General features: G+C 42.1%; 1 protein-coding gene across 1 annotated transcript; it reads right to left on the reverse strand.

The window, feature by feature from the left end:
* Nucleotides 1–14,956: 14,956 nt before the first annotated feature.
* On the reverse strand, nucleotides 14,957–60,623 carry LOC117740257 (ephrin type-A receptor 5). Its single transcript, XM_034546521.1, has 18 exons — nucleotides 60,570–60,623; nucleotides 52,401–53,121; nucleotides 40,087–40,242; nucleotides 39,625–39,963; nucleotides 32,990–33,114; nucleotides 31,599–31,688; nucleotides 31,332–31,401; nucleotides 31,063–31,165; nucleotides 27,698–27,765; nucleotides 26,793–26,918; nucleotides 25,458–25,643; nucleotides 24,873–24,934; nucleotides 21,915–21,982; nucleotides 21,679–21,820; nucleotides 20,338–20,487; nucleotides 17,007–17,200; nucleotides 15,717–15,881; nucleotides 14,957–15,068 (listed from the first exon to the last, which is right to left on the reverse strand). Exons 1-18 carry the CDS (start codon nucleotides 60,606–60,608, stop codon nucleotides 14,957–14,959), a joined length of 2,916 nt encoding a protein of 971 aa, XP_034402412.1. The 5' UTR covers nucleotides 60,609–60,623.
* Between the last annotated feature and the right edge of the window lie 83,556 nt (nucleotides 60,624–144,179).

Consider the following 144,179-nt stretch of genomic DNA (forward strand, 5'->3'; position numbering starts at 1 on the left):
TGTATCTGCACGACAATGATTAGCCGTGATGGATGATAGTGACCCAATAATTGTGACAAGGACACAACATTAACATTGAAGCAGGGACAATGGCTCTGCAGCTGTGTGGCCGTTGCATTATTCAGACGGGATGGATGGATGGAGAAAAGGGGGAACGCGAGAAAACGGGGAGTGGGAACGAGAGGGGAAAGTGAAGGAAGGACGAGATGAGGACGGGAAAGTGGGGCTACGTATGGAGCGATTTATGGATGGATAGAGTGGTGGAGGGAGAGAAAGGGGGATGGGGGGGAGGGGCAGATTGATGTACAGTACAGATTGATGGTTGTAATGGAGGGAGAATCGGTGGAGAGGGGATACACTAACAAAAAGAAAGGTGAGGCGTCTGAATGGGTGATGTTGTATTTGGGTGGTATCTGTATGATATGGGAGCCCTTACCCAAAGCGTTAAGTATGTATAAAACTATGAATTATACAGGGGATTACATGACGTGGGGCTTAATCTATTTCCTGTATTTTAGACTTTCGTCCATGTCTTTTGTTTTTGTTGCAAAATTATATTAATTGGATACAACAAATGTGCACCATGGGATTATTTTTTGTTCAAAGTGTACATTTTCAAAACATACTTGCCCTAAATTTGTGTGAGTCGGATTCTCAGATTTCCTTTGTAATAAGATGTAGCTACTGTATCATTATGTCACTAGATTTATTCTCCAGCACATCTGGCGAAAATGTCACACACAGACACACACACACACACACACACACACACACACACACACACACACACACACACACACACACACACACACACACACACACACACACACACACACACACACACACACACACACACACACACACACACACACACACACACACACACACACACACACACACACACAATTAGTGGAGACGCTATCGGGACACATAAAGTCTCGCATAGCCAGAGTACTGATCTGTAATCACCGCTGTCTTTTAACAAGGAATAGGACAAACTGGGCCCTGAGGGCTGGTATTTGATGCTAACGCAGAATCAGTTCACTCCATCTCTGCGGTGTCAAGAAAACTATTATCTCGATGTGAAATATCCTGTTTACATTGCTGTCTAGACATTAATTTCATGTGTTTATTCCCGTTAAATAGCCCAAAACGGACCTTGTTTGTTCCATTTCTGAAAGAATCAGTTGTGTTTCACTATTTTTTTTTTTTTAAAGATGGACTTATTTGTGCCAATATAGACACGTTTTTGTTGATCCAGGATGAGGTCAGAAGGCTTGGTCCTATCATGGTCTATTTTAAGTTTTGCTCGATGTTAAAATTTGTTCCGTCTTGCCTTTGGTGTCAGCGAGCTGATAAAATATGCATGGTTTGGACTTTTCACCTTTCCGATTTTTATTCCTTGTATAAATCAAAGGAAAATGGAGCCTTTTATGGTTGGAGCTCATCCATGTTTGATGTGCAGCCAGGAGGGAGACCTAGATAATAGAAGCTATCAGAGATATACAGCACTCTGTGTGTGTGTGTGTGTGTGTTTGGGCATTCATATTTTTGTGTGTGTCCTCTTACGGTTTCTGTTTCATTCCCAGGCATTAATGGACTTAAATGTATTACGGCATACACTTTCAGAAGGTCTGACACTGAGCTGAATGGGTTCACACACACACACACACACGTATTTAATAATCGCATTTAAAATTTGACTCCAGTAAAACGCAACAACATGAGACGGAGTAAGCCACTGCACCAAATGAGGTCAAGCAGTCACGACTTCCTGTTCCCTCTCCTCCACACGGATGGTGAAAGCAGAAAGACATGTGAAACATCTGCTCTGAAGGGTTCTCGTCTCAACCGTCTCCATCAATCATTCAGTCTTTATCCAGTCGGACAAATTCCTCCATTCAAAAGGAATTTTTTTTTCTCTTTCTGACAAGAAGAAAATACCTCTCGGGGGGCTTTCTCTAAGAGAAGAGCACAAAGTGATGAAAGCACAGCAAAGGGATTCATCGCTGGTCGTCTGCTGGGGTTGTCTTCACCGATACTTCTCTCACATCTCCATCTGTGCATTTTGTCGGCCGCTGCGGAGCAGAATCAATCGTCATTTTAGAAACATGACTTAATGACTCATTACACACTGTAGTGCTACCTTTGAAGCAAAGGTCACCCCGGGCAGCTAATGCTCAGTGATGATATATCAATGCAAATGTTCGCATTGGCGAAATACATATTAGCAACCGGGCTATTTTATTTCCACCAACACCTTCATTTTGAACATTCCTAGAAACTGTTTAGATGTTTCTATCCTCGTCATTGAAATGTGAATGTGAACGCTTTTCTTTTTTCTTTAAAAAAAAGAAAAGCGGAGCGCAGAGGTTGAACAAGTTACAGCCAAGCATGAAGGGGAATTTCATTGCTTTTTTAAAGTCTATTTACAGATTATTCTGCATAAAGAATATGAAAAATGAAAGCTGTATTAAGGCCTTTGTGACTCCAGAAAGAGTTGCATGAAGTCTGATAAAGTGATGCCACCTGAGTCAGCATTTTCGAGGATGAACAATACAGGTTAGGTATCACTGGGTGCCGGGAAGAAGAATGTGTAGAATATAAAAGATGATCTATAGTTCTGCAGCATACTTTTTTTGGTAACCGTTGAGTGAGTGGCAATGTTATAAGAGAGCAATGTGCTGATGTCCAGCCAAATATAAATATATATTTGTTCTACTTTATTTTGGCTCACATTACAGCAGCAGTTCACACATTTATCTTTAGTTAGATACTTTTACAGAACGAGCCATATTTCCAGTTAATAATACCATCCCAAAAGAACGGAGGGGAATGGAGTTTCATTTGTTCTGCTCAAAGCATTGACAAATTGCAATTAAAATAAACCACTAGAGACAGTGTGCAAGTCTCTCACGGTGATCAACAGACGTGCCCGTCAACAGTTTTTAATAGGACTAGTTCCTCGGCAGACAGTAATTGCGCACATACACTTTTTTTCCCTGTGCTACAAGAGTATCACAATCCTCTGTGCAGTGGCAATTAATGTGCATTGGCCAGTGAACGTACATCACAATTTAAATTCATTACATGGAATTCCAAGGAGACTGAGGCTCACTTCATTACACATAATATGATGCATTACAATATATGGTGCTGAGCAGGATACTTGCAAATATGCAACAGACATGAAGGGAGACTGACTTAGAAAGAACATAGTCACACGCTCAAAAACACACACACACACACACACACACACACACACACACTATCCAGGTGATGCATCACAGTAATTAGTTTGTCTATGCAGAGCGCAGTGGATATTAAGATAAATGGGGAGATTCTCACAGACATTTACAGATATTAACTCCAGTTCATAGATATATGAGGAAAATCGCACATTTTCATATCATGTCCTAGAGAAAGTGGGCGTCCTTTCTTTTTCTGTAATATGACTAGGAAATCACATTTTCATGTAAAAACTACAGAATACATTTTGATTTAGAATATTTTTTAATGCTTAGCCAATCTTCTGTACCGACACTTTCTGGGATCAAATGATTTCTTATTTAAAGATTGGAACTGATTGAATTTTAATGAACAGAATACGACCTAATTACACATTTAACTGAACGGATCCAAACTAACATGAATTGAATTAATTGAACATACTTATGCAGATCTGAATCCCCCAAATGATTACGATCAGTCTATTAACTATTTAATAATAAATAAAGTTATTTAATAAAGATATTTTAAACTAAACAAATAAAAAATGTTGTGACATGTTTTTCGACTGAGAAACATCTGGCACTGCTCTCCCTCAGGGTGCTTTCACAGGGGGTCGCTGCTGGTTTGCATGCAACACGCGAAACCCAGTCAGCATTATGAGTAGGTGCATTGTGCAAGCACCACTGTGAGGGATATCACAAGCTTAATAAACAAAGTTATATGGCCAAAGTTATGTGGCCGAATCTGATATAAAAAGAAATAGCAAGAAAACCAGTCATTGGTAATTGACATTTCCCTTATCACAAGGTTAATACACAAAGTTATGTGGCCGTGCATGTGAACTGTTAGCGCAGCAGTGTTTTAAAGAATCTGATCAAGAAATCACTAATTTAGCCTCCAGCCCAGTTATTGATAAGTGATATTACTCTTAACACAGTTTGCACGCCAGCATATCACTTTTAAATACAAGCAATTAAAGCAGCAGTCAAAGAGCGACAAAGCTTTCCTTTAGATGTTCATAAAAAAAAAAAAAATGTGTTTGTTGAGTTTCACAATTTCATCTGTAAATGCTACATGATTGAATTGAATCATGCATTTTTGTAACATTAAGTGACTGCGGTCCATTAGTGGCATGCTATCCCCAATGCGGCTGGCTGACACACTGACACACACACACACACACACACACTTACCCATGCATGACGAGGCTGATTATGGAGAATGTATGGCAAGCAGACGCTCCGGGGGACAATTCCCTCCCTCCCTCCCTCCCTCCCCTCAGTGGGTGATGTCAAAATAATCATCAGACGAGACAGCTCAGTGGGAAGGCAGTGCCTCTTCATTATGGAGCGAGGTTGAGGGGGCTAACAAGCTCCAAATAAGGCAGTGCACACCACACTGGACAACTCTTCAAATCCTTTTCCTGCTTTTTTTAAATTTTGTTTTTTTGTGACATACACAAATATGGTCTGACGACAGGATGACAAGAAATATTTATTTATTTTACAGATCTGACATATTGGCACTGTTTTAAATGTTTTATTTTTTATATTGCATCACAGCACGTGCATCGTTTTTTCATGAAGTCGCCGCAGATGATTAAACATGGACATGGGTTTTGTGAGCATTCAAGACAATCACATATGAAATTGTGTCGGATAAAGATGCTTGGTTTCATGGAGGAAATGGGAACAAAGAGTGTGTGCCAAGTCACTTAAAACCCTGTGTGTGTGTGTGTGTGTGTGTGTGTGTGTGTGTGTGTGTGTGTGCGTGCGCAGAGTGACAGTCATTAGACCAGAGAAACAGCAACTCAAATGCTTGTGTGCGAGTTATTGTAATTGTTATAAATATATTACCCCCCCGTGTCTCAGGTCAAATGCACTTTCATCTCACCTTGACGGACCTTCCACACACACACACACACACACACACACACACACACACACACACACACACACACACACACACACACACACACACACACACACACACACACACACACACACACACACACACACACACACACACACACACACACACACACACACACACACAGAGCCGTTGTGCCGAAGGGACTTCACATTAGGGACATTTCTGCTCATATGATTGACTGCTTCGAATAAAGGACCTTGGAAAAACATCTGGGCGAGTGACAAATACGTCCCTCTGGCGGCCGGTGTATGAAGGAGACAGATACTGTGAGCGGAGAGAGAGAGAGATCTTCAGTGCGACACAAAGACCTGCCAGACTGCTACCGCTGTTGAGGTTTCTGTGTGTAAACGTGTGTCCTTGCCAGCCACTTGACATCACACAGACCTCTCATGGCAGGCTCCTCAGATCAGTAGCAGAATGGATAAGGCTATTTACCAGCAGCTTATTTGGTCTGGGTCAGACCTCCTGTAACAGTTTAATGGGTGTTAAGGATGGCTGCTAGACAGAGGATAAAAAGAAAAGCAAGCGGCTATATCTGGTCACATGCACCTTGAGCTCCTGTCTGAGAAGTGATTTCAAATATTCAATTTCGACAGCTAAGGGCTCAGGACCTGGACATAAGATGACCATGAGTATGAGGATAATGTTTTATTATTAAATTGTAGTAGAGGAAATGATCATTTCTTTATCAGTAACGATATCTGCTCCCAAAACCTACCGAAACTAGAACACGTGGATGGTTACACCCGCCACATTTATTCATAACATGTTTAAAGAGTAAAGAAAAAGAAAACAAGAACAACACTTTACATTGCATTGACATTTTCTGTAATTGAGATTTCTATGGTGTACGGGCCTTTTTTTAAACGGTAATCTACAGAATAGGCAAGTATGATCACACGAATAGAAGCACACAAAAACAAGCAGATACTATTTTAACTCAGGGGAGAAATTTGTACCTGAAAAAAAGAAAATCAAACAACATATGGTTATGTCTGCTTAAAAACACCACTGCCATTTTTAACACCCAGCCTACTATAAAAGATGCTCACTTCTTACTTACTTCAAAGTACTTTTTTGCAGGACTTCTTATAAACATTTTTTTGTATACAAAGCCCACCCTCATCCATCAATTAAATGCAAACACAGGCACACATGTAGATGCACATACTGACAGAGATATGCATTATTATACCACCAGACATGCTTACATTCTGACACACTGGCAAAAAAAAAACAATAGATTCCCAGCCACCCGGACCATTACGCCTACAGACAGCTGCGGTTCTGCTGAAGGTCATTCATAATGATTAAAAGAGGCATCTCTGCAATGATTTTCAAATGACCCTCGGGACGCCTCGACCACTGACACCTCTTCAATAGAAAATTACTTTATCGTGCCCTGGGATAACCGACTTTACTCTGACACGGCGACAGTGTAATAGACAGGGGTACCGGAAAGAGGCAGAGACGTAAAGGCAAGCAGAAAGCCAGACATGAAGACCGAGTAGTCACAAACCGAATGATGATGTGCAGGCGTGCAGCAGTCGGACCGGTCAAAACAGAGAGAGGCAGACCAGCACGAGGGGCCGGGTATGTGAAGACGTGCAGACAGAGGGACAGCCGGGCTCGCCCAAAACCAGACACCCATCAAGGAACAATCCCAGTCAGCACCGATGGGAATATGGCCCCAGTGCAATCCCAGTGCAGACAGGCGCGTGTACACACACACACACACACCCTGCAGCTCTTTTCTTGAAGCCGCTGATACAGAGCTTTTGGTAATAGCCACGATGATGGTGTGATGGCTAATTTCACCTTCATACACTTTATGAGTGTGCGAGTGTAATAATCACCTTGAGCCGTGCAGGCAATGGATTCCCCCAGAGATCAGACAGCCTTGATTTTACAAAGCACACACACACACACACACACACAGATATTTACATATAAACTACCTAAGCAATGTAAGAACTGCATCACCTTCACACCTGATTCAAGGTTAACACAAAATAATGAATAGATGTGTGAATTGAAACGGATTCTAAGCAAATTGTTTTCTACTGTAAAACAACGTGATAACGATTTCAAGCAACTACTCCATAATGACCATTCACCCCATTCTGTAGATACATATGACTCTTGCATATGATAAGCTAATTGTTAGCAAGGCTCTGGAGCCGACACACAATAACATGAGTCGCTGACATCAGCAGCTGAAGCATCAGACAGACACATCATTGCCTAGTCTTGCATCATCAGGTTTTAAAACACTGCATTTTACAGAGCCTCACAGCTCATATCACTATAACCCAGCCATGAACTGTAGTTTACTGGATTGTGTCGTCAGCCATGAAGCACCGTCGACGATAACTTTCACCAAATAGCTCAGCACATGGATGGGGGCCGTGCCATTGGGGGGGGGGGGGGGAAGAGATTTCTTTACTAGGGCAGTATTTCATTTAAATTTCAATCAAAAACGGCCTCCGTGTTCATCAATCCATCCGTCTCACATATCATTCCCTCTCAGTCTGCACCTTGACAAAGAGAAACACTGCTAACTAGCTCCCTTGTTACCTTGACAATCGGCATTTCAACCAATAAAATGTGTCTAATTGCGCCGCCTGGAAACATCTTTTAGCAATTACATTGTTGTGCTGAAATAGCTCCATCCATCCATCCATCCATCCATTATCACCCGCTTATCCGGGGTCGGGTTGCGGTGGCAGCAGGTTCAGCAGGCCGACCCAGGCCTCCCTCTCACCCGCAACACTTTCCAGCTCATTCTGGGGGATCCCGAGGCGTTCCAAGGCCAGCCGGGAGATATAATCCCTCCAGCGTGTCCTCGGTCTTCCCCGGGGCCTCCTACCAGTAGGACGTGCCCGGAAAACCTCTAATGGGAGGCGTCCAGGAGGCATCCTGACTAGATGCCCGAACCACCTCAGCTGACTCCTTTGGACACGAAGGAGCAGCGACTCGACTCCAAGCTCCCCCCTGATGTCCGAGCTCCTTACCCTATCTCTAAGGCTGAGCCCGGCCACCCTACGGAGGAAGCTCATTTCGGCCGCTTGTATCCGAGATCTCGTTCTTTCGGTCACGACCCAGAGTTCGTGACCATAGGTGAGGGTTGGAACGTAGACCGACCAGTAAATGGAGAGCTTTGCCTTCCGGCTCAGCTCCCTCTTCACCAAGACGGACCGGTACAGCGCCTGTTTTACTGCTGCAGCCGCACCGATCCGCCTGTCGATCTTCCGCTCCACCTTACCCTCACTCGTGAACAAGACCCCGAGATACTTGAACTCCTTCGCTTGGGGTAGGCAGTTTGCCCCCATCTGGAGGGAGCAATCCGCCGGTTTCCGGCAGAGCACCACGGCCTCAGATTTGGAGGTGCTAACTCTCATCCCTGAAATAGCTCATTACATGTAAACCAACAAGGGATACAAATGCAGACAAAACACCAATCTACAATTAAGTTCACAGCTTGTAGTTTGCTCTACTAATTGGGTAACATGAACAGCAATATCACAAACAACAATGCACACTGCTACATCCATAAAAGATATCATTACTAATTGAGATATGTTCAAAAGAAGATGACTGTAAATCCAGGCTACAAAAAGCAAGAGAAGCCTTTGTTTGCCGACATTGGCCACTTATGGAGGCAAACTCAGAACATGCATGGGTGTCTAAGTGGTATTGTTCAGCGGGTATAATGTTTACATCTTTGCCATCTTAGTTCGGTACGTTAGCATTTGCTAGTTAACACCAAATCAAGTACGCCCACGTTTGAAAATAATGTTGTTTTTTTCTAAGCGTACTTGTTCATAAACCACATATTTACATTACGACCTGTTGGCGGCGCTAGATGCAAAGTCAGGGGACCACCAAAGTCTGGAGTAAATTCAACCTGTGGAGAGAATGGAGGTCTCTACAAACTTTAATGGAAATCCAGCAAATAGTTGTGATATTTCAGTCTGGACCAAAGAGCCACTAGCATGACTAAATATGTAATGTAGTGAATCTTTCAGTTTTGACAGGTATTAGTAGAAGATGAGATTGCATATATAACCGATATAAAACCCACTCTATACACCGCTAGTGGTGCAATCTAATGTTGCAGGGATGATACATTTCTGTAGGCCAATCTCAGAAGTTAGCATTGCACTGGTTCCCTCGACAAAAAGCCAAATTGTATTTCGGATTATTGCAGAAAACACAAGTTTATGATACTTACACGTTGTGCAAGATAATAATATTCACAAAACACCAATGCAATCGGCAGAATGAAAATAAACAATGTTAGGCTATAGATGAACTACACGACAGTTGCACGAGTATAAACAATGAGGCTATAAAGGCAGACCAGTTGGCCTGATGACGTTTTGTAGTTTCATATAGCCACTTGTTAGCTAACCTACTGAAAAAAAGGGCGACATATTTCATATTGTCGAGCAAAACGTGAAAATCTCTTCAGCTTTTGTTAACCACAGACCTTATTTCAAGCAACTACGAAAAAAACCCATCAATAAAGCCATTGACGAACCCAAAGTGGAAAAATGCTCATTACCAGGTTTTTAGGACTCATTCCTTCAGCACTATTTACACAAAGTAAAGCAATAATCAATTAACCCTACCTGTGGATGTGTTGCATCAAGGAGCAGCCCAGCCTGTAAAGCATTGTAATGACACCTACCATAAGAGTTGATTTTTTTTTTTTAAAGGTTTTATTGCAAAAATATAGAATTTGATAACACACTACAAAAACATCAACACAAATATAACACATGACACAGTCTCAAAGACAAACCAATAGCACATCCATTTTATCGTTACTGTGCTTTCAAAAGATTCACAAAACAGTTATTCAGATCTTTAAAACCTTATGTGTGAGTAACTGATAAGATGATCGTTGCCTCTGACCTTGGGAAAACTTAATAACCAAAAGCTGCTTTTGTATGTTGATACTTCGAGTGAAAGCTGGACATGACGATGCATCCACGTCCCAATAAATGTACACATTTTCCACTTCCTGAGAAGATAACTATACAGTTGTGAAGCGGGTGGGGTTACTGTTAAAATAAGCTTTTTTTCTCTATAAATTTGCATTTTAAAGTTTACTTTTAGCACAAATGTTCCTGTCCCCCCAAGAGTGATGTTTGTCCATGGCTGTTTTCATGACACGTCAGATAAATATGTCAAATCAGTTCAAGCTTATCCCAAACACACTTGGAACAGGACTTTTGGCTTACTTGTGCCCATTACTTTTTATTTTCAGTTACTCATTGCATGACAGAAGTGTTGGAAATGCTCAAACAGACTGTCAAAAACAGAATTATATTGTCCAAGGAAAACATTAGGACTGTTATTACTAAAACTGTGACCCAGATATAACCCCACCCACCTTGATCTTGTGGTTATTAAAAAAAGACACTGACACTTATTTTTCATAATCAGAAAATGTCTTAAAACCAGTCAGCTATTATGTGCAAGCTTTTATGGTTGTTTATATCCCCACGCAATGGCGTATGCAAATATTATATTGTTTTTGCTATTAATATCAGGTATTGCTTTTGTACATTTGCTTAAATTCAGTTTAACGAGTACAAATGCAACAACTTGTTATGGAAATGCATGTGTATATTGATTGAAATTATATTACCCTCTTCAACCAAGGTTGTTTATTCAGAAATTGAATCAAACGTATTACGTAATGTCAATTGACAGTTTAAAATGTGGCCCCTGTGTAAAACGTCACTGCATGGTGGATTTGTTCATGGTTACATCATCAATACATCTTTACAAGTCTCTGCTGGTTTGCCGTGCTTGGTTTCTTCCTGCTAAATGAAAATGGCTTGGCGAGGATAAAATCATGCCGTTCCAAAACCGCTGAGAATAAATCATTTGAATTAACGAAGGGCGTTACCCACCCATCAACTAAACCGTATATGTATGGTTGTTTGCGAAGACAACAAATCCATACCTGCTTTCACTTAGCAGTGGGAATGCTATAATGCCACAAACATTGAGACAAAATGTCTGTCTGACGTTTGTGGACATCAAGGGCTCGTGCTATTGACGCTTGCACAAAGTCATATCATCCGCTTACCGTCAGATTCCTCTTGAACCCTGTGGTTACGTTCTGAAGGTGGATCCTTGTGTCGTACACAATGCGGTGCTCTATGTCAATGATGATTTAGTTTTCAATATATATATATATTACTTTGATTTGTTTTTAAAAATATTACCAATGCCTTGTGCTTAACGGTCAAATGTTATACTATGGGAAGCATTGAGAATATGAAGTGATACACTCAGCATAAGGGAACTCATTAATTATAGTAATTGAATAGTAAAGCAATAGGAAAAACTAGAAAGTCAGTCACCTATAGACATTTTTTGTCAAACAAAATGTATTATAAAGTGCAAATTAAATTAGTTCCAACATACACATTGTGTGACATTCTTCTTATTGCCGCAAGATATTGTTGGCAAAAAGTAAATACATAGAAAGTTGGGGCATAGCATTTTGGTAGGGGAGGAAAAAAATGGCGCTCGAAAGATGAGAGGCACTTATAAGGGTGTACTATTCACCAATTGTTCATGGCCCAGGCATAGGTTTTAAGTTGAAAATTAAGTTGAAAAGGGTGGTTGTAAAAATCGAATATGATGAAATTTGGGTGGGATCAAAACACTTTGAAACTTCATCAGATGCTGCGGTATTCACATGACTGAGGAGACCACCCAGCACAATTACTTCCACTGTACATGTCTTATATTGTCAATTATAAAAGGTACACCGTATTATTTATGCATACCCCCCACTACCTTAAAGATCTGCATAGCCACAATAGTCTACTTACTACTGCATATGTTTTACTGCCAAAAAGTTGTTTGCCGTTTTGAAGACGAGACTAAGACTTGCTTGAAAAAAAATGATATATGTAGACTAAAGAGACTTTGCAGATATTTATCTTTCAAGCAAACTTTCACTCTGTTAAAACATTTCGACTTTTAAAAACGCGTATCCATATAGAAGTATATTCTTCATCAGCAGGCGGAAAAGTTCAAAAGCCGCAAGTGAGGCCTTTTGCTTTGACTACCCTGGAATTCAGCGGACGGTTTTGAGTTTTAAAAATGCGAAACATATCCTCTAAAAAAGTGAAATAACCCTTTAAAACCTTACATTCTTCTTGTGTGCTTTCCATACAGTCAAATGATACCACTTCTTATAAAACTATCTTTACAATCTCATTTTGTTTCAACTCTTTAGCCACAGCAAGAAAATATTAGCATGTCATCTGCAAAGAGGATATATATATATATATATATATATATATATATATATATATATATATATATATATATATATATATATATATATTGCCAGAACTCAGTTCCTGCTTAGGTGAACACAATGGTGAAAATTGTCAATTTTAAGCAATAAAGCACTGAGTAGCAATGTATAATATACCATACCAAAGAGAAGTAAAGCAAGGGCTTGATCATTGACATCATTGTATACATTTAAATCATACCAGAAGTTCATATTCCAATCCCTGTGCATGCTCCTCTGGCTTTTAGAGACAACAGAGTAAATAATGTGGTCTCATTTAGGGCCGCTGAAAATATTTCTAGGTCTTGTACCAAAACTTGAAAAGAAATACAATCGCCAACCACATAACATGAATATCTGTTCATTCTGCTTACCTTTGGGGGCACCCTCTGTATGGGGACAGATGTGCTGGTTGCCCCACCTGACAATGGTCTAAGTAGCAGGGATGCTGATTTAGACTATTTGTTACAATTTACTAACGTGCGATGCTTGATCAATACCAACTTGTCCACATAATGGTAGACAGAAGAACAATGCTCCCTGCTTTAAATATATCATACATTATATACATGAAAGACATGTAGGCAGAGCTGCTCAGTAGTCCAATAGAGTATTAAGATCAAACAAACAGTCTACATGATTTTAACTTTTTTTAAACAAGTATAAATAAATAGATGATTATCAAGTTGATCAATATCGCCTCCTTATTTTCAGCAGTCCTGTTAAAGTGAGGTTTATTGTGGTGGAGAGAGACTCTACGGCATGGTGAACTGAAGAAATTGTTGAGGGTTTTCTGCGGTACCTGAAGGTTGTTGGTTCTAAGTGAAGGCTCCGTGAAAATCTGAGTGCACTCTTGAGTGAAGGCTGCATTGGAATCCTAGAAGAGATTCCGTTAGAATCTGAGTGAAGGTTCTATTAGAATATTAGTAAACAGTCCCACTGGAATCTTTGTGGCGGTTCCGTTATCACATGAGCAAATGTACCATCCATGCATTCCCATGGAATTACATTACTGTTGTTCCAGCAGAATTCCACCTTTTAACATTCGATATTTCCATTGGAACCTGTGTGACTGGTCCATTTGAATCTCTGACGTAAAGCCTGCATGAAGGTTCTTCAGAATCTGGGTGAAGGATCCATTGGTGTTTCAGCAAAGGTTACAGTGGAATCTCAGTAAACACATCTTTTTGACTCCAAGTGAAGCTGTGTGGACCTACACGAAGGTTGCCCGGCATCAAACATGCGCAAAGTATCCGGTTATATGAAGCAATTTTCAAGTCCTCATGGTTTAGGAGTTAATTGCTGAATGAGTTCTGTCGGAAACCATCAAGACCTTTGTGGATATTGCTACAGATGTTCAGGGCAAAGATGACGGATAGCCAGCTGAATATCTTTTACAATCTACAGCTTCATTCAGAAGCTGGTTTTAAGGATCTGATTGATCACATGCTATCCTTGTTTAACAGCATGTTCATATCAAACACAATAGAATGATGTGGCAACCGAGTGTTGTGTTTTGTGTAGTGCTATACATTCAGCCAGAAGAGCAGTTATAGGCTACCATAATGCTTTAAGCTTTGTATCTTTTCACACTTTTTCTTTTGGAGGTTCAATAAGACCCAAACTCATCTGGAAGAAGCCAGACCCAGACGAGTTCCTTGATACTTTGTTGTATTTTAAACGTCCCCCTCTTTAAACCGATGAAGGTTGCATTGTGGAGTCTGGTCTTGCGTCGCTTTGGAAGACAATGAAGTACATGATGCTGAATACGAGTCTGGACCTTTCATGAGATGCACAGCTGGGTTATAGCTGCAGTCTTGTTGCATGAAGACGTGCCAGCGACAAGAACAACTAAATCCAAAAGCCCATCAGCATGGCAAAGCAAAGACTGAAACTAATGAACATGTTGCTCTTGGTCCATTATTACCCCCCCCCCGCCCGCCTGAGAATGGTGTTCAGTTCAATGACTCGTGATGGAGCTGCACTTCCAGTGGAAATTGCCAGAGAACCTGTTCACATCCATCGGGGTCACATCACTAAAGTTACAAGTTTTAGCCTGCTGATTTACGTTTGATCTGAAAGAATCCAGACAGGGCACAGATATATCACAATCCCCAAGATCCACACAAATAGAATAATTAGAAATAAAACTCTTCACTTGGAGTTCAGTCTAGCTCACCATCATCTTTCCTTCATGTAGCACAACTCGGCTCAGTTCAGTTTGGTTTTAGTGCTGCAATGTCAAAAAATCCCCAAATGACACTAAAAGCAAACTCCAAACACAAGAACCACAAAAATGTGGATCGTCCATCTTAGATCCATATACACTTGGCTTCTTTGTCCGTAGAAAGTGCTAAGCCGTTCTAGGTCCAACAGCAAGTCTTTTCGTCAACTCCTAGGTCCATATATGTATGTTCATATGTGTGCATTTGCGTGTGTGTGCATGCCTGTACATATCCATCAGATTTTTACAGTAGAATTGGTGTTGTTCATATGGACTCTCATCTCCTGAATACTAGTGATGATCTTTTTTTGATGTCCAGCAAGGTTCACTCCAACTCTTCGCAAATCCCTGAAAAACAGCAGAGAAACAACAACAGGCCCAATATTAACAAGCAGTGTGCTAACAATTAAAGAAATATATGATGCAAGTGATAAAAGACAAACAAACACTGTACTTAAAAATGTTTCCTTTAAAAAGGTTTATTTACAATGTTTCAGACAACTTGCATTTTGATGCCATTTTTATGGACGTTTTAGTGCTTTGTTTTTGCAATTAAGAGACTCAATATATTATATTCTCACAAGGTTTAGTTGTAGACATCCAGATAAAAGCAATTTAAAAATATGTCATTAGGCCGATATGGTTGTTTCTAGATGGTCCTTGAGTTATAAGTCATACTTATATTCTGTAGCTCTATCTATCTTTATAGACTGCAACGGGTGCAGGCTTTTTAGAACTTTATAGCATTCTTGCAACCTCGTACTAAATCCTGCATCCTCATTCCACCAGTTTCAACCTTCACAACATTTCGCGGCAAGTAGAAATGAAAGATGAGTTGTTTTTGTACGTGCTGCATTGAGCATTTGATAGTTGCCATTCGAGTCTGGATCATGTCCATTTTTTTTTACTTGAAGGATTATATAAATGATCCTTATATAAAGTGAGGACAATGAGGACGGTTTCTTGATGTTTGCGAGTGTGTGGAAGTGGCCTTACTCTGATGTCATCTGAGTCACTGTCTCCAGTGAAGAGTACCCTCCTTCCATGAAGAGCTCAGTGTAACGGCCCATCTTGATGGAGTCGAGCCACTCCCCCACGGTCTGGCTCAGGGGGCTGCAGTTCCCTTCTACACTGGCATGCTCCACTAACAGGTTGGAAACCCTGGGACAGATGAGGTGGAAAGAAAGAGTAGTCACCAAATAAAAGGACAAAAGTAGAAGAAATATTAAGGGCTACATTTTGAAGCCCGGGGCTGAGCTTAAAGGCCGAGACAGTCACCAGCGAGGCTTCGTTATGATATTCATGCATCATCACGCAAAGCTGAAAATGTTATCCACTCAAAACTCTTTGTCATTCAGCTCACTCTCCACACTTTTAAACAAGCTAACATTATTCTCCACGCTGTAGCTAGAACAAGAGTGTTATGTGGAACAAGGACTAGGGTCCCTTTAATCTGGCTAACTGTCATATGTTATTGCATGGGCCATTAGATATGCCACTGATTTATTAACCGTATTCGTGCATGTCTTTGTAACTGTGTGTGTGTGTGTGTGTGTGTGTGTGTGTGTAAGTGGAAAACAGACAGATTTCACATTCATTTCATTAAAGAAAATCAGGTAATGATGGCGTCTGACTAAATCTCTGTTTCTTAACGCTTATAGCCGTTTCATGCCATTATACACTAATGCAATGCATGTGCATGGTGAGGAAATACTAATTGAATATTCAAATGTTACGATAATCAAAAGATACCCCCACTGAATACAATTCAGACTAATGTGTGGTTTCGGGAAAATCGAGCCACTTTCATTTATTGCTCTCGTCTACTTTGCAGACGTGCAGCAGTTATCTAGTCTGTCCATCCTGATTTAATTACGCAGCTACACAAGATTTCAGTACAACTCCGTTTCTATTTCATCTGAATAGCCTATTAGCTTGCAGAGCTGGGTTTAAGTCCCTTAAGAATGATTAGGTCAAGTAAAACAAGATGAAAATAATATATGTAATAACTGGCATGTATCTCTTCCTGAAAGAAAGTAAACACACGATTACATTTGGTAGCCTTTTATGAGCAGCGGGTGTGAAAATCAAACCCTAAAGTATTGGAATACGTTAACATTTTGAAAAGAAAGGATATCTTCATATTCATATATCAGTTGTCCATCGACTGCTTAAACCATACAATATATATGTTTGTGTTAGCATGGAGTATAAAAAAAACAAAACAACAACACTAAATTCTTAAAAGGGACTTTCTTAAAAAGAAAATGCACCATCAACTCATACCTGTGTGAGGAGTTGACCAGTTTTTTTAACGAGCTGGGATTGCGAATGAGTTTGTCCAGCAGACAGACAATCTCATCAAACTTGGGGCGGCTGCTGCGCTCTCGCTGCCAACAGTCCATCATTAGGTGGTAGAGAGCCTCAGGGCAGTCCATAGGACCCGGCAACCTATAGCTCTCCTCCACTGCCTTTATCACCTGCAGACAGACAGACGGGGGTGGACAAAGACAGAGGGAGGTTGAGATCGGCTAAGAAATGAGTTACCTTCATTTGGATGTTGAGAAAAGGAGTAAGATGGAGTGAGATGAAGTGAGAGAGTAACACCCAGTCGTCCACAGCAGTGAAACCTCCCATCCAAAGGATGACTTGGACTTCTTTAAAAAAAGGTACCGTTTGTAATGTCTAGAACATTAACAGAGCAGCAAAGAACTATTGTAGAAGTTGCTTCTTGACATAGCCAAGAAGCATTGAGAAGCAATTGAAATGCTCCCCAATCTTGTATGTAGCACCTTTAGCTTTAACTTTCAATGTACAGCAATCTCCAGCCATCATCTCCCATCCAGATGTCAAAAGGTCATCATTGTCCTCATTCAGAAATGTTATGTGGAAAGCTGATCACCAGCTGATTTATCCTGAGCATTAAACAGTTTGATGGCATGAGCGACAAAAACAATTTATCACCCGGTTAAACTCCAGAATCTAAGGTGTGCAGTTCATTTTAAATTATGCTGATCAGTTTTTAGATTTGTTCAAAAAGACTCCGCACAGTAAACAATGACGACCAGCTGTCTAATGTGTATTTTTAAGACGGAGTAATGAGGCAATAGACCGAGAAAAAAAAAAAAAAAAAAAAGGGTTGGGAAAGAGAGACGGCAAATGTGCGACATCTACTGCGTGGACAAAGTCCGAAGTCCAAAGTCTGAAGAGGAAGAAGACTCCCTCCCACGGAATGGAGAGGACACGACTTGTCTGACGCCTGAACATGCAATTACTGCTTCACAGCGCAACTGCGATAAACTTCAGCAGAAGTAATGTCTCACTTCCAAATCTCCGGAGCAAATCTCCAGAACCCAAAGGTTTGCTCCGGGGATGCTCCTGCTCTCTATCCGACCCCGCACTCAAACCTCCATGAAGGTAGCGCGCAACAACGAACCCCCCCCTGCGAGGATCGACAAAGCAATACATCATAAAAAACACAATTTGTGCATTTGTTACGCTGCACGGCCCAGTTAATCATTTCCGCAAGTAACAAGACGCAGCACTGAATCACAGAAATGTTTTTTTGGGGGGATGGGGGGCGGGTGGATTGAATTAGATGATTATTAAATAAACCCCGACTCTCTCCTTAGACCCTGCAGTGGAAAGCAGTCTGAAAGCAGCCTAGTTCTGCCAGTGCTAGACACTGGAGGGAATGGATTTGTCAGACAGCCTTTGCTTGTGTCAAACGCACACAAAACACAAGACGTGAAGGCACCCTCAATACACGTGCGCGCCTGAAAGCGCACGTACGCTCGCAAAAAAGCACCCAAGAGTGGAGCGCGGCATCGAGTCATTGCCGCGCGCCGGAGGGGAACGACACGCGGCCGACCGGCAGCGAGGAAAGATCAGAGGAGGGGAAATGAGAGGCCGAGGTGGGCGAAAGAAAGAGAGCAGGAAAGGAGACGATACCGACAGGGTTTGCATTTTGGAGAGACAAACGGGAGCACGAGAGGAAGCGGTGAGGAGGCAAAGAGGGAGAGAAATGGGAAACAGAAGGAGGGAGCTTAGAGAAAGAGGAGTGCGAGAAGCCTGCACTTCCTGGCACAGATCAGAGAAAATCCAGCATAACGCTTTCAATTAAACATCAAACGTCTTCTTCTCTCCTCTCATCCTCCCCACACCCTCCCTCTCCAGACTTCTCTGAGACAGACAGCCTAATAACCAAAAGGAGGGAAGGAGGGCTCTGAAGCAGGGGGTGAAGAGGTCACTTGAGGGCTGTGCGCACATATGTTCGCCTGCGTGCGTCTGAGGCAAATGGGACATTCCCATCGGCGTGTGACGCGATGGCAGGTCTCATTAAAATGGCCTCTGCAGGATAATGTAGGTGCTGGCCGCTCCTCCTCTTTTCCCACACACACACACACACACACACACACACACACACACACGCACACGCACACACGCTTCGTTCTCTCCTCTCTGAAAATGTCTGTGTTTTGTTTACAAGTGTTCTAAAAACCTCCGGCCTACTGTGAGATGTACAGATAGCCTCAGTGAGTGTTCAGTCTATGCTCCCTGCCATGGTTTTTCTGCTTAGCGCTGCGTATTCACCTGTTTCACTCTTTTGCTTACGCATGCCTTTTGGCTACATCCCGCAATGTCTCTGTGTGTGTTTCCATTGAAGCTATTCATTCCCATTGTCCACAATTTGCAGTAGTAGATTCGGAACAATAGGTCCATGCACAGCTTTCCTTATTCCAACCTCCATTCAGCCTCCAGACAGGAACAATTTATGTTTCACATTTTTGTATTTTTCTCCTTTTACGTCTTCATCGCAGTCTCATACACAAGTCCCACGTTCTTTTTGCTCTAAAACAGTAGAATATTTACAAAATAAATGGATTATTGATAAATATGAAACCAATATCAATATACATGTAATCAGAAATCTAGCATGATTAAGATATGAAGCAACCCTAAGGTCAAAGAAAGACTGTCACAATTTGAGTTCAAAATGCATTCTTGACCTTTGAACTTGCAGGTGAAACAGTTTCTCAACTGCTGCTTACAAGTTCCTTCAAGCTAAAAGTTTGGACATTTTGGAAATACGCCTATTTTCTTTCTGGCGGAGAGATAGATGAGAAGATCGGTACCTGATGAGAAGGAGACTGCTAGCTCGGCTTTGTCAAATGGTAACAAATGTAAAAGTCACTAATTATCCTGAATTTTTCTTTGGCTCTGTTGCCAGACAATCATACTCCAGGAAGTTATTGGATGTGGCCACGAAATACTCCGCCACATAACCACCTGTAAATCAGTAAATTGTCAAGAAATAGCCAAGATGTATGGTTATTATTAAATAAAACAGAATAAATATCATTCCATGGCAAACTCCACCTGCTGACGAAGATCATGCGACATTATTGAAAGCACCAGAACAACTACTAAATGGACCTCGAGTTGAGATTGTTTTGCCAGTCGTTCTAGCCAACGCACGGCTGCTGTACGATCCGGCTTCCTCTGCATGACCCAAAAGGTCAAAAACATACCTTCCACTTCAAAACAGGACAAATCCAAACTTACAAAATGCATACAGCGTGTGCACACACGGTTTCCAAGACGACGTCAAACTTACATCTTGATTGGACATCTCCCAGTATGGCCTCTCTCCGTATGACATCACTTCCCACATGACAATCCCGTAACTCCACACGTCGCTGGCCGAGGTGAACTTCCTGTAGGCGATGGCCTCCGGAGCCGTCCAGCGAATAGGAATCTTCCCGCCCTGTGACAACATACAAGAACTTTCACAACAGAGTGCAAACACCTGGTTGGATTAAAAAAAAAAAAAAAAAAGGTAACCGAGCTTCGAATTGGGACTTTAATTAGTTGTGGTGCTGAACATAAATAAGACAACAGCTTAGTGCCACACTTGTACAAATGACCCTCGGTGTATAAATACATCAGCAGGCATTCAAAAACTAAGAACAGACCTTAATTGAGACACTTGTGCCGCATGTGGTCCAACTTACAATTACACTAATGAACAAGTTCACCGTACAGAGTTTCATTTCCTTGAACAAAGCCCCTGTCCTAACTGTTGGGGGGCTCGGCGTTCCTCTGCTCGTTTTCCTCATCTTCATTATCGCGCCTTCGCCGCAAAGATAGAACAGTTCACAGGACGACCGCTGAGTTCCAGAGGAAAATGTGTTTGTCGGCTGATGAGCAGTGAAATTAGCTCGATGCAGTATTGATGAACACAGCAGCGGGACGTGTCATGGTCTGATTATTTTAAGGGTGTCAATTATGTTATTCTCACTGCTGTCAGAGAGGGAGGGAGAAGGAGAAAGAGAAAGAGAAAGAGAGAAAGAGAGAGAAGAGATGGAGCCTGGCAGTGAGAGGTGAGTGACAGGATTCTTGGCACTAAGGCAGCAAGACTCGGTGCTAATTGAGTGTTGCGGAGACTGAGCGGAGTACTAATTGGTCCTCTTCCTGCAGGAAGCAGCCAGTCTCTGGCTGACAGGACGCCACTCAGACCGGGGCACACAGCTTAATTTAAAACCTGCTGCCGTCTGTAAGTGTGCGTGCGTGCGTGCGTGCACAGGTGTATGCGTGTGTATTCGGTTTGAGCGAGTCTCTTACATAAGAGTTCTCAACTAAATCCAAAGTTTGATGTAACACAATATGACACACACACACAAACACACACACAAATGTCCTCAAAGACAGTGTGCCCTCTAGTTTATGTTTCCTCTTTCTCTCTCTCTCAGTGGTGCTGAAACAACAAGAACATTTCTGCGGCTTTTATCCGGTTTTATGTCATTTTAAATCATATCTTTGAGCATTTTGCAGATGTCACCTTGGGGGCCAGGAAATTGTGAGCCTCGATTACTTGACAATTAAAAAAAAAAAAGAAAAGAAAAAAAAAAAAGGAGAAAATAGTTGCAGTACATCTATAAAAAAAGACCAATCTTACCCGTGTGGTGTACGCCGCCTCCGGGTCATCTTCCAGGACTCGGGACAGGCCGAAATCAGACACTTTAGACACAAGGTTACTGTTGACCAGGATGTTACGAGCTGCGAGGTCCCGGTGGACGTAGCCCATGTCGGACAGGTATCTGCATTTAGCAACACAAATGGGAGGATTAAATCTAACCACGGAGCCCTAATGACGTGTACTGTGATAGATCGTTTGTTCGCGTCTCTGTGTACCTCATTCCAGACGCAATGCCACGCAGCATACCGACCAGCTGGATGACGGTAAACTGACCATCGTTTTTCTGAAGAAAATGAAGGGACACACAAAGAAAAAGACATGTCAATATTTAGCTCTATGAGAACTGGTGAACAGACAACATTCAGAGGGGGTGTAGGAAAAAAAAAAAGAAAAGGGAAAATATCACATGACATTTAAAATCAACAATGTGGCAAATACACTTACACTAAATCGTGTATGACTTGGTTAACCGCCAGCCAGTCCACTCCAATATAAATGCTGTTGAAACTGGATGCTGTGTATGCACTTTCAGTTACGTAGCATGTAGCCAACGCAGTGCTCCTCCAAATCCAAAGTGTCTTCACTGCATTGGATTTCTGCATCATATGTTTATGCTCTAGTTCTGTAACGCTCATTGAGTTCTCGCCTGGTTTGATATTAAAAAAAAAACTAGAAAAATGCAATGAATCAATGTGCTTCAATTTCTTTCTGCGTGTAGACTGCAAAACCAGGTCGACCTGCACAATTATATAAAGAGGCGGAAGATAGAGGACGCGTATGACCTCTGCATTGTAAAATGATAGCTCAGCATTCTGTTAACGGCAGCTTGCGAGTTACCTTGTAGCATGAAAGCCATTAATGCCACAATTACTGCAAGTTATAGTACCACTGCACATCCAACTTGAACTCAGTTTTATGTCGGTGCTTCTCCTTCCTGGAAATATAAATTCCAAATAATTTATCTCTAAAAAAAAACAAATTTCCTTCATGTTATGGCAACGGTGATAGCCGTTTGGTATCACCTGTGCACTTTTGAACCCCCAAACTATGATTAAGGCTTCCTCTAATCCTGTAGAGAGATGTGAGCCGCCCTGCACTCAGAGTCACACCACGTTTTATGAAACCAGTGCCTACAGACACCAGCCGAGACTCGTCTCCCTCGAGCGAGCCACGGCCACATTCTTGTTCCTCACTTTCGAGCCCCGGTTTAACCTTCTCTCGTGGGACCTTTAAAACTCCACGCCCAAGGTTGACAATTAGCTCTTTTTAATAACCAAGGAAGAATGATGATGGGGCAAAGAACTTTTTTTTTTGCCAAGGACAGAATGAGTTCTCTCTCTACCTATGCCACTGATTTACTCAAAAATACCTTAAAAAAAAAAAAAAAGGTCTTTAAAATCGCAGATCCACAGATAAGGTATCTCGTCAAAACCAGTGACATTACCCACATTGAAACTCAAGTTTTGTCAGAGCATCGGGTGTGTCATGCTAGATGCAGCTAATGCAGCTTTGGGCCGCAGAGGTCAGGCTCCCTTCCTTCTAACTCGCCACACAACTCATACATATATTTATCACAGTATGTACGACATGTTTTCTGGTAATTCAATGAGTCTAAATAACGGCATGATAACGCCATCCATCCATCCATCCACAGCAGCAGCAGAACCATCCCACTTCCATCTGAAATGAGCTGTTGAGCTAAATATGAGAGTTATGAGCCTTGTGCTGCATTGTCCAAAGCTGTGACCCTTAATCCTGGAGCCAGTCCAGCCCCTGCTTCTCTCATGGCCTGTGTCATTTCCATCCAGCCTCAGTGCACCAGCCATCCATGTAATTACTTCACAGGGTTGTCCGGCTGCTCCGCCTGCTGGTCGCTCCTCTGCCTGCCTTTGCCATCCAGTAGCATCGCTCCCCGATGGGCAGCAGCTTCCACACTGACCACGGCCCTGCAGCACATCCTTCCTCTGTCCTTAGTCTCACGGCGTCCTCCCACTCTACACATTCCGGTTGAGGACATCTTTGTCCAGGTCTTTCCAGTCTGCATTGCCTTTCCAGCACCGCGCCACATTATTCTCACTTTTCCCAAATTTCCATAATCGCAGCCGTTTCCATCATGCAATCACGTGACCTTATTTCTCTCATCTCCAACCATTAGCCATCTGCTGCAGGAGTTTACCCTCTTTTTTTCCACAGGACTTAGCCTTGTCCGCCAACTGAGCATCTTGCCATTGCAACTAGTGAATAGACGTAAGTGCTCTGGAGAGGGATCACTTAACTCAGAGGTTTGCCAGCCTTCATTATAAGCCTAGCTTGTCCACTCAGTGAAGTCCAAATTGTCTAGACAATGCAGACGTGATTCCAGCCCCGAGTGCTCAGATGTCTTTCATATATTCTGGCAAAGTGATCTGTCTCGCAATCGGGCTAGTAAACATTTTTTTTTTAAATAATAGAGTAACTTCAAAGTCTGCACCATGTGGACCGGCCTCCTGCGAATATTCAGTGTAATTCATTGTCGTTTCCGAGAATCTCTGAGAGAAAGAATACTTACGCCGCCCTCAGCGTGTGACAAAGTAACTTTGCTTTCCCCTTGACACCTGCCAACGTCTTCACAGTCACACATTGTGCACAACAGAGGCTAATTCTTCCCAAAGACAGTCATGACTATCACATATTCTTCCCGACTTCATTTCTGCTTGAACGTGTAGAACGATGAGGTATTGAATTGGAATAATGATAGCTTTTGGTGGACATATTCTCCCACAGTTTAAAAACAGCTCTCATAAATGTATTTTCCTATCCAAAAGGATTAAATGTTTTTTTTTTTAATTTTTCACCCCTGTGATAATTGTCCTCCCAAATTGGCATATCAGCAAGTGGTGACTCTCCAGCCGTGCCCGTTTGCCAATTACCTCAGACACGGACCAACATGGATCTGTGTCTGAGAGCCGACGCCACTTCATTTTCATACATACACACACACACCACAAATATGCTGCGAAAACAATTCGTTTTAAAATTGATTCTTGAGAATCAGCGCTTTTCCATATACCCTTCTCATCTTTTCTTTCCCACCCCCCATAATCCTCCTCTTTATCCACTGTCTCCTTCCCATCACTCACTACCTTCTCCCTAGATTCCCCTCTCTTCACACACTTTGTCCCCCTGTGTCCTACCTTGAGGAAAGTGTCCAGTGATCCATTCTCCATGTATTCAGTGATGATCATCACCGGCTTGCCTGAGAAGCAAGATATGAGAAAACAACTTCACCACGAGAAGCACGGCACACATTCGTTTGTGTTCGTTTCGGATGATTCAGCTAGTCAGGATGACAATGTTGGAGCTTTCTGAACTATAATCACATTTCATTTAGTTATTACCATATTTATCACATAGATACATAAATAGTATGTCAGAGAAAAGGTCATTTCAAAAGTACAACTTAAAGTACAACTGAGCTTGGTGAACCACAGTTGGAGCTGTTGAAGCGCATCCAAACCTGACTGATGCAGAACAGCTGGGTCTGATGGATGAACCCCCCCCCCGACTAAGTACAGCTTATAAACGGAAGAAATCAGAGCAGAGTCTGACAAGTTTAGCTTGAGATTCCCAAATATGTACACAGTACAACCGTCATACGAGAAGTCGCAGTAATCTGCATTGGGACATATGTTCTAAATCCTGAAGAGGGATTCTTAGGCTCACAACCAAAAACCAAAGAGGACAAAGTCTGACTAGAAACAGACATGCTGGTGACTCACTCTTGGTCACCACGCCCTCCAGACGGATGATATTTGGATGGTTGAACTGGCCCATGATCGACGCCTCCCACAGGAAGTCGCGTCTCTGCTGCTCGGTGTAGCCCGCCTTCAAGGTCTTAATGGCAACCTGGATCTCTCTTTTCCCCGGCAGCCTCAGCGGTCCGCTGCACACCTCGCCGAACTCCCCTGAGGAAAAGAGACAGAGCTTGACCGTGGCCTTAACATTTCAGCTGACCTTGATCTGCAACAACGAAACAAACCGTGTACAGCTGATGCATTTGTGTTCTTCTTCTGTTATTTAAAACCTCGACCAATTGAAATAATGCTCTCATGTTGCTCGGGATCAGAGTTGCAATACAAGCACATTTTGACACTCGGGCTCAGTTTTCTCCATCACAACAGATGGATACATAGAATCTAAATGAAGTGTCCAACTGAAGTTAAGCTGCCGCACAGCGACAACGCTTGTGAGGCTCACAAATGTTGCAAATAGTTTGTCAGCAGGACACAAACACCATTCATAGCCGTGCAAGCTGTCATCTTCTAGCAGTGCTTGGCTTAATTGAGTATGAGTGTAAGCATGCTTTTGTACAATGACGCGTTTTTTTCGCAGGTAGAAGAAAAGATTTAATACAGCCGGTCGGCTGTCTACGGGTCTGAAAAGTGAAGCCGATGTGACTTTTAAATGCATTCTCTCTCATGGCCATCCGACTCCTCTGGAGGCAAATATAAGTCTGGTTGTACAGAAGTCTGTGAGAAAATGACTCTACTGCTCGGTTGATTTATTCCCTCAGTAAACATTGTAAACATGAGTTTATGGTCTCATTCACTCGTTTCAAGTCTTCTTCAATACAGCGTGATGCTTATTTAGTAAAAGATGGCCCCATTCAGAGTCAAATGGACCATAAAGCAGGTTATGATTTAGGGCGTGGCTACCTTGTGATTGACAGGTTGCTACCACGATGTTGGAGTTGTCCGTGTTTTCATCTTAGAACTTTTCAGTTATAAATGAAAGTTGACATTTTGGTTGGCTTAAAATGCCCCATTCAGTGTCTGGTTTTACTTGGCTTTCTCTTCTTCTGGTTCCAAAAACCAAGATGGAGATGGCCGAACTATACAGTCTATGAAGACAGCATTGTTTAAATTCAGCCGTTACAGGATGAGTATTTTTACTAAAAGTATGCTTGACTCAAGAATTACCTCACTTCAGAATTAACCATAATACATTCTGCGCGACATTATTGTGGCTAAATCAGCCCTAAACTGCTGCTTAGAATAATAATTAGTGTCTCACACACACACACACACACACACACACACGCAGCGTTGACTCACCAGCTCCGATGATCCTCTCAATGGAGATGAACGAGACATCAATCTCTTGGGCAAATTCATGCACGGCCTGGTTAGGATCCTCATAGGTGAGGGGGTCAATGTAGGTCCGCACCCCCGGGAACTTTACTGCAGACACACATGCATGGCATCATTACCATTTAGATGTCGTTTACCATCACTAACATTCATTCAGGCTTGTATCCAGAATGTATGCATGCATAATATTAACTGAACAAAAGGCCATTGTAGGCAATATTGCTTTACAGCAATATTGACAACATGTTTTTGTCAATGCCGAGTAGCATCTTGATTTGTTCCTAAAAAAAATCTACAAAATGGTCTGAATTATTAAACGCACAATGCATTCCTTTTAATATTGTTATGGGTGTGATGTAGTACACGCTCCAATAGCCCTAATCGTTAGTCTACCTTTCATGAGAAGCTTTACTCCTACTCAAATCGACTGACAACAAAAAACTAAATAGAGAACACAATATAATGATTCATCCCTTTTAATTTACCCTGAAACAAGACACTCTTTAAGGCGCTTTTTGTAGGCATGATGAGTATCAATCAAGAATCAATGTAATCGTGATGGCAACAGTCATCCCTGAGCTCTCTGGCGCCGATGAACCCGTCATGGTCGGCTACCGATGCCAGCAGGATGCGATGCCAACAAATGTGGCCAAATATATTAAGCTGTCACGGCCTATAAATCATCGTAGCTTTTGTGTGTCCTCTGCCAGCACGGCTGCCGTGGAGTTGGTCTGTAGCTGTGTCATTTAACGAATAGCTCCACGTACAAAACAAAAAATGGCCGCTGTCTGAACCCTCTACTGTACATGTAGTGGACAGTGTGGATGAACTTACGGAGACGGAATGAGTTTGGGTCTTTGTGAACTTACTGTGACCGTTGTGGAAGTGCATCTTCTCCTCTTCGGGATCCTGCTTGGCTTTACTGTAGCCACACCGCCTGAGAGGGAGCATCGGAGTCAATGTCATGCCACAGTATTGATATGTGCACGTGTAACGGCATTTCATTTTTGCTTTAAGATACATCTTAAATATATTTGCGTTAATGGTTTATACTGAGGACCTACAATGACAACACCTCAGTTCCAGTCAAACGTTTTCAATTCATAGTATAGGATAGCATAAAAATGCTGTACGCCCTTATACATTTTATCTGCTGTATATCTAAACAAAGAGGGAGCAGTGGCATTTACACACAGAAAAGGGTACCAGACAGAGATCCCAGTAAAGATACCATAAAAGACACATGAAAGCAAACACTTGGATCTAAGCTTTTTATTTCCTCCTACGTTCTGCTAACTTACATTTCAAGGTTTTAGAAGAGCATTGCTGAAAATGCTGGAAACTTACAGCCTTTTTAGACATTAGCAAAAGGATTGCAGTTTTCAAATAATACCATCTTCAAAGAAAGCCCCGATACATTCCTTCAGTCACTGCCTTGTGTCTGCTGACATATCATATCCTTCTCTCTTGCCTGTGTGTATCCCTGTAGAGACCAAAACCGGTATTATATTTGTTGTTGTTGTGCGAATGCGTATCCGTGTCTGGGTGTGAGCTCAAAAGCTTCCATATTTCAATATTTTGACAAGATAATCATAATCAGATAATCAGAGATGACCCAGATTAAAATTGACACGCGAACGCATGGCAGTGACCGAGCGGACACAGAGACTCACATTAAAAATGTTATACTTTCAGTGGGAAATGCATTGATCCACTTTATTGGACTTGTAAAACCTGAATGTTTTAGATGCACAAAAAGCCCACAACACACAAGGGGTCATGTCCACAGGACAGCCAGGCTTGACTGGAGGGGTTTGGTGCACACAGCTGGATAGTCTGGGGGAGGGGAGTCTGTCTGTGTGCGTGTGTGTGTGTGTGTGTGTCTGTGTGTGTGTGCCCGAGGCTGCTTATTTTGCCAGATCTGTTGAGTCAAGGGGTTTGGGCACGCTCATGCCCAGCCGGCCCTCCAACTTCCTACATGTGTGCGTCTGTGTGTTAACCCATGCGTACAGCACACGCATGCGCGTGCATGCGCGTCTGTGTACACATGTGCGCTGCGTCTACATGTAGTCTGGAGGGTCAGTCAGGCAGAGGGGAGGAGGGGGGGGGAGGGGGATACAGTGGTTAGAGGGGGTTGCGGCGCTTGTGTTCCAAATCCATCGCTGGAAAATTTTGCATTCCTCCATCTCTCCTCCCCCACACGAAAACCAGAGCGATCCTCATCCCCGTTTAGGCTGGACCCGAAATCACCGCTGTTTCCTTCCTGATTTGCTCTTTAATCCTTGAACTTCACCAGAGCCCCCACTGTCTCTCCATCCGATCGTTCTGTCCGGCAACTGCATGAATTTATTCTGCGGCCCTCGTAAAACTGCCCTCAGCCGTATTAATTATGGTTCAGCAAAAGCGTTTGGACGTAATGGTTAATTAACTTAACTAGATACACCTCACAGTAGAATGTGGTTTGCAAAGATGGAGTTTAATTAACTTTTGCAGGACAAATAAAAGACTTTTGAGGGTCTGTGATGGTCATATGAGAACAGCGGGCTGAATACATTTACTTTTGCATGCGTTTGAAAGCATCCCTTGTATTTGCATTTATGCATCTAGTGCGTGTGCATGTGTGAAAAGGACATCATACAATTGGTGGTACCAATTACAAGACACCATAAAGTGAAGGTCATGTGAGAGCGGAGGCTTGCAGATCCAACATTAATGCAGTGTGTAACGTAAGGAGTGCTAAACGCTGCTGTAAAATCTGAGTTGTGACAAAAGATTCCACTGGATTGTGCGCATCGTCGCTGAAGCCATAACCTAAAACCCTTAATCCTCCTGACCCATTACGAATCTCTAACCTCAGGCCATGCATCTAATCCCATAGTGCTGCACTGCAACACAACAATATCTGGGTCACAAATTAAATTTGATATTGCTCATTTTTGCTCGTCAGCAATAGGACAGAGGAGGACAAGTGGATATCCTCTGACTGAGCCAACATTTATCCACAGGTTCATAAACGCTCATGACCGCTGTGCCTTACAAAAGGATAATAACTGTATTCACAGGTTTCACACTGAGCAGCCTCTTTCATCAGAATGAATAAATTGCATTCTGTGCTTGGAACATGTATTCGCCATTATTCCCCTGAAGTGAGCAACGTATTATTCTCATCGTCCAAAAATGTGACCTGCTCCAAAGATGAGAGGATGAGGGGTGTCACTGCAGACATGTAGGAGAGCATTTAAATGTCACATATTGTATAAAGTGAAATGTCCATGTCTTTTTTTGATTATTAAGCAGTTATAGGCAGTATATACTTATTGTGAAAGTATCAAAACGCCCAATTCAAAGAAAACTGCCAGTGTTAAGAAACTGTGCCTTTAAAGGAGCCGCCGGGACTTCCATAAGGTCACCAGGAGAAGTGCTGCTGAACTCTGTTGACACACACACACACACACACACACACACACACACGCACACACACAGAGCTAGAGGGAGAGAAAAATAGCGAAAAGAAGAGAGAGAAAAAGTGAGAGAAAGAGAGAGACCCCTGCTGTAGTGATGCCGAGAAGATGGCGATTGTGCAGATGAGGAAGACCGGAAGCGTTGAGGATTCAGAGGGAACTGGGCTTGTTTTGGGAGGCGGGCTTAATTAAAAAGACAGGCGCTAAAACAGAGCGCTTCAACTCAGGGGAGGGAATATGCAGGCATATGCAGATACTGAGAGAAATTAATAAAAAAAAGAAAAAGTTTTACAATAAAAAGCATGTAGACACGTTCTAGGAGAAAACCAAAAGACAAGCATGAACCTGACATTGAGCGTGGTGGGTCTCCTTTAATGAGCTGCAGCTGTGCTAAGCACCCGAGTTCTCACAGCAGAAAAGGTGGCGAATGGACTTTTGGCATATAAATGGCATTTATAAAGCACCTTCCTAGCCTCACCACCACTCAACGCACTTTACAACGTTCACCCATTCCCACACATACTCAAACAGTGATGGCGGAGGGCCAGATGCCAACCTGCTCATCGGAGTCTAATCTAAACGCTCATCCACACGCGCTCACAGGACCGAAACCACCAATCTTGAGTTGACTGGATAAGCCACAGGCGCCCACTAGACAGATAAGGAAGACGTCTGCGGGCATATAACGCGAGTGCATGTGCTCACACCTGCACACAGAGATCATGGTTCCCTGGTTGCGTCCGTGTTCCTCCAGGTGTGTATTTAGGACTCACCGTCCACTGAGCAGGAATCCAGCGACGACCGCCAGGAGGACCAGAGCCAACGTGATGGCCACCGCGACTATTGAAGCTTGAGCACGCTCACTGGTCGCAGTTACTGCCAAAGGAAGGGGCGGGATTAGACACAAGTAGCACACACACACACACACACACACACACACACACACACACACACACGCACACACACACACAAAAGCCCAACTGCCACCTGGTGGGAGTCATGTACATGTTGAACTTGTATTCTCTCTCTCTGGTGTACTCACAGTAAGGGCTGGTCTGGAATTCAAAACGTCGACTGAATGCGCCGTAGCCTGCTGAGGTCCTGGCTCGCACCTGGAATGCAGCAAATGCAAATATATAAATCACATAGACAGTCAAAACTGTTTTTATTCCCATGTGTCACACATTTGACATCTTTTTAATTGCTTATTTACCTCTTCTCGTCTCAGACTAAAGTGTTTTTTTTTGTCCTCACATTATTCATCAATGCCTTTTTCTATTTATTAGTTTAGTTTTAACCCATGTTTGACCTGAAAGATGTAGACTGATGAGGGCTTCAGGCCTTCCACCACCATCTCGGTCTCCTTGGATTTTATAATGGTGTAGCTGGAGTCCTGTTCCTGTGGGAGAAACGGAGGAGGGTTGATGGTTTGATGTTGGTGCAGATATTAAACATTTCGAGTCTTCTTGCCCCATTCTTTAGCACATTTGTTGGGCTAAGCTACTGGGGATGCACCGATATTAAACTCATTAAAATCGCTGGATCAGATATAGGGGTCCACCTATCCACCTATATTTTTTGATTTTCTGTTTATCGTTTGGACCACAAGTGTCGCTGCATTAAAAAGGTTGACAATTTAATTATAATCCCCGTTGGATTCTTTATCAGGTTGCTGGTGTACGATTCATACTTTTTTTTGTGTTCATTTTGCTTTACAAAGTTAGGAGAGCAATGTTTACGTCAAGCCTGCTGTGCCCTTACACATAAAAGAAGGATCTCAGTCACTTCCACGCGGTGAGGCATACGGCATATTAAATCAAACCCTGGCATCAGACCAGTACTCGGTACAAAGCCCCGGTATCGGTATCTTGACTGAAAAAGGCCGATCTTTCCTTCCTTTAAGCTATAGTAGTACGTGTGTGAGTGCTAGTGTGTAAGTGTGTGTGTGTCTAAGTATCAGTTTCTGAACTGTAACCACATCAGGTTTAAAAACACAGCTAAATGCCCCCTCCATTAGCCAGAAGCCATTAGCTAACCACTGACCACAAACCCTGCTCTGCTCTCCTGTATACCTTTATTCTGACCTTCCCAGAAAAGACGACAACAGACGACTAAAGAGAGAAAAGAGGAAGGGCACAGGAACAATGATCTGTATAGAAGTATCAAATTCCTGCCTCTACCCAAATCCAACTTGAAAATAAAGAGGGGAAATAAAAAACCACACACAGCTATCGCCCAGTCAAATGAAAGTCTTTTCAGGGCCACTTAAGAATAATAAAAGACACTTCAAGCTAAATTGAATGTATATTCAGTTGCATTTCTGAGGGCAATTTGAACAATCTTTGTCAACACGTTTCCAGCAATTTAACACGTTGAATGTGTGGCGCACGGCACTGTTATGAGGCAAAACTCCATTGGCGACAGGGGTCATTGAGGCTTAACGGATGCAATCTAGACTTAATGTTAAAGTCAAAAGGTACTACGAGGAAGGTGAAGTTTTAATAATAAAGCTAAATTGTTATGAGTATATGATGAACATAATACATGCAGTATACAAAATACACTTGTGCATACAATGCAATCGGTGTAAACTTCTGTATAATGTGATATTTAGAATAATACTCAGAAATCACAGGATGCCCAAGGCCAGCCAAAGAACAGAGACATGTAGCTTCATATAAGGAGCAAAATGATGTTTACCTTTTCAAAATACTTGATCTCGTACTCCAGGATGATGCCGTTGGGGCGGTCCGGCTCTGCCCAAGAAAGAGAGATGCTGCTCTTCCCTGTAATGCCTTTTCTCACCACACTCACCGGGGACGGTGCTGCAAACACACACACAAGATAAAAAAGACACAATACAATTTCAGGAACAGTAGTACAAATCCAACCGTTTAATATGGAGCAAGTTTGTTTATTTTTGGTCCAGTTTTCAACACGACATCCTAATAAACACAAGAGAAACTGTGCCAGCGTTGTAAAACCGGCTGGGTGCCATCAGCCTCCATAAGACATCCCTCTTTTGAAGACACCTCATTCTTTGATGTTTACGTGCACAGAGCTAGTTGCAATGCTGGCTGCGACTGTTGTACGTTATGAAATATTAAAAACGGAAGATGAAACATCAAAGGACAAAATCATTAAAAAAAGACCCAAAATGATTTAAAACATGATGGTGAAAAGGGGGGGGGGGGGGGGGGGTGTTTACTATATTAGGAAGTACACGGTGTTGTACATCGGTCTTTGCTAATTCTGTCATGCTGCACATATTTTCCCCAGAGTTTCTTCTCATGAATTCACGTTTGTTAGTTACCAAAGTTCTTCCATGGTTATTTGGCGCAGTCCATTGAGCTTTATCACGACTACTGAGATTATTTCTGGTACCAAAGCAGCTTTGCCTCTGAAAGAAACAAACATTGTCTGCAATCTGGCAACAAGGTCCACCTGTGCCCAAGTCAACCATCCCTTAATATCTTGCTATTCAGTAGCTGCTGGCAGAGGAGCCCGTGAAGCCGACGATGACCCTACACATCTGGCACACAGCTTTTAGTGGTCCATGTTTGGCAGTCTGAAGATTACAGGAGAACACCTTCCCTTAGTTTGGGTTTGTGCAACATTTCATTTCCATTATAAGACTTTTGGTCATTTATTCTTTAAGTTCTGATGTCAAGTGAGCTCAGTCGTGTGTGTTCGCATCAATCGTCGAGCCATCCAGTTGTAACCTGAACTGTTGGCCCATCTCTCAGAGGGACAGTTGGAGACTCTCCGACACATAAAGAGCTTTTCACCAGGCAAAATGCTCCCTCAGGCAACATCCCGATAGTTAGTGTGTGTGCGTGCGGCTGTGTGCGGCTGTGTGCGGCTGTGTGTGTGCGTGTGCGTGCGTGCGTGCGCTTCTCCTGCAAATGCTAAACAGCATTTTGGTTTCAATAGCCTCAGCAGAACTCCGCAGGGAATAAATCATTGCTACAAACACAGTAACTGTATCCTGAGTGGATGGTCGCACAGAAGTGTTATCTGCAACATCTTAAAAGCCTGAAACCAGAGACCCAATCACACACACACACTCAACGCTTAAATGGTAGAAAGCCTGGGACGCGATGATGAGAGAGAGGGTTTCTCTTCCCAGCAGTTTAGCGGGTAACAATGCACCAAAATACAAGTTTAAATCCTCCGAAAATGGATGCAGATTGCCAGGCTACATTTAATTAAAATAGAATAGAGGGTCATGTGCAGATTGTACAGCCCACTGTTATACAAACTTTTGATATGGGGCTATAAAAATAAAGTTGCAAATTACATAATTTAATTTAATTGATATATATATATATATTATCAGAAAATAAAAATATATTATAAAAATGGCTTCTTTTGTCTAATGCAAAACCCAAATGTGTTTTGCAGTAATATGTAAATGAAATAAATTCCAGAAAGTCATTTCTATTCTCATTTTAGTTTAGGAAAGTGCCTAAACCCAATTCTGTGTATATTTGGAGCACATTTCCAAACAGATCCAATTATCACATAATTTCTGCTCGTTCCTTCTCAGCTCTAACCTTTCCTTTTCCCCAAATGTCAAACGGCACAGACGCACAACGTCCATATTTAACACCCGAGGCGGAATTTTTGTCAACAGCATTTACACAATGAGACAACTTTTAGTGCCACAACTCAGGTTTTAAAACACTCGATTGTTGAGTCTCAGTCGCATTCGAGAAACACAAGTGCAGAGAGAGAGCGAGCGAGAGAGAGAATAGGAGGTGCTGGAAGAGACGGCTGGGGTGCTAGAGAAGGAGGAGTGGGTGGAATACATGTTGACAAAAAGGGAAGAAAAGTGAGACATAGAGGGAGAGACCTGGTGAAAGCGTGTAGACAGGGCCCCAGCAACACTTTCAGAGGAAGACAGAGGAATCACACTCCCTTCCAGTGCCTGTTACATCTGCTAATGAGCGACTACAGTACGGCATCGCAGGCCACACGTTAAACTCTCAATGTCTGTCAAGCTATTTTCTGTTTTTCAAAATCGAGCCGAAGCTTCTAGTTCACCCAGGCACATGTGGGAAAAGCTATTCAGCGGACGAGTTCAACCCTCGAGTGCAACATCTCTGGCCTCAGATGAGAGCAACGTTATCACCGTGCAGAACATAAGCCTCTCAGACGGCTATCTGTCTGGAGCATCACCGAAATCAATACGGACCTTCAACTATCTGGTTTATTATCCTTTAACTACCCTCAGAGAATGACAGACAGAGAGACCCAGAGACAGAATGAACGCGTATGGCAGACAAAGAGAGAGATGGCTTTATTAAGGCTGCAAACCGAAGCTGCTCCCATCTATTTTTTTTTAAAATATATATTTGCAACTTAACCACCTGCCTGCTCAATCTCATACGTTTCATACAATTGCAACAGTGACAGTCATTTGGCGGCCTAGAAAGTGATCCGTCACACAACATATTGGTACATTTCAGTCAATCAGGAATTCATAAAAAAGTCATAACAGGAAGACGACTGGAAGTCCAGGGCCGTAACGTCTCCAGACCTCATTCCCCGTTTCTCTTCACGTATTTCCTGTTCATCTCTCTTCTGCCATCCGACTGATGAAGGCATAGTATGTTGAAAGGAATACTGATGGTGGAAGGCAATCTTATTATGAAGTGAAAAGTCAGAGATGTCATATGTTTAACATAACAAAAAGCATATTATACTCATAGGAAATGATATGAACCATGTGACCCCTGGCCGGCTTCTTTCCTACCCCTTCCTATAGCCTATCTCCTATCTCCTATGCTCTATTCTTCCAAATGTCTCATCTATCTTTGAAAACGTCTCCCAGTCCTTGTTTGTGAGAAAGAAAATACCTAAAATGACATTCCTGAATTTAAAAAGGGCTGCTGCTCCTGAGCCACACTTACTATACGCATACGTCAATAAACCTAATGAAGATTCTTGTCAAAGTACCAACACTCAAGTCGAAGTGTGACTCCACAGACGGATGTACATTTTTCCAAATGTACATGTGGTAACTGAGTCACTAAAAGTGATACATTTCCAACAAGTAGAGCTAAAATACTCACAAATTAGCAGTCTTTCAGTTTTAGTGCAAACACCCTCGCTATCCCACGACTTTTATATCCATTATATGACTAAAAACCAAAGTAAGACACACAGGCAGAGCCCCAGGATGTGCTCTTATTTATTTTTGTACCACCCACGAGGTAATGCATCACGATTCATTTGATTAATAGCCCACAACAGCACAAACAATGTATGGGAGCATTTAGTGTGCAGTTACCACGCAGCGCTCCCGCACTGTGAGCAAGATGAAAGAAAAAGGCATAATGGAGCCGAGCTACCGCGGGAACTCGTTACATGATCATCAAGCTTATCGGCCGACAAAAGACTGGATTGACATTTCCTCCTTGCGTAGAAGGAACTGTGTATTTATTACTGCCAATAAAAACCTTCACAGATTTATTCACACAAGGCACGAAGAATCACCTAAACTGTAGATGCTTAGAAACGTCCGTTTGGTGACCTAATAATGGTTGATAGTTGGCCACCTTATCAAAAATATGTATTGGTGTGAACGGAAACATCAAAGCAGTGCAACAAATATGAACTTTTTTAAAATCTGCAACAGCTTTCAGTGTTTTCTAAATGTGTCCACTCACTTAATGTCCACCCTCTTCTTTTTCCTTCTTTCCTCCTTGGCCCGCTCGACCTCCTTGTACTTCCTTTTTCTTTTACGGCTTCCTGCAATCTCACCTTTCCTTCGCCTTATCGCAACCTCGCTTCTTCCTCTACCCCCGTCCTGTTGTTCTGTCCTCCCCTCCTGCCTTTCACCTCTCCCCCTCACGAGTAACAACACTTTATTATTCAGCAGGTCTTCACAGGGACACTGTGAAATCACCTATTTCACGGATCCCTTATCGAGTGCGACACTTCCCACACATCAAACGGCAGATCCTCCGGCTCTTTACCTCCGTCTCCGTCTATCCGAGCCTACCCGGCCGGCGCCCCCGTCTCTCAGTACTTTGGTCTCGGTATCTCGATTTGGCCTTTTGCACCCTCGCGAGCTGAAGCGCAGTCCAAAAACACAGATGTTTACAATGCCGATCAAAGTCCTCATTGCGTATCTGTGGAACAGAGAGAGGCGAGGCAGGATGCTAAACTGATCATAACAATTAATGCTTCAGGATTACTGTGAACATGATTGTTCTGATTACTTTGGGGAATCTCTTGAGAGCGAGGAGGTCCTTTTAAAAGACCTCCTTTCAAAAAGACACCCAAATCCATATTTTCCCGATTGACTAGTTCTGTTTAGCAATCTTAATGGTTTCGGTGCCAGTTGCCTAGTTTTGGAGATATGGGCATGACCCATTACCACAGTGTTACCACAAGGTCTGTGGATTATGTTAACTGGCCGGGTCATGATTTCTTGAAAGAGACATTGCATTTGAGACATAGCCACAAGCCTAGCGCCATATTGTCCCATTATATTTGAGTCTCATAAAGTTACATCCGTACCTTGCGCTATATTACAAGCACACTTATTCTAAACCAAATTATGATTTTTTTTATTCCCCACTAAGGGGGTTTGTTGCCTTCACTTAACCGCAAAATATGATGAGTACAGACGAGTTCACAATGGAGGGTTTGGCCACCCCGACATCCCGGTTCGGGTGTGGTTTAATTAGGTGCAACAAAAAGCCTGGCAACATCCGTCAATAACGCTGGATGTGGTCAGTGGTGCAGTGCACAACAACCTTTCTACCACAACAGGTTCCGGTAATTAATGTTATTCTATTGATCGCGGCACAAACTCAGCGGTGCCAGTGACTGCTCCCTGAATTTATTGTGTTCCCAAATTAAAGAGAGTATATTTATCCAACATCGACAAGGAATGAAATGAAAACCACGCCCGAGCCGAGCCTGGACCACATCCACGCCAGAGAGCGGCACATTGTATCCGTCTGTGACTCAGCCAACCGTGTGTAATCTAATCTACTGTAATTCCTAATCTCTACATAGTCCAGTGACTGGCTAACTTTAATCTAGTAACTCCAATAAACTGAATGTGGATTCCGCAGTCTGGTGTAATCCACTCAGTCTGCCGACGGGCACAAAGACAACACAGTTCGAGGGCCCGCCAGTCCTCTCGACTGTCAGACAACCATCTGCCCCGTCTCATTCGCTCTCCTACTGCTGCCTACAGTTACTCGTCTGCCAACGGACCATTTGTTCAACAAACAGGAACAAACACGCTCTTTCAAAACGGTTCTTTTCTCTTGCCTTCCCTACAGATGGACTCCTTGGGAAGGAGAGCATTAGTCTCATATTTTTTTTTCTCATTTCATTACGCCAAGTGAAAGCCATTTCATTGCAAGCAAATGAAATAAACTTCACGGGCACATATCTCCCATGAACATAAAAAAAAAAAATGGTCTCCCAAAGCCCATATGAATTTGAATCTCCATTTTAAAAAAAAGGAAAGCCAGCAAAGCTTCCACTATTTACAGCTATGTGGAGTATTTGGACTCTTTCATTGTCTAATAGTAGAGTTGTCTTTTATGTTTGGCAATTGTGCTCACTTCAGTGTTATTGGTTTAGTGCCTTGCTCATACTTTATAGTCACACAGAATGTCTAAGATGCTCAGGCATTGCATTCATAGAATATTTCCTGCAGCTACAAGTGCAAAGATGTCTTTCTTTGCTCATAGTTGATGAGTGAAAGTATTTCCCGGCCTAAAATAAACATGCAAATTTGCCTATCATCAGCCGGATTCATCATTTCTTACAGGCATGCAGAAACCCCCCCGCCCCCACCTGCTCCAACACAAGACACTCAGCCTGCAAATCAAGAGCTTTCATTATGCCCCCGATTCCTGCAAAGATTATTGATGGAATGCGCCGCCTAATTGAGGGGACCAAGCTGACAAATCTAAATGCAAAAAAAATACAAATAAATAGCTTTCCACTGTGCAATGTTCCCTCATTCTCTGCAAGGATGGCGCATGAAACAAAAGTAACACAGCGACAGATTTGTTGGAAAAATACTGTGATCATTTGATCATCTGGTGTCTTTGTTACCAAAGATATTTGCGGCAGGAATCCAACTTGCAGGTTGGTCTGTGGAAGTCTCAATAACGAGGTGAAAGAGAAAGGACAAAATGGTGATGGTTTGTGTTGTGACAATTCAGAACAATTCTGATTACGGGGAAAAAAAGAAAAAACTAAAAACAGGACAGCCGTGGTGCTGATTGGAGAATTCATGGTGAGGCTGTGATTGGCAAAAGAGTATTGACAGAGGTGACAGATCTGGCGCAACATACCTGCCTGATTGGTTGTCACATTCAGTGACACATATTGCTTCGCGTGGTCTTTGGCCAGCTCTGACACCCCGTTGACAGCCTCCAGCAGGAAGCTGTAGTTGGTGTGTGACTGCAGGTCGGCCACCATGACCGAGGTGTTTGACAGGCCGACGCGGCGTGGCAAAAAACGTACGTTGGGGCCGCATTCTTCCAAGCCTCTTCCATCTGGCAAGACCTGTCTGCACAGGATGTTGTAGCGCACGTCCTTCCTGCCGCCGGTTTCCATGGGAATGGACCACTCCAGGAAGACGCTGGTCTCGTTGACATTGGAGATGGCGTTACGTGGAGCAGACGCAGGGCCTGAGAGAGATGGAAAGAGAGGTCACTACAGCAACATGATATCGACATTTTAAAAAAAGTACAAAATCTCTGAGTCATGAGTCATAAAATCAGAAGTAAGCGCATGCTAATATAAATCCTCACGTGTGCAGGCCATATTGGGAGGGTCGGAGTCGATCTTATAGTATCCGTCCTCACAAGTGCAAGCAGTGGCCCCTGTCTGCCTGGCCACACTGTGGGGTGGACATTTACTGCAGGCCAAGGAGTCCAGCAGCGAGCGGTAAAACCCCACTTTGCAGACTGAGAGACGAGGAGGGGAGGGGGCGGGCGCCATGGGATGTTTGGGGTTGGATAAAGATGAGACGATAAGAGTAGACGTACAAACAGGAAAAGGAAGGGGGTCATGGGGAGAACAGCGGGACAGCATGGTTAGTTCCTTTGAAAAAGTAAATACAAAAATAAATAGAAAGGAGGTCAACATGGACAATTTTCCTGGGTGGCTGTGTCACACAAGAGAAATTTAAAGAAGAATTCAACACATTTTTGGTCACATTTGTATTTCTTTGTTCCTTTTAAAGTCCAATTTTGTCCTCGGGGGTTATTTCTTTTTTCCAACCTGTGCCACCCTGCTCTCTTCCTCTGGTTTTCTTGTCTTGCCCCCCCAAAAATATGATTATTTTTGTTCCATTGTGGCACTTAACCTGGTTAAGAATCACGGGCATCTGCTGCACAATATTGTACCCACCTGGCCCCATATGGGAAATGTACACAAACAAGCACTGAAACAGACACAATCTCTCTTCCTCACTCCCACACTCACAGACGTACACTCCGTTGATCTAAGTGGGGCAGGTAGACAGCGGGGTGACACACTCTGAATGTTAACACGGGAAAATACATCAACTTCTGTCGCCATGGCTGCGCCCCCAAGCCATCCAATCACAGACTTATCACAGCATCATTTTCTTCCTGATTTGGCTGTTGCGCCCAGACAGATACAAATAGACACATGCAATAGAGGATGAAATAATAATGGGGGGGGGTTGGACTTGGATCGATAAGCAGAGTTACATACATACATACAACAGAGACAGAGGAGGACAAAAGAGGAGATGTTACATTCGTGTTTGTCCTCAAAGGGCGTAAAAGGTTAGGAGCTATCCCCCCCCCCTCATCTTTTCTAAAAGGAGGTTGCTGTGAAGCCCATTCAGGCTGCAACTGGGATTAACAACTTCATAATTAAACTTCAGGTAAGAGGACGGGAGGATAATGAATAGGAGAGGAAGAAGTAGGTGAAAAGCAAATAAGACGAGGGGAGAGAATGGTGGGAAGAGAGGAGATGAGACAAAGGAGTAGTGTGTGTGTGTGTGTGTGTGTGTGGGGGGGGGGGGGGGGGGGGGGGGGGGAATTTGTGTGTTTGTTTTAGGCGTAAGGCGGCAATGGCTCTGATTCCCCTTGACGGAACCTTGGTCCACTGTCATGGAACATTAAACCTGAACAATTCTCCCTCTGCCCTGGATCGCTATCTGTCTCGCCTCTGCGACACACACACACACACACACACACACACACACCATGTGGCCTTGTGTGTATGTGTAGCATGCGGGATGCCACACATATCCTGATTATGAGTTGATGGGCTCAAGACGTTGCTTTTGAGGCATTCACGAGGCTGGCCTAGTTGCGAATGAGCAGATAGTAATGCAGCCGATGACATAATTCATGCTCAACAAAGCGCAGACAGTAATGTATGTATGTCCTTAGGGCGGATTTTATTCAGTGAAATAGGAGAAGATGGTCTCAATGCTTGACTTTGTTGTAGCTGCTATTCATTTTTTTTTTGTTGAATGTATAAATGCTATAAAAAAAAAAAAATGGATCCAGAGTTATTAAATGATTGTTATCGCATTTGTTACTTCATTTGACTCTGCTTCAGCGTAATGATATAGAACCGTTTCACCTTCTACGAGTGTGTGTGTGCGTGTGGAGGGCTGCGGCATTCAGGGCAGTAGGACACACCTGATCCTTTGTCTGCTACCACGCACACATTTATGGTTGCATACAGATTTATTGCCATAGTCGGGTGTCTCGCTCTCCTTGACTTCATCCTCCGAACCCCCATGGCCAAATCAATAAAAAAAATGGGGTGGCAGCTCATTTAAAAAAGACGGGCACACACAGAGGCAGTGAAGTAGACTGGAGGGTAGATAATAAGATAAAAAATACTGACACATGGGAAAATCTGAACGTATTCGTAATTTGAGATAGATATGGACAGATATCATGCCAGTGTAAGTAGCATTAATTGTTTTTATTTTTTTATGCTAAGCTCTCAGCTCCTGGTGTGGCTATGCCTATCACCTGTGTAATCAAACAGTATGTGATACTTCGATGACTCCTAACATGTTACTGCTGAAGAGATTTAACAAGTAGACATTTGAGCATAATGTGCTGTCGAAGATTATATGACGTGATTTGACTAAATTAAAATGACTCTTTCATTTTCCCTGGGAGTTGCAAATGATCATGAGTGATATAAACATTTGCAATTAAAAATGTGCAAATTGGTGTGAAAGAAAATGTAATAATCCATTGCATGGCACTTTAATGTAAATTAATTCCAGTTGACTTAAGGTATTTATTATCATTAATTCTGGCTCATTTCGGGTGAATAGATTATCCATGTTCGACAGGAAAAGTGAACACGGAACATGTGTGGAAATGAGCTGCACGCACATATATATACACATATATATATATACATATATACATATATATATACGCCCACTCATCTTTGAATCCGAGCAAACACGGACATGCACACACTTGCTGTGGTGAGATTAGATATGGGTCATGGGCGGCTGGCTGAAGTGGCTCATTCCTCATTTAGAATGCAATGTGAATAAACGGCGTTGGTGGTATTGTGGTGTGTGTGTGTGTGTGTGTGTGTGTGTGTGTGTGTGTTGCCCTTGGGCAAGCTGTCTTTCTGATGCCACGCAGCTCTTAATGCACAGCACAAAGGGTAATAGGTAATTAATATGCAACACACACTAATGTGCCTGCGTGCATTTGCGTGTGTGTTTGTGTGTGTGTGAGGTTAATACGTAATTAATATGCATCACACACTGGCATCCCAAGCAATTAAGGATCCAGCGGTGTCCGTTGATGCTTGCTAACGAGCGTCCTCTTTAATTGGAAACATTTTATTGTAAACATGTTGATTTATATGACTGGCTGTCTTTCGGTGGGATTAGAGGGAGTAAGCGATTAAGGCAGAGGGAGAGAGGCATACTCGAAAGGGGGGGAGGGGGGGTAGAACAGAAGTTAAAGTTAAGGGCCACTGCGTATCAAGAAAACGTTGAATTTAAATTCATTTGAACTGTGCTGTTGGGTAGTTCAATCCATAGTAATGCATCATACCACATGCTTAACGTAGGTTGTGTGAAGATGTTCTGCAGAGTCTGTGCAGCTACAGCTGGCCAATAAATGCGAAGTAAAAAGTGACATTTTTTGGAGACATTAAGTGTAGTAGAAGTATAACGTAACATGAAATGGACATGCCCAAGGAAAGTACACATATTTCAAAAAACGTCTTAATTGCGCAAACTGTATTTAAACTATTGCATTCCGACACTGACTTTCAATCAGAGCGTTAAAGTCAGACAAAAAAAATAAACTAACGTCTCACACTATTTATCGAATGTGACATGAACTCATATTTCCATCTGTCCTGTCACTCTTCCAACTGTGCACCGATTCAGCAGGATTGGCATTAAAGTAAACTTTGACAGAAGAAAGCCGAGTTTGGACACAAAGCCCACGTTGATATTAACAGATACTATTGTGAACTAATAAATCAGCCAAGGAAACACAGTAAATATCCTGTTCCTGCATTTGTCCCGCAGCGAGCCGCTGGCCCGAAAGGAACATAAACAGAGCATGTGTGTGTGCGTGCGTGTGTGTCCAGTTGCGTGTGTGTGTGTGTGTGTGTGTGTTTGCATGAATGATGGTGTCATACCTTCATGCATTACTGTTGCATTGCTGTGTTTGTGCGCATGTGTTGCATGTGTATGTTTCGATGCACGCTCATATTTGTGTCGGCCTGTGTGTGAACACAAACAAAGCCCCGATGATAATACCACAACAATACACAATCAAGTCAATGAGGTTTCCCGTCTGTGGGGAGGCGGAGGCGGTGGTCATTGTTCAGCACCCATTTATTCTCAGGCCACAAGCCGACACCCAGAGGTCCGACAGGTCACGATAGCTTTCCAACATAAATCAACTTATCCCCCCTTCCCCCCCCCCCCAGTAGGGAGAGATTAAACATTAGCAATACATCATCATGTTGAATCAAGTGTCAAGTGATGCTGAACAACAATGCCTTTTCATCTACTTGATAAATGTACGGACGCACAACTGCAAACACGCATCACGAGCGCCCACAGATTAGGTGAACATGGGTCGGCATCTCAGTGCCGTTACAACACTCCTGAGACCTGTGCTGTCGGGTCAGACGTAAGGGCGGGACATGGATGTGTGAAATCGGTTGCGAATCCAATAATTATTTATTTTGACCCTATCTAAAATGCAAGTATGCGGGCCATTTGCGTTTCTGTTGGCGCATCAATATTACATTGCTACGATACGTTTACAGACGCACGTGTGCTGAATGCAAGTCCCGGCCTTAATTCACCAGATGCCGTTTGGACTTTCACTCCATTCACCAGGAAAATGTGTTTTGATGCGTTTCTTAACAGCCAGATGTTGTAATAAATGATCAGGTAATTGGGAGACATTGACACATTTGTGTTTTTTTTTTTTCTCCCAGCGTCTGCAGTAGAATTGTATAGCCAGGATCTTTTACTGCGGCTGTATATTTTCCTCAATTTCCCTCACGGCGCACAGCAATATATCAAAGTTTGAATTTGCAAATGTACAGGCAAATACACAAGTTCATACAGCCCCCCCCCCTCCCCAATAGTAAGGAGAGAGTGCCAGTAAGGTCAAATAAAACATGCATACATGCAATCAAAATGCTGCTCCATCTGAATCCAAGTGTGCATGCATTTCAACTTCCCCTGCACCTCTTTCCAGACTTCTAAAGAAGGATCGAGGAGAATTTTTTTAAAAACTTTTTTTAATCTAAACAATGCAGTCACACTGTTATTGTTTTTGTCGAAGCGTATCATTTGGGAAAATCATCGCATGACCTAAATGCATCAAACGTGTCCACAACTACCAGTCTAACCAGTCCCACGAGCCTGCGCGGACTGGGACTCTGGAGACGACCAGGCTTTCATGGAAAGAAGCCGGCTCTGCTGAATGAAGCATTTTATTAATATTTCACCAACTGCAGGAGTGTGTGTGTCTGTGTGCACATACATCTTTAAGAGGACATTGCGGCTGGCCCACATTATTTTTCAAAGGAGGTGTTTGAGGGTTTAGACTTGGTTTTAGAGGCAAGGTTAGATTTAGGTTTCGGTTAAGGTTAGGTCCAATGCGGATAGGCACCTAGTTATGTTGATTATGGCTGAAGATGCTAGGGAATGCACTGGGTCAATTAGGGTCCTCACAAGTATAACACACAACTTGTGAATGTGTGTGTGTGCATGTTAGCAGGGGGGAGGGGAACAGGGAGGAAGCACTTCTGGGAAAGTCAGTTTACCCAACAAGCACTCAGGAAGCACTTTAGTTGTCATGACAGCATCACCACGTTGAGATGATGGGGTGATGGAGAGAGGGCTGGGGAGGAAGATGGAGAGAGAGAGAGAGGAGAGAAAGAGAGAAAGAGAGTAGTGTATTGAAAGAAGTCCGGGAGCAGCTTCCAATTGAACAGGATCTTAAAAGATGAATGGCAGCTCTTTATGCAATAACTCCAGTCGATTCATATTTCAGGAGATGACGGAATCAAAAAAAAAGGCTTCCTGCCACTTGCACATTTTTGCACTATCATTCACCGCGTGGTTCTGTCTCTGGAGGAACTCAGGGATAAGTAAAGCCTTCTGAATACTGATAGCGAGAATTTAAAAAAAAGGCACACGGCAATAGCTGCAGGGAGCAAATATCTGACTCGCAACGCCATTCAGGTTCAGCGAGTTCAGATTAAGAAATTTGCATCAGCATGTCTCGGTTGACAGTGGGGCTAATATTGATGGTTAAATCTATGGAGAAATAAAAATATGATTTCATGAAATCCTTTTATTTTTCACCAATGACTAAAAGAAAAAAAAAAAATTTAAATATACAGCTAACCGAATGAATGAATGAATGAAAGCAACCCATGAGGAGGTGTTGGGAGTCAGACCCTTATGAGCACTTTTTGAAATGGCAGATGCCGTCACAATTGTGAGTGTATCTCTCGTGTGTTACGCAACAACGCAAGCCACTGTAACACCCTTGTCACCAACAACCGCAGGGCCCGCACTGAAAGTGTGAGCCGCCGGGTTCGCTACACCATCATTCCCGAGAGGGGAGAAGGCAAGAAAGCTCCCTCGCATTACTCTCACCAGTGCGACAGTTTTCTGATGGCAGCGTGACCGGATCGAGTTTGACATAATGCTGCAGCGACGTCTGACAGGCAGGCAAACACGGAGGAGCATCTGGGGAGGCCCCGACACTGAAAGAAAGTATTGTCGAGGGGGGATCCAGCTCCACCCGCGGGCACACTTAAGACGGCGCTCGAGGAACGGGGAGGCTCCGCGGTGGTGCTCGTCTCCCAGTGAGCGGCAGCTCATCATTTCGTACGATTCTTTTAATTGATGATGCCATCAGTCGTCCTCGTTTGTCATTCGCATTCCTCGTAGCCTGTCGTCATCCTTTTTCTTCTTCTCTGCCTACCCCAACAACCCTCCCCCCCCTCGATTCCACTGGCCATCTTATACCTCCAAGTCTTTTCTTCTGTCACTTGAATCCAGTGCAGCCTGAATACGAACATCACAAAACTGTCACTCAGGATTCCATTCAGCCTTCATTTCATCTTCCCAACATGGCAGTCAACTCTTATTCCATCTCTCCTACATCCAATTTAGCCCTTATTCCATTCAACCAACAATGAATTCCAGTCCTTATTCCATCATTACAGTGTGCCACTTAGCTCTGTACATGTCACTCAGCTCATGTGACAAATATTCAATCATTCAAGGAACAGCCGACACTCCAGTCAACCTTTCGTCCATCTTTTAAAAAAAAAAAAAATCCCATCATTCACTTCCTTACTCTACCATTTGTTTTAATGTTTTTGTATATGTACGGTTTTGATGAGTATTTTTATTTTGCAAGTGAAAGTAACATATCCTGTTCTCAGAAAGACAGAAATCTAGTTCTGACCAACCCAACTTTTATCAAGATGAACACCTTGTCCAGGTCTCAGGTCAGCATGCTGCTACATCCTCGGCTAAATGTGTCACTTTAAATAAATATATACATTTTTAGTATATGTTGAAATGACGGTTTAGGTGTAGTATGGTATTGTGGCTTTCATCTTCTATTACTGGTGGTCAGACAAAGAAGCCAAACCCAGCGGAGGGTTTAATGCAGTCCTGGTTCTTTCTGAACTGCTCACAGTAAACAAATGATAAACAGAATGACAGAAATTGGCTTGGAATAAGGTACAACATTATCTGAAGTGTTGTACCTTATTCTAAGCCAATTTCATAGGCAGGATGCATCATGCTCCATGCAAACATCACACCATGAATATGCTCCAAACCAGTCAGCTCTCATTCTAAGAACCCAACATGCAATTCAAACGGCACTCCAAGGTTTCATTATTCCCACATTCCTTCTAGTGTTCAGGCTAAATCACATCTGCGAGGCTGAACTCAAATCTACAATGCCTCCCCCCCCACCCCCACTCGTCTCTCATCCATCTGCCCACTTCCATCCTCAGTTATCCTTCCTCTATTGCAATCACCGCTGAAACAACACTCATCCATCTCTCTGTCTCTCTGCCCTCACACCCTGTGGAGAGAAACCTTCAATTTATCTTGGGTCCCCTTGTTGTGCCATCACTCCCCCCCCCTCTGTAATCCTCCCATCCGTCCCTCTATCCATCCATCTAGCCATGGATGCACTCCCCTCCTCCCCCATCCGCTCTCTTTAGTCTCACTGGGCTGACAGTGCTGCAGGCCATCACCAATTATCCCAGCTAAAGTGGTGCCTATATCTATACATCTCACACAACCACATGCAATATCTTTAGAAGTCATCTGACACAATAACATACATCTGCAGTATAAGGAGACGGCGTCGCCACATGCTTCGTATGTAAAATGTCGGCACCGTCTGTGTCTCTCACTCTTGCTACGCTGGCACTCAAAAATGAACACATACTATGGAAACGGATGAACAGTTTAATCCTCCGATGCCATACGAGTAGATAACAAAAATAACTCAAACAAACATGGATTCTGGACAATAGCAGAACAAAGCAACGAACACCACAAATCCAACAATGCATTTCTGGACAGATGTGACTGTGCAGTGAGTGTTCTGTCCAACAATCTTCAGTATGTCCCCCTCTATGGCAACTCCTTATAGGGTGCTGGTGTATTGTGGTTAAATGTATTCCATAAACCCAGATGGGCTATTGTGTATGTGTGAGTCATTAGAGTCAAAAAGACATAATAAGATTGTTGATGGGGAATTTGTTCTTCTTTTTCCTTCTTTCTTTCTCTTTAAGATTACAGTAGAGTGCCGATGAAGTGGCAACGGCAAAGAGGAAGAGAGGGAGGGAGGGATGGAAAAGCAATGAGTGATGAAGAGAAATTGAGCCATAGAAAGACGGAGAAAGGAGGACAGAACAGGGGAGGTGTAGACAGAAAGCAAATGAGTGAGACAAAGAACTTGGGATGAGAAAGACAAAAGCGGGGGAGGAAGAATTGCACGTAACGATTTCTGTCCTACATCCACGAGGCTGCGTTGAATCACGCTCTACTAGGCAGCACATGCAGCCGACGCAGCCACATTGTACTCCGACCTGCAACCCACTGACTCACCGACTACTGTAACGCAAACATGCTTAAAAGGAAACAACGGAAACGGCTGAACCGGCTGTAAAATAGAAGTTGGTTATTATCAGTGTTGAATGTCTTTGTTAAAACCTTTCTACATTTTTTCCACAAAGACACCGACATTCACTGCGAGGGCAAAATAGACATAATAGAGTAGGGATGAAACCACTAGACCCAGTCCAGGTTCTCATATCTAGAGAGACAGATGTTCAGAATGTTCACATGTGAAAAGCAGAAATCGTCCCCAAAATACACAAAGAGGCCGAATACATAACTCCTCGCAGTATGAAGTGCAGGCAAGCTTTCAAAACGGAATAAACTCTTAATACTGCGATGCGAAAAAAGTGTTTTCCAAAGCAGAGAACACATATGGTTACAAAGCTCACAGAGAGGAAATCCTGCCATGTTTCTCTCTGTAGACACTTTCAAAGGCCGTCGGTCTCATCTGCATACGAAACTGAAAATCATCTTGTAGCTTCAATAATTGCTCAGAGGATGTTTCTACTCAGACGGCTCACTATTAAGACGGTTTACTTCCTTCGGCTGTACGTGTGGACCAAAAAGAAAAAAGGAAAAAAAATCAAATTCTACTGTGACCACCGGATATGTTTTTCCCCCATTCTCAACGTTCAACCAATGGAACACATTTGCATATCACAAAGCTTCATCTTCATGGAATGCAAAACTCATTAAAATGAAAAAATGATTTAGTCCTTCTGGACGATTCAAAACTTCCCTCTGTCGCAACACGACGGTGAAAAAGCGAGTCACGAAGGCGTACGGTCAGCGTGGTGTGAAAACACGGCGGCCGGGTCAGACTTTCATCACATCGCCATCTAACCGTCGCACCACTTCGGCGGATAGAGGTTCAAAAGGGAATGCCACTTTTTGTCTGTCTCTTTTAAGCTCCTTCTACACCAGAAGAGAATCACTTGTGGTTTTTAATTGATGTCTGATGAAACAAAAAAAATACTGCTTTTAATCTTCGCTGCTGCCCACACCCGCTCCATCCTTTCCAGTCACACACGTAGTGGTTTTTTTTTCCCCCATGAAAAAGTGTGAAGACATTTTTAGGCTTCTGATTATTGTGAATAATCATTTAGCATCATCTGCACATCATCTAGAAAATGAAGATGGAAAAAAGATTTCCTCCATGTTGGGTTTATGGCCTAGTTTGCACAGTATGCCGATAATAATATATCTACATCCAAATATATACTTTTTATAAAACTATGCATTCAATTTCTCTTTTTCCTGTGCTTGATTTCATAGTTTAAAGTGCTGCTAAAACACTCGTATAACTGCAACACAGTTTACATAAACAGATAATGCACATGCAGCTGACATGGTGCTGGATGTACAGTAAATAATACAAAAATATGTATTTTACTTCAACAAACCATTAAGAACAACAATACCAAAGAGTCGACAGCCATGCTTGTGGCTCTCTGAGGCTGCACTTACAGACGTTATCCTACTGCTACTGTCAGCATATAGAGCTCACAAGGGATGGATGGGTCAAACAAACACACACACACACACACACACACACACACCTTCACCCAGGAGGCCGGTGTTGGTGTCCCGCGGGAAAACAAATGTCAACGTTGACTTAATTCAAGTAACATGACTACTTTGAATACCTAGGGCCACTGTCCAAGCTGCTGTATTTGAGCAGCTGGGAGTGAGAACATGTTAGAATATCTGTATCAACGTACTCGATGATCCATCCAACAGTTGTACACATTTAGAAAGAACAAGTCCACCCATGGGGAGCTTTGACGTCTGTCCAACCCATCTGATGAGTTGGTGAGATATTTGAGTCTGGATCAAGGTGGTGGGTGATCCGAAGCACCGACAGAGTGCCAGTAACTCTGAGCTGGAGAGAACAAAAAACTGCAGTCGACAGTATTTGGTGTCCTACCGTACACACATTAGTAGGTCAACAACTGAAGCACACAATGCCAATAATGCAGAAAGCTACAAGTCCAATCAGAGCCCAACAATACAATGACAATACAATACAATACATGTGTAATTCTTAGTATTTCTTTCTTCGATACACACACAGTATGTGTTCCGTTTGAGTACAGTTACATAACATCCTCAAAGATGCTTCTCTCAAACACAAAACACAAATTGAGTTGATGTTTTTTTTTTTTTTTTTTTATAGTCATAGCCACAACTTGATGTACACAGTATAGAAAATAAAAACACCAGAGATGTTTATTGTATTCAGTCTCGTAACTGTCTGCGTTACCGTACAGTCGGTGGCAGTATGACTCCCGGCAGGCCAGTGGCACACTGACAGCTCTCCCCTAATGACCTCCCCACAGAGACTGCATGTCTGACGAAGTTAAGCTGGAGATCGTGCACACTTTATTACGCTATGGTTTATTATTATTATTATTTTTTAAAGACCTATGCTGCTTCTAAAAGGCCGTGCTTTACTTCTTGAGGCTTGGTGTGATGAATTCAATAGAATATCTGATTTGTGAAGTGTGAAAGCACGGCGCCTTGCACGCCACCAAACAGCCTCCCTCTTAATATCAAAGCCAAGACATGATTTAATCATACTGCTCATGCACACAAATTAGAAAAGCAAACATTTAAAAAAAAAAAAAAAAAAAAAGAGTAAAACCTCTGCATGTGTTCAAGAGTCGGCCATGTGTCGTTGAGCATTCGAGACCAATCTTTTTAGTTCATCGCTCGAGGATGACACTCGATTGGTGGAGATGAAACACTCGAGAGCGACCAAATAAAATCACACATTTCGATGTTCCAGGCTTCGCGCCGCTGTGATAACTTCTCTGGAATCTTTTCAGAACTTTTTCGCCACGCCACTCAAGAGATGCTCTTGGTTGCTCAAGTCTAGTCTAGTGTTTTGAGTCTTAAAATTGAGTAATTTAAAAAAGACGGCGCCGGGGAAGATTGGAGAGGAGTGAAGGGGAGGAAAATAAGAGAGGACCCGGGCGCCCGTGGAAATGGCAGTTAAGGTCAGCGGTGGGAAAGTTTGGGGCTCGAGTCGGAGCGGAGCGGCGGCTGGATGAGAGCAGCAAAGTGCTGCCGGGCTCGGGGGAATCCCCCTCCACCAAGCTAGGGAGCGACACGCACAGATGCACAGCGAGAAACACTTTTAGTCAAAGAATAAAACCCCGTCTGTGCACACACACACACACACACACACACACACACACACACACACACACACACTCTTTCAAGCACACAATACTAAAAACAAACATGTGCACGGATGTAAAAATAAACAAACAGGATGAAGATTGCAACCCAAAGAGAACAGTCACGCACCCACAAACCCAGGGAGAGGATTTTTAAGTAAAAAAATGTTTGCCACAGAATTACTGCTGTCAATAACATGATCCATTATTCAGTTAATCAGCTATTTGTACGAGCGCTACTCTTCTCCACTAAACGTCCTCTTACCTTGACACGATCCGTTGACTTCCTCAAATCCCGGCTGGCACACGCACTTCCCGATCGGCACCAGCCATTCTCCCTCCGTGCTGCAATGCATCCTGGGAGGCTCATATAAAGGCAGGGAGTTATTGACGCAGCGGCCCACCACCTCCACCAGCTGCGAGGCCTCCGAGCCTGGGATGGTGTCGGGGAACTTGGCCAAACTCTTCACGAGAAACGGGCAGCGTTTGTAGAAAACGCGCACCGACACCAAAGCAATACAGGCCCCCAAATCCTGAAAAGCCAGGTAGACGCCCTTCTGAGTCAAGGGGCCCAAGTCGCGGACTTCGGTGTTGAGTTTCATCACGCGGTCCCCGAGGTCCAGCTCGGTGAAGCTCTCGTCGGCTGCTATGGTGTCAATTTTGATGTATCGGCTCTCCTTCATGGCCCTGTCTTCCTCCTCCGACATCCCCGTTCCATCCCTCATCTCTCCGTCCTCCATTTCCTCTTCACCGCCGTCCGTCTCGTAGTAATACATGTTAAACGTCTCCTTGCAGGTCCCGACCCCGCCGGGCAGGCTGTTGCAGTCTCTCAGGGTGAACTTGAGCTCGATGAAGACGCGCTGGGCGCCCTCGGTCAGGATCCAGTTGGTGTGGAGCCAGTTGTTCTGGTTCTGCTCCATGACCCGGCACACTTGGTAAGTGTGGATCGGAGCGTAGTTCTCGTCCACTTCCCCGATCTCCTCCCACTAAGAGAGAGAGAGAACAGAGCGGGGTTCATGAGGAAAGAGCACAGAGGAGAGGAAACACAACAAAACAGGATGACTTCCCTTTGATAACAGGGAGGTAGAGACGGGTATCCAACCCCATTACTTTGTTGGCTCTGACCGACAGAATGTGAAAATGTGACCGCTACACACCTCTTGTACAGTGTCACAAGCCGAAAAGGTTTAATCATCAACTCTGCATTGTATTTGATATGCTTTATATGTTTTGTTTATGTGAAATCCTATATCCTATAATCCTATATAATGCCAAGATCAGAATATTTTGAATAATACAGAGAGATGATACACATACATAGATGAATGATAACCATGGAAATGTACCTGTACCTGAGAGGCTTTTAACACTGACAGGGAAACTATAAAGTGTGTGTGTGTGTGTGTGTGTGTGTGTGTGTGTGTGTGGCTAGGTATAGATAGCAGAAGAATCCTCATCCCTTCCCCCTCGTTTCCTCCTACTGCAACAGACAGAAAAGAATGAGACCGTGTTATGGGGGTATATATGCATTTACCATGAATGAGGGGCGGAGTTCTTGTCAGCAAAAAAAACAATTAACCCTCACTTATAAGGTGTGTTCATCAGTGTGTAGTGCACAACCATACGTGTGTGTGTGTGTGTGTGTGTGTTCGTTCGTTCCTGTCTGTACGTGTGCATATATGTAAATGATTTTGTCACTGTTCAAGCATGTGTGTGTGTGTGTGTGTGTGTGTGTGTGTGCGTGTTCGTTCCTGCCTGTATATATGTGCATATATGCAAATTATCCGTCAGTGTTCAAGTGTGTGTGTGTGTGTGTTTGTGTCAGACAGCAGCATTAATTCCCTCTGCAAGTCTCCTGGGAGGTGGCTATTATCTGCATCACTAGCACTCTCCCATGGCTAATACAGGCGCTTCATCATGTCACTGTAATATGGCCAGAGGGACCAGACTATGATCTGGTGTTATAGCTTAATAGCCCATATTAATCAACCTTCTGTCTCTCTGTCTGACTTGTTTTCCCCCTCCTCATTCCTCCCTGCATTAGTCGGCCTCTCTTCTTTTCTGCGTACTATGGAAGTGTGTGAGTGTGTGTGTGTGTGTGTAAAACATAATTTAAAAAAGTATGACGAACACAAAATATCAGACTTAAAAATAAAAGTAATTGATAAATTAGTCACACTATCCATACAAGTTTTTTTTTTTTCTGTAAGAGAAGTGAAAGTGAAAGATTTCCCAGCGCCACATTAGTTTGAGTTTTTATTTAAATCAGTTTTCTTCCCACTTCGAGTCATTCGTAAAAGAATATCCTGAAGTGTGATTTGATGGATTACATTGTTGGATTATGTTCCATCTGTACTTTATTACTTCTGTTGCGAGTCCTGCTACATTGGCGGAGAGAACGCCAAATTAGTAAATAAATTGAATAACAGTTGAATGATTTATTTTCCACGTTGTCTGCCTGTCTGGACAAAGAGCCGACAGAACTGCGTTACATATTCAAGAGATACTTTTTGTGAGGACAAATAAAGTGAACATGGTCTTGCTGTGAAATCAGCTGTGAACAACGACAACAACCGCAAAGGTTTGTTCCATCGCCAGAAAGAATATTTATTTCTCTCATACTAACGATGCGTGGTGCACACACACACACACACACACACCACACACACCACACACACCACGGCTATTCGAGGGTTGACTATTAGTGCATTAAGAGTAAAGGTTAGACATAGGCTGGGTAAAGGTTGGACAAAGTCCATTATGTCCTCACAAGTATACTGTAGATGCTCGAGTGTGACTGAGTCCTGATCTCTCCCAGAGTCCAGCCCAGTCAGTCCCAGTGCAGACATTAAGCCTCTTACTCGTTAGATCCCACAGATCCACCAGTCTGCTCCGTGCTTTACACAGCTTAACACAAACAGACACACACACACACACACACACACACACACACACCAATCATCATAGTAGCCCAGCAGGGAGTTCAGCAGACGACCATCTCCAGTTTAGCCTGGAAATGGGACCAGTAAGTGTGTGTATAAAGTGTGGTGGCCTTAGTTGCCACTGGAAGTCCTCTCACTTTGCAGCCCTACTGTAATAACAGTGTTTGATTACTAATGTAAATTGACATGACACTTGAACAGGAACCATTTGCAAGTTTTTCTGACACACACACACACACAAACTCCTCTGCTTTTCCTTGCAAATCAAATATAGAAATGACGCATATTAAGCAACAAAAACTAAACAAATGGCTTTTATGTGTTGAAAAAAAAGACTGACTTGGTACAGTAGTCACAGGAAGGAAGAGACTGATGACTTTGAGCATGCTTTTTCAGGAATGAGCCAAGTCCAAATGCTTATAACATGGGATCTTTAAAACAAGTACATGGTATTAGTGATGGGGATGGGGGGGGGGGTGCTTTGAGGTCATTCACAAAGCTTGGTGCAGAGAGCAACATACTAACACTGCGGGGTCAGGACCACCCACACTGAGGCACCGGAGAAACAATAGTGTAGCTTTTAAAACCTCATTTGACGGTTACATTTGACAGCAGATCTTCTTCTGCTTGACCCATTTCTTTTTCTCTCACTCTCAATGATTCTGTCATCCATTTGTTTTAAAAATGTGACGATGACATCTTCGGTCCGGCCACCTCCCTTTAATGCAATTCACACAACCTCTTGTTAAAAAAGGGTCACTTCATTCATAATTTCCCTCGTGGGATCTAGCCACAGCGACACTTTGGGGTTGACCCGATGAACTTTCCTCATATTTGTTTCTAGGACTCCTGCTGTTTCTTTCCTCAAGATCCCACTTACTCATGCAGTTTGCTTTGAGCAGTTTCTATTAAAAAAAAATAATTTGACGGCAAAGAATGTGAATTACCGCAGGAAAATTGGTATTTAAAAAAAAAGAAAAAGAAAGCTTTTTAAAGCTTTGGGCAACATGAACAAACTGCATATTATATTAGGTTGGAAGCAAATGCCTCAGGGTCAATCATCTCAACACATGACACCAAAATGATCTGCAAGGCCGGCGTGCGGTCTGTTGTTGGTCCCAACGGTTGCGAATGATCCCAATAATCGGAGGTTCTTAATTTCAGGCCTTTTAGACCTCGTCATCACGCAGCGCTATAGCCTCGATTTCAGTCTGCTCCCCTCCACTGAACTGTCCCTAAAAGGCACCCCTCCAGCTCCTCATTAGTGGGTGTGTTTATGTTGTTGACTAGCGTGCGTGCGTGCGTGCGTGCGTGCGTGCGTGCGTGCGTGCGTGCGTGCGTGCCACATCCGTCAGCAGACCCCCTGTGGCTGTGCTGAGTGCCCTCCTGGCTCTAAGTCTATAAAGCTGTCACTAACTTATTATTACCACCCATTACTGCTGACCGTCATGGCACTGTGATAGAACTGTCCCTCTCCCTCCTTATCCATATGAGTATACCCCCCCCCCCTACACCTCCACTTTCCCCCCTATTTCTGCTTCCATCCAATTCACTCCAACACCGCTCTTCTTGTGCCTCATTCCTCTGCCTTTTCATGTCATCCATGTCCATCATCATGTTCCCTCTATGTGTCCTCTATTATTCCTTTAATTATCCAATCTTAAGTCTAACCTAGAAAACACTGTTCGCCCCCCCATCTCCATCTCAGCCCCCATTCAACTTGCAGCTTCCCGTCTCCTTCCTTGTCCCCGCTTTCTGCCATTCTCCTTTCCTTCCATCCCTTTTGTCACACCTTTTTCCACCATTCTCCCATATAGCCTTGCTCTCCTCTCCCTTTAACGCCACCTTGTCTTCCCTTCTTTATGGTGCTGTCGTGTGCATTAAGGGGGTAAACCAGGCCTGCTAAGTGGCGTAGGAGCTGCAGCACAACGAATCACCTAAGCAAACACTCCTTGTACTGTTCAAACAGCCGCTGCCCTTCCTCGTTAGGGACGGACCGTTTAGGACCCCGGCGCGTCAGGCCGCCTGTTAGCCGTCACCATGTCTGTGCCTCGCCGTGGCCCGGAGTATTCTGCAGAGTGTTCAGCACCTTTGATGCTCGCTCGCCTTTATCTCTGGTCAAGTGAACATGCTGGTCGATGAAAGAGAGCTCACCGAGCAGCTGTTCAGCCGAGCGAGTTACACCATTTTAGCGTCGTTTCACCTTATTTTTCTGTCTTGCTTCTTTCTGCAGAGCCGTCAACAGTTAGGGGTCGTCAGTCCCATTTCTAAATGACAATGATCATTTAAATCACGTCATAAAACATGTACATAAAACACTTGGCCGAAGCCAGCAACAAATTGCAATATGTGTCCATCACAACGACAGGATTGGGGTTAGATTGATAGAAACTAATCAAAGTTAAATTGCAATGTTGGTCGGAAAACAATTTTTGCAATTACAGCTGCGGCGATTAGTCAATTAGTCTTCAGATAATTAACTCTTCACCGTTTTAATAATCGATTAAACGTTGAATTCATTTCTGAAAGCAAAGATGCAAAGTATTCTCTGGTTGCAGCTTCTCCAATGGGAGGCTTTGTCGTTTTTCTTTATTAAAATGCATTTGTGAACTGAACAACATATTAGGATGCTGTATTGTTGTTACACAAAACAAGACAATTGGAGACGGGACCCTGGGAAAGTGAGATAAACGTTTTTCTGACAACTTAAAGAATCACAATGAGATCTCCTCACATCGCTCAGGCCGATGGAAAAGCGAAGCAGGGAAAGAAGAGAACTAACTTAACAGTCTCATTTTGCAACTTTTGGTCACACGCCGACTGTTTTGGACTCGTTCGTCTTTGCAGGCCCGTAGCGTGGCAGTCTTTGTGTTTTCTTGTAACGAAACAGAAGAATTGAGATGACTTGAGGCTTCCCATCGTGTGTCATCAGTCAGCCTGAGTCAATATGTGCCTTTGAGGTCGGCTTGGCGCGTCAGCTCCTTTACAGGCCCGGGGGCCATTGCCTGCTAATGTTCGGATGAAGATGGAGCAAAATGGGAGGGAATTGAGACAAATGGACAGAATGAAATAATCCATATTGTGGGATCCATCCCTTTAATGGCAACGTCAATCATCATATCCACCAAAATGGATATGATGATTGGCAACCCACCCAATCTACGAACCAGCACTCCTCCAATGCAATGGGAACAGGAAGTACAAGTAGTGGAGGTATTCGAGAGCCAAATGGTCCCAAATGAGCAAAGAACCATAATGCCTCCATATTTTCACCTTCATTTATACGTTTATATCTTCTCCCATAATTTGTCTAACACAACATGAATATGAATAGTGAGGATGCAAAATTTCATGAGCCAACTGAAATTCCAATGGTACCAGTTCATCTCCATCTCGGTCTCACACCACACCACACCCGTCTCTCAGCATTGCCAGACAAAAAAAAGAAAAAGGGCAGGTCATAAGGCCTTCATAACTTGTTTATATTACGCTTGTGTATAAAGAAGGCTGTGTATGCAGAAGAGAAGAAGAACTCTGCACAGTTCAAGGAGCTCATCATAAACGAGGCGAGAAAAGGTTTTCAAGCTATTAAACCAAAATGTTCGTGTTTTACAATCCGTTCATTGAAAAGTGTCATAACATTTCAAGGTTATCCATCAAATTTCAAAAAATTTTGTTCCTTCTTTTTTTTTTTTAATCCCTTGTTTCACTCGCATCTCCTTTTGCTAAAATGCATGTTTCAAGAACTTTCAAAGCACATTGAAGCTTTGGGGAGAAGAGCGCAGCGGAGAGGAAATAAGGAACAGACGAGCAGATGACAAGAATGAGAAGAAAACTGGGATGAGAAGTAAAAGTGACTGTTCGGGGACAATGAAGGATGGCAGGGGCAGGGATGAGAAGTGGGGAAAAAAAAAAAAATATGAAGAACGAGAGAAGAGATGATAATGGGGCTGGAGGCGGAGAACACGAGGGATGAAACAAACCATCTGGAACAAGACTAAATAAAAAAAAAACGTCAACATCTTATTTAGCCACGGAAGATTGCTGCTGCCAAGTGTGTGTGTGTGTGTGCGCGCGCGCGCGCGTGTATGTGCACATGTGTGCGCGCGGAGAACGTGCGAGAGTATGCTGCAGATTGGGTTCTGCCGTATATGTGCTGAACATGATGGGAATTATACTGGCCGGCAACAATAACGTCTGTTATTTATAATGCCAAACAGGGAATACATTATCCATTTTGTCCAACATGTTTGTCCTTTCAGTGTCAGTCGACTTGGACCAGGGGGGAAAACAAATGAATTTTAATCAATTGAAACTGTTGCTGAATAAAAACACAAGAGCTAATAGGAGAGGATGTCATTATGAGATCCTTCCATCGCATTATCCCGTCTTTTCTCCCCCCCCCCCCCCTCCCCCCGAAAGCTGTTATTTATGCGGTCGCACGTGATATAATCACATCTTCATTAATATGAAATGTGCATCGGGCTGCTTTTGTCAGCACTATCTCACCCATCTACATACAGACACAGAGTGGGCCATGATTTGAATACCCAGAGCTGACAAAACGCCGTGGTCAGCACTATTGGTCCGGCGTGTACAGCTGCATATTTGCCAACAGGAGTGGTGACTATGTGAGAGATTTTCCATGTGGATCAAATGGATGGACAAATTAATTCCTGTTTAGAGCGACCACAGCGCTATCAATCCCTTGGAGGTTGGGGAATTGAATTTTTTACCAAGAAAAAAGGTGGCAGATTCGGCTGTCAGCTACCGTCTCACGAGTCGAGGTAGGGAACTCCAGAATACATTAATTTTAAATGTTGTTATGCTAGCGCATATAATATATATATAATACCACAAAATAAGTATTTTCCAACTCTGAGTCATTCTCTAATTAGTCTTCGCCAGGGGAACACTTGGTAATGGAATCTAAATTCCTGGCTTGAGAATAATATATCCCGTGGTGACTTTCAACATCTTATTCATGAATTAAATTGACCCTGATAATGAACTGAGAGTTCTTGGTAATGAAATGACCTGAACTAACCTTGATGAAACAAATGAAGAGCCTGTACTTCACAGTGAAATAATAACGCCACAGGTGCCTTTGGTGTCACACACACACACACACATAGAGGGAGTTCATAACTTAAACTCCATGAACTGAGCACACGAGCGGGAGCTGATGATTTGTTTTGGACGCACGCAAGTTTATTGTGAGACACAATCAATTCCTTGCGGATGGGTAATTAAGACCACGAAGATATTTGAACTACATAGCTTTGATTTCATGTCATAAAAAGGTGTGTCAAAGAAAACACAAGAACACATTTGTATACTTGTGCTCAACAGGAGCCTCCAAACAGGCAACCCGATCAAGAAACGACGACACTACAAATGTTTCAGGCGTCACCACAACGGCGTTTGTCAAACTGTATTCTTCTTTTATAATTGACCAACAATTGAAAGATCTTAGCAATTGTCGTACTCACCCCATTGTTAGGATAGGCCACCCATCCTAGGTCTCCCATCACAGAGCGAGAATCCAGCAGGTTCACTGTTAAAGAATAAAAAAACACAGGCAGTCTTAAGTATGGATGAACGACCAACATAAAACCATTCATAATCATATGATACGTATTCAGCTGAAATGGTTACAGGTGCAGCACTAAGGCTGACTGCTGCGTAGCTCTGGATGCGAGTTTGGAGAAATTACATGATCTTTGGAGGATTGAAAGAGAACTGTGGGCCCGTGTATTCACTCCAGATCTGCTCCTCATACCAGATCTTACAGGTGCTGTCACGACTCGAGCCATTTATACTTCATTCACACTCAGAGTGTCTCTCGGCTATCGGCCGACAGGCTGATCACTTTCTGTAACATACTAAACTGATCTTAAATGAGGACGTTTGAGCATTTGAAAGGAATTCAGTACTAAAGTAGTTTGACAGCCACGTTGTGAGTTGACGTAACATTCAGTGTTTGTGAAGTGTTGTACTAAGAAGAGTGGCTATTATCTACTTAGACTTGTGGACCGAAAACCGCCAAGCGTTACCCTCCGAGCCGTTCAGTGCCTCATTGGTGCTCGAACCGATCCTTTAATCCATCAGTCCTTTTTCATTGAAAGCTGTCAAGCGCAATCAGATGACCACTTGAGCAGCCCTGGTGACAACGTCGTCTCGTGAGTTCGAACGTCATCTTCCCCACCGCTCTGTGTGAACGTCTCGCCGCTCTTAAAAAAAACGAGACTCAAGCTCTGTCTGGCCGGAGTTCGTCTCTCTTTGTCTCATCTGTGATAACTTTGGCTTGTTCAGAGTCTGACACAGCGTGCACTCAAACAATAAAAGTGGAACCGAACGCTCCGCTGTGAAGCTTCCCGTCTGCGTGTAATGGGAGCAGATGGAGAGCTCGACATTTCAGCAGTAGTAATAGAAGTAGGAGTATATGTTACATGCTAACTGGTCTTGGATATCTCCCTCTCAGAGTCGCCACAGAATATTTAACCACTTGTAAAGTACATGCTTTAAAAAAATCACAATAAACCCTCACTTTAATTTTACAAGGAAACAAATAAGGTGGGAGCTTCAATACAAATGAAAAGCAGTCATTATAACCTAATGAGGTGTTTGGAGAATCCCTGCCTCTTAGAGGAATGGACATTTTCATGCAATAGGTCCAGTGTAGCGTTGTCTACGCTCACACACCACCCCAACTGGACCCAGTTGACCCAGTAGTGTAACTCTGATCAGCTTCTTGGTTCCTCTAATGGGAGAGAAAGTTCAGGGTTCATGGACTCTGATTCCCCGATGCAAGTCACGTGACCGTCGATTCAAACTGCAGTTCACAGCTGTCTTCATAACTTTGTCTACTCACCTGACAAATCCTGGGATGAAACGTGATCACACTGACAAGCAATGCGGCCAACGAACCAACATATTCCCATTTGCAAATTCTAAATATTTGATATGCAAATAATGTTCCCCCGAGCGCGATAGAAATGTAGCTATGCAAATTACAAACACTTACAAGCCTAACTAATGCCCCATCCATGACAACTGGGCCCTAGTTCTCGTACCTGGCTAACGTAGTTAGCTGGATAATTTTCAAGGAAACAAATAAGGTGGGAGCTTCAATACTTTTTTATTTTTAGATCTCATTGGATGATGGATGCCATTAAGCCGACTGCCAGCAGGCACATTTAAAGAAAAATAAATCGGGTGGATTGGAGTGATGAGAACACTTATGCGTTCACACCAAAAGCGTTGCGAGTAGATTCCATGAAAGTCAATGCACAGACAAATGGATGAGAATAATGCACATTTTCATCCACTTATCTAGATGTAGTCGGTGAAAGTTACCGAGCTGTGTGAGCCTACGGGTGATGTTATGTGTATGTATATATATATATATATATATATATATATATATATATATATATATATATATATATATATATATATATATATATATATATATATATATATATAACATCACAAGGGCGTTTGATGTTCCGACGTTTGTGGGATTTACACAACAAGTATAAAGCAGAAATAGTTATTTCTTCCATGGTGGATGGCGGAAGTTATAACTGTTTCCACAGAGATAAGCCACACCCTCTCTCCAGCGCGAGTGAAGTGCATGAATAAATCACAAATAGTCGGGCGAGTAAAGTGTTGTGAATATTCATGTGAACGCAGCATTACGTATTTAACTGATATGTTGCCATGCTTCTTGTCTAGCCCTCGCAGCGGTGGCCGTGTTAGATCCATGACTATGGTCTGGAATTCTTCATATAGGTTCATGATCATCTCCTGCTCCTCGGCGGAGAAAAAAGAGGCTCTTCCTTTGAGTTTAATTGCCTTAGTGCTGTTAGAAAATCATGGTTTCGGTGATCGACGTTTCACGAGATTGTTTGAGCACGGATCAGCCTTTGAGAAACAGAGATAGCCTGATGTCAATCATTGTGTTAATTTAAGCTGGCTAATAGGACATTTGATCGACTTAGTTGAACCACATACGAGAAATAGGGCCCAGGTGTGGATATCACACTATTTTCATTTTTTACATTGGATTATTTGGATTCTTTTCCCATCTGCCAAATTTTAAATTGTGAGTGAGTGCTAGTTACAGAGGACACTGGAGTCCACATCGCTAGATGTTTTCACATCTCTCTTCCATTGGATGTGATAAAACTTTACAGAGCAGCCGTGTTGGTAATAAATAATAAAACAGTGAGCATCTAGCCGACATATCCCCGGCGTTGCTTCTGGCTCCTCTCTGGAGCGGCCAGCAAGAGAAGTTTCCTTGCGCAACATCAATACAGAGCAAAGAACAAAACTGCATGTAAGCGGTTCAATCAATCGTCCAAAGGTTTACCCTCATAAATACTATCCACGTCTTGAAAGCAGCTGTTGAGCACAATATTTCCAGTCATATGATAAGCTTTACAAGACGGACGATCCTCTTATCAACCCTGCCCCGGTGTCAACAAAAGAATAGACGCCCAACAGTGGGAAGGTGGAGGGAGTGGAACAAAAAAAATGTCACTATCCGAGACGCACACGGACACACACACACACACACTACACTACCTATCTCCGCTGCTCTGCGGAGAATAAAAAAAGATGTCCCTAGGAGGCGATTAGACAACTAATTAGGCCATAAAGAAAAGAGAAGTGATGCGGAACTAGATCATAAGGGATACGTTACCTCGTTCACTCTCTAAGGATCCAAATCACCGAACAAGTTGGAGCTCAGCCGCGACAATGATCTACAGAACTTCTTATTTAAAGTCATCACCACTGAAACGAGGGAAGCGATTTAAAAAGGGTTGCGGTGACATTACTTCAAGGATAATCTAAATATTTCAACAAAAAAAAACTTTTGAAGAGCGAAAATTCTCTTTGAAATGATCGCTGAATATCGAAGAGCGACATGGCTGCCATTTACTTTTAATTGCACATTTGTAGCAATCTAGCAAGGGGTGGGTTTTAGTGCCAACTTGACCTCAGTGACCACTGATACAATCTTCTCTGAAAACATGTGCCATCTCACTTCTGAAACCAAAGGTAAGTAAGTAAATAAGTAATCTGCTCAACCCTTTATGTTCCTGTCTGTGTGTTATGATGTGTGAACCCACAGATATGCGGGCAAACATGCACTTCCATCGAGCTGCTTACTGTAGTTCTACAACCAGAATCTACAGTCCTCATTTCACCAGCGCCATTACCAATAAAAAGCAACGCTATGAGTTTTAAACTCCCCAAAGTGTCACTTCACGCAGCCCTCATTAGTCAGACATTATCATTATTAAATGGAACAACAACAAAAAAAGAAGCTCTACAACAGACGTGTGGCATCTGCATCGAGATGTTGTATTAAATTGATTGATTTTTATAAGAATGGATTAGCTTCAGCAGAGAGAATTAATCAAGCTGGCGGAGTGTGTAGAGTTTTCTTCTCGGCAGTATGTCAGTCATGAGCGGTGGAGGCCCACTGTAGGGTAACGGTCCTCACAGCTCAATGTTATTAAGGAGGCTTCGGGGACTTTTTTTATTCCATTCACACGCATTAAAACATCAGTGGCCAAAGTCCCCCGATGATTTTTCCACGTTGTCTAAAGTGAGCTAAAAAATGGGTTCCTGTGACTTTTTCAATTACAATAAATTAGCCCAATAAGAGGGATAGCGGCTCCTTTAATTACGGTCTCCAATTATGCATTTGATGTGTGATTATCCTTTGCGATACAAATATGTGCCACAATCACCTACAATTGTGTGTTGAATCTGGCAAAAGGGCCGAGGAAATGTTTCCAGGCAGAGAGAAACTCAGAAAATAAAAATAAAACGTATTAATGTGCCGCTGCAGAGGACACAAAAGGATAGTTGTGATAGATGAAGACAGCTGGGGAAAGGAAATGTCTGGCTCATTACCAGATGATGCCAGGGTTCGACCATGTGTTTTTGAGGGCTTCTCTCTCTCTCTCTCTTTTCTCTCACTGCAGTCAACACATAAACTTATGATCCCAGCTGCCATTGATTCACACTTCTCACAGCCTGAAGCTGGATTTGACCAAAGCAGGAATTCAAGTATCTCCAACTGCAGGTACAGACAACAAACCTCATGAGTGATTGGCTTGGATAGATTTAAAGCAAAATACTCCTCCTTTCAGGTGATTGTATTGAACTTTTCACTCTTTTGTAGAACATGCCAGTTTGCAACATGTACACAATGCACTTTTATTCCATGAAACCAAAACAACCCACAGTAATATCATTCAGACGAGACTGACACAAAAGAGGTAGCCTTTGCATTGCAGGTAAACTTGAACTACACCCCTCCCCCCCACCCACAGTGTCCCATGGTCCCACTTTAGGAAACCCTTTTGTGAAGCTAAACTGAACAAAAATAAATCTGCCTCGTGAAGAATAAGCAGGTTGATGGATGTTCTTTCTCTCCCGGATAATGCTGTCTAGTAGCCCCCTAACAATGGCATTCATCTCGAGCTATTAAAATGCTGCTCAGTGTGCGGACAATGGCGTGGGACAATATTGGACACACTGATTCATACGTTATTTACCATTTTCCTCTCCATCTTCCCTTCAAGCATCGTTGCAAATTTCCATATTTTATATTCAGAAGTAAACATGTAGTTTTCACCGCACGCATATGGCAATCATTGCGCACGATGATGTGGTGGTGCCAAGTGAAACTGTTAATATCTGACAAGAAAAGTGACATCGGAGCCATCTGAACTCACAGCATTAAAAGGATTTAATCTGCATATTTAAAAAGGACAGAATGTCGGACTAGATTAAACCTAACATGTCAAGAGAATCAAGAGAAATATCGAAGCACTAACCCGAAAGTTTTTCATTACCATAAGAGATATTGAAACTGAAGTTTAATGACTTCCTACTTGTTTTATTGTCAAACACAAGAAGGCAATTTAAGGTCGATGTTTAAGAAGATCACAGTGAATCACTGCGCGTCTGTCGGCTCTACCCAGACTGGTTATCTGGAGAGACGCGCATGCTCTGATCAAAGGTCCTTCTTACGGTCTCCGAAACACACTGTCATTACGCACTTTCGGAGGACACAGCTGCCATAAAAAACGTCATATCTTGCTCGAATTAATTTCAGAAACATTGTCGGAAACTGTTGACGCGGTCTGGATCCCCAGAGACGGACTTTTTTCCGGGGGCAGTGCCACATTAAAGTCGTAGAATCACACAGCGGTGTCACCAAATGTCCGTGCGGGTTGTTTTTTTTTTTACCTTCATTTGCGGGGATGCACCACGCTCCGAGCAACGCCAGACTCCAAACCCACGTCCACGCCACCAGCCGAATGCCACAACTCCACCGGCGAGATTGCATGGCGCATCCAAAAAAGAAGAAAAAACACACACACACACACAACCGGTAAAAAGGGGATAAGGGGGAGGGGGGGGAGATATTTCTCCTAAATAACAGCAGTTTCCGTCAGCATGAAGCGGGGTGCCGTTGAGAAACCATCTGTATCGTCGTACGTCCACTTAAAGGGAAGGGAGCTCATGTTATGCGGCGGGGGTGGAGGAAGCGAGTGAGGAGTGCGTTCGCTCCGGGTTTGGGGAGGCGGGCGGCGCGGCGAGGGGGGGGCGGAGTGAAGCGCAAGTCTCTCCAATCACAGACACCTCCACAGGTGAACCTCCACTGCTGCTCCAAATGATAGCTTTATTGCTCCTACCTCGTTACCACTTCCACGCACACACACACACGCACACACACGCACACACGCGCAAACACACACGCACAATTTAAAAAGAATTTAAGAGGGGTATTTGACATTGGGCTAAATCTAGGGTAGGTAATCTTCAAAAACAATTTTGTATTTGATGAAATTCTCAACAAATGCAATACATAAATAATATATATATATATATATATATATATATATATATATATATATATATATATATATATATATATATATATGTGTTTTAAATGTTTACCTACACCTTCCTAACTTTCTGCCTGAGTGCACTCTTGTGTGTCCCACAAGTTGCTTGCCTAACAGCTGTGAGTACAATTCTTGTCAATGTTAATAATTATCATTTTGGGGGAGTTGCCTTGGCGGGACGGGCTGTCGGTGTCGCTGACTTGGCGAACCAGCATTGCTAGAAAGAGTTTGCAACGCTGGGCTAGGTTTTGTCGGTTGTTCTATATATTTTTTTATCTAGCTAGTCAATGATTCTCATCATTGCCAACCTTATAGCTTCTGAAGAGAGTAACAAAATATAAAACACGCTAACAGCTTTCACTAATTAGTTTTTGATGCTTCTTTTCCTCTACTTATTACAACAAGGTCTTTTAAAGAAAATTGTAACAGGGACTCACATTGTAATAATGGTTTTGAAAAGTGCTATAGACATGTATCTTACGTATACACATGTATTAGTGTTGTTTGGTTGTGTTCCATTATACCAACAGGTTTTCAGGAGGCTATTTCACTGAATATCCTCTCTGGTTGAAAGCTTAATATGACTGAACAAAGGAAACAGTCTAGAGACGGAGACGGTAAAAAGCTCCTTTAATAATAAAGTCCCTCAGAACACTGTAGGTGGACGCATCTTCAAAGTGTGAATATGTATTAACTGTACGCCCCCATCTCCGGCACAAACACACACAAACACCGTCCGCCAACTCTTCACACCATAACTGTGAAAGACCATTTGTTTCTTTGTCTGCTTGCTGGGTAAATATGTGTTGAAGTGAAACATTCTCGCCACAGATTAAGGCTCTCTAAACGAGAGTCCTATCATCATGATTCCTCAAAGTGTGTTCAAATAATTTATATCTATGGGATCACAAGACTGTTAGATGATAATGTAATCTTGGCTCTGATCCCCGGTTCTCCTCAATCTTCCCTGTTCTCTCACGTCTCACCATCGAGCTGAGTCTCTTTCATGCTCTCGGTGTTACCTGTACGCGTTTGAGAGAACGCACTCAGTACTCATGTTCTCTCACTCTCTCCGAGCCTTTCCCTCTCTATTCTATCCCTCTCACAGTTTCTTGCTGTTTGTCTTTCTATTTTTGTCCTGCCTAATTTTCATGGTGCAATTAGGTTCTTTGATAACTGAGGGATTCTGGGTGATGTTCCTGTGGCGTACCCTGCTGGCAGGCACCTCCCACACTCGTCTACACACGCAGACACACGTACGTACAGGCGTATGCACACACACACACACACACATGCATGGATTCATACCTCACTCACCACAGCTAGAAACACACATTCAGATCTCCGGTGACCCCAGTGCAACCTCCTTTTTTGTCAACCCCGATAGATGCACAAATCCCCACCTCCTATTTGGTGACATTCATTTTAGCATCTTCAAATCTCAAATGTTGCCCTTATTGCAGTACACAATACATAATGCTTGCCAAGCACAACCGTACCCGAAGGTGTAACGCCAGGGTGGTTATGGCGGTGGTGTATTTTAGGCATGTAGGGGTCTGATTAGCACTGACAGCGGGTGTGGAGGTGGTTCTCGGATGCCAGAAATTGTTGTTGTCTCCGGGAAGTGTCGTCGGTTTAGTTTTAATTTTATAATATGTCTGAGGAGGAAAACGCAAGAAAAAAATCCGCCACCGAACCTCAAACCACCCCCAGCTATCAGTGATGTATCTCCTTATTTTGTTGGTTGGCAACATGATTTTTCTTGTTCCTGTGGGTGCTTGGAAATACTTTTGATAGTGTTAGTGGTAGATTATCTGTGACTGCAGTTAGGACTACTAAGGTATATACGATGTGGGTGGAGAATACATCAGAAAAAAAATCGAATTAAATACATACAACATGTAAAAGCAATGACGTTGAACAGGATAAGAGAAGGCTATGGCGATAGCAACACCATCAGAGGACTCAAGAGACTCCTGTTTGTGTCCCCTATGAAACCAAGTCATCATTGACTTATTTTTCCTTACTTTTGTGATGTAACTTAAGTAAAATATAACCAAGTACCTATGTGGCCTAAACCTAACCAAGTTTATTTTATGACTAAACCTAACCTTGTACTTTTGTGGCCTTAACCTAATCAAATACGTGTGTCCTAAACCTAACCTATTACTTTAGTTACCTTAATCTAACATATTACTTTAGTTACCTTAACCTAACATATTACTTTAGTTACCTTAACCTAACATATTACTTTAGTTGCCTTAACCTAACATATTACTTTAGTTACCTTAACCTAACCTATTACTTTAGTTGCCTTAACCTAACCTATTACTTTAGTTGCCTTAACCTAACCTATTACTTTAGTTGCCTTAACCTAACCTATTACTTTAGTTGCCTTAACCTAACCTATTACTTTAGTTGCCTTAACCTAACCTATTACTTTAGTTGCCTTAAACCTAACCTATTACTTTAGTTACCTTAACCTAACCTATTACTTTAGTTGCCTTAAACCTAACCTATTACTTTAGTTGCCTTAAACCTAACCTCGTACTTTTGTTGTCGTAAGTAAACCTACAAACTGAGTAAGTTGAACGTTTATTTTAAACATAGACTAAACATTTGTAACAATCGGAAACGTCTCCTGTTTATTTTGAAAAGAAACCTCTGGTACTGTATGTTTGTGTTGGTGAATTCTGAAATATTACTTCTGTGTCCAGAGAAGATGTATTCAATCAAAGTGGCACTAAGGTTAGTTTCATGTCATCTTCCACACGTTTAAGTACACACCAAACTCCAACACAGACAATATGATATAAAAGGCCAACATGGGCATGGGCAAGATAACCCCCCTTTGTTTGGTGGTAAAACGTCTCTGTAGGATGTGTTTGTCCCTACAGGACACAACACCAGCACCCAATCAGATGTGATGGCACCTTGGGGGCCGAGCAGTCAGTTGTGATTGTGTGTGTGCCCACTCATGACAGTAGGAGAGGGAACGGGAGAGCAAGGTCAGGCGAGGTCAGTGGAGCCCACACGCACCTCTATCTCAGTCACACATGCAGAGACACACACACACACACACACACACACACACACACACACACACACACACACACACCAGGGAGAACCTGGTTTTTGGCAGTGAGGACACCTTTGTCAAAAATGTCCAATTTCTTTTGAACCCACACTGATGTATTTATTTTCGTACAAATAAATCTTTGTGATAGTCTTATTTTAGTTGGTCATCTCGTAGTGAACTTGATTAAAAAATATACATATATATTTCATAACTTTATTGAAAGAAATTACAAACACACTGTAAACAAAATCGCAGAGTGTATGCCGGTTATAGCCGATAACCGTGAAATAAAAGAAAGAAATGTGTATTTGAACAATAGCACCATTTAATTTATTTTTCTATTTTTCTATAGATATGGCAAAAATGTCATTATCCTGAACTCTTTTGGCTGAATTGTTCTGTGAAAACCATGAACCAACATTTTAGATTTTACACTAAATATTCAGATGTATCCATGTAAGCAAGTGGTTTCACATAACATCACATTTCTCAAGTATTCCGTGAGTTACTGATTCTTCTCTGAAATGGTAAATGTTGGGCGTATAAAGTGTGATGGTGAACTGAAATCTAAAATAACTCTTCCTCCTTCTGATCAGCACCCCTTGGGAAGAAATGGGCCTCGAGGTATAGTTGAGAAATCCCAACGCCCCTCTACACACACACACACACACACACGCACACACCCTGCACCCCCATACCCAAAATAATCAGCTTTGGGGCTTGACCAGCTGGCCTCTGCTGCAAGGAACTCAATGATTTTCCAAAATGCCATGACAACATGTGGTGAAGCGTTGCCTCCCGAGCAACGTCTGCTTTAGTAACTCAGATGCTTTTAGATGCGCTTTCGTCTGGAACCAGAAGCACTGCAGGGTTAAAACTGTAAAATCATTATTGCTCATCATTATTCTTCTCCATTATTTCAGAATTTGGTTGATATGACAACTTATTTCATAAAATAAGCCGCCAGTGTTCAGAGCTCGAATTTTAATTCACAGCCTGAGTTAAATGACTTGGAAAAAGCTGAATCCACCTTCACCCTCTTTGAGCCTGGATGAATTATGTTTGGGTGCCGCCTGATTTCAGGAGTTCCAAAGAGGACGGGGGACCTTTTAGTGGCATGCATGTTGGCATTCTGAGGCAGGCACGTGTCTAATTACAGGAGTGAATGGTGGCTGCATTCCATTTTCATCCCGAACTCCAGTGCCTGGCTGTGTGGGCTCACTGGCACGGCTTACTGGAGCATCTCAATGAAGCGCCATCGTTCATGGTGTAAGTTACACACTGCGCTTTTCAATCGCAGTAATAAAAATAATTTAAAAAATACCTGGCGTGCAGAAAGAAGTATAACGGCAGTGTTCAGAGAACGAGCCCAGACTGATGCACTGGCAACTGCTGGTCGGTCGGTCAGGTCGACTGGAGGAGAAAAGAGGTGATCTGGGAGATAGTGTGCAGCACATCATCTGTTGGGATCTCGCGGTGAAATGTCCTCCCCGTCAGTCGATCACGATTCTGCTTGTGCAGGATGTTACCGCGAGACGCATCACGGCGCCCGGTCTCGTTCCACACCTGTTAAAGTGACCATGAGACCACCACAAAGTGGCCTCCAATGCACGTAGAAATGAAGGCGTAAACAAGTGCGTCTTCCCTTCATCATCATCCTGCTGCAATTAACCTGCATCCACTTCGATGGTTTGCGGACTACTCGACAAGTTATCAAACCCTCAAACAAAGTTCTGCGAAGCAGATTCTCTGGCCTCTATCTGACCCCCGAAACATGGAGCTCTTGTTTTGGGCTTATAAAGAAGGAAAGCGAACACAAGAATACACACTGACGTGCACACACACACACAGACACACAACCCCCTGGGCATCGTTAAGCCCTGCTTAGCAGCTCAGTGAGGCTGGCAGGCAGTGCTGCTGATATTTTCTCTCTATTTTGGCTGCTCCCTTCTGCATGGTGCTCCCAATTCTACAGCTCTCTTTTCACATATTTTATCTCCCAACTCAGGACCTACAGAATATATACTTTATTTGAAACTGAGTGTGTAGGGGCTGTCGGATAACATATTCTAAGTGCAATCCGTGGAGAGAGAGAGAAGAAAAAAAAAGGCCCAGGGCTCTAAGTTGAGCCATAGCATAAATAACAGACGTGCTTTGATTTAGATTCTTCAGCAGGCAACGAAAGACACAATTGCTTTTTTCTTGCCGTTTTTATTGAATTTATAAAATAAATGCTGTTTAAAAAAAAGAAAAAAAAGAAGTGATTACAAACAAATACAGGTATGAGAAATGGGAGGTTTTAGTCCAATGCGCTAAAAGGACTGAACACAGTTGCGTGGATTCTTGTCCACAGGTGATGTGTGCGCTGACAATTATGATTTTCTCTTTTCAATTTTCAAACCAACAAAGAAGGACAATGAAAAAGAAGAAAAAAAAGACTGAAACACAAACTTTGATTTCCTGAGCTGGATTTAAATTGTGATAAAAAAAACTGGGGGGAACAATACTTTATACTCAGTTGCTCTACATAACTGGAGGAGCAGGGAGATCAGACTGATCCTTTAATAATCAGTATCCCCTCGGTGTAAAACGGTTAGCCGGGATGCATAAACAATGCTTTGGCTTAGCCTCAGGTTCAGGCACTTCGCAGCAGACAGTGTCGGTGGTTCCACTAGACAGAAGTCAACTTGGAGGAGAGAATACAGATTGCTCTGCAATTCAGGGCTGCCATTTTGAAATTATATAAGACAACACCCCGTCTCCCCCCCCCCCCCCCAACCCCCAACAAACACTTTGGCATCTTTTTCTATCGATTGCCTGCATTTCCCCAAGGCACGCCCCGCTCTCGCATCCTTTTTTTTTTTTTTTGTATCTGTTTCATCCTTTTTGTCTCATTCAGTCTACCCCGCAGCGCCCACCCCCCCCCAGCCCCTCCACCCCAGCACTTTTTCTGTCACTTTGCTTTTTCTCCAGCAGCACCTACAGCACATGCTTGCCTTCTCTTTCTCTCGTGTAGCTTCTCGTCGACCTTTCTCACATTCGCTGAGGTGACGATGAGCCAATTCAATACATGTAATTGAGACAGCATCTACATTGATCTACAGGTCTCTCCTCTCTTCAAAAGGAGTGGTTGTATTCCTCCAAGGAGTTCAGTGCACAGCTGTGTCTAATACAGTTTCCCAACCTCTGTGTTTCTGCAAAATTTGATCAGATCCAAAATATTTAAAAAACGATTGCATTTGCAATGATTGCACACTCAATTTGGAGAGTATTCCTCATTACTTGAGCCTTGTACATTCAGCCCAATAGAAGTGCACCCTCACATTTCTAAAGCCTTGTATGTCCTCTTCCTATTAACCTACAACTTCAACATCATGCAACACACACACACACACACACACACACACACACACACACACACACACACACACACTCACACACACACCCCGGGGGTCCAGGGCAATCCAATCAATTGTTTGTCCAGTTCAATGGTGTTACTAAAATGCTGGCATCTCTCTTTCTTTCCCCCGGTTCTGTCTGTTATCCATCCATCTGAGTCTCTGAGCAAACAAAACCCAAAACAGACAGAGCAGTCACCCTTTTAACCCGAAAAACAATCGACACCATTTGGAGAATATAACAAACACATGTATGCGTCCCCAGCTTCAGGTTTACAACTGACCACGAGTGGTCTCAGGAGAAAGTGCGGTGCTGCCAAACAGATGGAGTAATACTAGTAATACTATACAATGTGTACATGTGTGCTAATGCACAAAGAGCAGGAAGCCACCCATAAATAAGAGGGGAGGCAAAGCAAAGTCTTGAAGAGTGTGTCAAAACATTTATTAGCTGCATGGCAAGGGACAAAGAAACAATTATTTCAAACGATTTCCGTCCGTCTTAGAAGCTTAATTTATCAATCAAGTCTAGCAGTAGTATTTGCACAAAGGGGATTTTCGAAAGAAATCTCCATTGATGGAGTACGCTGAAGATAATCGCAACCATAGTGACGTCTGTAGATACCAATTCAAGGGCATTGCAGTACTGAAATGATAGCAAAATAAAAAAAAACATGTACATTTTCCCCATGCTCATAACTGACATTAACTGCTTTTCCTATATATAACCACTAAGCATGTTCATTGACCAATCGGAAGCCACTACTTTGCAATGAGCAAAATCATCATATTCCCTCTAGTCAGTTTCAGTTACATGAAGCATTTCAATCCATCTCCCCTTGCTGATATGGATATGTATATGCATATGATCTACCAACCCCCTGCCAGCACATGCTGTTTAATTTGAACGTTGCATGTGAAAATGAATAGGTCCCTATGGAGCAATAACAGACTTGATGGTATATGTGTGTGCGTGTGTGTGCGTGTGTGTGCGTGTGTGTGCGTGTGTATGCGTGTGCGTGCGTGAGTGTGTGTGTGTGCGTGTGTGTATGTGTGTGTGTGTGTAGGTGAAGAAAGGAGAACAAATAGCCTTCCAGTCACACGTAAGTATGTATCCAAACACTCCTTCCGATGTATATATCCTTTTTTAAAGTTATTATTATTATTATATATATGTTTTGCATCTGTGTGCACACATTTAGTCGTTGGGGGAGACAAACAGCTGTCATTACTGATTGAGCAAGTTGTCACACATTCAAGCCTCCCACATTTTAATTTCTATTTTTTCAAATCAATGACCCTAATTACATCTTATTTCCTGTTGCAGTGAATGACATAAGCTGATAGGAAGTAAATATGGAGCTGTTGCCTAGCAATCCACTTCCATTGAAACCGTCTATTGTTTTGCTTGTATTAGATATGTTTCTAGATTAAAATAAATAAATAAATAACAAACAATCTCAAATAAAAAAAACTTTTTTTTTTAATACAGACTATTTGCAGACGTGTTCTTTTAGTAGCAAAAGGATTATTGGGAAGTCACATCAATCTGACAGACCGTTATACTAAGGCTTTAGCCATTGTTGAATAACATTGTGTTCAACCAAACAATGGACCACATATTGAAATAATAATTTGCTGCTACAATCTGATGTGAGCCGTTGAAACACTGCGCTTGTGCAGCCACTTCTTGTGTAACCAGCTGCCATAAGGAAAATAAGTAGTAGCATGTTATCTAAAATTGAGCCATTTTGACCGAAAATGACTAATCTTAGTAGAACCTTGATCTTCCCATCTGAAGGCGAAAGTACTCCCCACCATTCATTGTCAAAAGTGGAGTACAACCGGGTTTTTACTCATGTCTCCACGATGTAATCGCTCTTTCATTCTGGGTACATGCACTTTCAAAAGACGTATTATTATTTGCATATCAAACATTGAGTTTCTTTTTTAATGCAAGATTTAATTAAATCTACAGTGAAGAGAGATGAGGAGCTGGGAAGAGAGAGAGAGCGAGCGATAACAGAACATTTAGCATTTAGCAAAATGTCTGAACAGGAAGCAGCAACATATTGGGCTCGTTGGGCAGACCGGACTTGGATCTCTTGTGAATTAAACTTTAAAAAATAGATGCAAGTTACAGCGTAGATATTTGATTGTGAAAATGACACACTGTCAAATATGTTCATACTATTATACTATTCTCATCTGTATTTTTTCCTAAATATTACAAAAATAAAATTGCATAAGCCTTCACACCAAGTCTTGATGAATGCTGAAATAATTAACCCAAATTATTTCCCTCAAAAAGGCGAATTTTCCTGAGAATAAGAGACTACAATTTGCCACAGTCTGGGATTTCGCTCGATGGTCTCATATCCAGAATGGTATTGTCGTTTCCACACGGGACCCATATTTTCTGTACCTTGCAAAATTGATTCACAGCTAAACTGGGCCAGTAATTAAGGCCAGGTCAGAGGCCACCTTCTTCAGCAAATTCTGCACATTGCTTTCGAAATATTTTCTTTCTTCTTTCACATGTATTGTAACTGAGATTATTCACCTCGCAGTTCTATTAGACCTGACATTGCCTGAAATAAGAAGGTCAAGGACATCCGGCTCAGCACTCCGTCGCACAGGTCAAAGTGCACTTGATTTGGTTGTGTAATGTGAATATGTCATACAGGACAAGCTAATACAGATGTGCAGTGGTACAATGCCAGTTTAGAGGAGGACATATATGGTTCGCTGGTGTCGCTGCCTGGTGCCCGCGGACACACATGGATTGTGGCTGTATGCTGCCTGCCAGGAAAGAGCCATTACAGATGGTAGACACTTCTGAGGCTCTCAAATAACAGCTTGTCTATGGGCTCAATGGACGCTCACGGCGTAGGCGGAAAAGTTATGCCTGATGTGCCCAATAGGTCATACATTACCTCACATGTAAATTTTGTTTTACATTGAGCTGCTTAACATTGAGTCGTACAAGCTGTCACATACAAAAATATGGTCATTTTGAATGTGAGAATTGTCATAGAAACTGGATACCACAATTACTATGTCAAATTTAGGCTTACAGTCTGAAGTCTGTTTTCAATGGAAAACAAGGACATCCATTGCTTCCTATTACTGCTTTATTGGCCATGCCAAGGATTCCTGAAGGTCAAGACGGTAAAAAAAAGATGTTGTCTATTTTCCATATCGCATATTGCATTCCCCATTTTTTTATTTAAATGCAGCAGCTTGGGACGCGAAACAAACGTGTACTTAAAAAGCTGACTGTTACGACGCTATCTCGTCTCATCAGGCTTCATAATTGACCTGCCAGGGGAGCCGCGGCACAGCTGGCGACATTGCAGCGGTGCTGGGAGAACAGCTTGCATCCAGGCATATAGGACAGCAATATAAAAGAGACATCAAAAGGCCCGTATGGATTTATGTTTCATGCATGTGCTGAACAGTGTGGCCAAACATGCTGAAAAACACCGATTTCAGTTAAAAACCTCCATTGACCCAGGATGAGATGAATTGTGTTTTTCAGAGGGACCAACAGCAGTTATATAAGGCACGCAGCAACTTCATTGTGAGCAGTTACATAAAGAAAAATAAATAATTAACACACCCCATTAAAAAAAATACCCAAAAATGAAGGACGGAAAAAATGACAGCTCATTGACCTATACTCCTACTTTCAGGGAAGAGATGTTTTCTTACCTTTGTGAAATAATGTAGTGCACTGCAGTTTGCTCATAACAAATAAAAACAACTTTTAGTCACTATTAACAGTATTAGACATGCACAGGGACCATAATGATGCATAAGAGAACACAGTTTCAAAGCTATAAGGGTCCACATTCCTCTCTGCTTACTCCAATCCCCTCGTTGTAACCTCTGTGGGGATCTGTGCTCGCTATCTGAGTTTAGAACAGCCTTCCAATTTAATTCAATAAAATAACAAAGACGACAAAGAAACGAGCAGGACTCAAACTGGTGGATTGACATTGTGTGTGTGCCTGTATGTGTGTTTGTGTGTTCTACTAAATGGACGGATGGATGCACCCCCCTCATTCTAATTCAGGGTTGGTGTTGAATTGGACTGGAACGTATCCCAGCGTACACTGGACAGATGACAACAAACAACAACAACAAACTGTCTGAGCACGTCAACCCTTATACGTATACCGATGGAACATTTATTTTTGTACTAATTTCCCTCATTTTGACAAGCAGATAAAAGAAGAGGAGTACATGCTCTACCCGCCTGGAGCAGCTGATGTTGCCTTCCGGGACAACATGCTACAGCATGCCGTCATAAAACTAGTCGATGATGCAGAAACCAATCGTCTGTGTAGTTCCCGTCACACAAAGAGTACAGTGAGGGGCCATCAATCAATATTCTAAGCCATGGAAACCAATGTTGTCAAAAGCAATACGTCATCATTATTGTCTAAATCCAAATTGGCTGGTTGTTAGTAATCAATTTGAAAGGTGATATGGTCAAACGCTTTGGCACTATAGGTCATCATGGAGATGTATAATTTAACTGATTTAAGCTGAGCACCTCTTGGGTCTTTTTATCAAGGATGGCTGTCCATAAATATGATTGTAAATCATATGCAAAGACTTATTTCTTCAGACGTGTCTCATAATCATCATTATCAGACTTATTATTGTCAGTACAATAGGAACTGCTATCCAAAGCAGCATGACCTGTCGTGATACAGATGTGTCAATATGTAAGCACACAGTCTGCAGACTTCAATCACAGAAGTCTAGAATATTCAGACATCCAGCGAGATTATACCTCAACAATCTTTTATCAGTTTTCACCAGACTAGTTGTGCAGTGATGATCAGACGATCAGATATTGAATGACACGACAGTTGATAGGATCTTGTAAGCTGCAGTTAAGGTCCCTCTCAGAAGTGCTATACAATATGACCGCTTGATCTATGATGACCATAGTTTGTTGTCCCCTTACTTTAGACATGTCAGATAAACCCGCTACCAGCCACTAACAGTTACACAGCTTGTATTTAAACTCAGTTTATCCTTATTTTAGCACCTTTAGCTTTTTTTTAAAGGTGAGGTTCCATGTTTTATTATTTGCCTAATTCACTAGAAACATATTTAGTTATTTTTTAGCAGCTAAAATTGCACAGAAATGAATGAGGAATATGAGTGGGCAATTGCACTTATACTTCCGGGTATGAATCCCGACCACTGAGGTTAACACCTTCAGATTTTCTGTCTATTTAATTATTTTCTGGAAGCTGGAACCACTTCGTGTTTATCATGTATAACTCAGCCAGTTTCATGGCCCTGCGTTTGCACCCATGCCTAATTACAAAAGGTCATGCATTCATGTTGTATCCCCATTCATTATCCAGACAGATGTAATACATACACAGGTAGATCCTACATTGTATTGGATTATAAAACACAGCATGACACGAGTGCAGTCACTTATTAGTCATAAGTCACACTATATTGAACTTCGCGGTCTGTTTGCTCTCCTCTCTTCCTCTCCCACGAGCAGCAAACACGAGGAGAGGAAAACTCAACCTTCAAAGGACTAAATACAGGAGAAATAGAAAGATAAACACAGAGAAGCCCCTCCTGTGGTATAATCCCCCCGTGGTGGTTGCCACCTCCACAGTAGTTGCGCCACTCTTGACAGCTTTGTTTGTTGTTTCTGTTTGTTTATGTGCTTTTGTGTCTGTTTTAGTATATATTTCCGTGTGGTGATTATGTAAATGAGGTCAGTGCATGCTTTTCTTCTCGGTGCACCTATCTATACCTGCGTATATGTGCATGGATCGTGGCGTCAGCACCCTGGTAGGTTGGTCTGACAGCCACATGCTGTTTATCCTGGCGACGCAGCTCCCTCCAGATCAGGGCATTGAGACCTTTTTCTTTTTTTGTACCAGAGGATCACAGACAGGCCCTGTCCCGAACAATACACATTCTCATCTCCATAATCCCTCCATTCCTAAAGGGAGGAGAGGGAGAGGGAGATGAGGAGAGAGAGAGGGAGAGGAAAAAGTGGAGAATGGAGAGAAGGAGACAGAGTAATAAATGAAAGATATTGAACATGAGAGATGTCAAGACCAAGATGATGGGAAGAAGAATGGGGGTTAATGGTTAAAATGAAACGAGGGATTGAGATTAAGAGCTAAAAAAGAAGCAAAAAGAGGGGGAAGAGGAAGAAGAGGAGATACAAATGAATGAAACATATAGTTAAAAGTGGTGCAAGAGATACGGAGAGAGGCAGAAAAAGGGGGAGGGCTCACACAGACCCACACACACCCCCACACACACACCCACACACACACACACACATGCAAGCAAGCAAAACATACAGTGCCAGACGGGGAACACTGCTGTGCAGGAAGTGTGATGTCAGTTGACCCCGATATAAACAAAGAGCCACCAGAGTCACACACACACACGCATTCACACACACACACACACACACACCTACACACCTGCGCGCACACACACACACACACACACACACACACACACGCCCTTGGGGCACTTGGCAGAGCCTTCGCTATAACATTGCATACAACCTGATACAGGAAACGACTAATAAAGTGTAGTGTGCTTAGACACACACACATATATTACCACCGTGACACGTGCACGCTGCACATGCTTCACTGAGACACACAGCAAAGAGGCTTTTCCGATGACTGAGTCATCATCTGAAATGCTACATGAAGTCTCCTCCGAGGGGGTGTCAACCTACTTCTACACAGGGATCAGGGAGAGGGGAAAAAAAAGAAATGGAAACAGAGAGAAAGATGAAACAAAGATGGAGAAACGGAGCAGATAATGCATCGAGTGGTAACTCCATCCTGTCTAAACCGATGCGCTTGTTCAGAACAACTGTGCATCGATATGAGGAAGTAAAGCAATCGGCATCGTTGTTTCTACATTTAGATAGCTTTGTCTGTCAAATCCGTTTAACCACAACGCCCGCTGATCCATTCAAAGTTGTCGTGCATTGTTTAGATAGTAATTAGAGTGCGTTTCCTATATCGTCCTCGGATTGGTGGATGCTGAACACATCAAACACAAAACATGTCTTTTGTGTCTATGTACACTGTGTGTGTGTGATGCTTTGTCAAAGAAATAAGTGAGCTAGGTCTATCCGTCTCACTTTAGAGCGATCGCTAGTATATGAAGTGAAAATGATAGTGTTTGCAGTGCTGGCTCAATGAAGATGTTCGAACTAAAACACCAACAAACTGAAGCCCAGTGAGCCGGCGTGAGCAGCTCTTTCTCCTGTCCAAGTTCAAATGAACTGATCTAACGGCAACTGTGTGTGAGTTAAACTGGTTGAGCTTTTATGGAATAACCACCCCAGCCCCCTTTTTACATTGCAGATTACATTAACGCCGTTTTTCTCACTGTCTATTAAGTGTAAGACATGCCTTGCTGGGGTAAGACCCTGCAGCCGAGTTTGGATGGCAGCCAACTCCATTTCAAAGCCCGTGCAATTACTGAGAGTAACTCTTCCAGAGCATTTGTTGTTAGAATAGAAGGTGTAATACAAAACACACTTAAAACACAGACGCATGGTGAGTGTATATATATATTTATATTTATATATACTGCAAATCAGGTTTATAACTGTGTGCATCTCACACAATGAGAATTCCCTAATTGTTATGACCATTTTCACCGGCTGAATATTAAACTGACTTATTACTCTATCCTCTGCACATATGCTGTTTCCAATGTTTGTTTTTTAATTTGCGAAGCAGTATTTTCCACGATAACGCAACATGGTTTTGCCATTACTCCTTTTCCATATAAGCAATAACTATATTAATGAATGAATCAATAAAAACAGTAATAAAAATGCCAATATTAATAATGAAAAGGAAGGATATTGTTATTACTTCTATAACTTCACCTCAAAATGATCTTATCAACAAGAAAGACATGACTTCTACCCAATATCAGCCTCATACTCTACTTATATACCCCACCTCATACCTCACCCCGGACTGCAGTTGAGATTTGGATCCTTTTGGCAGACTTCCAGAATAATAGGAAAGGTTTTTTTCCCCCTGGTGAATTCACCAGGAAGCATTGTTGTGATTTAGTTTCCTCACATCTTTGGATATTATGTCTCGTAATGTGTCATATTACCATAATAATATGTGATCTGGTCCTGAAAAAACCCTTTCAAGCAATAACTTCACTTATCCGGCCCCTCATTCTCAAACTGAAGATGTACTTTTACATGATTTTTGACTTAATCTGAATTTCTTTTTTTTTTTGGTAAACTTCTATATCCTTTGCAGCTGCAGCTGATGTAAACATGCACACGGTCCATCTGTATATACCAGTGGTCCACAACCACCTCCTTGCGTACCGGGCTGCACAGAAATAATAAATGAAAAACATATACAATATCACTGTCTGAAAGATGTTTTATTTTCTGTGCCTATTGACACATGTCAACATTACCCCAACAACAAGCGTGTACAAATTAGTAAAAAACAGACGTCTGTGGAGAGCTTCTTTGGAAAAGGCCAACGAGGAGACAGAAGAAGAGCGTACGACTTCCAAGAAAAAGAAACCTGCTTTTAAAAGATAATCACAAGTCCATACTTAAAATACGGGGTTATCGCTACAGGTGATTCTTACGTAATATATAAGATAAATATGTATATGAATGATTCTTCATAATATGGTGATAATTCAGCACAATGTGAGTTGTATTTTTTATGTACTTTATATTTGTTTTTATGCTGGTTGTATCATTATATTTCATCATATATATATTTTTCAGATCCTTATTGCTTCATGGATTTTGGGCTAAAGTGTATGGCATGTTTTGCAAAGAGGAATTGGAAATGAGATGGAAAGTATAGCAGTCGATCTTCTCACTCCTTTTCCAGCAAAGCGCTCTCTGCACACATGCAAAATACAAAAATACAACCAAAGGGTGGACAGCCCAACTTAGTTAAAAGACGAGCTCCCCAAAACCCTCCATTAAGTGCCACTATTGATCTGTGAAGCAGCAGTGTCGCCTGCTATTGATTTCTAATGGATGCTGTGGAGCCAGAGGATCCTCTAAAGTTTCAGCTGAGTGCAAATTCGAGGGTTTTAAGTAAATGATGGACGAAAGCAGCACGTCTAAAATGACATTAGTGAAATCAAGTGACGGTTGGAGTTTTACTTGCAGCCTGAGGTGTCCCTCCCTCTATGTGACCTTTCTAACCGTGCAGGACCCGTGATGAGAGAGCACTGTGTTGCTCTGCCTCGAAGCTGTCTAAAGAAATACCCCGCTATGGTGGTTTTATTGGAGATGAACAACATCAATTCAACTGTTTATGTACGTACAAAATATTACACATTACTTTCTGTAAGTTTTCATATTTTGGGATATTATTGTTGGCGACTCAACAGTCATGATACTGAAACAGCCCCACTGATACCCTAACTTATTTAAGGCAATATTTCTGCCAAAAATCTATAATATACGCAGTATATTATGAAATGAAATGAAAAAGGGATGGAGAGAGAGAAGAAAACTAGAACATAAACCAGGATCAATCAAGAAGCTTTTGCAAACCCCAGAAATGGGCTTCTGGGATTATGATCCATGGTGAGCTGAAAACAAAATAAATGATGGAATGTACCTTCATGAGGAACAACTACACCATGATGTAATGAGTTTGATCTAATCTATCAAGTATGTACATAAAAGATTACTTCCTTGAAGAGATTTTTTCTTTTCCTTATTAAGGTCAATTTATTTTTTGTAAAATACATTTTTGATGCAGTGCGTTGTTCCTGTACATGTATTTTGCTCATGTATAACACTCTCCATCAAAAGGATGCTCAAAAATCTAAACTATGTAAGTACGCGTACACTTTTGAATACACTTTTAAGTACACTTTTAAGTAATTTTGTCACCTCTACAGTGGGTTTTTGCTGATAAATATGTATTTGGAGCACATCTTTTGTGTTGCTCAACAACACCACCTCAGCATGGTGGCTGCCATCTTCGTTTGAGCCTGTGAGCCCTTTTCAAGGTGGAGTGTCACATTTGAAAACAAGACATTTGAGGACGTCTCCATCAGTGATATCTCTGCTTTCCTATTTTGTATGCACAATGTCTTGCCAGCATACTGTTGTGACTCTATGGAAGCAGGTGCCAAGATGATGCTTAGCCTTGTTCCAACTCTATTTGTAGTCACCTTGTACTGCCCTACAGTTGCACCTCTTCCTAGGGTGGTTGCTGTGTGTGTGTGCGTGTGTGTGTGTGTGTGTGTGTGTGTATTTGTGTGTTTCCTAGGGTTGTGTGTCACTGCCCTCAGCTCCCAGAGGAATACTGTCCCCCATACGCTAACACCCACCCACCCTCCTCACACACACACACACACACACACACACACACACACACACACACACACACACACACACACACACACACACACACATGCGCGCACGCAGACTCACAAATGCACTGCATCTCAGTCAAAAAGTAATTGGAATTCAGACCGTGCACCGTACTTGGGGGTCGTGACTTTCTGCTGTGTACATGGCCCAGAGCTACATAGCAGGGGAGAATATGTGCACTCTCTCTGTGATCTCTCTCTCTCTTTATCTCTTTTTTTGTCCGTCTGTCTGTCCCTTCTCTCTCTCTCTCTCTCTCTCTGTCTCTCTCTCTCTCAAACTCACACACAGCCGCTGAATGATGTTTGAATTCGGACCTTTTCGCGTCCAGCAGCAGAGCAAAGAGAAGCGGTCCCGACCTTTGACTCCACGTCTCACCTCTCCGACCAGAGAATTACAGCGGCCTCTCTGCTCATTCCCCTTTTTTCTCATCTCCCTACCTGCCGTCTTCCTCTCAGGTGTTGGCAGCGTGAGTCACATGTGCACGTGAGTCAACTGTTTCCTATCGAATAGACGTTGGCGTTGTGGGGGAACAATGGCTTTGAGGAGGATGTCGTGAAAAGTCGGAGACCAAGTTACGAGTGATGACAGAGCTTTCATGGCTTATACGTTTCTCTCTACAGCTATAGCTTCGATGAGGAAAACAAAAATATGCAAGGAAGCCATTTATCTCCCTCCCAGGCTGCGCCGTTAAGCTTTAACCACATGTATTCTCCTCTTGCTTTGGTAAAACAAAGGACCAACGATAAACTTCTGTCTTTACAGCAGACTCCTCCCCCAACCGCCTGATAGAGATATATCACAATTTAAACCCTCTTCCTCCTCTCCCCATCTCTCTTCCTGTCTCACTTTCTCTCTCTCTCTCCTATATTTTTTCCCAGCTTCTCGGTCTTTCTTCTCCATCTCTTCCTCTCTCTTTCTCATGCCTTCAATCTCTGTTTCCCTCCCCGCAGTCCACACGAACAGACTCTGCAGCGTGTTCCCCCTCATTCAATTGTATTTCAGTAAACCCCAAATCCTATTGCCTCTCCTCCTCTTCTTTTCTCTCACCTCCTCATCCTGACGCCCTCTCTGTCCTCATCCTTTTCGTCACCCTCTTTATCACTCAGCCGCCCTCTCACCCCCCCCCCCCCTTACCCCTCCTCCTCCTCCCCCATCTCTGCCTGTATCTCACCCTGTCCTAGTTTCCACAGCACTGCGTTATGAATTATGTGCAACTAGCTTGCCTCATGAAAGAATCATCCTGACCGATGAATAATAGATGTTGAGGAGAATATAAGTGTAGGTTACAAACTGTGTTTACCCTCACTGCCTCATCTACTGCCTTATTAATTTCATCATAGTTAAACACTAACTGACTGACTGACTGACTGACAGACACATTGTATCCAGCGAAACGCTACTTTGAGAAACTAGCAGCCAAAATCAACCAAAGATGAGTCGTACAAATATACTGGGTCACTGCTTCATACTGCTTTATTAATTTTTCGTGATACAAAATAATGAACGATTTATTTAGTTTCTAGCACGTTAAAACTGCTGCTGCATTATGTCAGGCGCCCCCTGTCCACCCTATCCACACTATCGGCAGCTTCCTTCCATTGCATTGCATTCATCACATTAAAAACTATTATATACAGTCTTCCAATAACCCCAAATGACAGTCAGTCAAAGAGCTCCAGATCACACGCCCTGTTTTACACTCTTCGCGCCTCGGTCCACCGTATTGAAAGACTAACTGAATGTCTGACTGAGTTCTCATCCACCTCTGAACATTTTTTGTGATGTAATGTTCGGATTAGGTTCAGCAGGTTAGTAGTTCGACTCCCGGCCAAAGAACTGCTCCCCCAATCCCCTTTAGCTTCCTGCACGTGGCGTGTGATAAACTGAATGAGAGGTAAATTGTAAAGTGTTTTGGATAAAAGCACTCTGTGAATGCAGTCAATTTACTCAATGTGTCAAGTGGCTCAATGGCTCGCTCTTCCTGATTACCCGCCTGCCTGTAGTTGGAGCAGTCATTCATCTGTGGAGCACTTGTTTCTGCAAGAGAGGACATTAAATCAACCGTACGACAAAAACAAAACAAAAATGTTTTTCTTTTCTCGCCGAAACAAATTGCTTTTTCTTCCTCTTTTATTTGTGGAACCCGATTGCCAAACAAGAACTTGGATTGGATTGATCTGCAAACACATTACCCATTCAATGACATTTGACGTTTGTTTACATCCCATCGCATTCAAAAACTCCTACAACAATATCAACATAATCTTTCCATGGTTGCAAAAATATTGTGTCTTTGGGCAAAAAAACATCCACGATTCAGGTATTGTGATCCTAAGGCAAAAAAAACAGAAAGATAAAAAAGATGGCGACGGACAAAAAACACAGAAGTTTAGTCCACAAACCAATGGGTGACTTCACAGTGACCAAGTCCACTTCTCATACATAGCATTTACATGTAAGCCCCAATACCTTTTTCACAGTTAAATCAACGCAGTCCCCCTTCAACATCAAGGGCCTTTTTATCCCCACAGGCGATTGACTGGACTGCATTTGTTTGTTTGTTTGTTGTCTCCACTCCAAAACACTGACAGCAAAACACGGGAATCGAGAAAAGACTAAACTGAGCAAGTAGCAAAAAAAAGTGCACGCCTATCCTAAAACTGACTCCTAACAGCACCGCAGCTGTCAAACGGTGGGCTAGAGAGACACACACACTGTGTGCTCAGCACAACGTGAGAGGTCAACAGCTGACGATACCAGGATTTGATAACGGGCATTAAAGAGTAAACCCGCTGACCAAGAAATACATTTATTATGAGCAGGAATCGCTATGTATTGATCGTTTGTATGGAGAGCACCTGTTTGTCAAGGTGAAGACACGTCGTGGTGTTACGCATCATATTTTACATCATTTTGAATGGCTCATCCAGCATATAGGTCATGCTATCATGCGCTTGTCGTACAGTATATGTTCATCTCCTCCTGTCGAACATCTCCAAAGATTCTTATATTATTTGTTCACACCAACGGGACAAGGCTGTTATCGGAAAGGAAGATGTTTAAATGATGATGTATGCATCCTGTGTACACTGAGACTGTGGCGAGCAAGGAGAACGAGAGCCAGGGGTAGAGAGAGAGTTGTGTGGTAATTATAGATCAAGAGGATGGTAATTCTACTGAGTCTCTATCCCTATAGAGTGGGGGGGGGGGGGGGGGGGGGCAAGAGAGGAAGAGAGAGCCGGGTAAGAGAGAGAGAGACTAAGCAAGGGGAAAGACTCAGGGGCAGAAGGAAAGAACTGGGAAGCGTGAGAAGAGAGACTCAGGGAGAGAAACAGAAGAGGAAGGAAGGAGGTGGAAAGAAAGAGCAGGGGAGGAGGAGAAGACGGGAGAGAAGAGAGGAAGGGCAAAGGAAGTGAGATAAAGGAGGAGAGTAAAGATGTGAGAGAGGATTTTAAATGTAAATAGTAATTTAATGATATCTTCATCTAATAAATGCTTTTTTTAGACACAGGTCTGGATATAGCTCATGCGACAGAAAAACAACAGTACAATTGTTTTTAAATCAAATAACTAAATGAACGTCGTCTTGATTACTTTCTTTGTTGTACAAGGCCAACTTTTAATTTTTAGCAGGAGACATTGTGTTCCCGATAGCTGCTGGTGCGAAACAGTGGAGCGGCAGAGGAAGTGATGCTTAATGTTTATTGTGAACAGAGGTGATGGAAACAGAATTGATACTGTGCTGCAGGTGTCTCCTAATGGATGATTGCACCGTGCATGCACCTGGCTGCACACGCCATATAATTATCTAAGTTTGTCAAAAGTGCAACAGACAACTCCTGACCCGGACGCCTCTCGAGCTTTGATTCAGCGCCGCGATAACAGCAGTAAAGACGACATACTGTGCTACTGCACCTGGAAGTGTACTGTCCATAGAGGAAGGCTTACTGAGTAGTGGTGCAACGGATCATAAAACTCACGGTTCGGATCGTATCACCGGAGTCACGGTTCGGGTCAGCAAAAAAGAAAGAATTTAGCAAACATAACTTTTAGAATTCCCATATCATGTGTTTACTTATTGCAGATCATTGCAGATCTATATTGGAAGATATAGATCCCCTATTTGTTTGGTTATAGCCACTGGTCTGTATACGTGGCTTTTTTTTTCTTTTGCGCCAACATCCCAAAAATTCTACTCTGAAGTCATAATTTTACTTTGTAAAGTCATTGTAAGTGTTTGTTTTTCCTTTATACAAACAAACAATTAAAATAAGGAAATAAAAGATTGCATTTTTGATTGTATTTGTATTACTTCAAACAAATCTTACAAAAGCATGAACGCCGCTGCCCTGATTGCATATTTTAATGAATATTAGCGCATAAGGATATCGTCAGCAAATGTTTATTTCCCACTATGATGGTTAACATTAAACTTAGTATTTAATCCGCAGTCCTCACGCGTGCCGAACCGTTAGGGGATCAACAGTGGTCATTGAGCATGACATCACGGTCTGTATGACATCAGTCTCACGAACATGTGGCTTCGCCCGTTTCTAATGAAGCCAGTCTTGTGCAGTCAGATGATGAACACGCGCCAGTGATTTAAACGCAGACAGAGAAGAACGCACGATTCAAATCGTTAACGGCAGGATGCCCTACAAAAGATCATACGGCCTTCTTCACGGTCACATAACAGGCACTGGTAACGCTGCTTTTATGAAGACCAAGGGAGGCTCATGCGGCCGTTTACTTTGCTCCAGCCTCTCTTCTCCCCTCCTATAGTTGTTGTGCTAAATACATGTCTATTCATTGCTGTTGGACTCGTCTGCTCTCCCGTCAGTGTTGCAGCCTTCTATGTGGCCTCTTCCCACCAATAAAGCCACCCTACCTTCAGAGGCAGTCTCGGACCCTCCTCTTCAGATCCATCTGCAGTTTGTGGGCCCCAATGAGTACAAAACTGCATTCAATTGTGCCAGTCTCACATTCACATGTGTCTAAGTCGGACATTTTTTAACACTCTCTTTCTTGAAATGGTTTCATGGAAGTACTTTTTCCTATCCAGAATATCTAAAACCAGCAACCTCTGCAACACGTCTCTCTCCCAAACTGAATTAATTTGTTTAACTCAGATTGCCATATTCAGTGCCTTTGGCTTCGCTGTTTGCCTGATTTTCATTACCAGGAGGCTCAGACACCTGCTGGCGTCGCCTGGCTGACCCGAGTCAGTCCCGAGCTAAACCTCTTACTTTGGGCTTCATGATCGCGTTCAGCACAGAGGAACAGAAGAAGAAAGTAAAAAGAAGAAAGAATTGGCAAGGCAAAGAGAGAGACCACACAAGAAAGAGAGAAAGGGGTTCCAAAGGGGTTCCTTCACGACGGGTTTTGAGCGAGGCAGACAAGGACCAGTCAGGATGGGAGGCGGGCTAAAAGTAAAGACTGGACCAAAGAGGAATGCTCAGTGACAGGGTTGAGTGACAGTGAGACAAGCAATACGAGAGAAAGTGTTGACACAGATGGGAAGAGAAAGAAGATAAAGAGAGAGAGAGAGAGAGAGAGAAGGAAAAAAAAGCAATAGAAGAACACACAGACATAAATGAGCCTGCCCGAGATATCTCTATATTGACACAGCCATAGCTGCACACAGCCCGGTCTCCTTGGTCGGAGTCAGAAGGATACAAGCGTCCAGCCTGCAACACACTTTAAAGCTCCAACACCTCATTGATGTTTCTATCCCCCCCGAGGATCGACATCAGGACAAAGCTTTAAGTCCTGCTCTTCTTCAAACTGAATATCAAAACTTTTTTTCTATGTGGTCTGAATGTGAATATAAGATCAGATGCATGTTCTTTACCTCTCCTTCTATAGAGGAGGGCAAAGTCAAAGAGAGACGTGTTGATCTTTTTTTCTCATCTTTAACTTTATAGCTGTGAGGATCTGACTTTCAACACTTCAGTGACGGAGGATGAACGGCGATGTTAAAAAAAATAGGGGAAACGTGTTGATTTGTTTCGTTCATTCAGGTTAAGGAGTAGTATACTAAAGTTTCTTTTAAACTCTATCTAAATATAAACTGTATCAATTCACACTTACTGGTTAGAGTTCTTCAGATGTGTCATGATATGTTTCAATCTTGTTGTGTTTTTGGAGTACTATTGGCAAAAGCAAGTAAAGAAATACACATTTAGCATGGTTTTAATAATCTTTTGTCTCCATGGTGCAGCTGGACATAATAAAGATGTCCTTCCCAAACTCTTTTGTACAGACTTATTAGCATTGGTCAAAAACACATATGTCCTCCCCCTCCTCGCTACTCCTAACACACTTCTCCCCTTTTACTGGTCAGTCACCTCTAATCCAATGGCTTCATTAAATGATAAAGAATGGCTTTAATGAGCTCCTCTGTACATTCCCAGGGAGGTGACAAAGACAGAGAGCGGGACCTAAAGAAACAAGTGCAGGAGGACACACATGGGTAGAAAGGGAAAGATGAGGGAAGTATAAAGTATAAAGTATAAAGTATAAAGTATAAAGCGGTCAGAGGAAGCAAAGAGCCGAGCTGTTACGACACCAGTTTCCAGATGGAAGACAAGTCCTATTCCACTCAAAGTTTCACTAACAGATTGCTAATAATCATTTTAAGGACAGACATTTTATTTATGGTCCAGGGACAGTGTCCCTGTACTAATTTGTGTCAGAGCATCAGCCTCACAGAGGTCCGCCAACGTCAATCCACGCTTGATGTCCCCCCAGCCAGACCATGAAATACCCCACTAGTCTGGATCTAAATTGATAACATACTCATTAATATAAATCCAATTCTCATTGTGAATACTAATTAAAGTAAAGTTTGACAGAAGTGCTACAGGGCACAGAGCTTCAAACTTAAAAAAGGCAAAAGCGTTTCTGTGGTTCAAAGAGTCCCATGTTGAAACTTGTAAATACACACAAGTTCACACACTTGTATGTTTACACACTTATATAAATGTGCTGTCTTCGGGATATGTGCTGCATACTTGACAGTCAGATACACTTTCCTTCAAGGCGATAGATAGAAGGCTGAGAGTACAACAAAAGACATATTCAACAATGTGCTTGTTTATAACCCGTACAGCTATACACAATGTAAATAATATCAACTCAGTCTTTAATATGAATTAAATCCCTTTGATTTTACTGCTCCATGTTTTTTGTATTTATCGACTATTCATCTTAAAATATAATATTTTAACATGTAATCAATCATCTACTACATGTCAATATTCTTGTATGAACCTCTAGTGGGCTGGGAACAGTGTAAGCATAAGCAATAGTAACTCGTTAGATTCCTAGCATCAAACTTCACAGAATGTAACGTCATCCCAAAAAACGATATGACAATAAAACAATAAATACATACAATAAAACAATGAATACATACAATAAAACAAAGAATACATATACCCACGATGCCACCAAAAGGCAGATGTTGCTGAATTAACTCAAAATAAAACAGCAGCTCTCAGTCATGCTCACTCACTTCACTACGAAATCCCAAAACACATCGAATTACTTCAGGAAAAATGGGAAAAAAAACATAGTTGTAACAAAACGTGAAAAATCTACGGTCACAAAAAGAGTTTTCAAACAAAAAAAGATTTAAACCACGCGCAGCTGAATTGAATATTGAATGTTATGGAAGACAACGAGCTATGTAGAATAACTGTCAAAATGGATTATCACCTAAAACCCTCTGATGACCAAAGTGAGTAGGACACACAAGTGGCGGGGGCAGGTGACAAAGACGAAAACGATGTGGGAAGCCAGTGAGGGACCATGACCTTGTCTCTCCATCAGGGCTTGTGCATAGAGGAGATGGGACTATAGGGGGAGCACACGTCTGTCTCCTCAGGCTAATAGGAGGTTGTGCGACCATATATGGAAGCCCATATGTGGAGCATTTGGTAAATTGAGAGGAAATTGAGCCTGGTGGACCTTGAGTTGTTCTGGGAGTTGTGATATTATTGCCTAGGAAACCTCTAGGAGCTCTCTCCGGGCTCCTTATAAATATTTGAAGGACATCAGAGGCAGTTCCATTCATGACAATAAACCGGGGGAGTGACAACAGGAAGGGGCTCGAGGCATCTGGTGACTTGGAGATTATTCTCTGTAGTCCAGTTCTGGCATAGAAACAATGTCTTCCATCAGTATAACACATGAGCGTGTATTAAGTGTAGTGCCCCATACGTTACGCTTGCTTTGCATTCCTCTGTTTCGTCCCTTCAGTCTTTCAACCAGCACTCTGAGCTTCTAAATCCAAGTTTCAAGAGTTAGTTTTTGTTGTGTGATCGCATCGATCAACCTCTTTGGTCCCATCCACAGTACAATGGCAAACACGAGATGATCATGTTTCTTTTTTTTCCCCCGTGGGCTTTTTAGCCCAATTGATGGTGGTGGGTTGACCTTCATTTACAATCCTTTTGTCAGTCGCTGCAATACGTGTGTATGCGTGCGTGCGTGCCGTGTGCGCGCTCTCCTCGGCTGTGCTGAGATGCCCACTTAAAGCCTTTCGGCTTGAAGGACTTTCACATAAAATTTGTTGCTGTCACTCGATGCACCAACAAACAAGCCTGCTGCACCAACAGTTCCCACGCGAAGGCATCACGCAACGCATTCCCATGTGGGGACCTCTCTCTCTCTCCCACTCTCTCTCTCTCCCTCTCTCTCTCTCCCTCTCTCTCTCACATGTGTCTCTTCCTCTGTCTTCCTCTTTCCCCTTTCTTTTGTTGGCGGGGTTGGAGGTCTTGAAAGATATAAAAGGACAAACGGTGCTCATTAATTAAACATATCCCGCAGTCAAATGAGTTTCGGTGACGGTGGAGAGGGGAGAGCAATGGTGCGCTTGATTCGTTGGATGACAGGGCAGCTGGCCTGAGGTAACTCCCGTGGCCGCCATGTTTGCGTGCAAACTTCCACTTAGTGTTCATGTTCACAGCAGTGTAAACGCACAGGCTAAGACGGGCCTCTGCGCGCGCGCACGTCTGTGTGTGTGTGTGTGTGTGTGTAGGCGCCAGTGTCTGTTCGGCTGTGTGTATGCCGCGGCTCATATTTTATTGACCCACACTCCTCAGAGGGTGGCTGAAGCTGGCACTGTGTGTGCCTTCAGAGAGCTGTGTGTTTTGGCTGAGGGGAACTGTAGCAATCACACACAGATAAAAACATCACAATACAGAGACCAAGGATACCTCAACACAGGAACCGAGGGGGTAAGAGGGCTAGGAACACACACACACACACACACACACACACACACACATACTGATGCTGGATCAGTCAGCTTGTGTGTGGATGCAGGATTTTACAGGGACGCTGTTATGGAGAGATGTACATGTACATGGACAGAAAACCACACAGTATCTGGGAAGCAAACACGCACAGGTTACCCATGGGGCAGGGCATCTTCTTTTAAAAGAGATGCAAGCGCCTGTTTTTATTTATGAGCATGAACACCATGAATAACATTGATACCCACTATATGTGGCTTGCCTGACTTAAAAAAATCCTCTGGTTGCATGCATGGGAATTTTGAATCAATCACTCCCTCCTCTCCTCTCCTCTCCTCTCCCCCTTTTCTCCTCTCACATCTGTACAAGCAGCTGGTTGCACATTCTCTCTTGAAATAGCTGCCTCATATAATCACAGCTAATAGTATTATACTTTTCACTATTTACATACCAGCTGAATAAATTAACCTCATCTCCCTAAACCCTCCTACACCTGTGCTCCTTCTCGCTATATGCACCTCAAACCTCAACCTCTTTTCAGTATCACCCTCCCTCACTCCGTGTCTGTTCCACAATATGAGCAGCCAAACAAAATGGGGAAAGAAATATGAATTGATTAGATTAAATCATTCTCCACTCATTAATGTTGGCTGTCCTCTCCTCATTTTAGACACAGCTTGACACATGCTCTCAAATGAGCGCACACACACACACTCACACACACACGTATTGGGACATTTGCCTCTCTCAGCAGAGTTATAAAGCTGTCATCAGCAAGAAACAACCTACAGGTAACCGGGGTTACAGGACGAATTTGTGTGTGTGTGTGTGTGTGTGTGTGTGTGTGTGTGTGTGTGTGTGTGTGGTGTGTATGTGTGTGCATGTGTGCTTGTCACCCTAGCCTGCTTACTGGATCACAGATCACAGAGCTGTTGGTTGATGACTCGAGAGACAAACACACACACAGTCAGGTTTTCTGGGGGCATTTTTTGGGGACAATGCGTTGACTTATATTCAGTTCCTGGAGACTTTCCTGAACTCTATCCATATATCCGCTACCAGTCTTATCAAAACACCCAACCTTAAACTACGCCGAGGCTTAACCTGACCCTAAATCAAGTCTTCCTCCTCTACTGTTATGATTTACGTTATGGGTAAATGCATTATGACCCCAAAAGGAAGGCGACTTCCCTCAATGTGACTCTGTAATCTGATTGATGTCCCCAATTTACCGGTAAAACATGCCCACATACACACACATACACATGCATACAAACACACACACACGCACGCACACACACACACACACACACGCTCCATTACACTGTGGAATATCTTTGAAAAAAGACCATTAGAAACTTCCCAAGTCTTTGATGGAAGAACACCCTAAGATCTCCTAATGGCTTCATAGGCAGTGTTGACATAGTTCTGATTTATTATTTGTGCTTTCTTTGTGAATTTTTGATGCTGAGAAGCCTGCATATTTAAACAAGAAAAGTAGCTGTGACAGGTGACTCAAAGCACTTTTCAGGCACCTTGGTTTTCGATGACAATGTATTCCTTTAATGAGGTAGATTCTCTGTGTGAATATGAATTGGTACTTGTATACTTTCTCCTTATTACATGTATTCAGCTGAATTATAAAGTCTGCAGTTTGTCAGAATTGTTTAGACTTATGTTGAGTTTCTATAGCAAGTGCCACACAATAAAAACTGCACACGTTTTATGTTGAGGTGAAAAGCCTGTAGCAGTTATCGTAATTATGATGGGAGGACGTGAGGTGACGCCGAAAGAGAGAGAGACAAAACTCCCTTTGGGAAGCGGTTGAGCGGCGATAGTTCCATAACTTTAACAAAGTGTTTCGCATTGTAACCGTGACGATGTCGCTCTCCTTACCTTAAAGGAGCGTCATATGTAGACGATGAACAGGAATGCTGTTCACCTCCCTGCCCGAGGGGGGTGCTGTTACATTGTTTACGTGTTTTGCTCTGTTGCGTTGCAGGTGATTGGACTGAGGGATTAAAATAATAAATAAACCTTCGGAGGCCGGTGTCAGTCTCTCTTGTTTCTCCAGCTCCGAACTTCGATGATCTTTGGTGGGGGTCAGTAGTCGGGGTGAAAAGCCCTTTTTGTTTCCCTTGTTTTCTCCTCTTTTACAGATAGGTAGGAAGGTAAGATACCTGTACTTTATTTTGTTTACTTTGTGTGGGCTAGTTAAGTGAGGCTATATACTGTGGACTGTATCACAGCAGCACTGGTCCTCATTTGGGAGTGGGGGAGAAAGGGAGACTCATGGTTATGCAGCACTCAGGTTCCCCCTAGACCGGGCGTAACAGGCCTAAATACAACATTTATTATAACCATCCTGTTATTGAACTGTGTGGACAACACATAAATCTTTAAAAAAGAATGTCGGTCTTGTGTTTGCGTCTCATCCCGATCAGTTGAGAGCTCATTTTTGTAGGGAAATTGTCTGGCGGCTGTAGATGCAGCAGCACTGAAACAACACCTTGTCATCGTGTCAAAAGAGATGGAGCGATCGTAAACTGAATAACCAAGCATGGAAGATGGTTGTAAAATGTCTCTCATTTCACCTCAGTGGGGTTTTTTTTTTAACGCGAGATGGCAAAACGAATGCAGAGGAGATTAATTATGAGAACCTCAACAATAGCAGCCGTTGTAGCGAAGCAGCGAGACGCAGCTCTGCTGTCAAATTATCAGCAATGATAAATAATATCTTCATTCATCATAATAATTGTCTTTACCACCTGAGACAAACAGGGCAGCTGGTAGGCCGGGCCTATGCCGGCCTGACCAATAGGAGATGTGTATACTGAAGAGACCGGGGAGAGGCAAATCCTCAACTGTAATTATTCTCACTAGAAGTCATCTTTCAGCAACGTGACCTGACCTCCCTCCTTACACTGTGTGTGTGTGTTGTGTGTGTGTGTGTGTGTGTGTGTGTGTGTGATAGGGGGAGAAAGAGCGTGCAACACTGGAGACTTACAGCGCAAGAGATGGATTTGAAAGATGACGTGAATAGATGAGGCATGAATGGGGGTCCCAGAGTGTGAGGGAGACATGACACCTCATTATTCAGGTCTCTGTGTGTGTGTGTGTGTGTGTGTGTGTCTGCGCGTGTGTGTATGTGTTTATGTTGGGATAGAGGGCAGGGGGTTCGGGGGTGCCAGATGTCTCATGAATTCAACAGAAACACACGAGCACACCCACGAACCAACGTGTTTGTTCACATACTGCTCTTCTTCATGATTCCTGAGTGTCGTTGCATGGTTTTGCATGACGCTCGCAGCTGCTCAGTTTGGCATCAGGCGCCCGGATTTTCTGCCTATGGAGACATCTTGAAATGCAAGCCCCTTAAAGCCTCATATGTGCAGTGTATCTTGTATCGGTATGCTACTTGGAATTGCGCGTCATCAACCTCCGGGGCATTCTTTACTTGATTACTATTAAAATGTGTTGTTGACTCAAATTTATTACAGTGCATGATGATAAAAACGTTTTATGCTCGGCAGAGACAGGTGTGAGACCATCTGGGTTTGTCAAAGTATATAAGCTTTACCTCAGTGCGAAAGCAGAGCCCCTCTGAATCTCAATGGCATCCACGCTGCAAAGGACAGAGGTTGGCCATTTTAAGTGGGAATTTCCAGAATGAATATCATTGTTCGGCTCATTTGCAGTATGGATACGACCGAGGCTAGACATGCAGCGACTATCAAGACATACTTAATAATTCCATTTGCATGCTGCTCCATCTGGTGTGGAGTGTCAAATCAAATCAAGTCAAGTGATATATTAAATAGAATGAACATATACTGGGAAAAAAAATACACAAACCAGAAGAAAACTACTATTCAGGAACTTACGAGAACCACAAGACACATTCAAACTAACTTAACACGATCATAATCAGTCTGGAGTGTGTGTAGCCATATCAATAGCTCAAGAGCTAATCAATAATTGACTTCAGTTACACCACTTCCTGGCCACCCTGACACCACTTGACCTTTTGTCTCAGCTTTGTCCTAATTTTCTATTAACAAAGACAGCTGTTGCACACCTGAGAGATGCCAGAGTGACCAGTGTGGAGAAGACGCCAGACAATTCATAGAAAAGATAGCACATTTTGAGGGTACACTCAGTTCCAAAAGCTTGTATTTTGAAAATGGGTAAATCCTGAAAAGGAGGCTGGGAGTGCTCAGTTGGGGAGTGAGATTGTGCGTCAGATTTCAGTCAGTGTGTGGGTCTGAAATCTGAAAACGACAATTTTGACATTGTCAGAAAGCAATAGTTTCAAATTAAATGCTCGTCATTAACCATGAGGCCGAAGATCCCCATACTGTAATGAAGTAATACTACAAACTAACCGTTATTTGTATATCATACCTGCTGCATCAGGACATTGTCCTGCTGCAACATGCATCAGCTCCAAATACACTTACATGTGTCGTTCTGAAAGCTTGTTTAATTGAAGGGACTTGATTTCCAAGTTGCCTGTTGTTGTTTGCGCCTCTAAACGCTCATCATTGCCTCATCAGTCCACCTTATTTTGAGCTCTGCTTGCTCGCTGTCCTACCAGAAGCTGCATGTTCAGTGTCGGTACGGGCTCTGGGATGTAATGACCGGGCGCAGGGGCTGGAGGCTGACTCCCAGAAACTCCCAGTAAGTAGCTTGCTCCATCAACCAAAGCAGGAGCAGCGACATCAATGAACTGCATCTGAAATAAATGAAGATAAAAGAGATGAAAATAATTGTAAAACAATCTAACTTTGTATATACCTGTCTAGTTTATCTTGTATAACTGAAGTTTATACTTAGACATGCAGATTCATGAATTATTTGCACTATGTTGTAAAAAATAAAAATGAAGCATTTAAACTGGTAGACATTAGTAGACTCTCTTAACACACCTGACCTAAACTGATATAAAGCTGGTGTTAAATAAATAGGAGGTCTGGTGATGAAATGTACTGCAACTCCTGTTTCCAGTCGGGCAAGCCGGAGCACCTAAGAGCTGTTGACCCGACTCAATGCATTATTAATTAGCCGGCATCTCAATCAATGTTGGATCGATGAGAGGTTCTGTTTTTACAGCACAGCAGTCGGTCCGACCGAGCCGGTAAACATACCCCAGAGAGAGATCAAGAGAGGGGCTTGATGGATGGGAGGAGACACCACAGAGCCAGGTTATTCTACATTCTGTTGCATTTCAAAGGGTTTACACCCCTGTTGCCAAGAAACGACTGAGTCACAAGGGTGAATGTTTAAGTCCTTGAGCCTAACGCAAGCATACTTGGACACAAACGCATCCATGTGCCCACACACGCACACACCGATCATTGCATATGAATAGCACAACACACACTTAGAAGTGTTTCTCCTGTGAGAACAAATCATTGAGCTTAAACAAGCCGTGAGAAGAGTGCAGTGTTTCATTGCCCTCTGCAGGCTAATACAAACAACACAAAGAAGAAAAGTCTGTAACTTTTAAATCAACAAATACATAATGTAACAGAAAAGGTATGGTTTATATGCATCGTTAGGCTTTGTGATACTGTATATGATTTTTATTTTTCACTGGAGATCTTCATTCAAGTGAGATATGACTCCCTTAGGGGTGATCAAAGACCCCTCCACACACACACACACACACACACACTCACACACGCTCCTGTCCCTTTATTCCTCCCAGAGTCACATCAGCTTGCCAGCTTTGTCTGCTAACACATCTCACCGTATGCCCCGCCATCTGGGGACGTTTTCTCCTCCCTTTGTTTCCTCCTTCTGTTCTCCTTCTCGCTGCCTCTCTATCTGCTTTTTTCTCCCCCCCCCCCCCCTTTTTTGTTGTTGTTTCATCCCCTAACTTCTTCTGCTTCTCATTTCCTGTCATCTGAGAGTGTGAACTGTGCATTTCCTCCACCGTGTGTTGTGCTGGGTCTCAGGTGAGTGCCGTCTCCTTCTGTGTGGCTTGGCAATGCTTCTTTCCTTTGTGAGGCCCTCCGTCTCTCTCTCCCTCGGAATATGTTAATTGCTCCTGGACACTGATCAGTGTTCATTAAATAGGCCTGTATTCACCATAGCAGATGCTCATTCACATTCGTTGGCGGTTTTCTTTTGCTCATTCTTTTCTACTCTTTTTTTTCGAGAGCGTTATCTATGGACAGCTGAAGAGGCCACACATGTAATTACTCATTTATTCTTTGTTTTCTTGCAATAAAGTCACCAACTACTTCATTATTCTAATACGATTGTTACTATGTCGAGCTCGTTATGTCAAGACAGTGAATTAATACAAACTGGTTTGCGACGTTCCAAAAACTAATTATGTTGTGATCTAAAGAAAATAAATGTGTTGTGCTTGGATTGTGGAATATTTTATTTTTTTATTTTTTATTTAAATATATTGTTTTCCTCTGTGGTCTATCTTCATCAAAAAACATGGCAACATCTTGTCAGTGTACCAGGAATGTATTACAACCCTGAACAGGCATCTGAAGCTGTGTTATGAACATACATATTTTCACCTGTACGAAAAATGAATGAACTTTGGTGCTACTTTCTAAAAGATAAAATTAAGAGTGCGCATAATTGATGCTATGCATCATCTGGGGCCTTTTGTCTCAGTGCACAATGCCATCATCCCACTATGACCAGAGAGGTGTTTCCCTAACAACAACAAAGACTTGGATAATGATGACTAGATGAAGTCACATTGTGAGCTGGTTGTCGCAGTGATGATTCAAACCTTCTCATGAGGGCTATTGCAAGTCTGCACATCAAAATATTGCGGATTGCACCAAACATTGTGCGTTTGTACCTACTGGCCTTGAAAGAAATGTGATACAGTATAAGCATGCAGGTACGTATGAAACAGAGGTGTGACGTGTGCCAAAATAAAAACAATGGTGGGATGTGCTTTGTTTCCAATGATTTCAAAACTTGGTATCAGTGTTTCCCCGATTGCTGCACGGAAAATAATGAATGTTAATGCTACATCAGAATATTTAAATGACTAAGTTACCGCTGATGTGCAATGTGCATGAATTCCACACAGGCCCTTTTCTTAATTTTGGAGAAGAAAAAGGAGCCAACTTTCTGCATGTCAGTGTGAGACTTGCGTCTGACAAGCGGGTGAGAGTTGACAACGCTGTGAAGGAGACGGAACTGAGCTGTGACTGTGGTGCAACCTGGATAGTGGGGCGACTGTGGGTCAGTGGTTAGCATGCCCGTCTTTCAATCAAGGGGTTGGCAGTTCAATCCCCACCCTAGTCGATGTGTCCTTGAGCAAGACACTTAACCCTGCATTGCTCCCCGTAGCTGTGTCTACAGTGTATAATGTAAAGTGTCTTTGAGTATCTAGAAAAGCACTATATAAATTAAATGGATTATTATTATTATAGTACGAGGTAGAGCTCAACATTGGTCAACCAGGTCTCACTCCCAACTCGTCAAATAACCAACTCCGCTGTACCGAGAGCGTCGTGGTTTGAAGTTTGCGGCCGCTGACCGAGCCCCCCGTATTTGACGATTTTTGTGGTGAGAATAAGTTGTTTGAAGTTTGGCCCAGTTTGGCCCAGTTTGACCGCTGTGTACAACTGTTCCACTCCAGTCAGTGGCCAATGCCCACAGGCCTTTCACATACGAAATTAGCATACAATTGCGAGACCACCGACAATTTATCGCATCCCAGCAAAGAAGCGAAAAACAACAAGTCTGAAACTAAATTCAACTCCAGTGAAGAAAAGTTTGTTAATTATATTCTGCAAAGATTTCTCCATTTCTGGGTCAACTCCATTCAGCCTTCAGAGTGAATGGCTCATCAAGTGATGATGAGACCATGGTCTGATTAGTGTATTCATGTCCAGGTAGAATACATTATATTAGAGTGGTATCTGGTTCTGAGTGACCCCAGTAGTCATTACTGTCCTGATACCCAAAGGGTTGGATTTATCTTTCTGTGCCTCTCTTCCCATTCTTTCAACCACTCTCCCAATCATATTGTCCATCAGTAAAAGCGTAATTATCTTCTAACCCCCCCAGGAATGTTGGGCAGATGAACAGGTAGGAACTTATCATATCCAAGGTATATTAATAGGTAGATATTATAACAAGTTTTCTCCATTTATCATGCAGTCCAGTCTCCAGAGCGGACATGTCTCAAGCCCCATATCCCATGTCTCCAGGCTCATGATGAATGGCCTGTTTTAGGTTTTTTCTCCCTCTTTCAACATGGATAGTGGAGATAAACAATGTCGTAGAGAGGAGAGACAGATGCATGTCTAAATGTGTAAATTCCTATAATTCTCAATTTGCAATATGTCTGTGGTTGTAAATTCCTCAGTTAATTAAGCAATAATTGTTTAATCATGTGCACACACACACACACACACACACACGAAGATGTCATTCATCCAGATGGAGCTCTTCACTGGACCTTTTGATTGTCACTTGAAACCATAAACATATGGGCATGCTTACACACACACACACACACACACACACACACACACACACACAACCAATGCAAAATGAGTACAATATTTAATTTCAATCAATTCAAATGGGACTCCATATGACTTTTATTTACACGTATTGGTTAATTAGTAATTATACTGTTTGAATAGCCTAACTGCCACAGCTAATAGCTGAAACTAGCAATACGCATTAATTAAAAGTTAAGAATTGTTTGAGACCATCATGCGTTTTAATCTTCATTTTAAGTGTCAAGGGGTTATGACATGTCGGTAGAAAACACAAAGGAGTGCCGGCGCATACACTGCTTTCATAGTGTTTGGTTCACATGACGCATCACACTCTTCACCTCTTACCACAGGGTACTTTTTCAATTATCTTGCCATGGAGGTGTTTTTAGATGCACGTCTTCAGGTAGGCATGTCCTTATTGGCCGGCTACCTTTATACAAATGTTTTGGGGGGGTTGAACGCAGCCTCGTGGTTAGAGGAGAGGATTAGAAACATGTGGAAGGTGAATCCTGTGCTTAAAGAACTAGGATCACAGGTAAATTCTACAGGTAATACGTGTAAGTACCATGAGAGTATAAAGACTTTAAAGGGCTACCACTATCTTAACATAAATTAAAAATGACATGCTAAGAGGTTATGGATTTTGGGATTTGACAGTATTTTTTTGTTTCTGCTATGCCAGCTGGGCGGTGACAGTTGAACACATTATATATATATATATATATATATATATATATATATATATATATATATATATATATATATATATATATATAAAAAGGATATTAATTTAAGCTTAAACCTTATGTTTTATTCATAGAAAGTTCTTATGCCATTTTCATATAATTGAATCATTTATAACACCACATGCCACAAGAACAGAGCTCCTGAGAGCATTAACACAGTGCTGATCATTGTCCATGACAGTTGTTCATGAAGATCAGCCACTGACCTGCTTTTAACCATGAAATACTAATTAGATTCATTAATTAGCCCAGTCCAGTGAGATTCATGGCACTGAAATGGTCTGTCTAGAGTGTTGGATATATGTGTCATATATGTCTCATTTTAGTTCAATGTACTACACTGAGGTCATTTTCTTATATTAAAGGCTAATTACTGTATGAGGCAGTGTAGATAAGTCAAATTGATTAAGAGTAAAACACAATAAAATCTAATATGATACATTCATACGTTAGCTTTATATTTTTTAAATATAAAACAAATACAAAATACATCAATGGTCAAACTGTAATTACACAAACACCCTTCCACTTTAACTGGATGGCTGCCTGTGTGCGAATGGAGCTAATGAGGACAAAGAGGGTTGATTGCAATGGGATTGGTGAACACCGAACCTTTTTCATTCCTGCTAAAATGTCTACTTTGGATTACCTTTCAGAAATAATAGACATATTCTGTACTAAAGTCAGAACAGTGACTAAACAAGGCAACACATGGGGCACAATACAACACGCTAGACTAGAAATGTCATCATTTTGCTCAAGTGAGGGAATTTAGGGGCGACATTTGAATTCCTTTGTACAATGGAATACATCTCTGGACCGTCTCTCACCCACAATGTTTGGGCCCGGCTTGAGGTGGCAGAAGAAGGTGAGGTGAGGGCAGATAGGTCATTAAAGGATATGCAACTAGCTCCCTCTCCTGGTAAGACGCCTCATTCGTGTGGCTGTTAATTCTATTCCTGTTCCATGAAAGACATCCTATAGTGGAGGGGAATACAAGTGATCATACACTAATGCTCTATCTTTAAGAACCTGCTCCACATGTACACACATTCATAGCTGGGAACTGCAGTCAGTTCATGTATTTCTGAATTTCATTCATGGTTTTGCTTTGATGTTTGATCAAACCGTTTTTTTTTTTAAATCTTCAAATTGAACCTAACTTGACACAACTATTGTGAGACAAGCTTTACATGTATTGTTACAGTGCATCAAAGCAGACAGATGTCTCTGATCATTTAAATTAGAGTGATACTGTGACATAACTCAAATAGTGTAACTAAACTCCTGTTCCTGTTGGAATAACAAATGGAATAACAAATGGTATAACAAATAAAATAACGTATCGTTGTGGCACTGAACGGCCTTTGACCATTTCATATCTGTAAAAATTCAGATTATTAGATCACAATTTGTCCTTGGGCTAGAGAACCTAATGGCTTTACCAACAGCTGTTGATATACACATATCCACTAAATATGTGGTCCGTTGTCCCCTTATGAAGTAGCCAATCCAGTAATTCCTTTTGTGATTATTTTTCTAATTCTTGATTTAAGTAATTCCTTCGAAGAGCACACTATAATTTCTGTTGAAGTATCCCTCTAAGCACCCGTCTTGAATTGCACTGCTGCCTTCTCTGGTGAGTAACATTGATATATTTTAAGAGGCCCTGCTGCCAAATTAAAAAAGGTATTCAGTTCATGTCATATAATTATGACAGTAATTAATTTGTACTTAATTAGTGGAAATACATTTTTTTAGTCTGCCTTGCTGTCACTATAACCGATGTATTCTTTTTAGCTATATATATTTCTTTATACAGTTTTACATATCAGGGCCTCATGGAACTTTTTAACTTTAGACTGATGAAAGTATATACACTATCTAACTAATTTGCAAAAGACTAAATTGGCCCAGGTGTGTCCAACCTACGGCAATTTTGTATTGGCCTGCAGCAAATTCAAAAGATATCATGGAATATGGCCCACACATGAAACTTGCACTTGAGTGTATTGTAGTTCTCAGGGTCACCACAAGATGGAGCTACTGTCTTCAACAAGGCAGGTTCTCCTCAAAAGAAAATGAATCAAAGAAAAAGTTTGCCTCGGATGACCAAACATGGCAGAACCAAAGAAACACGAGATAGCAAGTGAGTGCAGAACATTTCATAGAAGTCAAGGAGAAGTGTGTCTGTATGATTAGCAATGAAACGGTTGCCGTGATGAAATATTATAATGTACGAAAACACAACGGAACCAATTATCAGACCTACACGTCTTCCACTGGCGCCGAGCGAGAAGAGACTTCATGAAAAACCCCCCACTAAAGTCGCAGGAATAACGTGGCTGGAAAAGATGCCGGAATTCAACAACGTGAGCGTGTCCAGAAACACGAAGACTTGTCAGCTAACTTAAAGCATCGAGTGTCAGACGCAGCCTGTGCTTTTGATTTTCACTCCATTGCATGTGACGAGAGCACAGACGCCGCACATGCTGCTATTTTTTCATGGTGAGTTGACGATAACTTTCGCATTATCGAGGAGGAGTACTGAGGGAGTCTCAAGGGCACAACAACGGGGGAAGGACTTGTTTGAAGCTGTGTCAGATGCGGGCATGATGGGACTCAATTGGGACGAGCCGTGTGGAGTCACAACCGATGGGGCTCCAGCATGGCGAGCGCAAAAGGAAGGGCCTCGATGACGCGCGCCAAGGTGCGAGAGGGGTCAGAGATCAGAAAGTGACGACCTCGTCATGAACTGAGTGACCCTCCCCCACCCCCCCTATGCAGACCTGGCATTTCTAGATCTTACTCATCATCTCAACTCACTGAACAAAAGCCTGCAAGGCAAAGACCAGCTTGTCAGCACACATGAAAGCCTTCTGTGCGAAGCTCCGTCTCTTTGAGACACTATGCTTCCCCACGCCGTCTGAAATCAAAGTTGCTTTTCCAAAGGTCAACCTTTCTGCTAAAAAGGGGGAAATGTGTGCGTGTCATCACATCTCTCGTGACATAATTCAGTCAGCGCTTCCAAGATGTGTCTGCCATTGAGAAAGAAATCAAGCTGTTCTCGACTCCCTTCCTGATGGATGCAGAAGAAGTGGAAGAGAGTCTGCAATTAGAACTGTGTGATGATTCTCTGAAGAATCAGCTTCAGCTTCTCTCCATACCCGACTAGGGAAAGGCCACGTTTCCTCTGATGCGACAACACGCGATACGAATGACGAGTCCGTTCGGCTCAACATATGTGAGCAAACATTTCCTCTGTTAACTCTGAACAAAAGCCGACTGAGAACCAAAATGGCCGACAGCCATGTCTGTGATGTCCTTCACCAAACTGACCCCTGACCTGCCAGCATCCTTCTGCCCAAAGTACAGCACTCCCGCTGGTCCCATTATAGGTGAGTTAAAGATATATTACACAGTATTCATCTGTTAATAAGCATATAATACATTGAATCAATTAAAGTTGATAACATTTTATAACATTAGATGATTTGTTAACAACCCCAATAATGCATTTACATAACTAGCTTAAATATACCCATCCCCTTGTCCCCCTATTGTTCTCCATGTAGGGCTGTGAAGGGGATCGCCATCCTGACTGAGAATGTCAGGCTGCTGTTTTGAGAATGAGTTGCCAACCCTTTTTGTAAACAAATAAATGATTTAGGCATATTCAAATATCAAGCATAATTGACCTCATTTGATTAATTTTGTTAACTTTAATACACTAGAGGTAAGGTATATCGCCTTACCTCTAGTGGGTGGCCCTTCTCTATGTGGCCCTCGGTGAAAATAGTTTGGCCATCCCTGCTCTACAATGTTCTGGGTCTGCAGTTGGAGGTGCCTGGAATGCCTCCACAGGGAGCCGTCTAGGAGGCTCCTGAATCAGAGTCCCAAACCACTTCAATCTCCTTCACCACGCGTACCCCCATGACCCTGGGATCTGGGTTGTCGGGGGGGGGGGGTACGCCAGGTGCTGGTTGATTGCTCCTTATTCTCACTGCACCTGGTTGGGCTCAGCTTGAAGGGACAATATGAAGACCATCACTTACGAGGCTAGATGTAAGAAAAGTGGTGGAAGATGTTAGAAAGTGCGGTGGGCGGGGCATTGACGTGATGACCTGGCTATGACAAATGTAACTATTTAATATAGTTTCCAGATGAATCCCTCTAGATTTGAAGCTCCAACTTTAAAATAGGATTCAGCCTTCAGCTATGACTGACTGATAATATAGCTATAGATATGCTCTCTAAGAATACCTTTTAAAAACCAACCTATTTTTTAGGTTTCTGCTCGAAATAACATACCCAAACTAAAAAGGGTGTATCTCTGCCACCACAAAGGCTATTTAAATAATGTTGGTGTTATAATAAAGTTAACCCATGTGAGCTTTTGTTCAGATGTGTAAATATTATTATATTTGTTACTGGTTAAGAGTAAATAAAGAGGAACCACAGCAAAAAATAGAATTGTCAGGTTCGCCTAGGGAAAAAAAGCACTTTTATTACAAGATTATCTCTTGAAAGGATGCAGTGCAAAGCCCAACCAGATCATAGCAACGTATGGGACCAGTCTCTATGCAAAGTTTGACTTTGAAAAAGTAAAGCGGAACAAAGTTAGAGAGGTTTTAGTACAGAGAATTTAGGCAGAATCTGTGCAATTTGAATTTTCTCATGTACCAAACCATATATTTCACTTGTATATTACGTAAGGTGTTCAATACATCCAAATACAGCAGTCTTTGGCATTTTTCTGAAAACATTAATTTGTCTTCTTCTAATCAACAAAGGTAAGCAGCATTTGTGACTGTAAAGCGCTAAAGCGATTCATGTTGCTGTGTTCTTTGGCTCATATCTCGGTGATGCTTTGGTGCAGAATGATTTTGTAAAGATGTTTAGAATCTGTGTTAAGTCCTCTTGCTTTTTGCTATCTGGCTTTTTCTGATAGCACCGAGCTACGGGTTGCTAGTTCCGAAAACGTGCTGAGTGGGCTGACTCCTGACAGAATGATGATTATGATATTTTAATAATTATTTTAGTTGGAGTTTGAGTTGTGTTGAAATGGCTTACTGATTCTTGTAGCCCAAGTCAAGTTGTTTAATTTGATGTACAACATCAATATATTTGCTAATGTTTATTGTAATGTTTTACACAATTTAACCATAATGTGTACATTTCACCCCAATTGGGGGGGCAAGGTTTTTAAAAGAGAACAATACATTGTTACTATAACTACAGTTTAGTAGAACCCATTAACTATTTTGACAATCACTTTAATTGCAGAAGCAGTTGTAATGATGTCTACTGGCAATAATATGAGAGATCAGTTTAAGTCATGAATACTCACATAGAACAAAAATGGTTAACACTTTATAATAACTGCACTCTACGAATAATTTGTTAAAAATGAGTAAACACTTAGTTCATCATTTAGAAAGCATTGTTCCACACTTTATAAATGATGGATTCACCAAGTATTATATAATGCTTCATAGCATGCAGTTATCATAAAGTGTTACCGTTTATTTTTTGTGTTGGCCTCCGTAATAGTTGGCCATATTAGAGGCAGCATTGGCCGAGAGAAGTCTCTCTCTAGTCCTATGGCTCGGTAACACTTTATAATACCCAAAAGTGTTATTATATCTCTCTTCAATCAACTCTACATCCACCCATCATCCGTCCACCCGTTTGTTTTATCGCCCGGCCACCTTTTAAACACATCGCCCACAATGCAACAGCTGTGTTCACCACTAGATGTCAGACCCAGCCAGTCTATTAGCTATGCGGGGGCCCCCTAAACATTTGGCCTGGTTTCCATCAGGACTTCAAGGACTAGCTCAGACTGAGTCATTTTTCATGACACCCAATTCCCCTCCAGAAATCAATTCAATGCTTCCATCTTTTTTTTTGGAATGTGTCCATGTTCATTCCTCTTGGTAACCGGGGTGGCCATGGTGCAAAAAAAACACACATGTGATTTTAATTGCACAACGTGTGCACATGCATTGAATAGCTGTGAAGCCCCTCAAGATTTAATCCCGCCAGAGATTATGTCGGTCAGTCCTGCAGCGCGGCACACGTGTGGAGAATCGTTACCCGGCTCCGGAAGGAAGGAAGGAAGGAAGGAAGGAAGATAATTAAAATGGAGGGATTTTCAAAAGAGAAGGGGAAGGAGTAGAGAATGAGAGTAAAGGAGACAGATGCCAACCTTTCTTTCGTAAGACAAATATATCCTGAACTGATCCCTTTAAACTACTTTGGAAAAAAAAAACATCTGAGAACAACCGTGATGGTACTAGTTGAACAAATCATTTTCTCTTTAGCGCTACTTTTAGATCAGTTCGACCTGAACACAACTCAAGGGTTTCCATTGTGTAACTCAACCCCGTCACTGTATGTTCCTGTTAGAGCTCTGCTTTAATTACCCAGCTTAAATGTGACTTTTTTTTTTTTAGATGCTGCAGTTGGTTTGGCAGCGATATCTACAAGGTCCCACAAAACTGCTTTGATAAGCTCTTTTTTGGCTGCTCTGCTAAACCTAATGGAATATTCTGGATCTATTGTCCATCACTTTTCCATGCATTCCCCAGTAATTCAGCATGACTTCCAATACCTTTTGGAAATATTAGTATTTGGTAATTTATGTGGAATTTAACAAGGTTCCCGAGCTACAAGCTCAGAAACACACGCACACACACACACACACACACACACACACACACACACACACACACACACACACACACACACACACACACACACACACACACACACACACACACACACACACACACACACACACACACACACACACACACACACACACACACACACACACACACACACCTTCGTGCAACAGTTTCTTCAGTCAATCCTCATCTCTCACCAGCTGGTAATGAAGCCAACCTGCTCACCGCAAAGTCAGTGTAACAACTGTTTGCACAGATGGTATCAGGCCAGTGTTGTGCAACCCATACGGTTTATGAAACACAGTATTCATTTCTGTATTTAGAATAATTCATTTACAAATGGCATACTTCAGTGTTAGACTTAAAATTCCAGGATCATATAAATCAGTGTGGAATAATCTCTAAAAGTCGTATGTTGGCAAATGAAGGTACACCAATGGTTTTAATTGATGTCATCAATCATAATAGAGGAGAGGTGATCATTTTCTCTAAACTGTACACATTACCTTTAAGAGAAAGAAACCTCGACTCCTCTTCAGTCTCTTGCTGTCTTGATGTTCTTTTTGCTGCCTCTCTAACTTCATGTCAGTCTCAGGTTTGTCAAGTCAAGGAGACATTCTGGCCTGTGATGCAAAAAACTGTACGGCATTACTCATCTTATGAAAGAAATCAATTATTATCACGCTACCTGCTCTGGATGTAATCAATCAAAGTTGACACGTTACGACTCTCATCAGAATGTTTCACATGGCATGTTTCTACTGCATCATAGTGTTGTGTGTGCGCATCCTGAGACTGAGGGATAAGAAACTGTATTTCGTACCCAGAAATGCACTGTATGTTTATTGTAATCATGACATATATATACATATAATATGTATATACATACATTCAATTGCAGTACTTTACTAATGTGTTACAGTAACCTAATGAGACCCAACAAACATTACATATCTCCTCCGTCGGTATTGACTAAGTAATGAGTTACTGCACCTCACTCTATACACTGAAGATGTCATTGGATTTTCTTCAATTTCAACTATTTTCTATGAATAAAAACAGATGCCTACATATGATCTATTCATTAAAACAAACAAATACGACAGAGCATTTGCCACATGCCGACACAAGCCGACATGTGCATACAGTCTGTGTCCCAGCAGGATTCAGAAACACGTCATACAAGTACAAGGTCTCCCAGGCAGTGGAACAGGAGACATGGGGATGGGCGGGGCTCTCAGGAGGTAACAGACTGAGATGTCATCCCCGTGACAACCAGCGAACCCCGGAAGCGAACACACTTTATTTGATTTGTTTGATCGGTGACTCAGAAGAACCTTTGAAATTCCCCCAGACCGAGGACTCGGGGAAGGACGTGAAGAGGGGGGGGAGGGGGTGCTGCGTAACCGAGGTTGACTTCCAGTCGCATTGTCAAGCTCCACCGATGAAAGAAATGTTTTGACACTGTCCCAAACTGCGAATCAAAGCTTCCCAGAGACAAAGTCGACTTCTTCATCAGCATGTAGCACACATGCGGCATTGTTCAGGGAGCAGACAGCGAGAGGAGAGCTGCACTAAGTGTTACATCGAGCTGTAATGAATATATATACGGAGAGAGCTGAAGGCTCATGCTCCTAGTACACACACACACACACACACACACACGCACACACACACACACACACTCCTCCAATGCAAATACGTGTATGCATGCGCATTGAGTTTTTGAGCGACTCCTACTAATCATATTTCTGCTGGCATATTCAATTTTTAAACAGTGCTCTGCTCCTGTCTCAACACTTACTGCGCGTCCCGACAGGAAACAGCTGTCAGCTGAGTTAACGTTTTCAATATCTCGCATTTCAGTACATTGAAAACGCAGCACAAGTGTCTCACTGAGGTGATGACACCTCCTGTGGTGAGGATTAGCTCCCACCCAGTCGAATGTGAAACAGATACTGCCATTGCTTATGCGCGTGAGTGTGAGAGAGTTTATTAAGCCTTCAAAAGAAAAAGTGTGCGTGCGTGCGTGTCGACATATCCCGTGTGTAACAAGAAGTAGCGTACAGAATATTAACCCAGAACATGACCTTTTGCCAAAACCGATATAATTTAGCATGCTTTTTTTGTTTGCTGACAGCAATATGGTAATAATTGGCATGACTTCCTGTGGAGATGGAAGTGTATCATGGAGCGTTGTCCCAAAACTGCCACTAGGGGGGTGCGTGTCATAATTTGAAGCTCAGTGCCACTGACCAAGTGGTTGGTATGAGAATGTGTTGTGTTGAGTTGTTGTGTGCTGGTTATGCTTTCATGTGTATGTTTCACTGTCTGCTTTCATCAACGACAGTGTCACAGACACTGTGTGTGTGTGTGTGTGTGTGTGTGTGTGTGTGTGTGTGTGTGTGTGCGATAACAAAGAAATACTCTTTTCAGTGGACATATTTTCTGGTTTACATTCCGTCTGACCAGAGGCCGGTTATTTGTTTTTCCTGCCATTGTTATTCTCACCCTCTCTGTCATCCCCCTGTTCTCTGAAACAGCAACATTATTCAGTCTTTATCTCTCTGTATTTATCACCCTGTTCTCTTCATCTATTTGTTTCTATTGTTCTTGTTTTTCCCAGTGATGTTTTCTGAACATTGAGCTAAATGTTGTGAGTGTAGAAATATGTTACAGTATTTCCCATTATATGAATACATTTACATATGGAGGTCATCAGGGAAAGACCTGACCTGATTCAAGGTCTTTTTTACTCGCCATTTCAGGAGCTTTCAACTATATTTCCGAGACTTCTTTAGTTTGCTTAAATGTCAAGGTAGCTCTGTTGTCATCACCGGACCAAATGATAAGTAAACGTTTATAATCCTTTACAAATGTTTCCATATGTTTGTGCCTCACCTGTCACCCTCAAAAATGACATGTGTTCATCCCTCATGTCCCACAATGGGGCAAACCCAGATGGATGCACATAAATTCATACATGAGTGCCACATAAATGAAACATTGCATCATGCTGGAACACTCACTTTTTATTTCTCTGCAAACCAAACATTACATTTTAGCATTTGTCCTTTCCAACCGCGGTATGACGATAATGTTCACGTCTCATGCCCAATTAAATGAAAATATTTAAATGAACCACTTAAGACATGACAAAAACGAGAAAAAAAAACAAAGAGGCTATTTTAAATCGCAGGACAGACATTTCCAAAGTGTACCAGCAGCATCGTGCCGGGGCTCAGGTGTTTCAGTCCGTCTGCGTGCTATTGGATCATGTTCCGCACTGACAGCTGTGCTTCTTCTCCCAATATGTGGCAGGCAGTGCAGTGCATGCAAGAGCGATGGTTAAAAAAAAAATCAGTGTCTGTTCAGGACAGAATGAAATGGAGTTTACGTTTCAGTCAGGAAGTCTAGTGGCAGTGGAGGATCTTGCAGAAGCAAACAAAAAAAAAAAAAAAACACAAAACACACTGTATGTATTCATTTTCGCTTCAACAATTTGCTATTTTCCATTTGTGGTTATTTATTTAATCTATCAGGAACAGTGCAAATTATTCAACATTAATACAAATGTAAATGTGGCAGAGTTAGCTAAGATTGACTCGTTTTCATCTGCAGTCCTCTCTCAGAATGCTAAGATGGCGTTTGCTGCAACAATGAGGCACCTGGCATGTTAAGTAGTCAGACATTATCCCGTATACATTACACAAGACCACAGCTATGACTCTCACCACCGGCCAACAGCTGAATGTCTGACAAATCTATTGTTCAGTACAGCATGAGCTTGCCCACAACCCTATAATGAAAATGTAAAGCCCCATCTCCCAATAACATCTGGCTTTTGTCTTTAAGGGAAAGGTCACCCCAAAGGGGTCGAATACCAACGCTTAGTCAGTGGCCAGAGGCAAGTAAACTAAACTCATCCCCTTCATTAGACGCAGAGCAAAGGACGCAGCAAGGAAGTCCTTTAAATTGTGGGAGATAAAGGTTCAGAGACTTGGCACTGAGTCACATGACATTACATCATAACTAAAGTTGGTACAAGCAAGTGGTTTGGTTGCCTGTACTTAAGAGCCACAATTTCACAACGTTAACCAGGTGTTACAACACTAACCGCGTCTGAAACTATACGCTAGAGGCTCGATCAACAGTGATGGAAACACGATACCCAGGTGGAGGCGCTAATGTTCACCCCTTTTTTCTGTGACGCGCGTTGAAGTGAATATGTAGATGTATAAACAAGGATTTGGACAATATTATAATTTGATACAATCAATAATCCACCAGTCAATTTTACAATCATTTTACCTCAATGTTCATCAAAAGACACAAAAAAGCTCATCAATCCCATCTTGTTTAGTATTTCTTGTTTAGTATTTCCACCAACAATGACCACTAAATTCACAAAGTTACTTGTTAAATGAATCTACGCTACCAGACTCCATTGACAGAAACAGTAATTTTACCTCAATGACCATTGTATAACACACTCAAACAAAATAAAAACGACTCTGAATAACTGAATAAACAGAAATAAAAAGATTTCCTCCTCTACTGGCGATGGAAACAAAGTCTTCGGCCTATTTTAGACATTTTCCCCCAGTTTTAAAAAAACATTCATACATGCCCACATTTTGATGGAAAAGTGGTCAAAGTTAACACCATCGGTTCAGACATTAACTCACTGTAACAGGTTTCCCTGTTACCCGGTGAGTCGCGGTCTTGAACAGAGGCAGCAACACAGCTTGAGGTCGTTCCAAATGCTCTTGCATAAACACAAACAAATACAGGCTCCGTGACGGCTTCTGCTTCTCCCCTCTCCTCTCAGTCCCTCCTGCTCTTATTTGGGGAGAGACAGCCAGATTAACCCCAGCTGAGGCTGATTAACCCTCAGCCCCAGCTGAGACTGATTAGACATCATTCCGGCACTGTTCCCTAAACCACACCTCCGCTCCACCCACTCTACAGCTGAGTCTAACCACACCCCACTGCCACACTCACCAACCAGTACTTAACAGCTCATGTCTCTTTTAGTCATTTTTGTGTATTTCGCCACTTTTCCTTTTGTCTGAAAGTGTTTCTGCATCCTGTTTTACTCTTTTTCTTTTTTTTCTCTCCGTGTGCATCAGCGTCAGTTTCGTTCCATCTCTGATGAATTTCCCAGCTCTCATTCCTTGTGACTCTCTTTCTCTGTGTTTCAGTGTCCTTTTGAAGTCGTTTGTGATGAGAGATGTTTCAACCTACCCCTCCACCAACCCCCACCCCGCCAAAAAATTCTCCATAATAGGTTTTAGTCTGATGTGCTGTCACAATAACGCTCCCTGATGACCCTTAAGATGTGTTCACACACATCGAACAGTTCCTGAACTCTTTTTCCTCCTTTTGATCGGTCCGCTCGGCCGATTGAGAATAATACTATTTGAACTGCATGCGGGACCAAAGAACGACGCTGCACATGTCGCAAGAGAAATGTCAAATCAACATGAAAGTGCTTTGTTAGAAAATGAAAATATAATGCGAGTCAGAGTTAGAAAAACACTCCAAAACTCAAGCATTAATGGACATTTTCAAAAAGGGGTAAGGAAGGGTAGGCAGATGGTTGCGAGGAATCAAACGTTCACATAAAGTATTTGAGCAAGATTAGCTGGAAAATGAATAATATCTAATAAAGATAAGTTGAGAATTTAATTTTAAGATGAGAGTTTTACAATTAACACCCATTCTTCGCATAGTCAAATAGTGTATATGATAATGTCTGCACAAAAATGCTTTCAAACAAACTCTGATGCGTTTCGCCAAAGTTCGGTTGGTTTGGGCCGATGCCGAACGATCAATTGATGACGTCGACGCCCTGATTCCGAGCAAAACCGTCCAACCACAGGACTTTATGATACAAGCATGAATTAATTTTTAAAAAAGAGTTAAAAAAAGGGCGTTTGCATGTGTCCCCATGTGTTTTAGCATTCCCTTTGAAAAGTAAGTGAAACGTAATATCACTGGAGAAGACGTCCTGCTCCACCTCGCTGTCCATATATATATATATATATATATATATATATATATATATATATATATGCTGACCAACATCCTTATTAATGTATGTAACGTTTCATCAGAAACGTCCAACAAGCAAGTTACATATGAGTCATGGCTAGTATTCACAATATCTGGTGAATTCATAATCGGACAGTGTGACCCTTAATAATGAATGAAATATCCAACAACCCGCTGCATGGGATTCACGCTCAGCGCCTTTCAAATGAGACTTTGATGAGCCGTGTGTCTCCACACTGATGATCGTCAATACTGGAGTCACATGACTGAACACCGCCGTGTACCAAGAAAGTGTTCACTTCTACTCATGCTGACATAAAAGGTTGTTGGTGTGCCTGCTGACATTCATGTATCTCTTTGTGTGTGTGTGTGTGTGTTGATAATCATTTTTAACTTATTCCCACAGACTGCACACCCATTGACGCCCATCTATCCATCTACCATAAGAGACAATTATCTCCACTATGCTTCAGGTGTTTGTGTTCATGCCGTCTTATGCAGCATAAGCATCACTGAGTGTGTATGAGTATATGAGCTAGCTATATATATATATATATATATATATATATATATATATATATATATATATATATATATATATATATGATGTATGTTTGTGTGCTGCTATCTTAATCATTCCTGCTTTGCGCACACCAGTCCACCTGTCAATCAATTATCTGTCTGGTTCATGTGTTTAGTTTTTACATCTGTGGGTGTGTGTTTAAGAGAGAGAGAGAGAGAGAGAGAGAGAGAGAGAGAGAGAGAGAGAGAGAGAGAGTAGTGTAGTGTAGTGAGAGGGGGTGGGGTGTGGACAAACTGCATCAGAAGTAAATGGAAGATGGCTTTTAATTCTCTGGTATCAGTCCATCACTCCTTCCCCTTCTCTGGACCCTGTGCTCCTCTTTGTCCCAACTGTATTCCCTTATCTTACTCCCCCCCCCTTTCTTTTAACCAACTCTTCTCCCTTTTTCCAATCCACCTTTCTCCAGCCTTTTCTCCCCACAGCCCCCTCTCCTGTTTTTCTCTTTCTTTCTTGTCCCCCCCCCACCCCTCCCTGACAACAACAACCTTCCTCCTTCCCTCTTCTCTCCACATCCAATCAGCCTTCCCCTCCCAACCCCCTTCTCTGAACCCCCCCCTGCCTCCATTCACCTCCCCACCCATGCCCCCCCCCCCATCTATTTCACCTTGCCTGTAGGGTGATTATAAACATCAGTTGGGCAGAAGGAGTCTGGGTTTTTAGAGCAGCAGTCAGGTGAGACTTCAGACTAGGAACGCTCTGGTAGAACATGGACATCTGCTTGTTTCTGCACACCTGCCAGATTTTATTCATCTCTCTCAATGAATTACGGTATTTAAATTTTTTCTCTGACCCTCGTATCAAACTTCTTCCACGCTTCTTTTTTATTCCTCTCCACACTCGTCTGTACCGCACCTCTCAACACTGTCTCCCGACACTCTTCTTGTCTCAGAGTGGTCAGTGACGTGTCACATTAAGCAGCTGGTCCACACTGGTAAATAACACACATACACAGATGCACACGCACACTTAAAACATCCCCACGCAGATTACACTGCGGTGCACAATATGACTCAACGCAAAACATCGCACAAGCACGTGGGACACTGACTGCACTTCTGCGATTTTAGCCATCATGTGCGGGCCTTAAAAAAAGTGATTCATAAACGTGAGCCGTTTGATGATTAACCACTCCAGGATCTGTTGGACTCCCTGGGAGATCACCCTTCATAGTACGTTTCTGTCCCTTGGAATACTGGACACTTCTGTGTTGTAAACCGACGGCACTAAAATGGGAAAAGACATTAATTACTATCGTTTCTTCAATGGAAAGCGATTGGTCGTAATCGTGCAGGCTTAGAGCTTCAATCCCAAATGGATGCTGCTCGTGTAAACAATGTGTCATGGCGACTGGCGCTCCATCTCCTCTGCCTCTAGGTCATTTAATTAATCGCTCACGCTGTCCGAATTCAAGGGCTGGATCTATCAACGTCCATATTTGTAGACAGGGTATGTCATAATGTTCCGTCAAGGTCTGTCTTGTTACAAAAATATAGAGCTGAATGCACAGTTTTTGAAGTGCAACCTTCGCAGTCAGTCTGCAGAGTGAATTGTTTAATGAACCATTCAGGCAATCTTCATCATCTTGTAAAGTTGGGGAATATTAACTGTCCATGCAGTATTTACAGAGTGTCTGCATAATAGCAGTCAATAATCCCTGGTAAAATCAATAATTAGGTTGAAATGATCTAAACCATGCAGGCATTAAAACCCAAAATGAAGTTATATAGACGATCGCAAGGAAATGACAATGGTGCAAGGTGGATGCATTGCATACAAACATTGCGTGACCTTTGAACTTGAAGAGGAGGGCTGCCCAAAGGCACCATGGGCTGTGTGAAAAGGCTTGTTTGGGGAGCGGCCACAGAGCCAGCTCAGCCTTCGGGTCATCGAAGGATGCCGTCACCTGCCTCACCCAGCTGCTCGTCACCTGCAATTAGTTTGTGTCTACCGCTGCCTGCCCTCCTAGTTTGCCTCGGCTAGGCTGTATGACATTTTTTCCGCAGCACATATTTGACTTTTTCGCAGCAGGAAAAGATAAAAACGTGACTACAATTAACAATCTCTCCATTCCATGTAAGCGTCTCAATACAAGTAAGGAAGCCAAGAGTATCAGGGTCCTTAAATCGGAGCACGTAATGAAATGCAGGCATCTTTTATTGCTATTTGTTACATTTTTGCTTTTCTTGCTATGGCACACCAAAATGTAAAAAAAAAAAAAAAAAAGTCTATTTACAATGTAAAAAGTGAACCAGCTTTATCTCCAATGTGTGCTCATCGTATCTACATTTAAGTCCTTGGACAAACTTTACAGTACGTATATTGGGTTGAAAAGTTGGGAGAGATAATTTCATTGTGAACTATACATTTGTAATTCAAAGTAAAACATTTGTTATGTCGGGGCTGTCAGAAATATATGTAGCACAGTGATGGTCTAGTGGCACAGCAGCCAGCTAATGTGAGACCTTGTAAACACTGAAAACATGGTTTGAATGAATAAATCAATGAGTGAATTTCCTGGAAATGTCTTCACAAAAACTTAGTTCGTCAACCCATCATACGTTATTTATACATCTTGAGTTTCTGTTACAGAATACAGAATATCGATTGTGTACACTTTGATTTGATTTGATTATATCAAATGTGTATGTATGTATGTATATATATATATATATATATATATATATATATATATATATATATATATATATATCAATTGTGTATGTATGTATATATATACTGTATATATATATAAAATAATAATAATACTTAAAATAAATATTAAATATTAAAATGTATATTGTGCTTTTCTAGACTCTCAAAGATGCTTATATATATATATATATATATATATATATATATATATATATATATATATATATATATATTCTGAACTGGGTACCAGTATATCATGAATACCCTCACCAGCTTCATGCCCATAAACACATTTTGATGGTTATTTTTCAATTTCACTTGAGTTCTAATATTTCTCTGGCAATGTGCATCGGTGTAACCTTTTCCTCTGGGGCGCCACTGTGTGTGCTTCCCACTTTTAGCCTCTGACTGGGCTGAGAAGTCCAGACCTGACAGGACGGCTAAAGGCACCTGGAGGGAGTCACAGAATCTCATGTCAGGGACACCCAAACACACGCTATTGGAACTTATTTGTTGAAACTAAAAGAGTCCCATGGTGCCGATGGCTACATGATGACCCAGATGCCTTTTGATGCGGACCGGCTTGGTTTCTGACAGCATCAGCTTCCAAGTAAAACTAAAGATAACTAGTCAGTAGGCCGTGCCAGTCATTGGCCGACTTCCCTGAAACATCTTCTAAAGTCCAGGAAGCTAGGCAATTAGATACAGTTGCCATCAATCTCTATCTTTTCAAAGTGCTTTGTGTAAGACATGAAGCCATTAATAGAATGATATAAAACACAAAGCAATATAAAAACGCAAAGAGAAAAGATGCAATACAATGAGACATATAATAATAATTAAAGTGTAGGATGTTTATACAAGATCCCAAGTTAACTGAAGTGCACTACCAAAAAGAATAGTTTTAAGCCGATTATTTTCCAGAGATCTGGTTCATAAAAACGATGAATATCTGAGGTCAGAACGGTTCACATGAGATCAGCAGATCAAAAATGTATTTAGGTCTAAACCATTCAGTGCTTTATAAATCATCAGTAGCATTATTAAATACATTATTTGACAAGAAGGAGGCATAGAGGGTCTTCAGAGTAAAATCATCCTATCTTATACCCTCTTTCTCCTCTTGTGTCTGCACCAGTAAATATCTAAACACCATGACTGGATTAAGGCTTAACGGGTCCCTGGATGTTTAATGCCAAAGGGCCCCATCCACACATTAGGATAGTAAAAGGATAAGTGAGTTTTGAGGCCTTTTCCATTGGAGGTATCTTACTGTTTTATATAATTAGATTCACACAAGATTATACCCCTCCTCAAAACCTATACACTATACAACATAAACATGTATTTATACTGAATCAATATGAATATAGTAAGGATGAGTGTTTTTATGCTGGTTAAATTTGTGGCCAGCTGGGCCCCCGTGTGCCAAGGACACCCTGATGGTGGACCTGGCCTTGATAACAGCTGAATATAATTATCAAGTGAGTTCTATTTCATGGAGTCCCCGGTTAACAGGCTTAGAGGCGTTATCGAATAACACTTATTTATAATCAACCTTAATCAGTCCATTCGTAGAAGATTTTCGAGCATGAATGAAGATAAACGCCAGTGTGTCACATGAAATAAATGACAATAATCCCGTTGAACACAGAGAAGTAATTATATGGATTAGAGAAGAGACAAAGTCACATTGAAGGCCAGGAAAAGACAGAATTCAATAAACATAATACACATTGTGTGTGGGACTGCGTGAGAGTGCGTGGCAATTGGATGCATGTGAAAACACCTTATGAAAGCAGAATTATTGATTTTAATGCTGTGAATTGGTAATGACCAGATTGAAAACATTGATTTTGTGAGAAATGACTGCCCTTGGACCAGTTGCGGGGGAAAGAATCGGCATCATCTGTCCCCGTTACGCCGGCACAGACCGGCATCCGTGGGCGTACGAACACACCAAAACACGAGCGGTATGGTGACATCACTGAAGTCGTGAGCCCGAATTCCCCCAACCAAGTGTAAGCCAAGCACCGAAAAGAAAATTGGTCCGTAATTATTTGGATTTGTTTAAATTTTTTTTTTTTTTAATGCTTTCTCCACACTGCCAGAAATCAAATAATAGTGCAAAGATACTAAATGCATTATCAGTTTATTTTTTGGCATGCCCACCATGGATGTGTTTCAGTATAACTCTACTGGATGTAACTTCAGTATATCTCTTCTCAACTGTCAAAAACTCACAAATTCCTATGGCAAAAACGCAGTATTACTTACATCCCTGCAAAAACCAAAAACAGTTCATCAAATGCACTTCTATGTGCGTGCCCAAACTTACACCTTCTTGGGCCCCAAAACAGAAATATGTTTGATATATGAAAAGTGCCCTGTCGGCATGACGCCGACATCAGATTATATTATTTTGTTCACTTAAATGTGTTGTCCCCGGACTCCTTCATGAAGAACTTACGTCTGCTTCATTGGCTGGTGGGCGACATGCTGACATGACGGGACAATTTAAGACAGAATCGGCAAAGTTTTCAGTATGTGGCGTTTGGCTCGGTGCCAGAGAGCAGCTCTGAGAAAGTTTAATGCCAGTTCAGTTCCCCCTGAGATGTTCAAAAAACCCATTAGCACATGTAAATAATAAATCATGCACTATCTGCACAAGGACAGCGGTCTGGGGCTTCAATTCTCAAACGTCTCTATCGCCAACCTTCAAACTAACCACAAGGATGCCCACATTTGAGCTTTTTCTTGTGACCCAATTCAGATGGTAAAACCTGAGATGATTATTTATTATTTGATTTTTCACCCCTCTATTTTGAAATCTAAGCTTTCTTTTTGTTCAATCTACAGTATATTGTGTAAAAAAGGCATTGTTCTTAAGTATCTACCTATTTACCCTTTGTAATGTCCGGATCCTTTTGGTCTGTTTGAGCAGCATTTGTTATACTCATAATTTATTGTTATAAAATATAATTCAGAGTGTTCAGAGTGGCAATGCTGCACTCTAACTCGGCTGAAGAGAGACAGCTACTGCTGAGAATCATCTGCATGGTGCTTTGCAAAGTGAGTGCCCATGTAGACATAAAGTAGCTGTAAGGAACTATTGACAACACTGAAATATTCACGTTTGATGAGTATCTGAAGAGAGATTGTGAAGCCAGAATTTTGTTTGCTGGTGATCTTCAGTTATTAGAAGGATAATCAAAAGTTGGGCAGAATAGAGAGACTCTAGAGAGTGCAGTCAGCCTGAAAGCAACAGCCCATGACAGTTGTCAATCAAGTCAAATATGACCCGAGGAAATTGTTGTCTTTATGACGAATCGTTCTTAGAGAAATATTTTGAATTTGATTTTGAAATACATTTGAATAGATTATTTTATAGCCAGCGAACAATTACAATGTGATAATAATAACCAATTAATCATTGTATTGGCTTAAAGCTGCCTACTTCTAAATTGTTGGAAGTAAACGTTCCCTGTGTTATGAATTTTTGTCAGCTTGGTGTACTATATAATTCTGAGGATTTACCGATGAGTAGTTTGCTAATAATTTTTCTTTCCGCCTAAACAAATCAACCTCCCAGACCTTCATCAATTGATAATAATTAATTACCTCTTATCTCTATTGTTGTCCTGTTTTCCTATCAGGATTTGGTTCTGGGGTTAATGAATGGTAATTACACAAGAGTGCTGGCAAAGGCAAAACAGAGGTGTTCTTAAACATAAATATCCCCGTTTAAGATATGACATAGTTTCCAGTACCTTTTTCCCTTTTGATTCTATTTTTTTTCCTACATATATTCCTTCATTGCACAAGGTTAAATGAAGGTAAATGAATACAAACTAAGTGTACTTATTGTGGCTCATAACTGCTTACCCTATTTCAAATTTATATAATCTTATGCGGCAGTGCTCTAGCCAAAAATGTACGACGAGGGTGAATTGCTACAGTTATTGGCACATTAATAGAATATATTCTCACGGGGCCCTGAGTGAGACTCCCTACTTTCAAGGCTAATTGGACGCCAAGACACAACCCAGAGGTTTATAATATAAATGATCACAGTGACAACTCTCCTTACAAAAATATTGAATTATATTATTATTATAAGTTAAATGTAATGTGTTGTGGATTACATTTTGTTTTTTAAGTATTACAAATAACTTTCAAAGGAGTCTGCGATGAAGTCAATGCAGGCAAAAAAAAACACATTGCTATATAACCCAGGAGACTCCTGTTCATGTTCTGTGTGAACCAAGGGCTTTTGTTGAATTCCTGTTTTGTTTTCATATTTAGTTGTTAATCACTTTGAGCCGGACGGTGATGTCTTTCACCAGACCTAACCAAGTCATTTCGTAGCATTTTTTTGTTTCGTTTTGTTTCCAACGTTAAGCACACGTTTCAAATTGTTTCAAACTGGAACCGTAAACCGGGAGTAAATAAGCTTATTCCCTCTAAATGTAATTGAGAGTTGTTGTATGGGATCATCATTGTGTCGGAGACAGTGTTGGACGAAGCCGTTCCCTGGATCGGCCACACGGTGAGTCTTCTTACACCGTCATGTGGCATGTTTGGTTTTCATGCGGGAGACTAAAGTTCATCTACTGTCACGGACCTGCAATTCATTCATTGTTGCATTGTTATCGACCATAACCATCTTTTCCACGTTTCATATCCCATAACCACAATCCTCCTGGACCAGTACTTTTTTTAAAGCGCTATACACATATTGTATTATCTTCCACGCAAACAGAAACCAGGCGTATCATAAAACATTGAGGCGTCAATGTGTTCGACACAGCCTTTGTCTTCGTTCTAAACTTTTCCTAACATGTTTATAATTGGCCGGACTAGAAATTACAACTTGATTTCTGCAAACAAAAGGAAAATACATGTGATTATAGAAGGCTCGCTGAATGTTGAGTTTACTTGTGATCCAGATGAGGCGATGGTACGATGTCTTACTCTTTTGATAATTAAGGTTCCAGCTGTCTCATCCCCTTTACCCCCCCTCCCGTCTGTCTCCCAGCCTTTTAAGCTATTATGTGATTAAGCTGGGATGGAGTTGATGACTGTCTGACGGATATAAATACTGTAGTATCTAACGACCCTTCCCTCAGCCAACACATCCATACTCAGACATGCACAAGACTGCAAGGAAACATCCACTTGCTTTCAAATACTAATGCAGGCCAGGAGAAAGCACACACACACACACACACACACACACACACACACACTCCTCTCATCGGGTTTTTCTCGGCTTGATGTCAATACAGCCACAGCTATGCTAATTAGATACAAAGACCATAACAATATTAGCCTGCTTCTGGTTCGAGAGGCCACTAACACTATTAGCATAAAGCAGCTAAGAGTTATTAAAACACAGGACCTAACAGAATTAGCGTAGGAAGGAGCCGTGTTGTCTATTATTCTGCTGTGTGGACAATGTTCATTTAAGTAAATGCTGATGTACGTATGGGACAGACAGAGTCTACTTCTACATACACGTGAACACCCACATTCTCTTAAGTACTCTACGCTGACCCGAAAGAGCCCTGAATCCCCAATCAAACCATACTTCTCGGAAATATATCTGGATGATCACATCAACATCATTTGTGATACAGTTTCAAGGACAATGAGTCATATTTTAATCTCCTTTGCATACAGGTAGCCAACAGAACAGCGGCACCATGAAACACAGTACGAATGTACTGCTTTGCTGGCGTCTCTGTGAAGAGAATTATACCACGTTCACATGAAATGGGACAAATGGAAGAAATGGGAACGATTTACAGATAATCCCTTGAAAATTCCATTAATTTTGGGCTCAATAACATTGACTGTCTTTGGTTGATGTGCGGAGTTCATATTTGTTTTGTTTTCATTTACTTAGTATGAGTAATGCCGAGGGATATATCAGAATATTCAGAATATTCAGAATAATCTACGACCACAGGTCATGAACAAAAAATATTGGACGAATCAAAGCATTGGTCGAATAAAAAAGCTGGCATTTAAGGAACGGTCAGTGGATCAAAAAAATCAACATCATGATGGCACCAGCAGTAAAATCCAGAAATAAGTCACTCGGATTCATCTTCTGGGTGCTATGAATGTATGTGCAGAGTTTCATTAAATTCTGAATTTAAGAATGGAGCTATAGGTTGTGGACTAACCAACAGATGAGCCAACCTACCAACAGATGCCATCATGTGAGTGTGGTTAAAAGCCACTTGCCATGTCTTCTATACTGCGCAGTCTATTTACTTTTGCTAAAAATACATGTTTGAAAATGTTTTTCCTTTTTAGTCCAAATCTGAGAGAAGTTGTCAGCACTATTAAAGTAGCACTGCTTGCACATGCACACACACACACACACACACACACACACATACACGCGCGCACACGCACGCACACACACAAACACACACGCACACACACACACACACACGCCTGTCAGCTTTTCCTTGACGGGAGGAGAGGGGAAAACGTTCGACATGGAGGTACACACATAACAAGCATGCATGAGAGAAAAAAGGAGGAAGAAGAAGGGAAGGAGTGGAGAGTGAAGGATATAAGGGGAGAAGGAAAGGAGGAAACAAATGTATAAATAGAGGAGACTTCAACAATCAGGTTAGTTGACATGGGAGTAGACTAAAGATGAGGAGAAAGGAGAAGTGGTGTGTCTTGATAGTGCCATTTACATTAAGGCAATCCGACCAGCGATCCGATTAATGAAGTCAATGATCTGAAAATCAATGAAAATCAATCAGTGAACTGATGCCTGCAGACAGGGTGTCAGGTCACACTTAAGTCTTTAAAGAGAAAGACTCAAACGGTGAAGAATAGAATGACAAAATGGCTTTTGAGGAGACTGACGACTTTTAGTGAAATCAATTGTTTAGCAGCATTCAGAACTTTGGATTGTTTACTAGCTGTCTACTTTTTGTAAGAATCAGTGCTTTAAAACTATACTTCATTTATATGGAGATACATTTTGATTTCCTCAATGTTGTTGTGTGCTTTATAGAAGAGGACAACAGGGTTATTTAGAATAATACTCCAGTATCACTCATTCTACTTAATAACATCATACAGCTTATAATTACCTCCGCCAGGGAGGTTATGTCTTCGGTCGTATTTGTTCTTTCTGGATTATGGAAAGAAAACCCCCCCCAAAAAAAACCTACAGGTCAGATTGTAATTAAACTTGGTGGAAGGGTGAAGCATGGGTCAAAGAAGAACCCATTACATTACATACACACATTATCTTTCACTCACAGAAAAAAGCCTTTCCGGAGTTCTGCGCTCTTCAGATGGCAGCCTGAGAAGATACTGTACGTTTAAAGATTACATGAAATACTGTAATAAAAGGGGGGACGTTTGGGTTACTGAAAAGAAGCTGATGGGCTCATTTTATGTGTGACATTTATGCAAAACACCAAACACATTTGTGGAAAGTTAAAGATTCAAAGAGTCATGAACAAAAAGAAGCTGTGTTCCCTTTTAAGCCGTTTTGTTTGAATAAAAATGATCGAGAAAAAGAAAAACAACTTTTCTTTCTGCCGGCTCACACCTAAGGAGCAGAGCGGCACATTTCCTGAAGTGAGTGTGTCAGGCGGCCTGTGATGAGCTTTGCCTGCATCACCGCTGTAGAACCAATTAGCTTAAAAGGGGTCAGCAGACTGACTGTATGGGATGGATCATTGGTCCACTGAAGTGTGTGCGTGTGTGTGTGTGTGTGTGTGTGTGTGTGTGTGTGTGTTTGTGTGTGTGTGTGTGTGTGTGTGTGTGTGTGTTGGGGCGGGGTCACACGTGTGTGTGCATGTGTGGCCCGGGAGCTAGTGTTTTGTCAGCACAGATATGTTATCCAGATTTATGCTCACTTGTCAGGCACACACACACACACACACACACACATGCACACACACACACACACACACACACACACGCACGCACGCACACACACACACACACACACACACACACACGCACGCACGCACACACACACACACACACACACACACACACACACACTGCCCCCTTATATATCTCTCTCTCTCTCCCTCTCCCTCTCCCTCTCCCTCTCCCTCTCCATCTCCCTCTCTCTCTCTCTCTCTCGCTTTCTGTGTCATCCCCTCTCAAGGTCTCTCGCTCTCTGCTCTCTCTCTCTCTCTCGCTCTCTGTGTCATCCCCTCTATCTCTCTCTCTCTCTCTGTGTCATCCCCTCTCTCTCTCTCTCTCTGTGTCATCCCCTCTCTAGGTCTCTCTCTCTCTCTCTCTCTCTCTCTCTCTGTGTCATCCCCTCTCTCTCTCTCTCTGTGTCATCCCCTCTCTAGGTCTCTCTCTCTCTCTCTCTCTCTCTCTCTCTGTGTCATCCCCTCTCTAGGTCTCTCTCTCTCTCTCTCTCTCTGTGTCATCCCCTCTCTAGGTCTCTCTCTCTCTCTCTCTCTCTCTCTCTCTGTGTCATCCCCTCTCTCTCTCTCTCTCTCTCTGTGTCATCCCCTCTCTAGGTCTCTCTCTCTCTCTCTCTCTCTGTGTCATCCTCTCTCTCTCTCTCTCTCTCTCTGTGTCATCCCCTCTCTAGGTCTCTCTCTCCAACAACCCTCACCCTTGGTTCTTGGTTGTGTGAAATCATAAAACACAAGCTTGTTTCTGAAATAAATGAGCTGGATTTTCACCGTTGAGTTTCTGTCCGTCTGTATTTTCCTGACAACCGTTCATCCGGTCGACTTCACACGTGTTCTGCCGAGGACCCGTGGAAGTGCAGTGTACATTGTGTCGTTGTTTGGATGAGTTGAGGCCGAGTACTGAGCCCATTCCGAACTAGCTGCACTAGTTAATAGAAAAAGAGAGCAGGTGATTAAGTACAAGAACACACAGATCAAAAACACATTTAGACTGTTTTTCTTGTTCATACTTCATGTCCATCAATCATGCATCGGTGATGACCGACAATTTAATTAAATGATTACAAGCAAAAAGTCACATTTGGATACAACTGATCTGTTGTGCTTTTTTCCTCCTCTCACTTACTCAAACATCGAAGACGACATGATGAAAGTTTCATAACAGCGTGAGTGTGGAAGACGTGCGCTGTAAAGTAAAGAGAAAAGTAAAGTCAGTATCTTCGATTAACAGCCCCAGGAGGCAGAGAGCAGCACTAACTGCTCTCCGTATATCAGCTTCTCCCAGCGCTGAGCTGGGATACTCAAATATTATACATGGGCAACCAGTTCACAAAGAGCAGCTGGGAGAAATATGACTAATCAGTCGTCCGACTATTAAAATATATATTTTTTTATCTTCGGTTAGCTAAAGACCCGTCAAAATCACATAATTAAATAATAATAATATAATACCGGGTTGGTTCCTCTTTCATTCTAGATATGAACATACTCACAGAGTTATCATTACTCATCATAACTGCTATTGCTCGTTGTATCGCTGGTTCTGCGTGCCAAGTTAAATCACTTCAAACGGGCCGTTTCAATCAGAACTGAAATGTCATGAAGCCACGAATGATTTATTCGTAATGAAATATAATATGTGCTCCAGCCTGGCCATTCTTAATCAATGAAACATTGCTCAACTTGGCCAAACACAGTGAGTCACGCCAATCAGAGTGTAAAGAGGAACATGTGGTGATTAAAAAGTCAATCAGACCACATGTATGGGGTTTGTAAGATAGTTTCTGAGTGCTGTTAGAAATACTGTTTTTTCAATACATTTGTATACTGGGGGCGCCACTTCCTCCAACGGCAATCCTTTTGTGTTTATACACTAGCAAGCCAGAGTTATCTCATTAGCTGTATTCAATTATCCGTTTATCATATTTAATTTCAAATCATTCTAAATTCACTCTTCCAGCCGTCCTATACGATTCGCCAATAATGGATTTTGTTTGGTCGAATAAATAATGACTGGCTTTTCTTTTGTCGAGCATTGTCGTGGAGATGAGTATGAATGAATGTGTGCGTAGATGAAAGTTCAGTGATTAGTGCAGATTAACACATCGGCCGTGTTGCTTTGAGGAATGTACTGAGAATGCATCTTCACCACATTGGGGGCCAAACTAAAACTCTTTGGGCAGCAAATACAGAACCCCCGGCCGGCGTGCTGTGATGATACACTCGTTCCAAGACACTGCTTAAATGTTAAATACTATATACAATTTGAGTGGAAAGCATGCTGATATATTCTACTTTCATAAGTACTATGGAAACAAAATGTATGGCTCCAACTGTTAAAAGACAATGCAGCTCTATTGACATCGGAGACATGAAACTGCCAATGCTCTGGTGCCGTACAGTGTTCAAATTCATGTGTTTAGCAAGTTGAGCTCTACACTTTGCTACAGGAAAATCGACCCATCAACAAACAAAAAGCATATATTCTCTGTCCAACGCACACATCCACAGTGGACACATAGAACGGTGTCTTAATGGGGGGGATCCTCCAGTATGTGTGGCTTCTCCAGCTCAACTGAGCGACACGCTGACACTGACATGATGCAGATATTTGCGCTACAATGACATCTTTAAAACAGCCCACACAATCCCCTCAGACATTGAGGATTTCGGGACAGTCTTGGATGCACCGGCGCTGAACCGTCCCTCAAAATACCTCAAGTCCTGCTGTGCTGTGGTGTCACCTGAGGTTTCACGGATTTTAAATCTTGGAGAGAAGGCTGATTTAAGAGAAGGAGACAGGGGAAAAAGGAGAGAGAACGTGTGCCATGTTTAGGCAGTCGTGGGACTGTCGAGAGTTCAGACTTGTTTTTCTCTTCTTTAATCCGCTGCCATAAAGCAGTTTGGAGGGAGGGGGGATTTGTCGATTGGTCCACTGGGAATTTGACCAAAAGCTTAGAACAACCAGCGTGAGCGTTGGCTGACGGTTGGCTGCTTTGCCTTGCCGAATCAATTTAGTAAGCGGTATCATCATTATATTGAATCATAACAAAGTCTCTATTTTTCCTTTTGGAAAAAGAAAAAAAAAAAGCCCACTTTTTCTTTTTCTTTAACTTTTAGAGGTGAACTCAGAAACGCGTTTCTTTTTACATTTATTTCAATATTATTTAGGCTATTTAACATATGGGCATGTAATGAGCTTGATGCATGTTGCTGCAGTGTTAGTTCTGCCTCGGTTCTATCCATTCATGTTTCTGGGTTTCTGCAGATAATTGTTCCTTCATCCTATTGCCTTTGCCTCAGGCTCCCTTAAAGCTATGTACTCTAATAGAAATCCATGGAAACCCAAAGACTGCGCTCTGATCAGCTTAAATTACAAAATGGAGATTTAACAGAGAAGAACATCCTATTCCCAGACAATATACCATACATACTTGGGATGTCCAAATCCTAGACATGAGAAATCTGTGACCTTACTGCTCAATTGATTTATTAGTCCAGTAAACATTGAAAACATGACTTTATGGTCTCAATCGCTATAGTTTCAGGTCTTTTTCAATACAGCATGATGTTCATTTAATAAATGATTGCCCCATTCAGAGAAAAAACAAGGCATGCTTTAGAGTGTTGTTCGGCCTGCGGGTTGTCTGGGTTTTCCTCTTAAAGCTTTGACCCTTTCAACGTGTGATTTCCCGGTTATGAAAGTTAATTATATCATTTTGGTGGCTTAAAACAGTCATTCAGCCTTCGGTACTTAGCTCCACTCGCTTGATGGAAAAGAACAAGATCGCAAAGCCTAAAGGACAAATGTAAGGGTTCGAAATGGCAGTGAAACGAAAGGCTTCCTCCACTTCTTAAATAAAGTAAATTGTGTAGACATAAATGTGTGGGCTGAATGAAAAAAAACATGTTAGCACACACACAAACAGACACACACACACACACACACACACACACACACACACACACACACACACACACACACACACAGGTGTCGACACATCATGTACTTCATTGTGTGTGTACTCCTGTGTTTGTATGGCTAAGAGATAAAGATACACAAATAGAAGTGGCATCATATTTTTTTTATTTTATCACAACAAACAACCAAACTGGAATAAACATTATGTGACAAGGATATGAATCAGCTTTCTGAAACTGCAGTTGACGGCACTCTGTGGAAAAAAAAAAGAAGAAAGAAAAAAAAAAACACATGCCGCAGTCTGAGGAGAAGAAGGAGACACTTTGTTTTGCACTTGTCAATCTTTTCCATATTTCCTCATGTATAATAACTGTCCAACAAGTGTTTACATACAATGGAGAGACAGGTTTGAGAGACAGTTGTGCTGATGAGTAGGAGAATGTTGCTTGAGTATAAAACTGCATGGTCAGATGTGTTTATGAATCCCATTGGGAGTCGATCCATCTAGTTATTGAATAAAAGTGAATCCAGGCTAAAATATAGAGTTTTTTATCCTTAGTCCTCCTCTACCTTTCTCAGTGTTGTAGTCTATTTGGCTACAAATGGTTCTCCCAATAAAAACTCCAGTGTTTCAGCCCCAAAATGATTCTTTTAAATGTTATATCTGCTCTTAATTTTTCAAAAGGGAAAAATAAGGGACGCCAAGTCCTGATGCGTCATAACAGTCTCAACAGTACACATGTGCTCCTACCCAAGAGTGCTAAATAATGAATCACACTTGATCATAAATTGGAGGAGTGTGGCTGATTATTTATTTGTATCATAGGTAAACACCCCCCCGGCCCCCGATATATAAGGGGCGGTTTTGTGCCGTGTCCAAATATTCTGGCACAGTTCACTTCTGATTTTGAAAGATGATTCTGCATTGGAGAGATTCCACCAAGCCTGGAGGAAGAAAAAGGACTTCAGCAGCAGGTACACCGAAGTTAAAAAAAGGAATTAAGTAAACATGTGACAAGTGACATGTGACATACACTGTGTGTACGGGGAAATCCCAAAGCATCTTCGATTAGTATGTAAGCCATTCAGATGCTGAATGCTGAAGGGTTATTATAGACTCAACCAATAGTATCTCTTTATCCATCAATCAGTGCGATTACTAAACATTGATAAGCGTGTGGTTTTTATTTCCCTTGCATTGGACAAACAATTCAAAAACGTTCTCTTGTAAAATGTTTATTTGACCTGAGAGAAAAAATAAGAAAACCAAATCTATTTTCTTGAAAACAGAAACATCCCGTCAACAAAAAACGTCCCGTAAAGCTGAAATGTAAGTATGTGAACATGAGCTCATTAAAAGTGGCAGGCATATCATATAAGCGTGTGGTTGCGTGAGCATTTGTGTGTGTGTGTGTGTGTGTGTGTGTGTGTGCTTGTAATTGAAGAGTTACCATGAAGGATGTGTGTAAGCCACATCCCTGTTATCAGACATTACATTAGCACTAATGAGATTGTACACAGACTCATTGGGACCCTTTCCAATCTCCCCCTGCCCCTATAGAACACACACACAAACACACACACACACACACACACACACACACACACACACACCTGTCTAGCTCTGGGCTCTACAAACCACTGTCCACAGGGTGAAGGTCACAAAGACAAGAACATGGGAAAATAAATAAACCGTCTGGCACCAAAAGACAATGGCCACTCATCACTGCACATAACATTTAGTTGGGCGAGGAGAAACATTTTAAGAGATCGCGCTGCTCTGGAGGCATTCATTATATCACAAGCTGAGTTAAATTTAGTGGATGAGAACAAATGCATCCAGTGGACCACATATTTTAAACTAGCATTACTGTATGCAAGAAATTAACACACATTAGCAAATTAGCTGTGTGTCTACATTTTGCAACTGTAAGAGCTGTAATTTCATTCCCAGATCTTTTTCAGCAACATGGTTCCATCGATGGCTTTATTGACACACACACACACACACATACACACACTTTTGATCAGGGTGAATGTGAAGTGATGTCTTCGAAGAGTGAAAACAGCTACAGCAATGACCTCTGAACTTGTGGAACACCTAAAAACACCATAAAACATATATACAAAATATGAAAGAGGATGATGGAATGTAATTACCAAACTGCAAGCCCTTGCTGACAAAGTCTCCATTAAAACAACATGTATTACACAAACCTATATAAAAGAAAATGCTTCGGTCCATCAAGTGGGGGGCTCTGGTAAAAGTAACTGACAGCGTTGACGGGCGGGCAACTGGTGAGGGATCGTGTTGTTGTCACAGCACCAGCAGCTCTCCAACTGCTGGGCCAGAGCACCTGTGGGGAAAGTGACAGGAACTGGAGGGATATTGTGAGATTCTGTGTGCGTCGCATCCTCGCAGGGACGCTCCACTCTGTCAGGTGAAAAGAAGTAGCTGTCAACTCAGCGTTTGTCAGGGGAGACGTGCGGCTGTCCAAAACCCCCTTCGCGCCACCGCAGCGGGAGTTGGCGATGACGGCAACTGCAGTGCACAGGGCATCGGTCATTACAAATTGGGACAAGAAGTGGGGACTAAATTGGTTCACAGGAAGCATTCATCCACTTTGTGTGAAAAAAAAAAAAATGTAGCAATTTCATTGGACTTGGCGGAGGTCTGTTCCATAAAACCCTAAAAAAAGCACCAGAAATACAACATCACGTCGTGAATCCGCTGTCTCAGCGGTTCGATGTCTCCTTGTCCGGACACATTATGAACCTGTGTTGAGCCCTAATATGATGGGCCTGGCTGGGGATGCAAACTGCTGTTTGTAGGAGGTGTAATGCCAGAGGCCGAGGGCCTGGTTGTGGACAAAGTGTTGCAAGAGTCTGCCAATGACACATAATGACAGCGATCAGAAAGGTGTCCGTCCAATAGTTAAAGGAGAACGGGGTTGACTCGCCGTGTATGTGTGCCCCACACATAATTTTTGATTAAAAAGAGCAACCTAAGGTGCAGACACCTTACTTACAATAACTGTGTTTGACAGAAGCCTGATTGGAGTGTGTCGGCGCATGTGTGTATGTTCAACCTGAGAGGCCATCGAGCTGCTTTTCATGAAGCCCAATGCGAAGTCAATTAAGAGCAAAGCAGCCGATAACAATGGCAGTCGTCACTTTGCATGCACAACGCCGGGGATTCCCTTGCTAACCCGAAAGAATAAATACCACACAATCAGACTTTAAGTTGCCCTTTAAGGCCGTATGGAAAGTAACAATCACATCGTGGTCAAATCTAAAACAGACTGCTTCCCCCGAAAGTTAATTATTTTCTTTACAGCCAGTTTAGGCTTGTCACAAGGTGGCCTAACATTTTTATTTAATTTTTAAGGAAATAAGATGGAGTGTGGCGATATGTCAATGAGTGACGGGCTTGCTCTTTTGTGCCTTGTGCCACTCTCGCCTCCCAGTTGTAGCCGGTTGCCCTGACGACCCACCTGGACCCCTGCAAGTAGAAAAAGAAGCAGAGCAGCGTAGGAGGCCAGAGAGTGGGCCGTCACACAATCGATTATTTATAACAATTTGAGACCGGAGGCTTTATAACCTGGGGATGGTACAGGGTGTCTATGAGTGAGGATATTACTTTTAAAATCAGCACACTAGTGTGTTTCTGCATATCTTTAATGAAAGAGGAAATAAGAGAGGTCTTAAAGCTGAAATCCAAACAACATAATCACGTAGCGCTTGATTTAGGATGCGTCATGTAGTTTTTGTGCAGATTGTGATAGGCACGGTTGAACTGTTCTCATTTGGCCTATTTCATGTGTGCGTTGGGGATTTTAGGGCTGGCTTTGCTTGCAGATGGTTTTATGCCCAATACTAGTTGAAAACAGCCTCGGGCAGTCTTTTTAAAATTATTTTTCATTGATATGTTTAAGTGAGGCTCAATAAAACTTTCCTACTGGACAAAAAAATCCCTCTTATATCTGTTTTTTGTGTTTAGTGAGATCCCAGAACAAATGACTGCAGTAGTCACAGGTTCTCATCTGCTCTGATCAGGATGGAAACATAACACCCATTTGGAAACATTGATTTTTACACTTCTTTTGCCATTTCTTTGTCAACAAATGATGTCCTTCTCCATCCAGGCAGCGCTGTGACATCCTTCCAAATTAGTCGGTGCAGACTTTGAAGAGTGATTTAACAAACAACAGATGTAAAAAAAAAGAAAAAAGAAGTAACCAAAAACAAATGAACATTTTCACCGGCTTCATTGCTGATTTCTACTGAATAACATGTGCCTCTGTGACCTCAAAGTAGGTTGTTACATATCAGTGCTCCATTCTGATCACTGTGATCGTTTTCTGATCGGATCAGATTAAGGTCTGGTTAAGTATAGGCACAAACACTTGTGGTCATGGTTTGAAGTTTACTGGTGTTATAAAATGGACATGAATAGCACTCGTCCATGTAAAGGTCACTAGCGGTCAGATGAACAAGCAGAGGTCTCATTAAGCATTTAAACAAACGTGCTGTTCTTTTCATTTTAATATTGCACATTACGTGGATGAAACTGCAATTGCCTCATTTGTGGCAGGCATGACTTAATGCTGAATGTTCCTATTTAACAGTATATCCAAGCCATTCTCCATTTTCTAACTGCCATCCTCTGAATATGGTTACTGGCACACAAACACCGGGATGCCTACTCTATCCAGAAGCCACCATTGTCGCTTGGGAATAAGAGGAGAGAAATGCAGCTAATTGTTGCCAGCTGCACTGCATCACCACGTCATGGTACGGTTGGTTCCTTTGAGCCTCTTCTTCACATTCCCTCTTCCTCAGAGGCTTTTTTCTTCACTCCTTTCCCCATTACCTGAGTGGCACACCCATCGACACACTTTCCTCTGTAGGTGGGTTGTTGTTCATCATTGGAATGTGGAGTCATCATTGCCTGACGCCATTGTGAACCGACCACTAATGCGGGACTTTCGGGGGGTTGGAGGTGTTCTAGTGAAGAGCCAGGCTCACTGGAGTCCCCTGCAGTCTTTCCAGATGTGGGACACTTCATTTTCCCAGAAGGTAGCATTCTACCATGTGGACGTTCCACAATACCTCTGCTCCTCGTCCTGTTTCCCCTGAACCTTTCAGTCCACACTCTGCATCCCAGTCAGTTAGCCTTCACCCAGGACCGCTAATCTCCATCCTGCTTCTCAGTCAGCTGACCTCCGACCCTCTAGATTCCAACCTCTATTCAGACCACTTCCTGAGTCGCTGGTATAGCCGACCCCTGTTCCTTGTTTTCAGTGTTCCGGTGGGGTCTCAAGGCCTCCTCCAGGCAGTCCACCAGCGGTGCTCCGCCCTTCTGGTCATTCTCCTGCCCATCCACCAGAGATGCCCGGCCTCCTGGCCACCCTCCTAAGAGGTTCTCTGCCTATACCCCACAACGTCAGCATGGGGTCTCACGCTTTGGACTTCTGTCACCTGTCAGCAATTGAACCGTTGCTGTCCACATTTGAGACCTCCTTCCTCTTCTACATATGTAATCCAGCTGCAACACAAAAATGATCATCATATGATTGTCATGTGTTACTGTATTCAGCATGTTATTCTGCCAATTCTGTTAGAATATAAATTGCTCTTACGCATACTCCTGTGTAAACACACCTCATTCAAGCTAAAAGCAGCTGTCATGAGGTAGTGAAATGTCAAATTGACGGTGTCAGACAGGAAGAGCTTTGGGGAAACACGGGTCGCCCGGCTGGTGCTGCCCTGCGTGCTTCATCAACAGGAATGCTCAAATTTGAAATGGCAAAAAAGACTTTTTGATCCCCTCTTGAGCATTTATCCGCTCCCCTGAACCAAGCGCGATGTCACTTTGATGACTACACAGACAGGGTATAAAGTGTCCACTATCAGAGGACTCTGTCCTGAAACATCATTATATTAACACTCCAGGGAGCATTTTATCAGACAGATTTCCCCTCAAAATATGTTCTATAACGTTTTCTTATATATTTTCACTGAATTTTATAATATAATTCAGGTGACAGGACATTATATATGTTCTTTGGGTTGTACCTTCTCTTTTTTTTTGTCTCTCTGTATTGTATATTACCTTTTATTTAATTCTATGCTGCATGAGCTTTAGCATAGCCGGGTGCATATTTATGTTTGCTTGGAGTCTTCCTTGATAGAACAAGAGGGATGTGAGCATTCTTCAGATAGCACAGAGGAAGCTGAGTGATGGGAGGAAGTGGCGCGAGGAAGGGAAGAATGGCAAGAAGCCTTCCGAGATTGGATTCCTGGCAAGACTGAAGGAGAAAATAAAAAAGCGAGAAGGTGAAAGGGGGGGAATGATGAAGACGTCATACTGCGGAGGACACATGGGTGAGCATCCTGACAAGTAGGGTGGCTTGGGAATCTGAGTGAGGGTGTTGTATCAGGAAAGGAGGGGAAGTGGAGGGAATTGGGGAATAGAGAGCAGAGTGGAAAGGAGAGTAAGAGGTGAGTGAGTTCAGGTGTGGTAAAGTCCAGAATAAGTGCCGAGCGAAGAGAAACAGGAGAAATGAGTTGACAAGGTGCAAAGAGGAAAAACCACAAGGTCAACAAGAAAGAGCAGAACAAAGTTTGAGGAAACATTGGCATTTTATGGAGGGTTTGGACAAAATAGTGGAATGAATACAGAACCTAAAATAAAGGAAAAGTGTAAACGTCCTCATCGAACCTCTGTCCATGGTGCTGAAAGTGCTTGGTATGAGACATTATCCTCGATTTGCAATCTTTTTCACTCATAAAGAAGCTCCCATTTCATGGTTCGGAGACGCTCCGTATAGGTAAAGGGCAGCTCAGCTGAATGGGTTTCATACTTCCAGCAGAAGGGAGGAAAAGGAAACAAAATATCTGTTCCTCAAATGTGGGTGCAGCTCACGTGTACGAGCACGACTGGATGAAAGAGTACATTTTCAGTATAAGTATAAGATAATACTGTGAGAAGGTAACAAATAACTTCACCATGCTGACACCTGATCCATCATCAGCCTCTTTTTGTCTTTATTTGCTGTACTTTCCATCTGAAAAATGTACTGCTTTTTTTTAGGAAATTAACCCTACGGGACGAGAACAAACCACCTCAAATACATATTTGGTGAGGTTACCACATACTCACAAGCTTCTGAGACGAATTCCCTGGTTCAAAAATACAGCGTCAATGGAAAAGTGAATACAAATTAAATAGCTTCAACGTCAGTGCACTGACAAATCTAAATAAAAAGTGGAAAATTCATAACCTACTATAAATTAGATCACTGGTTGAATACACTGTGGACCTTTCATGTGTTTTCTACATGAAAGGAAAACACTAATACACAGGTCACATCGCCATCTGTATATAACATGAAACGGATTAGAAGTCACTAAAAATAATTAATTAATGTGTAATGTATTATTTAACAATTCATGCAAACATGCATATATGTGTGTGTGTGTGTGTGTGTGTGTGTGTGTGTGTGCAAATGTACATTTGTAGAACTAGAGCCAAAGCAAGATAGATGCTTGTAAGATATTTTCTTACTTGCTCTGTTTCTGTTTTTCATATTTTGTTTATTGGCAAGTGACCTCCAGATGACAGTGTTATGAGAAGTCTGTCAGAATGTTTGATCTGCAGAGATTATTTAAATTGACTTCACTTGCTGAGGTCATGTTGGCTTCTTTGATTACAACAAACAGTGTTGAATGAATGAATATTGTATTCATATTAAAGATATCTCTTTCCACAGGTAATCTCTCTCTCTCTCTCTCTCTCTCTCTCTGGAACATACATGATTTGTTTGGCCTTGCAGCTTGTTGTCTGTAACATTGTGCTGAGATTAGTTCAGTTATGAGTCCACAGGGAACCACTTTTTGCGGTCCTTTCCTCTTTTTCTCATTTTTCTTTTGAAGATAAAGGACGAGCTGCTACTTTATCACACAGTGCTGGGAGCTTTATTTTAGCTGCATGTTGAAAAAAAACATTCATATTTTATCTTACCGAAGGAGCACTTCCTCGACACATCTGCCGAGTCCTAAACAAACAGGCTGCTTGGACTGAGGCAGACTGCAACGCTGATGCAAAACAAAGCAGAATATGATTCTACTGGAATCTCTCTCTCTCTCTCTCTCTCTCTCTCTCTCTCTCACACACACACACACACACACGCGCCTAGACCAGCTGTTAGTGCTATTAGTGCTAAGGTCGCAGTAGTAAATTGCCACATCATAAATCTGTTGTTACATGCCGGCAAACAGAACCAGACTACTAATGAGAAAACGTGTGTGTTTACATCACACACACAGAGTAACATATAGTCATTCTCCTGCATGTTGGTATATGCATGCTTTATATACCAACCTGCCACACTGTAATAAACTAAATGGCAACATTAAACACATTTCATCCGGTCACTATCAAGCATCACTGGCTTCATCGATGATGGTGCAGATGTTCATAACATTAAGGAAATGGGAATATTTAGTCTTTTTCACGAGCCACTTTAAGGCTCCATTATGCATTTTTTTAATATTAACAGTAAATCAAATGCCTTTCTGTAATTAGACAGATAAGTGAACTCTCCCACTCTCGGCCTCTTGGCAGCTTTCAGCGGTTTTCAGCTTCTCTTTGGTTTTACACTTGGGATTACATGTCCACTGGTCCCCGGGGCCCTTTGGCACAACTTTCCCACTGGGCATCCCATTGCTTCAAACTAAAATGTGGTTGACGTTGAAAAGAAGAAATGAAACAAACTTGCTTGGCTTACGCAACCAAACCACTTAGTTAGGGTACATGCATACGCTAAAGGGTGCATTGTCCTTCGGTAGCGTGGGTATGACTTACGAGTGAGAAGGAGCTGGTTTAGCTGGTGTCAAAACAACAAGAATGTTCAGGCAATTGTTTGCTGATAGAGTAATATTTAATGCTTCGTTCCTGCTCTGTCTAGTATGTTAAACTTTTTGCTCACAGTGTTTCTCGTGCTCTCTCAAAAGCGATGTGCTCCAACTGATTGTTGCCGTGTGCCACGAATCCAGCCATTTGGAGAATTTGTAAAGGTCATTTCTGATATTTTGAATCATTACCAATCACTAAGTAGGTAGAGATGCACTGGGATTTAGGTACATAAGCACACTCAAGTAGTTTACATACCAAAATATAATTATACTATATAATGAAATCCAATTTCTTCAATATTTCTCTGCAAGCTAGATATCTTGATGTGTAGCTTTGTGCCAGATAAACAATAGTTAACAAAGCCAGCTACAAGATATAAAAACAACTTCATACCACTTTAAACTGAGAAGGGAGTAGTTACTTTAAAAAAATACTGCTTTAACTTTGCTTGTTTATTTGATTACATCTAGATATGACTGCTGCAAAGTGCTGCATGTCATTTCAAAAGCACGGTAGCCTACAAGGTGGTAAACGGTAAATATGTTAGCTAGATGTATTATTAGCTTTTGCTGCCATGTTAAAAAAATATCCAAATCTAATCCAGATGAAAAGTGATGTTCCACCAGTCTACTGTATGTGTGTGCTTGTGTGCATGTTTGTTTGGTTACCAATTGCCATATTGATTAGTTTACAAAAGCTGCATGCTCAGGGATTGTGGTTTATTTGCGCATGAGTCTTCCCTCCCATAGCGTTTAGAATATGGACCCGGAGGAGGAAAAGAGACACCGTGAGAGAGAACGATGGTGAAAAGAGATAGAAAAGAGAACCAGGAAAGACTAAATCGTTGCTCCTGAACAAGGGCCAGATGGAGAATTCAAATTCCCGTTTTTCTAGTTTAGTATGCTGAACGCATCGTGGATCACTCATCACGATCCAAATGTCTTGGCACTAGGGCAGCAGCGCTCTCTCCCTCGCTCTCCCACCGTCTTTGATGCCAGCTGAGCTGGAGAAAAGGATGGGACATGGGGAGGGGGGGGACCGCACAGTGCAGATGTTAAACGTGTGAAGTAGAGCTGACATACTGGGTGCAAAATATTTCACCAGTTTAACCCTGTGGGCTCGCGTAGAGGAGGAGGAGGAGGAGATTGTTGTGCGGAAGCTTGCACAACGAGAATTGGCGCATTACTCTGCAGACGAGGAGCGAGACACACAGAGACTCATCAGTCAAAAGCTGTCAAGCTTTTGAGGTGATTTGGGCTTTCGGCTTATATCAACTTGAAAGCCAACAGACAGAACATGAATATTGTGGCACAACACAGAGATCACCTGGTGCTTATTTCTTACTGTCACATTCATGGCATTTTCTTTTTTAAATCCTTTTTTTTTTTAAATATTGAATGAAGATACTCATTCCAAAAAACTGTAATCCTATCTTGCCGTTTAGGGTTTGTGGTATTACAGCCACAAGTTGTTGCTGAAAAAATATCCTTATCTTAGGACACAAGTTTAGCTAATAATGAACCCTCCTAATATAATGATTTCCCAAGTTAGGAATCCTAAATTAGGATGGCATAGAGCCTAAATCCTAAATTCTAAATACCAGCAAAAAATGGCAACAGGACTGTTATTAGGTCTGTGTTGCAATGTTGTGCAAAAACTAAACATGAAAGGCTACTCAAACTGCATGATAATGCTTTAAATGTCCTGGAGCATTCATTAATAAATAAATATAAACAGTCAAGGCGATTTATTCTGAATTTGATTGGCGCGACTGAGGATTGCGGATCTGTCTTTAACATCACAGCAATTGAAGAATTCATTTTACAGCTAAAGTGAGGAATTATTAAGTTAAGATGATAAAGGAGGTGTGAGATAGGATATGAATTTGAGACACTTTTTTTCTATCTTTAAAACTTAAGTTAAGATAAAATCAGTTAGGATTCGGTTCTGTAATGAGGCCCAAGAACAACATATTTAGTACAGAAACATTACAAATATGTGTTAATATCTGCATGAACAGTCAGTGAGGGCGAGTGCACTGCATGATCACTTGATTGTCTGTTCGTCATGTCAGTTCCAACTAGCATCTAATTAATACTCAGAGGCACTCAAATCCCTTAAAGGTGCCATAGACAACATGACTGCAGTTGTCATGACACACTCCGCTAATCAGACAAGTAATTGATGAGATTAAATATTCCATTATTAACAGACTGTACCAAATTACACTGCTGCACAAAAATCCTTAATTTACTCTTAAATTGAGGGTATGTTTTGAATGTTGATCCATTCCTGTGTCATGCATATTGTGAGTCAAAATTAAAAAATGTTGCATGAGCCCGATGATTTAAAAAAAACCTGAGCAGACACATACACTATACACTGTACATGTGGGTGTTGCTTTAGTTTATCTCCCATGAGCCACTGGTGCATTGAGGGAAGGAAAAGGGGCTCAATTTGCTCAACTGCAGCCTGAGAATACCTCGGCCCATTGTGAGCAACGCATATCCCTGTCCACATTTCCTAATCCGTATAAGAATTAAAAAAATTACATTTAAAGAAAACTCACAAAAGAAGAAAAAGAATGGTTTACAACAGGTTTAGTTTTCCAGAGGAATCGTTCAACAGCTCAATGATAGCTATTATTACAACGCTGTTAAAGAAAGCTACTGTTGTGGTACTCACAACCCGGCAGAGTCCAGAAGATGAAGATCTTCTGTGTACGCTTGTGTGTGTGTGTGTGTGTGTGTGTGCGTGCGTGCGTGTGTGTGCATGAGCATGCTTGAATAAGTAAGGCAGAGATAACACAACAACAAAGACATGTAAAGAAAGAATGAGAGTTGAGGGGAGAGGGATTTATCAAAGGACACATACACCTGTTTATGTTCAGTCTACCAAAGTTGATTATTCTGACAGGCAGGAATTTCAATTAGCACACAGGGGAATGCAACTATTGGTAAAACAATCCAATTATTGTTGGGAGCAGATGTTCTTTCTAGCAAACAATACGCAGTCAGAGATTGTTTAGTCATTAGCGAAGCGGCCTCTGGAGCAACAACAATGTATGGTTAAAGTGAATGTCCCCAAATCCCTGCACACTCCCAGCATAAGTTTATCATTTCTGACTGCTGGTCTCTGTGTCACTTTCTTTTCACTCTATTTTGTTTTTTTGTCTGTAAAAAAACACCCAATACAATATGATGCTAAAATATGAGTCACCACTTGCGTATCATGGAAGTCGTCTGCAACCTTATATAGTGATACACTGTATTTACATAGTGATACACTGCATGTATACAGTGATACACTGCATTTCAGTTAATTTTATTAGTAAATGTGTTATTTGTCTTTCTATTCTATAGTATTATGAATACATTTTGCACAAAAATGTCAGATTGAATTCCTGTTTTTTTTTATATTTATATACTTTTTTCTATATTTTCTCGTATTTTATTTGGATAACACGATTCAAGGAAAGTCCAAAAAGTGCTTTCTAGTCTATAGACAAGTGTTATTTCGTTTTTTCACTGAGAAATTCATCAACGTTGTGTTTTTGTGAGCTCGTTTTGTTACCCTTACCAGTCAGTAGCTGCTGTTTTCATTCCATCTTCATCATTTCACTTCAGACAGAAGCTGCGGTAGTGGTTCCTAAAAGTGGTTAGCTATGATCAAAGAAAGATGTCAACTTAATAGTTGTTATTTATCTCGGTTAATAAGCAACCTCGACAGCTGTGTTTTTCTCATCCTACACTTTTTTAAAACAACTCAAGAGGTCTAAAACCAAGCTCGAGACTAAAATGACAAGATGATGGTTGTGGACGTATACAATTTGATCTGAATGCCTTAACATTTATCACATTTTCTTTTTGCATGCCGCACAAATGTTCTGTTTTGTAGAGTTTTCTATGATCATTTTTGCAGTTTTAAAATAATTGAGATAGGGCAGCATATAAGAAATGTATGATATGAGCCCTGAGGGTGAACATCTAAAGTCCGGCCCCATGCTGAGAGCATATCGGATGATATAAAGTCCATATTGTGAGAATAGGACTTATTTTCATAGCACTGGATGACTTGTTGAAGAAGGCAGATGTCAGGAGAAGGGTTCGTTATCGATCTGTGATGCATGTGCGGTCATGACTCCGCCGTCTCTATTTGACCTGCCTGTCTTTTGTCACACACACACACACACACACACACACACACACACACAAATAAGAGTGCACACAGAGACTACCACACGCCCTACCATGGTCACAGTGAGAAACAATCTCTCTCTATCCCTCTCGGATGTTCTGAAGAAGTGAACAGGATCCCATCTCTCCTCCACGGTTCCCTTCGGGCCTTCTAATTGCTTGACGCGGGTTCCAACAGGATTTTCCCTCTCGGAACAACTCCGACTCTGATTGGTTCGAGGGCCCTGGCGGGCACAGTGGAACGTGGGAGGTCAGGTGTCATCGTTATCGGGAACCAAAAAAAGGGACGGGAGCAAGAGCTGGTTTCTCTGTCTGAACTGGAATGATGCTGGAGACTGGAGACAGACGGCTCTCATGGGATCATATTACACAGAGGGGAGAAGAGAAGTGTGTGTTGTCACGCTGCAGGAGAAACGAATGTTACTAATCAGACAAGTTATGCTTGTTTCTGTTTGTATGTACTGATTTGTTTCTTCTTCCTTTTTTCCCCACTGTCAAACTGCACCCTGTCAGGACTGAAGTTTTGTTTTAATTTGGGCATTTTGGCTGGTCCTCACATCTTCTTGAGGGTTTAACACTTAAGGTTAACTAGGGTTCAGGTTAGGATAAGATGTTAGGCATATAATGTGATTGTCAATGTTAGGGGAAAGACCGTATTGTGTCCCTTAAAGTTTTCTCAAGGATAAACCTGAAATGTGTGTTTGCGTGCTCGCATGTCAATATACAGTATGGGCATTATTGTAATCACCAATCTCAGAACCCATCGGCTATCCGTCTGTTGACAGATACGCCTCTTGGGGGCA

This window comes from Cyclopterus lumpus, chromosome 12 (genome assembly GCF_009769545.1).
Source record: "Cyclopterus lumpus isolate fCycLum1 chromosome 12, fCycLum1.pri, whole genome shotgun sequence".
Taxonomy (NCBI): Eukaryota; Metazoa; Chordata; class Actinopteri; order Perciformes; family Cyclopteridae; genus Cyclopterus; species Cyclopterus lumpus.

What these genes read in the sequence shown, in the direction of transcription:
- LOC117740257 (XM_034546521.1), bottom strand. Translation starts at nt 60,608, where the DNA reads ATGGGAGACCTAGGATGGGTGGCCTATCCTAACAATGGG. An exon ending in AGATCAAGTATTTTGAAAAG is followed by an intron (nt 31,689 to 32,989) that starts GTAAACATCATT and finishes TTTCTCCCACAG; the next exon opens with GAACAGGACTCCAGCTACAC. An exon ending in CATCAGTCTACATCTTTCAG is followed by an intron (nt 31,402 to 31,598) that starts GTCAAACATGGG and finishes GCTGCATTCCAG; the next exon opens with GTGCGAGCCAGGACCTCAGC.